Source organism: Sarcophilus harrisii, chromosome 2 (genome assembly GCF_902635505.1).
Source record: "Sarcophilus harrisii chromosome 2, mSarHar1.11, whole genome shotgun sequence".
In the NCBI taxonomy this organism is placed as follows: Eukaryota; Metazoa; Chordata; class Mammalia; order Dasyuromorphia; family Dasyuridae; genus Sarcophilus; species Sarcophilus harrisii.
The window spans coordinates 528,244,887-528,352,789 of NC_045427.1; the positions used below are offsets into that span (position 1 = coordinate 528,244,887).

Genomic DNA, 107,903 nt, shown 5'->3' on the forward strand with positions numbered 1-107,903 from the left:
CAAGATGAGAGGCACCTTAGACATTACAACATCAAGAAAAAAATAGCTAATCAGTATGGAAACAACAAAGTCTTGATTTCTGTGAGATTTAGCAGTGCTAAAGAGTAAAAATGTGACCACTACCACATACTCCTCAGATAGGAATAGAACAAAATAAAAGTTTAAACCGTGTGAACAAAGGTAGGATGTGCAAGGAGGAAAATATAAATGCATGAAGTTTATATGGTAGAAAACCTAGTTGACTAGGAGTCATCAAAGATTTGAGTCATTTAACTTCCAGGAACTGCAGGCTCCTCCCTAGGAAATTCTGGGAAATAATACTTTCACTACTTAGCACAAGAAGTTGTGAGGAAAATACTTCATGGATCGTAAAGTCTTATGTAAATGTAAGCTATTATTATAATTTGGGGGAGGTGGTAGAAAGTATCTAAGATTTGCTCTGTAGCTGCCATTCAAAGTACCAGAGACTGAAGTTGCCTATTTCTGATTTAGAGAATGTTTTAAGTTCTACAGAGAAATCACTATCTCTGTTTAAAAAGTGTATAAAATGACAGCAAATAAAACATTTATTTTATAACAGTCAAGATTTTTTGTTAAGGAAAATAAAGGATAGGTATCCTAAACATATTGCTTGTTTGTACATTTTTATTTGCCTACTGTCTTCCCATTTATATTTTTAGTTCATTGAGCATAAAGATTATCTACTGTCTGTTTGAATCGCTACCTTCCCCTATCCCCAAATTTAAACACAATGCTTGGTATACAGTAGCTACTTAATAAATTCTTATAAACTCCTAGAATAGGATTATCACTAACCTCTAATTATACCTATATAATTGTAATTATAGGTTCATAGTTATTGATAAAACTCAAGGACTGGTGTTAAAAAATCATAACTCTCCTTTTAACCTACAATAAACTTCTCTTTTACCCTTCACCCCCTTAAAATATAGTTTATATTTAAGGATCACTGAACTGGAGCCAGTAACTTGTGAGCAAGCAAGCTTAGTCAGGGCTGACCTTGGCAAAAAGTGAAGTAAGAAACATATGTCTTGGACAATCTGCTGCCTTCACATTTAGTTATATAGCTTTGTCTCCAAGTATTTCTCCTGTGCCTACAATCTTTTAAACTAATTAAATGCTAAGGTGTTAGCTAATAAAAGCTTCAATTATTTCAGCACCTAGGATAATCATATTTTGTCATGATGTTTTCAAAATCCAGAAGAATAACCCTCAGTGGCATAATTTCTGGCACAGTGGCAGGCCAATATGGAAGATGCCAACTGGTACAGGGGAGACAACCTGTACAAATCAATGCCACATGGGTAGTTATCTATGCTGCCCCCTTGTGTAAGGTCTAGCAACTTTGCTTCTAATTATTGAAATACTGCCTCTTGGTAGAAGTTGAATTTCTCTTTTATTGTTTCCAGCATTTGGGATTTACTTTTATAGATAAAATATTTCATATATTATGATTTGGAAACAACTTCCGTAGTTCAATTTATGAAGATTTTATAAATCATATGCGCTAAAACTGTTTTTTAAATAATGCTTTTTATTATTTTCTTCAATATCTGCTATACTTTCAAACCAGATATTTATAGCATTTTTTATAAATATAAGAGCCTGCATTTTCAAATTTAGCATACCATATGTCGTGTTTCTCTTTTAAGATCTTAAAAAATTTACTTAAATAACAGATTTGTTTGTCCAAGTTATCCCATTGATAAAAGTTAAATTCAAAATTACTAGAAATGAATAAAATAAATCTTTAAAATCTTAACAAACTGTTACAGTTTAGACATTTTGAGACTATAATAAAAATACATTTAGAAACATAAAATAATGGAAATTAGAAGGCCTTTATAAGTAATAGAAAGCTGACAGCAAATGAATAAGAACTCAATTCCTAAAATAAGAAAAAAAATTATATTTAAGACTCTTATACATTATCATCTGCCTAACTAGCTACACTTCCCATAAAGATGACCTATAATTTGGACTTTTGAGTAAAGAAGTATGGGATAGCTGTAATATCTTTCTTTAATTTTTAAGTGATTAAACTAATTTTGCTACTACATTCTCTTCACATAAAAAAATGTACTTTTATAATGATGTAATAATAAAAGCACCAGAAGTAGTAATATGAAGTAGAGCATAATTGTAAAAGAATATTACAAAACTAGTATAATAGAGATCTGGTTCACAGCATAAAGAAATAATGTCAAAGATAAACATCAGAGGAAACAGATTTGTTATTTATTATGTGAATAGCATAGGAGCTCAAACAAATATGATTAGGCAAGACAAAATCATACTGAGTAAGCAATTTGCTTTAGGAGATAATAAAATTGGAAAATAACCTGGTCTACTCCACAGCTACTCCGGAGTTCCCACAATGGATCCCAGATCACATTAAAGTGATAATTTCCTGGAAAGGTTCCAGTTAAGACACACATTTTGTAATATATAACTGGAAAAGAATTTTGTCCAACAAAACTGGAATTTTTCTTATTACTATAAAAGATCTGATTGCTAATTTCAGAGATTGCTTATAGAAGGATTAGCTAAAAAGTTCATATTGGTTGGCATATGAAAACATATTTAAGTGATAGTAATAGGCAGTTGCTAGTCACAGAGGAAATTGGTCAATTTCTATCACCAGTTCCCTATGAAACAACCAGCTGCCTAGATCAATCAACCGTAAATAGCCAGGCACTCCTCTTTTTCCAGAAAAACATTTATGTCAAGCAACTAGGAAAGAATGGGACTTCATTTATATTACTAACTGCAGAGTTAGAAATGTAAACTCTAATATAATTTGTATTGCAAATTTAAATTCCACAAATTAGTAGACATACACAAATTTAATTACTTAAGTGGTTTGTCAGAGTTAATGTGTCTTATAAAGAACCCAGTTCTACCATTTGGGAGCACAATCTTGCTTACTCTGGGACTTTGAATATCGGAACTCTTTCTACTTACTTTGCACTGATTTGATCACTCTAAAGTTGAGGTTCTTAACCCAGTGTCTGGGAACTTGTTTGGAAAATATTTTGAAAACTTATTTAAATACAATTAGTTTCATCTATAATGCCTATTTAATTTTATGCATTGAAAAACATAAAGGCAAGAAGAGGTCCATAAACTTCACCAGACTCCTCAAGAGTGCAGGACACAACTAAGTATTTACATAGGCATTCTTTTTTTTTCCCCCATAGGCATTCTTTACTTGCAAAAAAAGAATCTCAATTCCAAAGATTAGTTTATTACATCATATGCTTTCAAAATGCACCAAAATTCTAGCTCAAAGCTTGTTTAGCTTATGTGCTTATTATATTGAATTAGCTACAGTAGTACTTAAGTATACTTTGTAAGTTTCTAGGATAAAACACTAACTTTGAGTTTAACAATTTTCATTAATTCACAATTTAGCACTGTACTTTCTTTTCCTTCTTGTTTTCATTCTATTTCTCAGTTCCTACCTTTAGACATTGTTGGCAATGACTTGTATTTGTAATTAATATTTGTTTCTAAGAGAGATTAGAGGATTCTTCTTTATAAACAGATTCTCATAACGTAGCACAAATTTAAAACCATTTACCAATCACAACAATATAAGATTCACAACCCAGAACAGTGGATATGCTGTACACATCTATAATAAAACCCATATTTTCCCACTATCTCTTCAAGTGCTTCATTATACTCTAGCCCTTAGGCTTCTCAAGAATTTCTACTGGATTTTTTTTTTTTTTAACCAAGAAAATATGTAGTCATTTCTTTGGCAGACATCTGGATAGGTTACTAGTCCTAGAACTAGTCTGGACTGGAACTTGGGTGAGAGGTCAAATAAAGATAAAGATTTGGGAATCATCAATATAAAAGTGCTAGCTAAACTCATGAAAAAAAAAAAAAAAAAAAAAAAAGAATGTTTTGAGAGAGAAAGCAGAGGTCCAAAGAGTGACTTTGGGTGATGCCTATATTTAGGGGAAAGAAGGAAAAAAAAAATAATCAGCAAAGGAAATGAACAGTAAGAGAAGAAACTGAATCAATCAATCATGAAATTCAAATTTTCAACTATTTATTTATTGAGCACCTATAAGAATATCTTGTTAGGATTAACTTGATTCCAGTTCTACCCTAGGTCACATATTGATTGTGAGGTTGGGTAAGAAACCTAATCACTCATAGTTATCAATCTGCATGGGTAGTTGGAGTTTCCTCATCATGAGGTATTTACCACTAAAGAAATCAGAGTCCAAAAAATGAGTAAGAGGAATGGGTAAGACAGCATGCTAATTCCTCAAGCAACATTCCTGGGATTACTACTTTATCCCAGGTATTATGTTAAAGTTTGAAGGTACAAATACAAATGAAAATAGTATCTCAATCGGTGTGTATTTGTTTCTGTCTTTATATGTATACATCCGCGTGTACATGTGTACAAACACACATATGATAGACAAAAGTTACAAGATAACTTTTAGAGAGGAACTATCAAAGACATTATTTGAGATAAGTCTTGAAAGAAGACAGAGACTTCTAAGAAATGAAGGTGATTAAAGAGAGCATTGCAGGAATGGAAGACAATCCATTGAAAAAGTGGGAAATGTAGGATAGTATATGGTGATCACTGTTAATGCAAAGAAAAACAATCCTTGTTTTCAAGGAACTTACAAACTACTCCAAGCCAGGAAAAGTAGTTTGCACAGATTTGTCAGAGAGAATGAGAACTAACAAAAGTGACCATTAAGACTTATTGGATGATTATATTAAAGAGTCTGACACAATAAAATACTAGACGATTGTTTTTAAATTTGTATGAACCCCAAGAAGATCCAAAGTCTTTAACAGCTATATAGGTAAAAGCATATTTATTTTGAAATACTGGTAGAACATCTATTTAGATGTGTGGGAGAAATGCCACCAGATTTTAAATACCCTAGGCAATGGTGTCAACCATAGAAACATGTCCCTGTTAGACAACCTGACTTAGAATACCACATATTAACATGATCTATGATATATTTGGACAGCTAGGCGGTGCAGTAGATAGAACAAATACCAGGCCTGGAGTCAGGAAGATCAGTCTTCCTGAATTCAATATTTTATACGATTCTGTATCTTAATACGACTGGAGTTCTGTCTTACTAGTATGACTCTGGACAAGTCAGTCAATCCCGTTTGTCTCCGTTCAACTGTAAAATAAACTGGAGAAGGAAATGACAAACCACTCCAGTATCTTTGCCAAGAAATCCCCAAATGGAGCCATGAAGTGATGGATGAGACTGAACAATAAAATAACTTTTTATTTACTGTTCTAAACATTTCCTAGATTAGATTTGGTTATTTTTGGTTTATCTGATTATCTAAGCAAATCTGGTTAGATTTGGAAATTGTGCAGGTCCCATAGTTCAACACTAATGCTCTAGGGAACCAAATCTTTAAAAGGATAAATCACAATTTCAGTAGAACAAAATTAATAATCTTCATAAAAGTTTTGAATTGCCGGGACAAAAAATTACAGATAGCCAAGACAACTTGATTTCTAGAAGTTTAATTCCAAGATTAGAAAAAGAGAAACTGTGACTTGTGAATATAGTATTTCTGTATTATTTAAACCTGAGATATTTCTCCTAGTTCGAAATCTTTGATTCTATTTTTCATCTCCAAGTTCCCACATCCGCTTGAACTCAACAAGTGCAAAATGGAACTCTTTGCCCCTGATCTTGCTCATGCTCCAAGCTTGTCTATGCCTACAGAGAGCACCCCTCTCTATTCTCACCATCATCCAGATTCAGAACCTTGGAGTCACATCTTTGACTCTTCACCCATATTTCATCCTCTTCTTCACCCGGCCACTCTTGTAGCGCCGTTCTCCAAAGTTCTACACTGCCTAGGGCTTGGGGGCCTTATCTAGACCAGGCCCTTGCATCTTGCTACAGTGTGCCCACCCAGCTCCCACCCGTTTCTCTGAGAAAATCACAGACGGTATCCCCACATACACCTGGAACGAGCGCCCTCATTTCTGCCCCTGTGGTCCAGGTCAGGTGTCACCAGTGCTTTGTCACCCATACAACAAGCATTAGTCACTCCTTCTCAAGGTCCGCGGACTTTTCCCTCTGACTTTCATGGGGATGCGAGCTTCTGGAGAGAAAGGGCTCTTTCTTATTTTTCCATCTGACTCCCTAGCAATTCGCCCATGGGGAGGCCGGGACGGATATTCACGGGGCCCCCAGGATGGATCGGGCTCCTCTCCTTCACAAACGCTCGCTGCCTTCGCCTGCAGGATCTGCCGAGGCCCGCCTGAGCCTGGAAGGATGAGTTATCCTTTAAAGAGTACTTTTCTAGGTTCACAGACTGGGGCTGGTCCCGCCTCCCCGCCCCAGGGACAGAGTGAAGGTCGCCCCACAGCTCCCACAAGGGAGTCGGGGCTCGCGGCTCTCCTATGGAAATAACGAATCCCTGAAGTCTGATGACTAACAGGCATGAGGCGAGGGAGCTGTCCAAGAGCCTGGCGGGAGGGAGGGAGAGAGGCAGCACGGACCGAGGGCCCCCAGCTCCGGGGCCGCTGGGCCATTTGGCCCCAGCGTGCCGCCGTAGAAGCCCGCTCCCTGGGTCTCTTTGCTCAACATGGCCGCCGTTCCCCGCGCCCCGGGGGGCTCCCCGGCAGCCCGACCGAGACCCCGCGCGCGCCGGGGCAGAGGGCTGCAAAGTCGCGTGCCTCGTTCCCTGAGCAGCGGTGCGCGCGCACGCGTGCGCGCCCACCCACACACCTCCACCTTTACCTCCGCTCTCCACTCTCTTCCCCCGCCAAAACACCCCTCCCGCGGGGTGGGGCGGGGGCGGAGGCGGGGAGGTCCCTTCCGGGGGTTGGGAACTCAAGGGGCCGCGTCACTCCGGGCTCGGCCCCCACGGCTCCTCCTCCTCTTCCCCGCTCCGGGCACTCCTGTCTCCGCCCGCCCAGTGGGGTGGGGGGGAGCGGCCGCAGACCCAGACGGCCTGGGCGACTCCTCCGGGAAACTCCGTGGCCGTGGCTGGAGAAGGCAGCCCTGCCTGCGCCGCCGCCCCCCGCCCCCCGTCGGGGTGGGCCGCCCCCACCACCCCCGCTGAGAAAGGGTGGGAAGAAAGGAAGCAGCAGCGGGGGGGCACCATGTTCTCCAAGCCGCCCCGACCCACCTTCAAGTCTTACCTCCTGCCGCCGGCGCCTCCGCCACAGGTAAACAGCCTCCCCTCCCCCTCCCCCGTCGCCGATCAGGACCCCGGGGGCGCCCTCCCCCACCCCGGAGTGTTGGGCTCTCGGGGCTGAGGGGGTGGGGCGGGGAGAGGGTCGGGACTCGTCCTCCGCCTCGGGTAGTTCGGCTTCGCGTCTCCCAGGTGGGGAAGGCGGCCCCCCACGAGTCCCGTGTCCCACTCGCGGAGCCAGCCCGCGAGGGGCTTCCTTCCTGTAGCGGGAGCCTTGCCCTCAACGTTCCCCCTCAGCTTCGAGCCCCCAAACTGAGCGCGGACGGAGAAAGTTTCCCTCTCCTTTCTCCCCTCCGCCTCCCCAGTCCCAGGCAGTCCCGGGGAAACTTTTAAAACTCTTCCACCCCGTAATGCGCTCGGGCGGCGTCCATAACGCTGCTCCTTGGTTAGCGTGGAAGTGGCGCTGCGGCTCCTTCTGCACCCCCTCGCGTCGCTGCTCTCCGGCGGGACCCCCTTAGCTTAGCTCCCGATGCCCTGCTGCGGCTGCCCCGGACCGAAGGTGGTCGCCATAAGGGTAAATAACCCTAACAGCTCCCGGGGGGGAGGCAGCGGGCAGGTTTTCCTGCAGAGATCCCCGTTCTAGCAGGGTCCTTAACTTGGGTGCGTGTCCTGGTGACGCTTAGGGACTCCCTTTCCAGGGTTTGAAATGAACTACTAGGGAAGGCAATTAGAGCGAAAGGTGGTGGTTACAGTATCCGAACCAACAATTCGTTAGACCTCGGTTAAGAACTCTGAAGAAGGACTCGCTAGAAGATGAAATAAGCTAGGAGTTTGTCAGTTTATGAGCCTTAGGCGTTAATAACTAATGAATTTGGAAATTTTACTTACGTTTTTCATACCAAATGAGAAAAGAAACTTAAGGTTAAAAAAAAAAAACTTTAAAGGAAATTCTTAAATTTAATGCTTTTCTAATGTATTTCAGGATGAAGATAAGAGGAATTTTGAACCCAAGATTAAAAAGCTGGAACCAGTGCTTTTGCCAGGTAAACATTAATCAGGACCTCAACTAATATTCAGATAATGCCGTTTCATCTGAATGCTTCTCTAGTAGGCTGTCCTTAGTCAAAGGAAGATCTTGCCTGTTTTTCTAATTTTTTATACACTAACGTATTAAGGCTGCTAGAATTTATCCAGAATCAGGGTAGTATGAATAAAGACTAGAACAGAAAGTTGGCAAAGATCACTAATTAATTTTTACAGATAAGCAAACTGAGACCAAATAATAAGTGGCAGAGCTTTGACTCCAAATCCAGCAAAAGACATTTTTAAAAAATTAGAAATAGCTATACAGTGGGAAATAGTTAACTTGGTTTTTTTTATTTGCAGTGGTGAGAATCTAAAGTAATAGATTACCATATTAAACATATGGTATGTTAACATACCATATGAAACATATGAACATATTAAAGTCATGCTTTTAATAAAACAACTTTTTTTAGTGTTTTGTGTCAAGCCTTTATGGATTGTAGAATTGAGTGGATTTAAGACTTAAGAGATTTTTTTTTTAATTATGGTTTGTAATTAGTTGTGTGAATATTATCATTATTTGTAAAGTTTCTTCCATTAGTTTTCATTAAAAGTAAAAAAGGATTTCTTGCAGCAGGGGACTTGAGGAAATATATAGTGTTGATTTTTTTGTTTGTTTGTTTGTTTTTACAAAGATGAAGAAAGTGTTAGTTTGCTCACTTTCACACAAGATGGTGATTGAATCCAGGTCTTTGACTGCTGGTCTGGTGTTCATTTTATTAAATTAGGTTTCTGATAAAATTGCTGGTTGCTTCATAAAGTATTGAGGAAAGAATCTTAAACTGTTTAGTGGATAAAATATTCAAATTTCTAGGAAATTATGTTTAGCACTTAAAATGCAACTGAAATACACATTATTTTTGCAGTTTTGGGAGTTTTTAAAAAAAGTTGTTTTATACTGTTCATTTCAACAAATTGACATAAATTAAGCACCTGTTATATGGAAGGCACTGTACTACATCTAAAATGTTTCCATTAAAATTTAAAGGCATGCTGGTCAATTGAATGAATATATGGACTTTGAATTTTGTTTTAAAATTTAATATATGAAAATACATTGAAATAATACTAGTTAGTTCTTCTAAAGTGTTCAAGCGTTATCTTCTAACAAAATGAAATTTGAATAAAGACTTAGCTACAAATACTTTTTTTGTTAATGTTTTTCATTTATGCTCTGATAATTTTTTCTCAGTTAACCTTATAAGAAAACTTTGATATAACTATATGTTCTAATTCAGCACATTTATAACTACTTTAGACTTTTTATATAATTACTTTTTTGAAAAAATATGAAGCATTGTACTTTCAAATGTGCTATCTAAATTTTAGATTCCGTTCAAACAAGTAAAGATTTCAAATTTGGATTCTTAAAAATATTTTTATAATTTGTTCTATCATTATTAAGGATTACATATTTTTACTTACTATGATAACTAGAGCCCTTCTTTCCTCAATATGAGTAATAGTAAATACTAATAAAAATATTTAGAATTAAACTGTCTATTAAGTGGTATTATACTATAAATAGCATAAATGATTTTTAATGTCACAAACATCCAAGTCATTCTGTTTACTTGCAAATAATTATATTCTTACACTTAAAGAATAAAAATTTTAATATGTATTTTTTCTTTAACTTTCTGAAAAGAAAATCTTCATTCACAAACAGTGACTATCTGCTATATTCAAGGCAATTTAGGTTATGCAAAGATGAATAAAACCAAGATCCTCGCCTAAGACAAGGCTCTTTTATGTTTTTCCTTTTCCTTTCTTGGCTCTCCACCCTCAATTTTTATCAATAAGACTTTAGGGCCACCTAAAAGAGCAAGACTGTTAGGCCTTTTTCTAAAAGATATTGAATAACAAATAGTACTGTTAGAAACTGGTGGTGGCTTTTATTGAATCCAGAAATTAAAAAGAAAAAATCAAAACTCAGCCAAGTCACCTGTGACTGCAGATAAGCTTGTACATAAAACTTAATTGTTGAAATATTAAGAATCATAATATTTTGAGTTAAAAGGCATCAAGTACCTATTATGTATCAGGCACTATATTGTGTGCTGAGGAATAAATTAGACAAGATTAAAACAATTCTCGTTTTCAAGGAAATCATCTCCAGAAGAGAAATAGATTTACAAATAAGTGTATAGTCTGTAGACACTGTATTCAAAGGAATTTGCTTGGAGGAAAGGGAGTTCTTTGGGCTGAAAGTATAAAGAAAGGCTTATGCAGAAGGGGCATTTGAACTGAAAGGAAGGAGGCAGGGTTGCTGAGAGATAAGGTGAATTTTCTTTTTACAGATGGAAGAAATTGATGCTAGGAAAGGTGAAGTTGCTATGTCTCAGCTACCTTTCCTAGTATTGTATTGTGTGGGTAGACTTTTAACATTTAGTTTAGTGAACTAATTTCACTACCTAAATAGCAAACTCTTTAAGAATTAAAATATAAAATCAAAGATTCATCTTAGTAATCATTTACTAAGTTTGGAACTAGTAAATTCAAATGTTTTTAACCTTTTATCATTGGAATAAAACTATAAAAGAAGTGCTTTGCTAACTAATTTTTTAATGCTTGATATTTTTATACCTGTCATTTTCTGACATACCATCTCTTCCACTGATCCCATTTACCACATATGACAGCCTATAAAAACATTCCATACCAATATTCTCACACTTACCTGTTCAGAGAAGTATGTACTTTATGCTTTTTGTATATAAGCTTAGTACTGTTTTCATTTGTTAATACTCATATATATTGTATTGCTTCTGTCATTTTTGCTCAGTATTAATTCATACAAGTCTTCCCATGTTTTTCTGAATTCCTTATCTTTCTACTTTTATAGCACAATTTCATATTTGATTGCCTCAGTTTATTGAACCATTCTCTAATCGATCAATGCCTAGTTATTTGCTACCAGATATAATGCTGCTATGAATATTTTGTTATATTTGTAAGTCTTTTTGCCGTTGATATCCTTGAGGTATATCACCTAATCACCAGGTCAAGGAGAATGAACAATTTAGTGACTTGTCTCCCATAATTCTAATTCTAAATTATTTTCCAAAAGTGTTATAATCAGTCATAGCTTCATTAACAGTGTATTGATTTATTATAAAAAATCCAACTTTGTCTATTTCTATCTGAAATCATTTTAATATTTTGAGAGGAGTGGAGTAAAACCTCAAAAATTGTTTTGCTTTCTATAGATCTTATTAGATAAGCATTTTGTATATGGTTGTTGACCATGGTTCAGTAAGGACAGAGAACAGGTGCTTAAAATATCATGAACATTTTCTTTGAAAAGAGAATAAAAAGAGAATAGGTATGTACCAATTATTAAATGAAATTTCCTATATTTTAAACAGAAAGACTTGTTGATGATATATATTTGAGTCATTTCTGAATTAGCTTGCCTGCATTCAGACAACCAAATTGTCAGCAAAGATCAGAATTTTTTTTTTAAAAGCTGAAGAATAATTTTGATCAAAATATTTGGCATGAAGTTGAAACAGTTAAATTCTGAAATATTTAAGTAAACAATTGATAATGAAAATAGAATGGCCTTCTTCAATAAACCTTTAACAATGTCTGAAATTAAAAATCTTATGGGTCAAAGAAAGAATAACTGACATTTACATATCTCTTTGCATGAAGCACTAAACATATTCTTCATTTGAGTTTCTCAGTAACCCATTGAGTTAAATACTGCCAATCTTATTCTTTTACGAATTACAAACAAGTTAGGTTAAACAGTAGAGAAATGGTAGAATTACTTAATTGAAATTTTTGTGTGTTTATTTTTGTGTTTTGTATTTTGTATTTGTAGATGCCTTTTTTATATAAAATACATACCCTATACCCTGAACCTTCCCTTGTAACTAAGAGAAACTTTAAGCAAAGGGTCTGTTTTGCTATATTTGTTTTCTGTGCATAGTGGGAAGTTGACAAAAACAAAAGTGGATAACAGGAAGTTAAAATCTAAGATAATGAGTAGATGATAAGAAAACCTAGCTGCTTTAAAGGAATAATAGCCACCTCGCTTTGATGAATTATATCCTGGAGTGTGAAAACTATTTGCAGATAATGATCACTGAACTGATATCAGTGATTATGGAGAAATAATAGAGAACGAGAGTTGTCATGTGCCTGGAGAAAGGCATCTTAGAAACCATCTCATTCAGTCATATCATATTATAGAGGAAATTGAGAACCAGAGAAGTGCAGGACTTGCTCAGATCACTATGATATAGGTAGTATTGACAGAGTGGTTTTGGAACTTGTCTCTCTGATAATAAAGTCAGGGAGCTTTCTGATGCTATATTCTTGATTTTCAGAAATTAGAAGAAAATAGTTTCTTCAAATTAGAAACCCATGAGTTTAACTTTTATACCTGACAGAATTTTAGAATAGTCATTAAAGGGTGGCTTTTGGTGTCTCAGTGGACAGAACATCAGCCAGTTAGAGTCAGTTGAATCTGAATTAAAAATCCTGTCTCAGGGACTTGACACTTACTAGCTGTGTAACCTCAGGTAAGTCACTTAACTCCAGTTGCTTCGACAAAAGAAAAGGGCTGATCACTGTCATATTAACTGTATAAGTTTATGAAGAATAATAAATGTTATTCTAAATTAATTTCTTTTTTTGCCAGGGTAACATAAGTTAGACATACACCTGGATTTTATCAAAGCACTTAACAAAGTCTCGTATTAGGAGAATTCAACATACAAATTGCTTTTTATTTCCTCAGTCCATCAATTACCATAACCTATTCTCTCTACCTCAATTAGAGAGAAATGACCATACCTTTGCTCTTACCATAATCTTCAACTTTGATGTTTATGAACTCTGAACTTAACTGCTCATAATCATTTAGCATTCCATCTTTTCCCTTTATTTTACAATCCCAATCCTATTCTTTATCCTTCTAACACTTCTACTGTTTAGTTCTTTCCCAGGTAGTCACTTTTGGATTGGCTGTCTTCCTCCCCCATCTTCACCTCTTTTTAAATCAGTTTTTACTGTCTACTATTCGCTGTACTGGAATTCCTTGCCACCTTCTCATATCTCATCATGTTTTGTCAAGCCCCAACCTTGGGTTGGCAGTAAAATAGCCTGGATGACCATAGGATCCTAGATCTAGAACTGGAAGTGACCTCACAGTCCAATTGGTTCAACCTCTTCACTTTTCAGATAAGGAAACTGAGTCACAACCAACTTAACTTGATTTGCCCAATGTCATACAGGTAGATTGCTAGAAACTTTACTACTTTTAGAATCTAGAGTAGAGTTCTGTTTCTCTGTTGTCTTGTTTTGTGTTGAGGGAGAGGAAGCTGAGGTAAAGGCCCCAGATGGGTATATAAATAACTATCCTGGGAACTCCACCATAGGTCTCTCCTTTGTTACCTGTCTCATTTAGTAATACTGTCTTTCACACATTATGCAGTCTAGTCAGATGGCCTATCAGCTGTTCCCTTTACATGTTTTCCTAGCTTTCTTTATTCGGGAATTTTGTCCCATTGGTTCCCCATTTGTGTAATGTCTCCCATCTCCTTAGAGTCCCTAGTTTCCTTCAAGACACAATTGAGGTATGATCTCCATCATCCCTTCAATTATTAAAACACTCTCTCTTGAAATCACTTTTCATTATTTTAAATTTGTTTTGTATTTACTAATGTGTATGTTTTGTACCTAAAATAAGCTAAACTCCTTGAGAATAGGAACAGTTTTGTTTGTCTATCTCCAGTGACTGGCCAATTGCTTAATAAATATTTGTGTAATTGAATGTGGCATAGTACATAGATAGCACAGCATTTTTTCTCAGTGGCATGAAAGTTTCTTGAGGACAAGGACTGACATTTCTCTCTTTATATCTCAGCCTCAAATCTCACATGTAGTAGTCACTTAACTAATTGTGGAACTAAGTTGAACTGAATTGGAATAGTTAAAATAAGGAGAGAAGGGGGCTGCTCCTTATAGGTGTTTTTCTTATGACCCAAGGTCCTTAAGCAGTTTATATAATCACTCTAATGATGTTGTTGAGGAGAACTCAAGGAATAAATTAGACTAAATGGATCTGAGAGGGTCTCTCAATTCTGATACTAACTATAATATAGTCAATTTTGGCAAACATTTTCAAAAATCAGTTTTAAAATGGGAAATTGATTAAATTGACTCTAAAAATTGACTTTTCCATACATATTTCTTAAAAATGAATTGTCCTTCTTCTTTACCCTTTTTCTCCCCCACCAATTTTTAACCTTCCTCTGGCAGCAATCTGCCTTCTACACCTGTTTTCCCTCCTGGAAGGTATTTTGAGAAATTGTATTTCGTTGTGTGGTTGACGCTGAATATATTTCATTAAAGTAATATTTTATTCCAAATTCTTAGTAAATCTAGGAGAATTTATTATTATAGGGATAACTGGATTCTTGGCTAAGGCAAGTTGCTTTTAAATGGAAATTATTGTAAATATCCCTTGGAATTTTTAAGAAACCATTTTAGAATAGTTAATAGGATATTTATGCAAAATTCTTCTAATTCTCATTTTATACCAGTCTTAAACAGAATATTAAAAAGCAAACGTGACATTTATTTTGTACTTTAATATATCTCTTCATCGTCATTTAAAAATATTTCATTTCAGCACCTTTGAAAGACATTTTTTGTTTATTAAGTAAAATTCATTACAAATTAAGACCTAGAATGATTTTACTGCATCATGTCATTTTGGGAGAAAAAATATTTTTTAAACAGATGAATAAATATAATAGGAAATATAAATTTTTAAATTAAATGCAGCTGAATATTTCCATGCATGATAAATCACCCTAGGATAACCAATGTCCCTTTTTAAAAAAAATTAAGACTATGAAATACACAAATGTATTTTAGAAGTCACCTGGTATAGTAGAAAAAGTACTACATTTGCTTTTAGGCTGAGATTCAATTTTCAGCCCTGACGCTTACTAGCTCTAAGGCAACAAGTTAGTCACTCAGTGTCTTTTAACTCGTTTCCTTCTCTGTAGTATTTACCTCTGGCATCCTTAAGTTTTGTCCATAGAAGGACAAAGACCGCTAGCATAATGGATCATCCCTTGTGGTAAACTTAAGGAAGGGAATATGTGGGGTTACCATTTATGTTTTCTGCATTTTGGGTAGGAAGTGTCCTTATATATGAAATAACAGATCATTGTGAGTATTGAGTACTTACCTCTTAGAACTATTAAAAGATTAGAGAAAGATTTAAGTGAAGATTAAATGAGGTAATGTATATACAGTGCTTTGTAAAGCTTAAAAGTACTATATGAACATCAGATGCATGATTAATTCTAAGCATATATTTGTACCCCAAGGATTTTAATTAAGTTGGTTTTGGTTTGCTTTTAAAAGTTCCTTTTTTAATGCACGTACAATGAAACATATATATATATATATATATATATATATATTTATATATATATAGATATATATATATATATATATATATATATATATATATATATATATATATATATATATATATATATATAAAAGTAACTCTGATTCTGTCACCAGATATTTAGAATTTGTTTGTTTTAAAATAATCTTTATACAAGAATTGTATATAATGGAAAGACCTGGATCTACCTATATTATTGGAGGGAGCTTCCAGATTATTTGAGTCATTATACCACTTTACTTTAGTAAAAGTTTAGTAGGCAAAATAAAGAAATAATCAGACCATATTTAAGTGGTACTCCCAAGTTATAAAATAGAAGCTTAGCCTGAGGAAAAACATGAGTATATAAAAATAAAAGCCTTTCCATCTATTTAATACCCCCTTTTTCAGAGATATAGCAGGAATTGGAGCCTTAGGGGTGTTTGTTTTTTCCTGTAGGCTTTTTTTTTTTATTATTATTATTAACATTCTCTGTATGTGGCACAAGTTATATTATGATTAGAAGCAAGATTACTTGAATATGAATATGAATATCTGGTCCAAGGGATTTACAGGATAATAAATTCAAAACTTCAAGGGGTTTTAAAGGTCATTTAATCCAATCTTTCTCATTTTATAGGTGAAATTGAGACTGCAACAAAATTATTTGAATTTACTTGGATTACACAATTTAGTGGTAGAGCAGCTTTCTAGCTCAGATACTTGTGACCTTGAGTTGAATACTTGAAATTTAGACTTTCCTTTACATTGTCATTTAACCTGATGTATTATTATGTCTTGGATTCTTACTGTTTCATTGTAACAATTAAATTAGTTCCCCCAAAATTTTATTGAGGCATATAAGATTTCTCTATATATGTAATAATATAAAAATGTATTAGTCACCTTGAAAGTTGATTTTACTTATCAGATGTTTATTTATCCTCCCTCTCCCCTTCCACTTTTTGTCTTTGATAGATACATACATTCTCATGGTTTCAGCTCAAATCTTTTTGCTGATGTCTCTGAAATAAACATTTCAAGTTCTGAACTTTCCATTGAGCTTTATAAGCTAGTTATTTTCTTCTGGCTACTGTAAATTTTCATTGACATGTTCCACTATCATCTCAATAATGATATCTGCATAAATAAAATTAGTCCTCAATATCAGCATAAATAAAACTACTACTCTTTCCCCCCCAAAAAAACCCTCACAAAAAGAATCCCACTTTTAGCCTCTTTGTCATGTAGGTGCATCATTATTCTCAGGTCCGAATCTTGAATTAAGTTTAACATTAAGTGCTTTCTCTGTAAGAAAAAATGTTCTACATTCTGGGAATATAAAGATGAAAAAAACAATATAATCCCTGATCTCAAGGAATTTACAGTCTTTTTTTTTTCCATTTTAAAACTTATTTTAAACTTAAATATAAAAGAAAAATTTTTTCGTACAACAGACTATGAGGATTTAATAAAAAGCAATAAATTTCCATTTCAAGAAAACCTATATAATAAATACTACACATTGTTTTCATAGGCATATTGCTTTTCTTTGCTTCCTTGTAAGTTTTCTTTGTTCTTTGCTGTGTACTTAAAAAAACTATTTAAATTTAAGTACAACATTGTTATGTACAAAATAGAGCATAAGAGAGGATTCAAATTAAAACAATTTTTATTTCAAGAAAACCTATATAATAAATACTGTTATAGTCTTTTATATATAAATGACTTATACACACATAAGCCTACTATGAAGAAGAGTGTGATGGAAGCAAAGAAGAGAATTACATAACTTGAGGAGGAAGGAGAAGGCCTAATGGATTAAATAGTACTTGAGCTGATCCTTGAAGGAAATGGAGGCCCTTTTTCAAATACATTATTTGTTGACCCATCTGATAATTACACCTGCAGTCAAGTGGAATTCCTTTATTGGACTTTTAAAGCTCTTCATAATATAGTTTCTTCCTACTTTTTCAGTTCTTTGATACCTCCTTCATTTATTCTGTATTCCACAAAAACAATGGCCTGCTTTTAGTTCTTTGAACACTCCATTCCCCATGTTCATACTTTGGCACAAGATGTCCCTCACTCCTGGAATAGCCAGCCCCGATCTGTGTGAATTAGTTTCCCTGATTTTCTTCTATCCATTGATTTTCCTCAAGTCAAATCACACCTACTCCAGGAGGTTTTTTCCCTGTGCCTTCAACTAGTAATACATTTTCCTCGAAGAGTATCTTTAATCTACATTATATGTATTACCGTATATATCTTGTTTTTTACATCTTCCCCATTAGAATGTAAGTTTTCAGAAGGCAAGGTATCTCCCAAAGTTACAATGCTTGGCACATATTAAGTGTTTAACAATTGCTTCTTGACTGACTTATGACTATACAAATGACTCCCAGATTTAACTCTATTGCTACATCATGAGCTAGCTACCTTGTGAATATTTTGAACTTGGTATTTATAGCCATTTCAAACTCAACATGTCCAAAAAAGAGCTCATTTTTCTTCTTAAAGCTATTAGTATTTTGAATTTTTGTGCAGTATCCTTCTAGTCATGGAGATTTACAATCTCCATGTTACTTTTGACTCCCAACTAATCACATTTCCAAATGCCAAATCATGTCATTTCCATCTCCTTAATAATCTCTCATATAAGTATCCCTTTAACTTACACAGCAGCATTGTATTTTAGGCCCCCATCTAGATTCTTGGAATGTCCATTGATTTAGTCAGCCTGCCTCAAATCTTTACCCATTCTAATTTACCTTCACCATGTTCCTTCCCCCAAACTCCAGTGAATCCACGTTATCTTTAGGATGAAATAAAAACTCCATTGTCTTGCATTTAAAGCTCTGTACTATCCAATCCTTTTCTAATTTCTTTTATTCTTAAACATTTTCAATCTTCGGACCACAGCCCTTTGCTGTCTCTTATCTTGTAAAATATACTACCTCTTCACCTTTACTTTTTGGAATCCTTCAGAATTCTAACCACGTGCCACCTTCTGTGGGAAGCTTTTCTTGATCCCTGACTGCTAGTGCCCTCTGTAAATTACCTTCTATTCATTTTATACATATTCTGTATTTACTCATAGGTGCATGTTTCTCTGCCATTAGAATGCAAGGTCCTTGAAGACAGAGATTGTTTTGTAGTTATATTCGTAGTGCTTAGCAGAGTGCCTGGCATTTAGTAGACATAATAAATGTTGATTTGTTATTTCAGTGGTTATTGTTATTTTGAATATTGTTAATTTCAGTGATGATTGGGATTTGTAGGGTTATCTTTCCCTGTGCTCAATGTTATTTTTTTAAATTATATATTTTTTTATTTCTTCCTTCACTGAAAGCTTTATTACCTACTGCTCTTATAGAACTCATATCTATCAGTGTCTCTCTTCTTCCTACTCCTTAACCAGCTCACATCCTTCCGTGCTGCTTCATGCTTTGTGGATGAGAAAACGAGTAATTTATTGGAAATAATGTCGCAAATTATTAATCATATAAAAGAATGCTCAGAATCTCTTAAAGAGAAATATATTAGAAATATCTAAGTGCCTACTCTGTGCTGGTACTCTGCTAAGTGCTAGGGATATAAATTAAGAAAAAGACAGTCCCTTTCAAAGTACTAACAATCTACTCTGGAAAGATAGCACAGAAAAAAAGTGGGGAGGGTACCTGGCATGGAGTCATGATGATGCTGGAGTCAAAACCAAGCAATGTGCTAGTGGGAAATGAAGAGTTGGTTGCCTTCTAAGCTCCCTTTAAAGAGAATTTTTGAGAGAATAAGATGCAAAGAAAGTGATTTAAATGTCCATACCCTTTGACCTGCTGATTGTACTAGTAGATATATATATACACACACATACGAAGGAAACCATGGAGAAGAAAGTGCCTGTATGCACTAAAATATTTAAAGTAATAACTTTTATGGTAAAGAATTGGAAACAAAAATGAATCCCCATTGATTAAGCAATGACTAAACAAATTGTGCTACTTAAATGTAATGGAATATCATTGTACTATCGGAAATCATGACTATGAGAATATAGAGAAACATGGAAAAATTCATATAAACTGTTACAGGGTAAATGAAGTAAGCACTGCCAAGAAAACAATAATCACGATGATTACAATAGTGTAAATGTTCAGCCATCAAAAAAGTATCACAGGCCTCCAAAGAGACATAATTCCACCCTCCACTTCTGCTTTTCATGCCTTAGTAAACATGAAAAGTCCATGTGTAAGATATATTGCACATATTTTCATACTTTTAAAAATATCTTGATTGGTTCTATTGATTTTTTAAAAAATATTTATTAAATAGTATGACTCTGGGAAGAAGGAGAAGGAGGAAATTGAAATTTTTGGTGATTTTTAAAAAATATCAATGAAAAAAAATTTTTAAGGAAAAAAATGTAAGAAAAAAATCTCTAAGTGGGGTATGAGCTTTATTGCATTGAATTTTTTTTAGCAGTTATTTGATAACTTGAAAGTTATCTTATGTCTTCTTTATAAATAACCATGTTGAATTTAGGGCTTAAATTTCAATTCTGATCTTTGCCCTTTGAACATGAATTTTTGCATTGTCATTAGTCAATGGACATTTTTATTAAGTGCCTACTTTTATGACAGACTTTAAGCTAAATGCTGAGCATATAAAGAAAGGGCCTTAGAAAATGTTGCTAACTGTAAGTCCTGGGGGGGTGATGGAATTTGTAGCTGAGCAATTGTATTTAAAATCCTAAAAAGATGATGCTGTTAAAGTTCAGCAGATTTAGAAAACTCAGCTGTGGCTACTGGATTGGAAAAGATCAGTTTACGTGTCAGTTCTAAAAAAGGGCAATGTCTAGTAATGTTTAAATTACCAAACAGTTGTGCTCATTTCACATACCAGCAACATTATGCTTAAGATTCTGCAAAGTAGGCTTCAGCAATATGTGAACCAAGAATTACCAGAAAATCAGGCCTGGTTTTCTAAGAGGCAGAGAAAATAGAAACCAAATTGTTAGCATTCTCTTAAGGAGAAAGCAAGGGAGTTTCAGAAAAACATCTACCTACTCCTGCTTCATTGATTACATTAAAGCCTTTGACTCTGGATCACAACAAAATGTGGCAAGTCCTCAAAGAGATGGAAATACCAGAACATCTTATTTGACTGTATTCAGGCTAAGAAGCAATAGCTAGATCCAAACCTGAAACAACTATTTGGTTTAAGTTTGGAAACCAGAGTATGACAAGGTTATGTATTGTCATCTTAGTTATTTAACTTGTATGTGGAGTATGTCATGCAAAATGCTAGGTTGGATTTTAAAAGCCAGAATTAAAGGTGACAGGAAAATATTAACAATCTCAGATTTTCGTATACCTTTCTGATGTGAAAGAAGAGGGTGTAAAACTGGCTTGAAGCTTAACATTAAAACAACAATTACTAAGATCTTAGCAAATAGTCTTAACCTTACTGATAACTAGAGGGAGAAGAAATGGAAACTGTATCAGGGTTGGGCTCAGAGATTGCTGAAGACAGTCACTGCAGCCATGAATTATTTTATTTCTTTCTTGGAAGGAAAGCTATGGCAAGTCTGGATTGCTTACCAAAACAAAACAAAAAACTAGACATCACCTTCTGGACAAAGATCTGTATAATTTTTCCAGTAGCAATGGCTGTACGAGTTGGATTATAATAAGGAAGACTGAGCACTATAAAAATTAATGCTTTTGAATTGTTGCACTAGAAAGAAATTTTGAGAATCTGTTGGATTCTCAAAGGAGATCAAATCAATCAGTACTTAAAGAAATTTATTCAGGCTATTTACTGCAAGGACAGATCTTGAAACTGAAGCTTAAATACTTTGGCCACATAAGATGGGATCATTGAAAAAGATTCTGATGTTGGTAAATATTAGAGACAAGCGAAGGGTAGCAGAAAATGAAATGGACAGATGGTGTCATGGAAATAGCAACTGTGAACTTGGACAGACTTTGGTTTTTTTGTAGGGATTTGAGATCTTTATTTTGATCTCTTTGTCATTGGTCTTAGCATAGGACAATTGCCAGTTCTTCCATGTAAATTTGTTCTGCAAGTTGACTGAAGTTTGCTAACTTTTTACAAAAATAATAGTTTGATATCTTTGTGTTAAATTTCAAAGTCAGTAACAGGATACTAATATAACTATTCATTTATAAACAAACAAAAGTTTATTTTGAATTGGCAAATCATGTTATTCATGTTAAGCAACAATTCATTTTTATTTGAAGGACATTAAATGAGAAATTAGCTTTTGTACAATTAATTATTTTGATGATGATAATAAAACAAGACATTAACCTATACCTCTGCTTCAATTTTCTGTCATTTATTCTGGAAACATTGACTGATCACTCTAGTCAGTGCCAGTCATGGATTTTTAAAGATCAAGAATAGACCATAAATATTTAGTTCAACTTGAATTTTAGAGAAGAAAATTGATGCTTAGAGAGGGCAAACAAAGCTCAAATCTGAATATACTTTTCCAGTTCTTAGTTTGTGCTTGTTCTGTTATATTAATATAGTGACTATGGTTTTGAATGTTGTTTTAGAATTTTAAAGTTGAAGATTGACCTATATATAGATATAGATATAGATAGATATAGATAGTAAATTATTGAAAATTTGACATATTGAAATTTTTGTTTTAGCTATTTTAAAATGATGTTTCCTTTAGTGAATAATCACTAAATCTTGTTGTGAATTAAATCCAGATAGAAATTTTATATTCCCTTTGGCTGTACATTATATAACAGATACATTTTTAATTTTGAGAAAATAAACAATGGTGTTCTGGGGAAAATTAAATGTTAATTCATTTAAATACTCTTAGCTACTAACATTTAGAAAGATGTACAATTTGTTGCTTTTCCAACATGACTTCAAATGAAAGTTTCAGTCAATTTAAAATTAAAGATGTTCAGGGTGTGGGGGTGTAACTAACTGCACTTGTTTATCTATTACAGTACTCAAAATAAAGCTGAAAATTTGGTCTCGAGGGGTAAAATTTCCAAGTGAATCCTTACTAGGCATTACCAAGAATCAATATTAAGCAATAAGTCAAAAGCAGAATTAACATTCACTTATTAAAAGCCTATAGCATTGTTAATAATCAAGAGTTAGTTTGACTGGACCATATAATGTGAGGAAAGGGAATAATGTATAATGTAACTGGAAAGTTAAGGCCAGGTTGTAAAGGTACTTAAAAGCTATATATAGATATCTTTGTTTTGTACTAGAAGCAATAGGAAATCATATAACTTAATGAACTCTAAGCTAGTGCTTGTGGAATGGTAAGAAAGGCCATGGATGGAAAAAAATATCAAAGAGTTTGAAATGACAAGATTTGGCTATTGATTTTCTGTGTGAATTGAGAGAAAATAAGGAGTTATGTGATATTCAAAGTTAAGTACTGATGGAATCCTTACAAGGTGTTAACTCATTAGAGTTGATAGAAACAATAATTATCTAATTTAGCTAGCATGGTACTTAGCAAATTCTCTTAACTCACTAATGTATTTAAGTACTCATTGGAGTTCACCAATATGGGAGATTCACAAAGTAAACTTTGTAACTTTGTGAATTCACACCTACCTTAATTCCTCCCTTGGAGGAGGAGTCAACCTTTTACACCCAGCATAAATAGAACTTCAGTGAGCCAGTCAGGGCAGTTCAGAAGAAGCTCACTCTCAGAGGTGGAGTCAGATTCATTCCAACTTTCACCTTGGTGCTGGCTGGAGACCTTTGGAAGAAGAAAAGCCGAACCTGGCAGAGGCAAAAGATTAGCAGTAAGAGCCCTTGGAATCAAGCAGAGAGATAGGTCTACAAGAAAATTAACCAGGCTATTTTGGAGGAAGCAATAAAAGATCTGAAGTTTTAACACCTGGATGCATTTGGAGTGATTATTACTTTCAACTGAAACTAGGGCTGCCTCCAGAAAACCTCCCCAAGAAACCTGCTCACAGAGACAACCATTATATTATATAAAGAAGAACACCACAAAGTACTTAAAAAACTAAAAGTGTTTTGTTGCCCTTGATAGAAAAAGGGAAGATTGAAAGAGGGTTGGACTTGTGAGAAAAGATAATATTCTATTTTAGATTTGTTGTTTCAGATGATAATGGAATCGGCTGGGGAGAGAGATTGGTAATAGGTAGATACAGGTTTAGAAGTTGACTGTATTGAGATAATTTAAGCCTATGAGAACTTCAGAGGTCACTAAGTGAGAAAAGTATATATAGAAAAGAGGGTGTGAGATGCACCGTATTTAGGAAGTGTGTTGATAAATCGGGGATTGAGGTGTAGCCAGATAGATAGGAAGAGAACCAAGAGATTAATCTTGAAAACATACAGAGGAGAGAGGTTAACAGAGTCAGGTGCCACAGAATATTCAAGAAGGATAGAAGATTTTAAAGAAGTCCAGTGGGTTTATAAGAGATCGTTGGTCACTTTGAAGAGAACATTTTCATTTGAGTAATGCATTTGGAAAATGAATTATAGTTGGTAGTACATAAAAGAAGGGAAAGTAGAGGTAATGAGTGCAGAAATCTTTTGTTAGGATTTGGCTGAAATAGGAAAAAAGATGGATCGTAGGGTCTAGAAAAAGTTTTTTATGTTTTGTTTTTTAAAGTATGGGTAAGACTTTAGCATGTAGATAGTAAGAAAGGAACCAGTAGATAGGGAGATATCAAATATAAAAAAGGAGAGGAAGAAAGGATAAGGGGGCAGACTACAGTACTCTGAGTACCTACAAAGGGGTTGGGATTGGCATTATCTGAGTGAGGAGTAGAAGAGAAAAGAGTGGAAAAGGTTTATTAATTTTTGAGATAAAGAGGAAGTTTGTGGCCTGTTCTTGACTAATATATACCTACTGACATATTATTATATCTTGGGCTCTTAGATCAATCAGTTCCTTAACTTAAAGGACCCAGAACTTGAAATAACAGGTATTCCCTATCATGTTTATACTGTGTAGACTTCTGCAGAGGATATTTTTGCATGCATTTCATTCTTTGTCTTAAACTTTGATGATATCGAAGATATAACATATCAGAGACAGGTTATAGTAATGCTACCCAATATTAATATATTTTAGTATATGTAACAAGTTTATAAATATAAGTATATTTAACTTTTTTTTTCTTTTTTTAAAGGAGAAATAGTTGTAAATGAAGTCAATTTTGTGAGGAAATGCATTGCAACAGACACAAGTCAGTATGATCTATGGGGAAAACTGATATGCAGTAATTTCAAAATTTCATTTATTACAGATGATCCAATGCCATTTCAGGTTTGTTTATTACTTGTTAAACATTTATCCATTTTTTGTCTTTTTACCATATCAGATAATGTATAAATTTCAAAGAAAAATATAATACGTTTGTCTTTTTAGCAAATACATTAATGATAGTTTGCCAGATAATGGAACTCGAAACAGAGTTTTTTGAGAATATTTTGGATATGAAGAGAGTGAGTATCCCAGCTTGAAGATTGTATATTACATATATTTTTTATAGTATTTAAGGGACACTTTGTAATATGTGCATATAAATATATGTATTTGTGTGTGTGTGTGTGTGTGTTTGTTTTGCTGGTTTAGTTTATGCCTTTAATAACTTGTTTGATGAGTATGGCATGTTCCTTATCAGCCTGATTGTATGAATAATAGTTATTTGAGAAAATGTCAGTGCTAGAAATTTTTTCACCATCTAAATTTTTTGATATGAAATATCAAAATACTGCAATTTTTTTTTGTCATGAAAAGAAATTAAATTTCCTCTTTTGACTTAGAATTTCTCCTTATCAGATTTCCTAGATAAGCATTTATAGGTTGTAAGAATCTATTCAAGTCCAGAATTCTGGTGTTTGTCTTTTTTGTATTCCTTATTCTTAATATAATACTTAGCACCTAATAAGCATTTAAATAAATACTTTTCTATTCCATATGGCCATTTTATCCACATCCTTAACATTGGCCATTGCTTTTAGATGGATCAACCCAAATCTATAACCATAAATCGGGAGAATGTTTTATAAATTGCGCTGTTGACAATAATTTGAATTCTTCATAAGTGATTTGCTGAGTTTGAAAAATAATAAAAATACCAATGGACAACTGAATAAATAAAATATAGTTTACCAAATGATATTTTTAAAAACTGAATGAACAGTTCTTTAATAAGCTTTTGACTCATAAAAAGTAATTTTCCACAGTTAATATGAGCTAGTGTAAATGGCATTAAAAATTCCTCATAGACCTTCATTGAAATAGAAGTAGCTTTGGTGATGGAGCTAAATACTTTCCCCTATAAGCTATAGGTATAAGTATTTATGTGTAAAGTGAATTAGATTCCGAACTTCATTTTACATTTGATTATAGCTTCTTACAGGACTATCCCTAGAATATAGTGTGTGTAAGTACAATTGCTTTCCCCAGACTTTCAGCAACTAGGTGGTGCTAAAGATGGAAGCCTAAAGTCAAAAAGATCTGTGTTCAAATCTAGCCTCAAACACTAGCTTTGTAAACCTAAGGAAGATACTTAACCCTATTCGCCTCAATTTCTTTATTTGCAAAATGATCTGGAACAGGAAATGGCAAAGCAGTGTAGTATCTTTGCTAAGAAAACCTCAAAAATGGGTCATGACGGAGTTGGGCATGACTAAAATAACTGAACAACAGCAAAGACTTTAAAAGAAGGCAGCAAAGTCAGTAATATTTCACTTTCCCCCTTTGTACACATTCTGGTGACTTATTGACCTCCCCAATCCCATCTCTACTCCATATATATTTATTAAATCTGACCAAGAAATTTTGATAGGTAGGATTTATCCTGGACTATCATAAAAATTTTACCTTGGCTGTATACTTTTTATTTTTGTTTTCCTGTTTTTTATTTAAAAGAAACATAAGAACCTGCCTTTAGAATTTTAATATAGGTATATAACTCAGCAGGGTTGAAAACTTTTAAAGCCAAAATAATGATTTTTTTTTTTTTAAATTTCAGAAATTTCATTATAAAAACCTTCTCCTTGGTGAACATGATGTCCCTTTAACCTGTATTGAGCAGATTGTAACAGGTATGTACATACTTTTACTAAAATGTTTTAACAAGTATGATTTTGCTCAGGAATTAGAATTGATACAGGAGTCTAAAGTTACTTGGATTAGACTTCTATTAATTTTAAACTTTTGGCAAATAAAAGATTTCATTAAAATTTGTATTTGATGGTCAGATGTTACTTGAGGTTCAACAGGATTATGAGTCTTAAGTAACAAGATTAAAAGAATTAATTTGAAGCTATTGTTTTGCAGCAACATGTGATAAGTGAAAAGAGTGCTGGGCTTTGGAACCAAAGCACTTGGTTTCAAATCCTCACTCATATGCTATCTATGTGGCCTTGCTTGTGTTATTTGAACCTATCTGTAAAATAGAGATAATATTTGCATTATCTTTTTCATATGGCTTCATAAAAATGAAACACTATTCTAGGGACTGACAAATTAGGAATCCTAGGCCAAATCCAGCCCACTGCCTATGATTTTGTAAAAACCATTTACATTTACATTTTGGTTAAAAAAAAATTTATTTTACATTATTAGTAGGTGGCGAGCTGGATTTGGCTTACAGATCCTTACTTGCTATCCTCTTATATGAATGAGTTCTGTCATAAAGTAAATGAATAATTATTGTAGCATGGATAAAATATTTTATATTGTCTTGATTATTCTTATCATTTTTGAGTTAATATATTTGAATTTAACAATTTTATCTGGGTAATGATACTTTTTAGTAGTTTAATTTGAAAAACATTTATCTAGTTGTACTTATTCCACTCCCAACCTTCCCCACACTCCCCCTCCCCCACAAAATTCTCAAGGACAGGTAAAAAACATGAAAGAGCAGACGAAAGCCTAAATTATTTAGTGTTCAAATTATGACAATTTCAACATTCTAAGTAATGATTTACTAAAATAAGCTTTATTGATGGGTGGTAGTATCAATTTAAAAACATAATTTAACAATATTCTTCCTTTAAAATCTTTTTTTCATTTCAGTAAATGACAACAAACGGAAACAGAAGATTCTAGGCCCCAACCAGAAACTCAAATTTAATCCAACAGAGCTAATTATTTATTGTAAAGATTTCAGAATTGTTCGATTTCGCTTTGATGAAGCGGGTCCTGAAAGTGCCAAAAAGGTAACATGTCATTCAGTTTTAGGATAATCTTTTCTTTAATAGTATGGCTTACCAATTTTTGTAGAGGAGTTCTTATTTGTTATGAAGCATGAATAGAGCACCAACTTGAATAATTACATCCAGCATCATCTAAATAACTACATAGTTCACAGTTCGTTACTTATAATAGGCATTTAATGTTTTGTTTTGAATAGTTAAAGCCAAATATATTAACTGTCATTGTTTTTAGCTTGGTTCTCTATAAGATCTACTAAATTAAATAATATTCAGTAAGAATCTGCTTTAGAGTAGATTAGAATTCATAAATTTGATACTTTCTTGCATTCTGGAAAATCCTCACCTAGTGAGGGAAGTTAGAGAAAGGAAAACTTTTGCTTCTGTACTGTATTTTGAATCCTGATAACCAAATCAGAAGTCCTATTTGTCCATTACTTACAAAGTCACAACTTAGAGAGAAATGGATATTGGTACTTTTTTTATTTCTGTGAAATTGAACAAAGTCTTTACCAAGGGACTGTTAGAGTATCATGTTCTATTTTTAGGCTTTATAATATAAGCTAAGATTAAAAAACAAAAAATAGAACTTAGTCATTAAAAATTAGTGAAAATAAAAGATTAGAAAATAGTTCTGCTTAGAAAACGAGAAGACATTGGGTGATGGAAAAAGAAAGGTAAGAAAACACCAAAATAATGGAGTATCAGGAAAAGAACTGGAGAGGTTAGTTCCTCACCACTACTGCTCCAACAAAGATCTAGAGAAGACAGCAGATCAAGTTCCAATTGGGAAATCTAAGAACAAAATTAGTCATTTTTCCTGCCCAGGTTAGCATAGGGAGACAGACAAGTTTATTTGGAGACAAGGTTTAATAGGGAGTGTATAGTGCAGAATACTCCAGCACAGTATTTTAAAAGAGATTTTACACTGGAAGTGGTCTCAGACCTGTATAAGGGGTTCCAGTCTTGTTCAAGGACAAGTGCCAATTGGCAGCTCTGTTGCCTGCCCTCTAGTTCTGTGTCACTTGCAAGGGTGACTTAAGGAAGGGATCAGTGCTTAGGGATGGTAGTGTAGAGGGAGGTGTGATTATGGGTCCTAGGTTGAATTCTTAGCAAAGAGCAAGTTCAGGAGTAAACAGTAATTTTGCGACTGACCCCAGGAGTATAGTCTCAACTTTGGTCACTAGTCCAGTCTGAAGCTTATTGGTGCTACCTGAGTCTAGCAATAGTCTACTGTAACTCCAACCAGGGGACTAGGAGGGCAGTAACCAAACTTTATCCTGGATCATGATTACTTTGGGGAACTGAAATTTTACAGATTTCTCTAGCTGGAGCTGTTCTTAAGATGCTGGAGTAAAACATACTCATTACCCACAATAAAGCTTCAATAGGATATAAATTCGCCCAGACATTCCCTCCAGAAGTAGATAGATCCTGGTCTTATTACGTATGACTCAGGAAACAGGCTGTAATGAGCAAACAAAAAAAATCTCAACATTAAAAGCTACTAAGGTGAAAAGGATGTTTAAGACATAATTTAAGAAAAAGAGAATGACTCCAATATATCTACAAGCAAAGCCTCAAAGAAAAGCATAACTTGGGCCATAAGTTCAATTAAAGTTCCCATGAGAAATGAAATAGGTTTTTATTTATTTGAATTTTTAAAGAACTAAAAATGAGTGTTTTTGTTTTTTTTTTAAATCAAATGAAATCACCAGAAGGGGAAAATAGAAAGAAAAATGAAACTATGAAAGAAAGAATTTAAAAGCAAATCAGTTAGGAACAAGAAATCTAAAATCTTACCCCAAAAATAAACTACTTGAAAATAATGGACCTTGTAGAAAAGCTAGTGACTATAAGAAATATTAAAATAAGTCAAAAGATTGAAAAAATAGAATAAAATGTAAGTTACCTCAGCAGAAACAGTTGGAAAACAAATTGAAGAGAAATTAATAATCATACAATCCCTCCACAAAAGCATAGACAATCATATTTTAAGAAATGATAATTCTTTTCACTTTTATGCCTAGATCTCTTAAAACCAGAGGACAAAGTGAAAATAGAAAGACTCCATTAATTACTTCTTTCAATTGAATTCATTAAGTATTTATTAAGTACCTGTTATGTGCCAGGTACTATATGAAGCTCTCTGGATAAAAAATAAGAAAAAGAGTCCTTACCCTAATGGACCTTAAAATCTAATGGTACACCACAACACATAAAAAGAGACTGAGGGGCAGCTGGGTGGCGCAGTGGATAGAGCACCAGCCCTGAAGTCAGGAAGACCTTTTCAAGTTCAAATTTGGCCTCAGACAATTAACACTTCCTGGCTATGTGACACTGGCCAAGTCACTCAACCCCAATTTCCTCAGCAAAAAAAAGAAAAAAAAGACTGAAAAGTGGAAAGGAGATAGTTGAGAAATTTACTTATAAAGTTCTAATCTGAGTCTAAAGAAAAGCTTTAGGAAGTTTATTGTTCCACCCTCCAGCCTTCCATTGAGAGGGAAGATTCAACAATGGGATGTAAACTAGTATTGAGTTTAAAAAATGCAATCAGTTTGCATCGTGGTAAGATTCAGATGATCAGTTTATCCTGAGGGAAGCATATAAGGTTCTACAGAATCAAAATTAAGTGGAGTTGTTAATGAAGAATTGAGAGTTTCTCCTGCAAGAAAAACTCTAAGATGAAAACTCCCAGGAAGTTCAAGATCAAAAGATTCCAAATCAAAGGAAAAATACTTCAAGAAACCGGAAAGAAAATTCAATTTTCGAAGAGCCACAGATCACATACCATTTAATGGTTATCATTCTAAAGAAATGTGAGGAGATTGGAATACTGTATATCAGAAGGCAAAAAATATAAGCTGAGACTGAGAATCACTTAAATAGCAAATCTAAGTACAATACTACAGGGAGAAAAAAAAATGAATCTTTAATGAGTAGCATAGTGTTTATTTTATCAACTTTGCTGCAAGGAACCCTAAAAAATATCCCAAGTTTGGTTTTCTTTTAAGTAAACTTATGCTTTGATAGGCATCAAAAATACAAGTAAGTTGTGATTAATGAGAGGTTAACTAATGCAAAATTTGATTTATGCAAATCATAAAATGATACCAGGTTACATTTAATATGAGCCAAAATTCAGTTTATATTGTGTATATCCCAGGTTCTTAAACTGTAGTTCATATCCCATTGTGTGGGGTCTCATAATGGAATATGGGGGGTGTGAAATTATGATTTATTATTAACAAATATTTGATATGTGTAACTGTTACATACCTATATTTCCATGTAAAATTTTCTCAGAGGAAAAAGGGTTGCAAGTGGAAAAGTTTAAGAAGCCTTAATGTAGATGAGCTAGTCTAAGATTTAACACACCACTTCATATCAATCTGTACTTGCCTAAGAAAGCAGGCCTGAGATTGATTTTGTTTCTTTCTATGATCTTAAAAGAAAAGGGTGCAGAAGAAGAAGTAGACTAGGGGAAGAACAAGTCTCATATAATTGGGTGTGAACATAAAATTATCAACAAACGAGGAAAGAGTAGGGAGGAATAGCTAATTTCACTTTCATCCAAACTGGTCAAAGGAAGGAACAATACATTTGCAATTGGGTATAAAAATATAAGAGGATAGATTAAAGGAGGGGTTACTGCCAAATAAAACAAACTACCTAAGTGTATCTCAAAGGATTTGAAAGAAAATGAAAGATTAAAAAAAAAAAGCTAAGATTGTGATTGGATTTTAGGAGAGGAAAAGGGGAACAGGAAAGCAGAAGCAAATTACCAGATCTAGAGCTTTGCTGCTGGGTGTGTTTCTTATTTAATAAAATGGGGTAGGAAATAAATAGAGAAGCATAAAAAGATAGAGGAAAACACACATTTTACAAGGATTACTATTAACCACTAGTGGGATGAGCTTATCCATAAGTGAAGAGGATAACAGAATGGCTTAGAAAGCAGAATTCAGTGGTATGTTGTTTACAAGCATTAAAATAAGCATTACATAAAAATCTATGTTTCATCTGAAGTAAAAAAGAGAAAGAGGTAGCAATCCAGATAGACTAGGCAATAGCTAAAATACTCAACTCAAAAAAAAAAGATAAACTGGGAAACTACTTGTTGAAAGTATCACAATGTATTATTGTCAAAACTAAGTTTGCAACAAGTGGTATAAACTTAAATACTTAAAGAAAAAGTTAAATCAGTTATAGGGAGAGAGACAATAAAATTATAATATTGGGCAGACCTAGATAAATCTAACAAAAATATAAGTGGAAGATAGGAATTAAGTCTTAGAAAGGTTAGATGTCATAGATTATTGGAGATTATTAGAAATAGAAAACAGTGTGTGTGTGTGTGTGTGTGTGTGTGTGTGTGTGTGTGTGTGTGTGTATGTGTGTATGTAAAATATTTTTTTCTCAAGTCTTCTTGGTTCCTTTACAAAAATTAATCCTGTATTGAGGCATTAAAACCTCACAAACAAAAGCAAAAAAGCAGATTTTTTTTAATCAAAAAAAAAGCTTTTACAATGTGTAATGCAATAAAAATTATATTGTTTACTTTAGAAAAAGATTAAAAATTATTTTGAGACTAAACGAATCCCAAAGAAAGGTGAATCTAACTTCATTAGAAATTGAATAAGGTATAAAAATATTTTTGCACAGAAAAAAATCAATGTGGTTGAAATTAGAAGAAAAGCAGGTAAATAGAAAATCTGGCAGCAAATTTCTCTTATAATTGAGCCTGGAGTCAGGAAGACTGGAGTTTACATAGCTTCAGGGGAATGGAGTTTTGTTTTCTATTTTAATTAAGAAAAGATAAGTTAAAAATGATAGAGCTATTTTTGAGTTAAGTTTTAGGAATTGAAAAATTCTGCTGCTAAAATGATGGAGAAGATTAGGTTGGAAGAATTTTTAATCAAATGGACTTTCCCAAAGATTTTAAAGGAACTGTCTTCTAATATGTTTTGGTGACTTTCCTGACAGTAAATGTACCTTTCCGTGTTCTTCATTAGGATTTTTCTATCACTTAGATAACTAACCGAAACTTACCTACACTGAGATTGTTAAATCTAATGTAAATGATTCTTTTTCCCCCTCTATATGTAGTGATACTGAGGGGGAAAAAAAGAAGAAAAGGGATAGTAGAAAGCTGTCTTCAGTTAGATAAGGACTGCCATGTAGAAGGGAAAATTGACTTGTTCTGTGTTGCTCCAGTGATCAGTCAAGTAGCAAGCATTTTTTTAGTGCCTAATGTGTGCCAAGTAGGAGGAAATAAGCATTTATATAGTGCCTACAATATGCCAAGACAATGTGTTAAGCAGTTTACAAATATCTCATTTGCTCTCACAGCAACCCTCCAACAATCAGGTAGATGTTATTATCTCTATCTTTATTCTTCAGTCATTACAGTCATGTCCAACTCTCCATTTGAGATTTTCTTGGCAAAGATAGTAGAGGGGGCAGCAAGGTGGAGCAATGGATAGAGTACCAGCCCTGAAGTCAGGAGGACCCGAGTTCAAATCTGGCCTCAGATACTTAACACTTCCTAGCTGTGTGACCCTGGGCAAGTCACTTAATCCCAACTGCCTCAGCAAAAGAAAAGGGGGGAAAAAAAGAGAAAGCAAGCAAAAATACTAGAGTGGTTTGCCATTTGCTTCCCCAGCTTCCCTATCTTCTTTGCCACTTAACTGGCCAGAATCACACAGCTATTTACATGTCTGAGGATGGGTTTAACTCAGGTCTTTTGATGAGAGTCGGCATAGTATAGAGTTTTAAGTAGATAGAGAATTGACCAGAAAAATCTGGGTTCAAGTTCTGCCTCTGACATATATCAACATATACTGTGTGACTTTGACCTAACCTCTCAGGATTGTTGGCTTACTCTTCAAGACTATTACAGAAGGTCTGATGTGTGTTGGTAAAAAGTTTCCCAGTTGAACCATCTAGGCAATTATATTTCATTCTGAGTAACACATTTTAAGAGTGACATTGACAAGGTTGTTTCTAAATAGAGATTGGCTGACATGCATAGGGGCCTTGAAAATCATTCTGTTCAGTAATCATTTGAAGAAACTGAGCATATTTATCCTGGAGAAAAGAATTATTAGTATGAAGAACATGTTAGCAGGCTTTCAGTGTTAGAAGGGCTAACACATTGAAGAGGTATTAATCTCTGTCTTGTTTGATCCCAGATTACAGAACTAGAAGCACCAGGTAGAATGTATAGAAAGGCAGTTTTCCTTATTATAGTGAAAAACTTCCTAGCCCAGTTCCCAAATAGAAGATATCCTGTTGGGTGACGTTAATCACGACAGAATTCTAATTAAGTAGCTATTGGGTGATCATTTGGTCTGTTGTAGAAGAGATTCCTATTCAGATATGGATTGGACTAAATGATTTGAGGTACCCTGTGACTTTGACATTCTGTGGTCTCAATTCACAGGGAAGCAATTTTTGATTTGATAATCCTTGATAAGGAAAGTTTGCCTTCACAACTCTGTCTTTGAACTGTCTTTGAAATTGTATGAAGCTTGCAATTGTGGTGGAAAGAATGTCACTGTGATTGAGATCATTTATCTCTGATGTATTAAAACATAAGTACAGAAGAACTATTAATTAGAGTTGTTATTCCAACAACAGAACAGTTTACTTCATGAAGTGGTGAGGGTTTTTTTGCATTAAAAAGATTAAAACAGAGACTGACTATGTGACCAGATGGAGGTTGGGATATGTGGGAGAGTAAGGGGAGAGAGTGTGTGTGTACGCGCGCACACACACACACTTGCTAGCTCCAAAATTCTCCAAGGTCTCTTCCAATTCAGATTTTGTGATTCTCTTATTTTCTAACAAGACAGGAAGAAATCTAGGACTGAACTGAAGATTGTAAAAGTGCATTGTTTAAAGAACTGTCACTTATATTTAAATATTGCTGTTAAATAGCACCAAGAATACTCTTTAAAACATTTCAGATTCTTCTTAATAATATATCAATATATAGTCCCAGACTAAAATGATCTTTTATTTATTACTTAGAATATTTAATATTTTAGTTTAAAAAGCTAAGAATACTTGACAAATTACAGTTGACTTTGTTAGGATGTCAAAACAAGATATTTTTTAAAGGAAGGAATTTTGGACAGTCTCTGCTTTCAAATAATTTCCAGTCTAAATACAAACAGGATATAAACAGGGTAAGTTAGAGCTAATCTCAGGAGGAAAACTGTAAGAGGACTAGGAAAGCTTTTTTGTAGAATGTGGGACTAAATTCAGCTGCAACTTGAAGAAGTCAGGAGAAAGAGTAGTGAAGAATCATGCTGTTAGTTTATATGTAGAAATCTTTCTCTGTTAGAAACATAGAATGTGAACATACTAAAACTGAAGTTCTCATTAAAACAATCATTTTAAGTGTAACTTAATTTTTGTTTGTAGTCTCTTTCTATAAGAACAAAAGATAATCTCAGATTTTTTTCTACCTAAATTATATAATTAGAGTGAAATTTAGTATATTTTGTGTCATGTTTATTGTTGATTGATGCTTAAGCCTCTTTAGATTTAAAAAAAACTCATTTGCTAAAATTTTGTTGTAACAAAAAGAATTTGTTGAGAATATATTATTTGTTGCATCAAACATTGTTTAAAAAAAAGAAATGACATTTATTCGCCTTTGATGTTTCTTTGCAATTGACCTTTCATACTCCATAAACTTTTCTTAAAATGCATATGATCATATAAATTTTATCCATAGGATATATAATTTCATATTAATTGCTACTGTTCTCTGAGGTAAGAAATTTTGCTTATAATGAAGTTGTCAGATATTATTCTTTTGTGATTTGAAATGAATGTCCAGTTTATTTTCACACAAGATTTAAAATGATTGACATATTTCATCTCTTATATGCAGTTATCCAGAACCTAATTATCTGGTAATGATGAAAGCATAGAGATCCTATGTGTTATATAACAGAATGAAAAATTATAATCATTAGTTAATGGATCTGTTTGTTAATTTTCATTCTTGTCTTGCATACATTGAAACATGAACTTAACTTCTCAACTCTGACCATTAAAATTAAAATTTAATCACTTAAAATTGTAATTGCAAAGGTGATTAGATTTGATGAAAACACGCAGAACATCCAATCTCCTTTCCATTCTTGGACCTTTTCAACTTAGGGGAGGTAGCTGCCAAGGTATCTACCATATGGGATAGCTAAAAAGAGAATGCTTTGTAAAACTTATTTTTTTATTATAATTGACCTTCCCAAGTCTTGTCTGCTTTTATTTCATTTTTACTTTATGTCTACCTCCTTAGCATTTCTAGTACAGTATCTGAAATATAAGTGCTTAGTAAATATTTGATTAAATAATTATTCTTACCATATACTTACTGATTTATAGTTTTTCAACTAAGTGATACTAAATTTTGAAAGCCTATCAATTTAGAAGTGAATATTAGAAAAAGATACTGGAAATGAAAATAGTCTCATTAAATGCCATAGTGGTACCTCAGTGCCCATCGGAAATAACCGGTGGCAAAAACAAGTATTGAACAAATTTTTCTCATAAGAAATACATCTCTAGTATGCAGCCTAATCTTTCCTCCCCACCCAGTTCCCCAGAAAGGCAAGTGGGCCTTCCAGCTGCAGAGAAACAAGCCAGCCCAACTGGATTCCTCCCCTCTTGACTCTCACTTTCCGAGAGGAACCAAGATCTGTACAATCTTCCCCCGACCCCACACTGTCCATTCTTAGGGAGAAGTTGGGGAAGCTGATGTGGAGACAGAAGCTATGGTCCCTCTACTGTCCAGGATTCTGGTGGTTGCCTAGGGTTTGGGGCTGCTAGGAGTCCTGGGTTCTCTGCTGTACTACTGCCTCTGCTGCTGCTTGTGCCACTGCTGCTGCTTCTCCTCCTGCTGAACATTCCAGTGCTCTGTGCCCCTTCCACTATTACCATTTTGGGAGCTGGGAGACACATTGCCCTGCAGAAACTGCCCCGCCACTTCTCTGCTTATGTACACAATTTTAGCATCTTGACTCCAATCTGCCATTCCTATGTGCAGTACCTTCACTGGGGAGATGCTGCCCATGACTGAGGGCAATAGCAGCAGTAGGGGCTGGGCAGTACACCTGGCCAGTCTCACATCGCTATTGTTCAACTGTGACAACCAAGTATGACAAGTGCTGAGCAAATATCTAGTGCTGAAGCATTTTTTTCTCATCCAAAAGCGTCGAAATTAATGTTTTGAAGCAGACAAGTGCCAAGGTACCACTGTATATATGGAAAACGTGAAGAACAAGGTTATTGTAGCAAAATAGAGCTATGTCTTTTTAGTACTCCCTTGATTTCCAAGCAGCATTTCTCAAAATGTGGTACAATGGGATGCATAATGTGTATAAGCAAATACATGTGCATGTTCATATACATATTTTATTTATGGATTGCAAAAATAGATTATCCAAACACATTTAATTTAAATTCCAGTTTGCAATTTCAACTCGGTTAGCAAACTTATCAAAATATCTGTATATTTATTTGGACTTCTTTAAATTCAAATGTTGTGTATAGGTTTTGTTTTATATATATTGTGAACTCCTTTTAGTAAAACAGCTTCTTTGCCTTCACTCTATATAGATGTGTGATTTTAAAAGGGTATTTTAGAAATAAATCTTCTTTTCTACCTTCTTTGTTTTGTCTTTTGTACCACAAAATGTGTCTGCCCTGAGTTAGTTGCCAATTAGTTGTTCAGTTAAACAGATACAGTGGCTAATAGTAATAGCTAACATTTATATAGTGCTTACTTTTTCTCAAGCACTGAACTAAGTGCTTTATAATTATTATTTTTGATTCTCATAACCCTGACAGAGAGGTGCAATTATTATCCCCATTTTACAGTTGAGGAAACTGAGGTAAACATTAATTTAGTGACTTGCTCAGAGCCCCACAACTAGTGTATGTCTGAGACTGAGTTTGAATTCAGGTCTTTTTGACTACAGACCAAGGACTTTATCCAGGGAGTTTACAGCTTTCAGCTATCTGGCTAAAGATTAAAATCATAGAATTCTGCTTTCCTCACATGTGAAGGAAGGTAATAATCACATATTGAATTGGGATACTTTCTTTAGGGGTGCAAGAATGGATTCCATAATGTCTGCTTTTTTACATACTCATATCTTCCTGATCATATCATTTTATATTTAGTTCTACGTCTCTCTGGACATGCACACACATGCACACATGTGTCCTCATTATACATACATACCCAGAGTGGTTCATGTGATAACATTCTTTGATTTTATTACTAAGTTTCTCATATGAGAGTATTCATACATGATACTAGTTAGCTTTATAATTAGTTATAGTAATAAGAATGTATAGAGAGCTTTCTTTGATTACTGGGAGATTTACAAAGAAAATGAAAGCTATGGTTGTATGATAGCTCTCTAAAGATTTAAGACCTTAAACATACAGTGACTTCTATATGTTTAGAAAATGAAGAAATATTTAAAGTAGGTACGATTTTGGAGTTGCCTCCTAAAGACAGTCTTGGAATTGGAAGGTTTTGTAAAGAAAATGAGTATTGAGCAGAGATTTAAAGAAAAGGGGGAGGCATAATTTGGCAGAGAGGAATGGGAAGAGTGTACAACATGAAAGATGGCTTGAGAGTGAAGAAGATAAAACAGGTATAAAGAACATCAAATATTTGTTCTGTGCATAGATCTATTAATTATTAAAAAGGAACCATTTAAATGGTGGTGAGGCTTATAATCTAAAATTAGGTGATAATATATGATAAAGACAATTGGGAGCTTTCGCAGAATTCTAAGAGGAATGTCATGCTCAAAATGACATTCCAAGGTAAATATTATAGATGAAAGAAGATTCTTTAATTCAGAGCAGCTATGTGAATGAAAATGTTAAGGGATTAGGGCCTAAGGCTCATAATCTGTGGCCATAAATAGAAAGAATCCAAATACAATAAATGTTTTAGAAAGAAAAAGTAAGTGAATTGAAGTCAATGGAGAGATGAAGATGTCACAGTATAGAACTTAAAGTAAAATAATGATACCACTGATAATGAAGGAAAAGTACAGTAGGACTAGTGTTGGAGAAACAGAATGTAAGAGATTGGTAAGCAAAATGTTAGCGAGACTACAAATTTTAATAAAAAAAAAATCTTTTTCATTAAAAAAAAAAAATCCTGTAGTTAATGAAAAATAAGAGACACTTAGATAAAAAAAAAACATGGTTAGAGATTTAGCCTTGGAGTGAATTTTTAACCAAAGGTAACAATACACCCTTAGACCATTTTTTAATTTAACTGTTTTATGATTAGGAAATGAAAGGATAATTGATCAAGTGGATTGTCAATTTTTCATAGAAATTATTTATATTACATACTCATACTGAATGTTGTCATTATGTCTGAATATGTGGCTCATATTTTTATCAGTGTAAATAAAGTCATCAATATTTCTGCCTTTGTTTTCTAAGATAAAGTGACATGAAGATGTGGCTAAATTCAGCTCTATTTGTACTGTGGAAGATTTGTAGATAACTTTAAAAATATACAACATAACAGGATCTTTAGACTCTAAATCATTTTACCCAACTAATCAAAATTGTCTTGCTTACTCTGCCTCTAGGTTTTAGATCAAATTTGACTTTCTTAGTATTTTCTATAAAATTGTCTACTTTTTTGTTCATAGCTGAGGAAAAAAGATCATGTAGATTCCAATTAACATTCTCTGTATTGTATTGTAATTTATGCTTATTTTGTTAAACACTTCTTAGTTAACATTTTAATCTGGTTCAGCACTAGTTGATGTAGAGAATATGCCTTAGATTTTAGAGAATTTGTGTTCAGGTCATGACTGAATCTTACTTGACAATCTTGGCAAATCTTTTGACTTCTCTGAGACTCAGTTTCTTCATCTGTAGAGATCACAGTACTTGTCTTACCACTTCAAAAAAATAAATTTTATTGATATTCCTTGTTTTAATTAGCATTATATTTCCCTGCTTATCATCTTTAAGAAAGTTGACCTTTAAAACAAAAATAAAGCAGATAAGTAAAGCTAATTAATTCACTCATTAAAAAGTTCTGATGTTATATGCAGAATGTTTAGTGTCTATATCCATGTTCTGCTTCTGGAAAGAAGTCATCTAGGGCAGATCAGGGCCTTTTATCTCCTTTTTTGGGTCTCTATATACTTATGCCTTCTATAATGAGTACTTCTTTGCACCATTTTATATATTTTTTGTTTCCTTGTGAGTCTTTTTGTTCACTGAGTTTATTTTGTAGGTCTGGTTAACATGGACATTTTATTTTAATCTGTTGTCATTAAGTAATTTTTTGGTCCTTTCCATCTCTTTGTGATCTTGTTTGAAGTTTTCTTGGGCAAAAATAGTGTAGTATTTTGCCATTTCCTTCTCCAGCTCATTTTACAGATGAGGAAACTGAAGCAAACAAGGTTAAGTGATTTAACCTAAGGTCACACAAGCAGTGAGTGTCTAAGGCCACATTTGAACTCAAGGAAGATGAGCCTTCCTGACTTCATGCCCAGCACTTTCTCTGCCACATCACCTATCTGCTGTTTTAAAATCTGTGCTGTATATAAAATGTGATATATTCATGTTTACTAACCTGACAATAATAAAATCTCATTTTGGGGAACAAGTATATTTTTAAAAAATGAACAACTTTGAAACATTTGAACTTTGATCAAAAAGACAGCTGTCACAAGATGATGCTTACAAATACTGTACATTTAATAGTGTTAATTATCTTAAATGAAAATTCTAAGTGTAGAATTTTTCCTAGGTGTGCCTTGCGATAGCTCATTATTCTCAGCCAACAGATCTCCAGCTACTCTTTGCATTTGAATACGTTGGGGAAAAGTACTGCAATCCGGGTAAATATGAACGTATTGAACATTATTACTTTCATTTCACATTATGTAATTTTATTATTAGGTTGTCAGGTAGAAAAATTCCAAAATACAGAAGATTCAAAAAGGACATCATGCAGTAATTGCATATGCAAATACTCTCTGTTAGGAAAATTGTCAATTGAAAAGGACATAGGTCAAAATCAACCTTCTTTAAATGTTTTATCATAGCTCAGTCCAACTCAAATACTCTTATTAAAGAGATTCCTGATTGATTTATTAAAAAATTGTTAATTAGTCACTTGAGTCATATTTACTTCTCTTGAGTTAGGAAGAAAATAAAAGATAGGTTTAAAGTATATAGTTTTTGAAGTAGCTTTTTGAAAAGCTAATATAAAGTTGTTTAGCAGAAGCCATTTAGGTTTTTTTTTTTAAAGTATTAAATTTCTATTTCTGATAATAGTTTACAGTGAAGCGGTTCAGGAAGAATTTTGTGTTTATAGGCACTAACATAGGACAGCTGTTATTTTTAGGCAAGAAATGAAACTGATAACCAGTAACATTTAAGATAGCTATACAGTTCTTCAGATCCTATATTAATTTTTACAAAAATTGGGGAATACCTTGATCTAGAAAAAATCCTTGTTTGCCAGCAACTATGGATTAGCACTTTCCTCGTACTTGAGCTATTAGGAGAAAAAATGTTTTTAAAGTCAAGCAATAAATACTTATCAAAGGACTACGATGTGCTCATCAGTACTTTGGGAATCTAAATTTCATGTAAGAACTAGTCTTTGCTTCCATAGTCGTCTTTGATTTTCACTTTAATCATAGAAACAAGACTTACAATTATGAAACAGTAGAAAATAATCTTAAAACAATATTGCAAAGCTATTACCAAAAGAGAAAGGGTTATGTAATGACAGTTCATTTGTATATCAGCTGTTTAGAATTCAAAATACATTTTCTCTTTAAAATTGCCTTATAAATCATGGGTAAATTCCTAAATAAGATTATAAGATATCTATTTAATCCATAATGTCCATAAAGTACAATACTCTTATACTAAGTAAGTATTAGCATTATTAGGATTACACTAATATTACCAATAATAAACTATACTTTTAGGAAGTTAGTTTTAAGATCCTGGTAAGAGGGAACCATTTGGTTCAAGAAAGAGGAAGAGAACTTGATCTACTTTTCTTGAGTACAGGATTGATTCTAAGCATAATTTTGAAATGTCAAATTTATCTTTGGCATCTTCTCACTTTGTAGTTTTCATTTCCCTTATTGACTAGTGAGTTTATGTCGCCGAGTATCAATGACTTTCATGCCCCGAGCCAGCATTTTTTTCTTTCTCTATTTCCAAATCTATGTTTGGTCTAAGAATCGTGTTCCCACTCCTCTGTGTCCCCCTTACCAACACCGATGGAATGTAAGGGCTCGTTTGGTAAGAGAAAAAGAGGATGAGTTTCCAATAGCTTTTTGTATCTATAAGTTGTTTTTGAGCCTGTGTAATCAAGTCATAAATTGTGTGCAGAATGTAAATGTTGAATTTCAATGGAGAAATCAGTGAAAACCAGTATTATTCAAAAATGATTTATAGAAATAAGCTTTTTATAAGTATTTTTATAAAATGAAATTCTTATAAAATATTTTAATATAGTTTTAAATATATATTATAAAGTTTACATAAATTTAAATCTATAACTTGCCAGATTGAAGGGAGAGAAATTATTTCAGTCAAAGAAGTAGCACAAGTGAAGACATTTAGGAATGAATATAACATTTCTGGAACAGTGAAGAGACTCCTCCTCACAGTTAGAAATTATTGCTGAAAATGAGGTGAATTGAATTAGGAACTGATTATAAGAGTGCCCTGAAGGATAAGCATAGAATAAGTAAGTAATAGAGAGTTACACTTTTAAAAGCAATGAGATAATATAATTAAAACTGTCCTTTGTAGAAGATTAACCTCACAAAAAGACAGTTTCAATAGAAGTTAGCATGGAGCCAAGAATGCTAGCTGTAATCCAGGCATGAAATGATGAGAACCCCAATTAGGGTAATAGCAGTTAGGATGGTGAAGAAATGTTTTTAAGGGAAAGATGACTGATTTTATGTAAGGAGAAGAAAAGACAGATAAAATGAAAATTGCGTCAAGCTTTTGAGGCTTTATAACCAAAACAGTAGTGATGCTTTTGAAAGAGACAGTGAATTTGGAAAGGAATCTTTAGGGGGGTAGAGATGATTTTAAATTGACACCTGATGAGTTTTAGGCATTTTGCATCTAAATGAAATTCTCTATTAAGTAATTGAAGATAATGAACTAAAAACTAGGTAGTTTGAAACCTTCAGCAGAGAGACCATTTAAGAATTTCATGAATCCTTTGACAGATGATGGAGAGAACATGGGATTAAGGGCTGATTCTACAGTTGAGGTTGAGAAGGGAAATAATAGAGAAGCTATTTGGGGAGCATGGTACTTAAGTTAGTTAGAAGCTCCATTATTTCCCTTCTCTCTGACCCCCAACTAGTATTAACTTCTCAATGAGGGGATGGTCAAAATAGTCAGATATAAGAGCATGAAAAGAAAAAAGACTATTTGACTTTGTTAGTAAAGTGGTTGTCAGTGACTAGTTGCAGTGGAATGGTACTGGGAGCTAGATTGGAAGAGTTAAATAATGAATAGAAATAGAGTAAGTAAACTTAAACTGGTGAAAAATTTGGTAGTGAGGAGCTACAAATAATAACTAATCAGGGACAGTTTCTTCAGACTGGGTGTTTCATATGCTCGATTGTAGAAAGAAAGAGGCCATTATGTAAGAAGGGATAGTAAAGTTTTTTTCAGACAAACTGAAAGGAATCTGTTCAGTGTAGGCCAGAGGTAAAGCAGATAATTTAAGAGAAGATAAGGGATACCTTTTTTATGGAGATTTGAGAGAAGGGTGAATAGATTGGTATAAAAGCCTTAGAGTAAATGTGGGATCAGTGTAAGTTGTAGGGAAGATCTCTAATGAGAGTAACCAGGGAATGGAATTGGAGACTTAAATTAAAACTAATTATAAAACACAATTTTTAAAAATTGTAAATTATATTGCTTTTTCTACAGCTAAAAACATTAATGGAACAGACCCTGGAGGGGGAGTAACTGGTGGTAGTAGTCAAAAAACTCCTTTATTTGAAACTTTCTCTGATTGGGATAGAGAAATCAAGAGGACAGGTGCCTCAGAATGGAGAGTTTGTTCAATTAATGAGGGCTACATGATTTCTACTTGGTAAGTTTTGTTTTTAATATTAATATTTAGCTAGAAGAAAAACTTCTCTTTAAGTAATTAAACTATTGTCATTGCTTCCTTTTCATCTTATGTTAATTTTAATTAAATGATCTCTTTTAATAATCTTTAATGAAATCCTTATTCTATTTAACTTCTCTGCAGTATTTGATGCTGTTGATTGCCTTTTCCACTTGAAAGTTCCTACTTGCTTTTTTGTGTTACTAATGTCTTGCTTTTCTTTCTAAACTCTTAGTTCTAGCTTCTTCCTGGGTATCCTGTCCCAAGGCACACTCCTTATCAATATAATTGCTTTATTCTACTCTTCAGAATCAGAATCCAGCTCAGGATTTTCCCTTTTTTGTTTTTTCTTTCTAAAATACTTTATCAGAGGACGTCACAATCTCATACTTGATACCATCTCAAAGTCCTAGTGTTTAACTGGCTGTCCACATATCTACGTACCTAAAACTCTCTCCCTTTGAATCTTTACCTCCTAACTTCCCTAGCATCCTTCCGGTTTCTGCTAATACCTCACCTTCTGCAAGAAGCCCTTTTTGATCTCCTTTAAAACTAGAGCATTCCCTCTACTGGTTATTTCTATTTTATCATCTATATGTCTTTTTGTATAGTTTTTTCCTTGTATCCATTAGACTGTGAAGTCTTGTTAAAAGGGATTGTCTTCTATCTTTCTTTGTATCTTTAACACTTGCTCCACGACATAGCACATAGGTACTTAACGAATGGTAGTTGAATGATAGTGGTCCATGAGGTGGTGAAGGATTGGAATAGGGTAAGGATGTAGGAATGAAAAGGAAAGGATCAATTTTAGATGATACAAAAGCTAAAATGAACTTTGGGGAAAAAATAAAGCTCTAATATGACTTTTAAGCCGAGATTAGAAAAAAGATGGACAGAAAAAACAAAAACCAAGAGTCCGAAACAGAACTGATTAGGAGAAAAAGATATTTTGGTTTGTTTGACATGCTGAGTTTGAGGTAACAATATCCTATTACAGTTTTTTGCAAACATTGATATAGAACTGTAAATTGAGAGCTTCATTTGACAGATGGGAGAATGAAAACTGGAAGAGGTTCAGTAGTCAAAGATGTGGGATTCAAATTCAAATTTAAGGTCCATTCCTAAACTAAGACGAGAGGTCAGAGCTGGAGATGTATTGAGCAGTTTTTGTATAAGTGATAAATTAAGGTAATTGCGATTCCATTTTTTTTGGGGGGGGGTATAGAATGAGGAACAGTTCCCTAAGAACTCAGCTATAGAACATATCTGTAGGAACTGGGTTGGGATGTAGAAGGGGAGACAAGCAGCAAAGAAGAAAACACAGAAGTAGGACGAGAACCAGGATAGTACAAAATGTTAGAAAACAAGGAACAGGTTAGTAAACAAATACTAGTAAAAAGGCCAAAGAGAATGAGGACCTGGAAAAAGAAATTCTACTTAGAGATTCAGAGGGGAGATTGTTGAAGAACTCATAGTACTTTCAGTAGATCAGTGGTAACATAATACAAATTTCAGTGAATTAAGGAATAAATTAGATGACAAGGAGAAAATTAAGACAAATTAATGATTGTTAGGATAGTAAAATTAGTAAAATAAAAGAACGAATTAAGATAAGAGACTTCTGACCATGCTTTCAGACAAAGGCAAAGATTAAAAACACTAGGAAGTGGGAGGGAAATTGAAGGAAGAGACTAAAGAGAGGATAGAATCAAGAGCCTAGACTAGCTTTGAAATTCAAAGTTCACTTCTTTAATATAGAGTAATGAAGTCTGGAATCACAATTCCAAATAAGAGGACTCCTAGCAATTTCCTTTCTCACTTAAATCCTATTTTCATCTTGCTAATAATGGTGGAGAAAAAAAGTGCAGTGTGAGGAAGATGAAGGATTCTTTTCCCAGAAAAGCTCATGCTCAATTGAATTAGAATTGTCAGGTTAGGGGCAACTAGGTGGCGCAATGAATTGAGCACCAGCCCCGAAGTCAGGAAGACTAAGTTCAAATCTGCCCCCAGACATTTAATGCTTCCTAGTTGTGTGACCCTGGACAAGTCACTTAACTCCAATAGCCTCAGCAAAAAAAAAATAAATAAAAATTGTTAGGTTCACACCTTCAGGATAGGAACAGAATTGAAGTAGCTTCCAAAGCATTTTCCTGTTTAGGAATGTTTTCTTCCTTAGTTTGTGTTGACTTATAGTTTTTGTGGCATATTTCAGTTAAATAGACATTTGAGTGACAGCCATGTTTTAGGCTTTATTTCCATCTTAAATATAATTTGTTTACTAAAAAAATTTTAAGTTTGGACAATTAGAACCATGAAATTTTAAGTAAGTAAGGATTATTATTAAGTGGAGTAAGGATTATTCTCTATAATATCTTGGTCAAATAATCATCTAACTTTTTGAATGGTTCAGCAGTGCTACTTCACAGTGTTGTTGTGAGGTTCAAATGAGATCTTTTTAAAAGCACTTTAATACAATGCTTGGCATATAGTAAACTATATATAATGCTTATTCCCTTTTTGTTTTCTTTCCTCTGTTTATATCCATATGTAAAATACATTCAGTGCCACAAGAGCGATATAAGCAATTTGTTATGGGGAAAAAACGACTCACAATCTGGCTTCTAAACTAGAGCACTTTCAGTATGACCTGTGAATCTTAGCTGTTAAATGTTCTTATGATGTTTGCTTTTGATAAATTAACAACATTTCCCCAGTTATACTAGAAATGCTCAGAGGCAGAAGCTATAAGCTCTTGGATCTAAATTTCCTGTTTTCTACTTTATGATTTGTAAACATACTTCCTTATCATAAGCCATACACCTAGCACATCTGAGTATGTGTGGAACAACTTTGGTATAATAGAAAGAACACTGAATTTGGAATAAGAAGGCCTGAATTTTTAACCTGTAACATTTTAACTGTGTGACTTTAGCCAAGTTACTTAAGTTCTATTTTCTTCCTTCTCATCTCTAAAATGGGAATAGTAATTTCTGTACTACGTTCCATGGTGTTGTAGAGGATCAAATGAGATATTGGATATAAAATTTTAAAATTTGAAGTTATTTTTAATTGTTAACTATTTCTAGTAAGCCACAGTATATTTTCAATGATGGCCTTACACTAAAGAAATTGGTAAAGGGAATATCATTTAGAAAATGTTTGATCATGAAAGAAGGTTATCTGGTTATATGACTTGTGAACAATATATAACAAATAGCACAGATGTTCTCTTGGGGTGCTTGAAATATAAAAGTACTTAGAAGAAAGTTCTGGCATGATACGTGGAGAATCTGGGGAAGAATGTGGACAAGTGACAAAATTTTTAAAAAGTGGTATGCTTATCTTGATAGAGGAAAATTTTGTTGACGAAATCACAGATCTCTTAAAGTAATAACAGGTTGCATTTATACAATACTTTAAGGTTTACAGAGCCCTATCACAAAGCACAACAACTACTCTCTGAGGCATCTAGCCTAACTACAGATAAGGAAAACTGACTCCCAGGGGAACTGAGTGACATGTCTTAGGTGATATCAGCTCTCGATTTTCTGATTCTTGCTTTATATTTGTAAATTGTTTGATTGTATTACTGACTTGTGTAAAATTTTTAGGATCAGTAGGACAATGATTTTATAATGACTTTAATATGAAGGGCTTTTTTCCCCCTTTCTTTTTCAGCCTTCCAGAATATTTTGTAGTCCCATCTTCTTTGGCAGATCAAGACTTAAAGCTTTATTCTCATTCTTTTATTGGAAGACGGATGCCAGTGAGTGTGAATTTTATTTAAGTAAAATGTAGTAATATCTTAAGTAATATTAAATAAAATTTAATAATTATATTTTCTTTCTTTCTAGCTATGGTGCTGGAATCATTCTAATGGTAGTGCTCTTATAAGAATGGCCCTCATAAAAGATGTATTGCAACAGAAAAAAATAGATCAAAGGTAATCAAGAAATATACATTCTGGTATGAGATACTATTTTTGTTATTTTTTTTCCCCAAGGCAATTGGGATTAAGTGACTTGCCCAGGGTCACACAGCTAGTAAATGTTAAGTGTCTGAGGCTGGATTTGAATTTAGGTCATCCTGGAATCTTCCGGACTCCAGGACCAGTGCTCTATCCACTGTGTCATCTGGTTGCTCCTGAGATGTTATTATTTTTGACAGATTTATTTATAAGTACAATAATCTGTTAGAGATGGTGAGAGAATGATATATTCTAGTAAATTATGTATCTGCTACTTCAAATGAGGTATTATGTGTAAAGTATTTTGCAAACCATTAAACCTTGTGAATTAGATATATGAATGAGAGCTAACATACTTTTGGGGGAGGAAACTTACGGGTAGGTTATAGGTAAGCTTGGGCAAAACAATTAAGCTTACCTATAAGTTAATGATTGAATCAGGACTTGAACTCGAGTATTAGCCTCCAATCCAGTGTTCTTTCAGCACGATTAAACAAGTCATATTTAGTTAAACAAGGATTACACTTCCATTTTTCTCCTTGCTATAGCTATTAATATCAACAAGATTCCACTGAAGATGTTGGCTACTAGTGCTAACAAATTTATGGGTATCTTTTTATCTTTCTCTTTTTTTTTTTTTTGCTTCACTTTAAACATATTGGAATTTTATATATATATATATATATATATATATATATATATATATATATATATATATGATATTTACTGATATGACTATATGTGTATTTTACTAATAAGACTAAAATAGAAACTTTAAAGGGAGAATTAATTCACTCAATTGGAATATATAAGTTGATGTTAGAAATTTAAAAGCAATTAGTAATCTTTTTTTAAAAATGCTTTTTACCATTTAAAACTAATTCATTCCCGAGATACGAATTTTTTTTATAAACAAAATAATTAAAGAATTTTGCTTTTTATTAGGATTTGTAACGCAATAACAAAAAGTCATCCACAGAGGAGTGATGTTTACAAATCTGATTTGGATAAGAATTTGCCCAGTATTCAAGAAATACAAGCTGCATTTGTAAAACTTAAGCAACTGTGTGTTAATGGTAATCACATTATTTTTCTTTATTATATAATTGATAATAATAGTAACTTATGATGGATATAAGTATATGGATATACTTTTGTGATATTTGATTAATGATATGTCTAATAATTTGTGAACAAAGCCAAACTATTATATACATACATAAGAGTTAAGGAATACAGAGTTATTTCTTAAATGTACATACATATTATATATTTATTATTGGCACTTAGACCCAGAACCAAGATGTGGAAGTTGCATTCATGCCTTTTAATTCAAGTTGTAGTGTTATATTTGTGGGTATTTAAGTTTTAGTCTAACAAGTCTAAGACAGTGTCTGTTGTAATACTGTTCATTTTAGAGGCTTTTGAAGAAACAGATGAGAAATGGTTGTCCTCACTGGAAAATACTCGCTGGTTAGAGTATGTAAGGTATGTATGTATAAACTTTCTTTTGATTAACATAACTGGTAATATATTTTTCTGATGTATAGATTATAAGATGTAATACATGAATCAGTAAAATTCTAAATAAATTCATAGTAGATATTGATGTAAATATATGAGGTATTCACTTTTATTTTAAATATTAAAATATATTATTACTTCTTAGTCCCCTTTCTATGTATTTAGTAATTTTATATTTTATCTCTTCTAGAACATTCCTAAAGCATTCTGCTGAACTTGTATATGTGCTGGAAAGTAAACATCTTTCAGTAATCCTTCGAGGTACCTAACTGAATTTCTTACAATTTTGTTTCTTATGATAGCAGTCTCCATTCACGTAAATCACATTTAAATACCAAATGCATTATTGTCAACTATAACGAACATTTCCCATTTACATATAGTTACAAAATATACATTATAGTATAGTAGTAGTAAGTTTGGTTTCAGAGGGAGAGACTCAGCGGAACTGAGTTTGTTTTTTGGCTCTAACATTTATTAGCTTTTCTGAGCCTCAGTTTCCTTATCTTTAAAACCTGGATCATAATACTGATAATCAATTTTACAGAGTGGGTATAGGAAAAAGTGCTTCTTAAGCCATTAAAAAAAAAACAAAAAACTAACTAAATTGTTGTCATTACTATTATGTCATTCATTCATTCACTCATTCTGGTAAATGGATGAAAAAAACTCATTCATATAACAGCACTTAAAAGTTGATGATTATATATATATAGTCATTACAATGCCAATCCTTATCCTTAAAAGAGTTTTATTTTTCTCAACTTTGTTGTGTTTTAGGTTAATTCTTTGCCTGATTTTATTTTGCTTCTAGCACATGTTAAATTAAAGACTACAAGTAAACAAATTATGAAGTTGTCAAGAAATGATTAATTAAGCAGGTGATAATATGAACAAGAGTATAAGTTTGGCTGTGTAGAGGTGCTGTTGTAAATAATTTACTTGAGATGATTGTGTAATAGCATACATTATAGCTAATAATTTGTATCCTAGAGATATTGTATAGAGTTGGATTGAAAAGAGTAAAGGTTCTAGAAAAATATAAACCCAAAGATTTAACCTAGGATAAGTCATTTAAGCTCATTGACCTTCCATTTGTTTATCTGTAAAACAGAAATTTATACTACCTATCCTAGAAGATAGTGAGGAAAGTGCTTTGAAAACCTTAAACTGTATAAATGTTTATTGTAAGTCATAACAATAAGTAGATTTATAGTTACAAAGTACATGATCATGTTTTGTTGTTTGAACTTTAGTGAAAATAACTTTCTGATCACCTGGTTTTTTATATCATGTTTTTTTTTTAAATAAATTTTAGTTGATACTTTGTGTTCATTTGAATTACATTAATACTGAACACAGTAATCAGTAATCAGGTATTTCAATCTCCTTAGTGTTTTTGTTCATTTTTTGATTGCCTGTTACTTTTTAAAATGTTAGATTTTTATTGATTTGTATGTATTTTAAAATATCTACCTTCATGTTTGAGTTCTCTTTGCATCTAGAGCAGTCTTTTCAGACAATTTTCATTTTTCCTCATCTGAATTTTTTCCCTTTGGGTCTATAAAATTTTATTCTTGAGTTTCTTATCCTTTTGGTGCTAATTTTCATCACAGAATTTTAGTTGATAGCATCCTTCCTATTCTTCTGAACTTTACTAACCCTACAGTTTCATTTTTTCTTAAATGTAACAGATAACAGGAAATTGTGAATGCAAAAAAAAAAAAAAGCCTCTGCATTGGTTTTTAACTTTTTTTTTTAGCTATCTCATGTGGTCAATTCATAAACTGCTGTAGTTTTAATTATATCTCTATGCAGATTTTGAGCAATAATCTATCTTCACCTGCCTATTGGACATTTAAAAGTGATTGTCCCTTAAACACAATTTTTCTGAAAGAGAATTCATTATGTTTTCCCTATAGAATTTATTCTTCTGAAGATCTTTATTTTTGCCCACAGTTCTTCTTCTAATCAGCTTGGTTTGTAACTTTAATGTCATTCTTAATTCCTCTAAATCACTTTCTATACCAAGTTAATTCCCAAATCTTATTTCTATCTCTGTAATATTACTTGCATCAGTTTCTTTCTCTTCATGCACATGGCAGCTATCCTAGTTCAGGTTCTCATCAGTCCATCTCTGGACTGCTGAGAGGATTTAATCAATCAGTCTCTCTGCCTCAGGTCTCTATTTTCTCAATCTGTCTTCTATTTGGCTACCAAAATGATTTTCTTAAAATATAGATCTGATCATGTCACTCCCTTTCTCAATAAACTCTAGTGGTCTATTACCTTTAAGATCAAATATAAAATCTTTTAAGATCAAATATAAATATCTTTAAGCCTTTAAAACCTTATCCAAACCTGCCTTTCTACTCTGATTACACATTAAAGCCTCTTTATCCTTCTTTGGTCCAGCCAGACTAGTGTTTTGTTCCTCATTTGTGGCACTAGCTATTCCCTATGCTGTGAATGGAAATTACTTTAATTTCCCCTTAAGTGCCACTTTTCTATGAGACTTTTGCAAGTTTCCCTTGGATGTTCATGCCCTCTGCATTCTATCTGTTTTGTATATACCTATTTATTTACATATCTCCCAACAGAATCTAACCTCCTTGAGATTAGGAACTGGTTTATTTCTGTATTTGTTCCTCTCGTGCATAGTACTTTGTACATATTAGGCACTTTAAAATCTTGCTTGTCCTGTATATCTTAATTATCCTAAGGATCTTGCATAATAAATAAGTCTTAATTTAATAATTTAAATTATCATTTAATGATAACTTGAATTTATGTATAGTGCTTTAAGGTTTGTAAAATAATTTCATTTTATCCTCACAACAACCCTGAGAGGTAAGTAATATTATTATCCTCATTTTGCAAATGAGGAATCTAAAGGCAAATAGCTTAAGTAACTTGTTAACAGTTACATATCTAGTTAGTGTTTAAGACCAAATTTGAACACATGTCTTCCTGACTCCAGGCCTACCACTCCATTCATTATCTCAGCTAGCTGGCTAAGAAAGTGTAAATTGTTTGCATCATTTTATGTTAACTGTACCTCCGAGGAAGGAAGGAACTGCCATCTTTGCATGTCTGCTCCCTGACTGTAGTACTTTGTACTTAATAGACACTCAAAATTTATTGAATGATCCTGAGTTGTCAAGAAAAGACTGCATATATTAAATAATATATTCTATTTAATAAATTATAGAAACATATGAGAGATTTAGGTAGATTTCCATCTGGGGCAAGTTTACCCACTTTATTCTTTGGTAAAATGAGGTGATTTGAATAGGTCATCCCCAAGTTCCTTTTGAGTTTTAAAATTTTGTTTCTGATTTTCAGAAAGATCCCATTTTTAGATGATGCTGGATAATTTTTACTTTTGGTCTTCCCAATTCCAGATCCATTATTCTATCCATTGTGCCACCCAAAATTACCTATCATTTCATTTTGATTTTTCTGCATGTAAAATACTAAGTCACATATTAGAGAAGAGAATAAACTTTTTATATAAACTATCTAGTAAGAAAAATGGCTTTTTTAATAGCTGTGTTCATCAGACATTGTTTTATTTCAATTGCTCATTTTGACTCAGTTAATGAGAAAGACATTTCAAATTATATAGACAAGACATTATGTGAAGCATTGAAGTAGTCAGAAAATTTTTGCCCCTGCCATAGTATGTAATATTTTACTGTATTTTTAAATCTTTTGTGTGTGTGTGTGTAATTTTTTTTTCCATAGAAGAGGAAGGAAGGGACCTGAGTTGTTTTGTAGCTTCTCTCATTCAAGTAATGATGGATCCTTATTTTCGGACAATTACTGGATTTCAAAGTCTGATACAGAAAGAATGGGTCATGGCAGGTTATCAATTCCTCGACAGATGTAACCACTTGAAGAGATCTGAGAAAGAGGTATGAAAAAACTTTTAAAGTTTTTAGTAAAGATTTGGTAAAATGTATATTATGAGATTGATACTACAGAGATTCAAAAAATTGTAAGTATGATTTTAAAGATATTTAGTGATATTATTAACATTTAGTAATATAAGTATGTTAAGACATTGTGGGATTTATTAAATATCTTTAAAATAAGATTTGCGATTTTGTGGATCTCTGTAGTATCTGTTGTGTCCAGAGCACTCTTCTAGATGCTTGGAAAGACCTGAAATTCAATTGGCACAGTGACTTCATGGAGAGGAGGGAGGTAAAAAAACCTGGTGTTATGTGTGTAGATATATGTAGATATATACAAAGTATATTCATCTAACCAAAGGTTTTGAACATGAGAGACTGAGTGAGTAGTGATACCTTAGAGTCAAAAGGGAGAACAATTTTAGGTAGGAGGAAATATTTTGGTTTTGAATCCATTAAGCTTGAGAATGTGCATGGACCATACAATGGAAATTTCCCATGGTGAGCTGACGATACTAGTCTGATTCTCAGAAGAGAAATCAAGGCTAGAGATACAGAATTGGCATCATATTGCTGTCAGCAAAGAAAGAGTATAGAAAAAGGAGAGCATCAAGCACAGAACCTTTTAAATTTTAACAAATTTAAGAATAATCCACAAGCATTTATTAAGTAGTTACTCGCTGCCAGACACTGTGGTAGATGTTGAGGATATAAATTCAAAAGGGTGACAGTCCCTGTGTCAGGGAGTTTTTTTCCTACTGAGAGAATAAATTATGTTCATTGATAAGTAAATATGGGAGATTTTTGTAGTCAGAAAGGGAAGGATTCCCTGGAAAAGCAGATATAAAATATAAAAGGGGAGGGATGAATGACTTCTGGATTAAGGCACATGGAGAAGGATTAGCCTTATTGAGGATTGGGAAATGAGATAGTGTTTCAAAACATCACATTTTGCCTTTTTTTTTTTTTTTTATATCTGGAGGAGAGTTCATTATATAAAGAAATCTTTTAGTGAATTCTTTTATGATATAAATAAGTTTCTAAATTATCTTTTTATGAAGTCAGATTTTGGTACATCATATTTTCTTATAGTAGGCCTCATTTGTGCCATTAAAAAAAAATGGAATGCTTTTGTAGGGGACAAAATTTATTACGAATTCAAATTGCTGTATAAATGTGAGCCATTATTATTACAGTTATTTAGTTTTGTTCCATTAGACTAATTCGTTTCTTTAAGCTTGGGCTTATTAAGGCAAATAAACAATGTTCTTGGGATCAAGTATTTTGGACTATGGGCTTTTCTCCCCTGAATTTATTCTTTGTTATCATTCTAAAGATAATAGATGTGCTCATAAATGTGAACAGCTGAGGTACTAATTTTCTATTTTGTTTTGCTAGTCTCCCTTATTCTTGTTATTTCTGGACTCCATCTGGCAGCTGTTAGAACAATATCCAGCAGCGTTTGAATTTTCAGAAACTTACTTAACAGTGCTGTATGACAGTACACGGATCTCATTGTTTGGCACTTTTCTTTTCAACTGCCCTCACCAACGAGTAAAACAAAGCACAGTGAGTAAAGTGTTCTCATTTTTAATTAGTTGCTATTTTAGTTTTATTTCTGTCATTAAATTATTGAAAAGTTTTTAAAAATTAGGAATTTGTTTTTATTTTATAAATTTTCAATTTTTAAATCTAAATTTATGTAATTGGTGTGTTTTTAATTAAATTTTGGTTCTTGTAAACTTATTTTTCTTTGCATACTATATGTTTGATGAAAACTAATAAAGACTTGTATTACAAACTAAATTGTTGTGTTTAAGAAAGATTTCTTAAAAAGATTTTCTTATCCTGAATGTAATAATGTAGTAACAAAGCTGTTGTATTTATTACCCCTTCAGCACCATTTTTTATATTTTTATCATATTTTCATATTGTTAATTTTTTTTTAATTAACCTTTTCCATATTTGAACTGTCATTACTTTGTTTTATCTGTAGAACAGTTAGTAACTGAATATTTTCTGAATTTCATTAAAGTGGGGGTGGGGGTGGGGGGGAAACAAGATTATTTCCCTCTACAGAGAAGAAAGGGAGAGAAAGTTTGCTTTGGAGAGAGAATTTTTTTTTTAAATTAGTACATGATTGCTAAGTTAGAACCTTAGATTAGTATAATCATTTTAGGTTAAGGCAGTGATGAAGAACATGCATTTCTGCAATATTCCAATAGACCTACAAAGATTGAATCTCTGGCTAAACTATGTGCAAGAAATGACAAGCAGATTTTTAAAAGCAATACTTGAAGAAATAACAGTAATAGATTATGAATGAAATATACATATAAAACAATAGATTTCTTTTTAAAAGCAAGATCATTTTTTAAAATGTGCCATGAGCCAATCCAGGATTCTTTTAGATTAAGAGCTCTAAAAATACTAGCCCCCTATTTTCTTTCCCTTTTCTCATGAGTTAGACAACTTAAATACTATTTTGATGTTACAATGGATTTATCATTGTTTTGATGCATGCACTACCTTCAGTGATGCTGATTAGAATACATTTGTGTTTCCCATCCTACACCACTCTTATTCAAGTCTTGTCAGTCCATCCCAGGGCAGGGATCATCCATTCAGCTTTCATGGATCATGAAAGTAGATCATGTGGGGTATCCATTAGTTACTCCTTACTTTTTGCTATGGAATTTTGCTATGGTTTTTCTAGTCAATATGTATGAAAGAATCATACTTCTTTTGTGTTTTGTCTTCTATATATAAATTACTTGTTTATGTCGTCTTTGTGATTCTCAACTTTGGTTCTTTTTAGAACCAAATGAGGTATGCCATTACAGCTATGCACTATTTATTACTAGGAGAATATTTTTCTTTAAAATATAGAGCTGTGTTTTAGGAGAATCTTGACATTAAAAACATTGTGGAATTTCCCAAAAATAACTGAATTGATTCTCCTCAGTCATGAGTTCAGCTCATTAGCCATTCGCGCATTGTCTGTTATTGGATTCTGTTACTGGATGAGTTCTCTGCACAATTAGCATCTGAAGCTTGGTCTGGGGGCTGTAATTGACCATTTAATGAAAACCAAAGTGATTTTTGGGATTAAAACCATAGTGAGGTACCTCCATTTAAAACACAATAGGTTGGTCCAGAGAATCATTGAACTCTTTTAAGACCATTTTTAAAAGCCTCTTTTTTCAGAGCTACATTTTAAGAAATTATAGATGAAAACTGCCCAAGACAAAAAAATAAACTGTCCCAACTTTTAGGAAAAAATTAACTCCCAAACATCTTACAGGATATAAACAATCAACAATTATATATAAACCAGAACACCCAATTGTGAGGAGGATATGGTTCCCTAAGTGGTAGAACAAAGGACCACATTTGGCAAGGAGCTGTAGTTGTATGTGATTGCAAGGGAGACAGAACAGATAGCTCTAGCCTCATATTCCCCCACTCTTTTTCAAAAGAAACTTGCATTCCTGACAGATACTTTTTTTTAAAGATAGTTTTGGAGGTTCTACAAGTCCTCAGTTCTTCCGAGGTGATATGATCCAAGGAAAGGTATAGACACTGCTTTCCTGGCCTGATTTGTGAACAGCCACAAGCACTCTTAGACCTAGAATAGTGACCCAGGGCATGGTACCCAACCTATAAAATGTGGATAATAATAGCACCCACTTCCCAGGAATGGTTGAATCACCTGTTGATCAGAGCTCTGCTTGAAGACATAGAAGGTACAGCAGCTGACCACCACTCCCGTGTATTTAAACAAATAGTATAGAATATTGAAGGTGCAGCTATATATTAGTTTTTGTGGAAAAAGATCTAGGAGTTTTTTTTTTTTTTTAATAGAATTGGCAAGCTCATTTTAAAATTATTGTGACATGTTGATACTTGCCCAGATTGAAAGAGATGATACTTCTGCTATAATATGCCCTGGTCAGATCACATGTGTAATATATTGTTCCTTTCTGTGAGCTACAGTTTAAGACACATACACAAGCTATGTCTGGTCTGAAAGAGGAGCCATAGATTTAGGGTTAGAAGAGGCAGACCTTAGAGACCATCTAGTCGAATGCCTTCATTTTATACAGGAGGAAATAGGTTGTTGGGGCTTACATCTAGTAAGTGACAAAAATGGAATGAATTGAAGGAATTTAAGATGGGTGGATGGGGTCACTTGATATCATGTTTTGATTTAGTAGCATCCATTTTGGAATACTGTGTGAGTTTTTCTTTCCTATTTACATTGCTGTAGTCATTGTATATATTGGGGATTTTTGCTCTGCTTTTGTCATGTTGCATCAGTTTATGTTTTCCATAAGTCTCTATATTCATCTTGTTTGTTACAGTCGTTACAATCCATTTCATCTGTATACTATCATTCATGTATTCCTGTTCTTTGCTATTAAAAAACTGCTGCTATAAATATTTTATTTTGGGTGTATAAGCCTAATAGTGGAATCAAAGTGTTTTGCACTTTATTTGCAAATTTCTTTCCAAATTACTTTTCCAAAATGGTTGTGTTGATTCACAAGTCTATCACCAATTCACTTGTACAGAACAGTGCACAGAGTTATTGGGTATATAGAGTCTGGAAGATTTGAATTTAAATCCTGCCTCAGGCATTAGCTATGTGACATGGGGGCAAGTCATTTAACTTCGGTCTGCCTTAATTTCCTCAGCTATAAAATGAAATATCTTAACACAGTGACTGGTACTTTAGTAATACTTGTTTCTTTGCTTCTTTCCATAACTCCTTTACCACTTTTCATGGTATGAGGTGAAACATTCATTCAATCTCCAAGCTGTATCCCTGACTTTCTCAACCATATCTCCCAAATCTCTTTGTCCTGGAAGCTCATATCAACCCTGTAATTCTTACATTAGAAAAAACCTTCTGCTCTTGTGGCCTTTCCTAATTCGATATTTCTTTCCAGAATGTCCATTTAAAGTGGCCAACCATGTCTTATTCTTCTCCAAATTATTATTTGAACTTTGTCTATAATCACTCCACATCTTGTGTCTTTTATTTTTGTCTTCTTTCTACTTCCCATCTTATCAGCTCCTTTTTGTGTTTGTCTTCACCTAATAATTTTGGCAGAGATTGAATTTCTTTGTGCTTTTATAATTCACAATTAGCATAGTGTGTGGTACATAGTAAATGGATAACAAATGCTTGGTAACTGATCTCAGGGTTGTTTTCATTTTCATTTCTCTAACAATTAATGATCTGTGACATTGTTTAATGTTGTTATTATTAGTTTGTAATTTTTATTTTGAAAACTAGTTTTTTAAACCCTTTGACCATTTTTGTATTGGAAATATATTGTTTATCATGGATAGTAAGTCCTTAAAGAAATTTCATTTTTTCTTCCATTTAAGCACTTCTCTTATCCTAGGTACATTGATTTTCTTTGTGCAGTAGATTTTCTGTTTTGAATAATTAAAGACTGTAGCTCCTACACAAAGCTATGAAAATTATTCTATTTCTTTTCTCATCTGTTTTATAATATATCCCTTAATATTAAGGTCATGTATTCATTTAGAATAGATTCGGGAATTTGGTGTAAGATACTGATCTAAGTCTAATTTTTGATAGACTGCTTTCTACCTTTCCCAGTAATTTTTATCAAATAAGGAGTTCTTAAGTAATTCAATTTCAGCTTTATGGAACACTAGAATGTTGAGATTCATTATTTCTGATTTTCTTTTGTCCATTCTCTTCCATTAATTACTTGTCTATTTTTTGACTAAGACAAAATGGTTATGAAGACTGCTACTTTATAATAGTTTGAGGTCTAGAAGTGCTTCTTTCTCTTCATTCCTATCTTTTTTATAATCTTTCTTTTGTTTCTTAAAATGAGTTACGATCAAGTATCACTTTGATAATTTGATTGGTATAACATTAAAAACTATAAATTAACTTTAGTAACATTGTCATTTTTTAAATTATGTTGGCTTAGTTTAGCCATGGACACCAAGGGAATGATTCCTCTAGCTATTAAATTTTTTAAAGGACCATTTTGTAATTGAATCTATACAAATATTTTATGTGTTTTGGTAGATTGATGCTCAGTAGTTTTTGCATTTTATAATTATTTGGAATTGGCTTTACGCTTTATTTTGGTTTTTTAATTTTGTTACTATATAGAAATGCTTTTGATTTTTGAAGGTTAATTTTATAACCTGTAAATTTACTTTGTCTCATTTGGTATCTTTTCTGATTCCCTAGGATTCTTTAAATAAGCCATTGTCACCACTGGAGAGGTATAATTTTATACCCTCTTTATCCTTATGCCTTGAATTTCTTCCTTTTATCTCATTGCTAGAACTAGCATTTTTAGAATTATATCACATTATAGGGTGTAGAGTGGACGTTTTTGCATTATTATTCCAACACTGACTGGGAAAGCTTTTAGTTTACTTTTATTGACTATAAAGCTTTTGGTTTTAAGTAGATACTTTTTATGATATTTAAAAGACAACTGCCTATGCTATGTAGGGGTTTTTTTTGTTTTTTTTTTAGCATAATTGAATGTTGTACTTTGTCAAAGGTTTTTTCCTTGTTTTTCTCTTCTTTTTCAAAATCATGTGGTTTTGAATGTTTTTACTTTTAAAGTGATTACATTGATTGTTTTTCTAATATTGAATCATCTCTACATCCCTGATTTAAATTCAGTTGGGTCATAAAGAATTGATTTCTTGGATGAATGGTTATAATTTGACAGTATTCTATTTAGTTTTTTAATCAGTCTTCATGATATTGACTTGTTCTCTTTCTATGCTTTGCTTTTCCCTGGCTTAGATATTAGGGTTATATTTGTCTTGTAAAAGGAATTTCTTGGAATATTTTTTAAGTTTTTAAGAATAAAGGTAGAATTGGCACCTAGTTGTTTTTGGAATTTTGTTGTTGTTGTTAGTTCTTATGCAATTAATTTTGTTTCTTTTTCTGAGATACACTTGGTCTTCAGTTTATATATTTTGCATTTTTGAAGGTATTCGTCTATTTCTTTAGTAATTTCAACTCTTAGTGACATACATAATGGAAATCCTGATGATTCTTGTGTTCTGGTTTTTTGCCATTACACTTTGTTTGCTATTTTGTAAATTTGATCTTTTAAATCATATTGGCTAAAGATTTATCACTTTTATTAGTGTTTTCATAGGAACTATTTTTTAGTTTTACTTATCATTTTAAAAGATATATTTTTTTTAGTTAATCTTTCTTCTGTATTAAATACAAACTGACTTAAAATATTGATAGACAACATACTTCTCCTCGTTTCCAACATTTCAATACAAAGTACATATCCCTAAAGTTAAGCAACACTGCCTAATAGTAATGTGTTTGATGATATTTTTTACTTTTATGGTTGACTAGTCATTAATATGAAAAATGAATGGTATCAGTGTTACCAACATTATCTCTTGTATACCAGTCTTGTGGTTTACCAAATATCTGCTTGGAGAGGAAGAAAAAATTGGGAGAAGAGGAATATATTTACCATAGGGCCTCTGGAACTGAATTTGGCCATTATGTTAAATTTGTATTCTTGGAGCATTTTCTTTTACAATATTGTGGCCATGTATATTCTTTTGATTCTACTCTATTTGCCCTGTGTCAGTTCATTCAGATATTCTCAATTGTATGAATTTGAATTTAGAATTTCTGAATTCTCCATATTTGTCACTTTGTCCCATATACTATAGTTTGGTCATTCTTCAAGGAATAGGTATCTACTTTGTTTCCAGATTTTTGCTACCATAATATATAGAGAGGCTGCTATGAAATGAATACAGAGTATTCAGTACAGAGACAACTGAGTCTGAAAATAACTTCCACATCAGAAGCTAGTTGCATACTATCTGTTAAAATGAAGTGTTTGATGGGGGTAGGATGAGGGTCCTCTTGCTGTGTAAATATTAATTATTTTTAATAATTTTTTCCAGGAATTTGCTATTAGCAAAAATATACAACTGGGTGATGAAAAGGGCTTAAAATTTCCTTCTGTTTGGGACTGGTCTCTTCAATTTACTTCAAAGGATCGTACTCTTTTTAACAACCCCTTGTACATTGGAAAGAGTGCACCATGTGTACAAAATGGGTCAGTGAAATCATTTAAGCGGACAAAGGTAATTATGAAAATACATTGAAAAGAAAGACCTTTAATAATTGTTTCCATGTTTTGTTTACTTCATAACCAATTATTAAAATGAATATAGGCAAAACTTGCTGCTCTGTATCTAACATGGTGAAAGGGAAGGGAAAGAGAATAAACATTTATTTAGCACCTACTTTGCGTCAGACACTGTGAGAGCTAGGTGCTATTATTATCCCTATTTTACAGTTGAGGAAACTGAGACAGACAGCGTCTAAATGACTTGCCTGGGATCACACAATTAGGTAGTTATTTGAAGCTGAATTTAAACTCAAGTCTTCCTGTCTCCAGATCAGAACTTTTTCCGTTGTGACTCCTAGCTACCTTTCAAGACAGGAAACTAAGTATCATGTAGGAGGAGTGATCTCCCAAGGATATTCAATTTGGTACCTTAGTCTGCTTTAAACTCAGATCCTCCAAAATTTGACTCTTTCTGCTACCCTCCAAGAGTAAAATTAAATCTTAACAGATTAAAATCTTAACAAATGTTTCTAAAAACATTTTCCACTGAAATTGTATCAAGTTCTGATTTTTCTTTTCCAATTTCATTTCTATATGGAGTTTTATGATTTGAGGGTTTGTTGTTTTGTTTTTTTTTCTAATTAAGTCTTAGCTCTTTTATTACTCAATATTGCTTCCTGTTATGTAGGAAGGAGAAACTTCAGAATGAAGATTTAGGTAAAAACTTTAATTGTGCATTAAAAAAAAAATCATAAAACTATCAAAAAAATAAGAGTAAAGGCAGTATTCTAAAGGAAGAAAATTAAACAGTTTAAAGTTGTTTGAGGCTGAAATTCCCTCATATTTATGTATAGTATTGTTTATTTTAATAACTTATGCCTTTAAAATGGTTATTTTTGTGAATTTAGAAAATAATGAATATGTAAAATCTTTTCCCCATACAGAAAAATTATAGCTCTACATTGAGAGGAATGCCACCTTCCTTTAAGAATGGAATCATTAATGATCAAGATTTACTTCCAAGGAGAAATTCACTTATACTAAAATTGAAGACAGATCTTCAGCAAACAGATAGCCAAAGCACTGATATGGAACAATATTTTAGAGACTGGTTTTCAAAACCTGTTGACCTGCATGGTGTAATTCTGCCTCGCCTCTCTGGAATACACATAAAACTCTGGAAACTCTGCTACTTCCGTTGGGTTCCAGAGGCCCAGATTAATAATGGTGGCTTCATTACAGCATTTCACAGAGTATCTCTATTGGCAGATGAAATAGAAATGCTCAGCAGGAGTCTCCGACAATACAAGAGCAGTCCCACACAAGCTAGCTCTTCAGAACTGGATCAGAGTAGAATGTACTTTAAAGCAAATGGTCTAAATGATACATCTGGGACTCCAGAGTTTCTTTCCTCTTCATTTCCGTTTTCGCCTATAGGGAACCTTTGCAGAAGAAGCATTTTAGGAACACCATTAAGCAAATTTTTAAGTGGTGCCAAAATATGGTTGTCTACTGAGACACTAGCAAATGAAGATTAAAATGTATTTTCTCAACATTTGGGAGAAAATGGTAGGTCTTTTTCCTCCAAGTTAACACTGCTAACTCTGGCATCTGAAGCTGTAATAATTTTATATACAAGAATAATAGTTTAATTTTGCACAAATATTTAAAAGCAAACTGAATCATGCTTCAATCGCACAATTTAAAAATAGGCATAAACTTTGGTTTTGATTTTTCTTTCCCTGAATTTTATAGGTCTGGCTTATTTTCAGGTGATGTGTAAGCAAAGATTTTCATTTTATTAATTTAGAGAATATGATTATGCTAATCAGATTATTATTTGGTTTTTTGCTGCATCTCTTTTCCAACCACCAAATGAGGTTTCTCTGATTAGCAATTCAAGGAAGCAAAAGTTAATATTAAAAAAAATTTTAGATTAACTATATATTGCCAAAAATATGTTGATAAGTGTGGGAACAAAACTTTGAAACTCAGCTTTAGTGTTTCTATATTTACATACATACTTTAAGTTAGATCAGCTCTAATTGATTTCAAGTAATGCTTATATTAGTGCACTGTGGCCATAATTTATTTTTCAAATCATCTTGTTATATAGTCTTTAGAACAGGGTTTTTTAATTTTGTGAGCTTCCCTTTACTACACAGGAACTAACTTTAAAATGATATGCACTGTTAATCATAAAATGTTTGCTCTAGATAATATAATTATAGCCTTAGAAGTGCCTTTAATTGAAAATGAACTTTTAAGATATGTATACTACACAGTGAAATGTAATTTCATTTTAAATAGGATACTCAAATCCTAATATGTTTTGTAAACATTTTCATATCCAGATTCATAAACCAAACTGGAAATCATCCAAGCCATTATTTGGGCCTTCAAATAGCATAGAGCATTATGCACCAGTATATAGAATGCCTTTGAAAATTTCATTTAGAATGAACCTTTATTTTATAAAGATCTTGACAGAAAGATTTAGTTTCGGCTTTGTAAATCATTGTCACAGAATGAAGTGCTTCTTTTTCTATTACGCTAATTGCTCATTTTTATATTGGGGAAAATTCAGTATATACTGTGAAGATTCAAATTTTTTCTCTCTTGAAGGAATATCTGCTATCTTAAGGAAAAGGACATATTCCTTTTCCTTATGGGTCATTGGCATTTTGATAAATTTAATTTGATCAATTTTTTCCTCCAAGTAAATGTCTAATGAGAAACACTCAGATCACTTAACTAGATAAGTGTCAACAAAGGACAAACCAGCTGTTGTGTCCAAAGGACAGGAGCAGAAACATAAGATCTCAAATGCTACTGCTAACTTTGAACAAGGAAGAGAGACTTTATTCTGTCTGCACCTACTTTTGTTAGAAACATTGAAAGAAAAAGGGACAAAAATGAAAGAGGATTATGGAAATAGGAACACAGAAGTGCACTTCTTTATTTTGGGGGGGGTATATTTTGTTCCAGCCCCCTAATTAAACTATTTTAATATGCACAAGTTCATTGCAATAGCATTAAAACCCAGACTTTCTAGTAGTGGCTTAATACCTTAGCCAAAGATGTGTTTAAGTTGAAGCTTTGGATATAAAAGCTCCTGGATCCTGATTTTGAGGAGTTTTTTCTATACTTATTCCCTCTCTCCCCATTTCCTATTTAAAGGGTTGTATTCTTAAAAGGTAGCCTGATTGTTTACAGTTTCTTGAACTGCCAATTCATTTGGGATCTTTAAAAATTTGACTAAGTACAATAACTAACTAGTCAGTATATTTCACTTTTAAAAAGTGACTACTGCCCAGGAACAATAAATTTTTGTATTTTTTAAAGGTTTTCTAAGATTGTGTTGTCCCTGTATATTTAATGAGTAGTTGTTTCTATTTGATGAATAATTTGCCTTTTTAGGAAAAAAAAAAAGCAGAGATGCTTTTACAACTTGTCTTAAGAATTGTTGTCTTGTTTATAAAAGTCTAGCTTGTTGGATATAAAAATAAGGGTTACTTTTAGTTTATATTGGAACCTTTTTGTTATATAAACATTTGTAATAGCTTATTGGTTGAAAATCAGTTCTTAGTCCCTTAAAGTGCTATAGATTTCCTTCCCATTTCTTTCAAGCTGTTTTCTCCCCTTTTTTGAAGCTGCTTCATTAAGATAGACTGTTAATAAATTTAACATTGGATTTAGCTCATTGTCTACAATTGTCTCCCCTTATCGATACCGTTCATCTCTTTTAGCTTAAAAAAATTACAAGTTTTAAAATTAGGTACTATTAATATTGATTTATAAAAGTAGAAAAATCTTTAAGCTTATTTTCATATCATTTTCTAATGAAAATCTGCATTGGTTGTCATTGGTCTGTTATGATTATTGTGCCATATCATATTGTACACAAAATGAACAACTCCTGAAATTTTAAATCCTGGCAATTAGAGTAGGTGAAACAAAGCTCATTTAGCTACTGCTAATGAGAATTGATGTAATTTCAACTACAGTACATATACTGTACCAAAGAATTCTGTAATAATGTAGAATCCCATATTAACATTCTGATAAACCTCCTTATTTTTGCAATAATTGTGCCAATGTACTTTTCAGTGATCTTTCTTAAATATGTACAGTGCCTGGTCATTTATTCTCAGATGGAAATTTATATTAAAACCAAAAATGTTTCTAACCTTTTATTTAAGTAAAAAATGACTTGTACTAAGTAATAGGTGACAACTATTCCTTAAATCTTTTAGTTATAATAGCTGCTTATAGCAGTAAATTCAGTTTTGTAAAAATTGACATTTAGTGAAATCTGAAACCTTTGTGCCTAACAATGACTGTTACTTGAGTTAAGTAGAATTTTGGAGGAATATTAAGAAATCTTGTCAGTAAGTGGTGATGAATGTGAAGGAGATCTTGATTGTTAAATAAAGTTTTTATCTTTCCTTGGTGTGTGATTGATTATTGTATTCATCTACATATCATGTCATAGAATCCAGTTGAGTGATTCAAAGACCTTCCTTACATAAACAATTTCAGATATTTTCTTGTTATAAAATGATAAATTTACGTTTACAGCATTAACTCTTATATTCGGGATATGATTAATCATTAAGCTAGTATACCTTGGTTATGGCCAAGTTGTTTTAGTTCTTTTAACAAATAATTTTGAAAACCTGATTTGTGCAATGGTTAATATAAAGGAGGCATCCTGAAAGCCAAAGCTTTAATTACTTACCCAAGATCATGTAGCTAATTTTAGTAGCAGAGCTAGAACGACCATTTTTATGGGATATAGTTATTCCCCATAATAAGTTCTTTTTTTTTTTTTAATCCTAACCTGAATATCTAGCAGCATTATTTTCATTTTTTAAAATCCATTTACTACATAAAAATATTGATAATATCAGTCAACTAAAAGTAAATAAATAAGCCTTGCCCTTAGGAGTAAAATAGCGTCAGTTGCTTTTAGAATAATTTACAATTGAAAACTGATCATTGTACAAATCAATAGTAATTATGGATTTTTCTAGAAGTAAACAGTTTCACTTTTGAAGATACTTAGCTCTAAAGATTATAGCTGACAATTTTACAGTACTTGTAAGGTTTGCAGGGTATTTCACAAGGACTATTATTTCATTTGATTTGCACACATCTATAAGAGGTGATCTTTATTACCCTTGGTAGTTTTCTTTTGGACTCAGGTTTTCAAAACCAAAGATTGAATCACTTAAAAACCAACCTGCTGGCTATGAACCTCTCACTGCATTTAGCTGGGCCAGTCCTCTGAAGGCAGTCTATCCCAAGACTATATGATGATTTTCTAAGGTCCATGAGTAGTGCCTGAGATTCCAGTTATCCCCATACCATAAGGAAGCATTCAAATATGGATTGTTGCCTATTTTTGTTTAGGCTCAGAAGCGATTAAGCAGAGTCTCAGGTTTCTCCTAGCCAAGTGTCCAATGTAAAGGGCTGAAACTGAGCCAGATGCACTAGCACAACTGAGCACTTAAGGCTAATTAATTATTGGACAATACTCTATTAGCATATGCTTAGAAAATGGCCCACCCCACCATTCTGTGCTGACTCCATCTGTTGGTGTATATGGAGGGATTAGAGGGTGGAGTAAGACAAGGAAGAGTTACTTATTGGCTGTGGAGAGAAAGAAGGTGTGGAGATTCCTGTGTCCATTCCCCTGACTGCTACCCCAAAAGACCAAGAATAAAGTTCAAGGGCTTTTGCTTATCCTCACTCCAAGCTGATTCTAAGGTATCCAGGGTGCTAACTCGGTCTTCACATTTGGTGCCCAATGTGTGGACCAAGGACCCTACTTTCACTGAAGTCCCCAGTGATGAGGAAATAGGATGAGTATTTTAATAGACAGACAACAGGGAACTTACTTTGTTAAGGGTTAAACTAGTAACCTTTTCTAGCTGAAATGGGGCAGGTGTTAGGAAAAGATTCTCCCCCAACCCCACCCCAAAGGAGATCTACAGGAAGCATACCCAGATGTGACCAATCGGCCAAGAAGCCATCTGATGGGAGAAAGAAATTGTATTCTCCTACAATTGAGGAGAATAAGAGTTGTATGCAGCTGGCACAACTGAGATACCCCCTGGAGAAGTGAAATCTTCCTCTCCAGTCTATGGATCCCTTGCCTCCAGGCACAGTAGACTTGACCATTTTACCTCCTGAGAGTACGTGCAAAACAAACAGTGTCAATCCACACACTGATGTGGGAAACATCCCAGTCACTAATACAGGGAGACAATGTGTGACATTACCCAGGAGAAGTAGTAGTATCAGGTTTACCGACAGAGACTCCTAATAAGCAATCTGGTAACAGTCGCCCAGATTGTGACTCCAGGCAACAAAATCCAGGAATATATTGGACAGCAGCTGTGACAGCTGATTGACCTATGCTCACTATTTATACAAATGGACTACCATTGGAAGGATTGGTAGACACAGGTGCAGGTCGTACAGTTATTAGAGGTGCCAACTGACCCAGTCACTGGTCAAAGATTAAGGCAGACACCTACATGTCTGGCGGAGGAGGATCAATAGCAGCTGAAGTTAGTGCTGCCCCCTATGAGATGGACTTTTGAAGGCGAAACAGGAGTTTTTACTCCTTTTATAGTTGAAAAAATCCCCATCAATCTGTGGGGAAGAGACATTTTACAAAAATTAGGATTTCAAATGAGTACTAAGGTTTTTTAGGCAGGGCTGCTGTTGAAGGCCTGGCAACACTTTCACCTGTTATTATCCAATGGAAAACGGATACACCAGTGTGGATAGAACAGTGGCCCTTAGGTAGCAATAAAATTCAGGCCTTATTAATATAATATAGGATCAACTTGACCAAGGACCCTTATAACCTTCTCTAAGTCCTTGGAATTCCCCAATATTTGTTGTAAGAAGGAAATCTAGAAAATGGAAGATATTGATTGATTTAAGAAAGGTAAATGAACAGATGGAAACGATGGGAACTTCAGCCCGGACTTCTATCTCCTACTCAGTCGCCTAGAGAATGGCCCCTTTGAGTTATAGACATTAAGTATTGTTTCTATTCTGTCCCTCTAGATAAGGAGTATACGAAAAGATTTGCCTTTTCTGTACCCAGCGTTAACTTAGCTGAGCCTTATAAAAGATATGAATGGACAGTTTTGCCACAGGGAATGAAAAACAACCCTACTATGTGTCAAATGCATGTTGCTGCTGCTCTTACTCCAGAAAGAAAAGCATTTCCAAAAGTAATGTTATTACATTATATGGATGATAAATTGGGATGTGCACTTGAAGAACAAATGTTAGAAACATGTCTACGAAAGACCATAGAAACACTAAGGAACTACACATTGCACATAGCTCCAGAAAAAATTCAAAGACCTGCTCCTTTTCAATATTTAGGATATGAATACCAGCAGCAAAAGAGACGGCCCAATGGTCACTGAATTCCTCATACAAGATTTGCAATTATGGGTGTGCCACAAGCAATAAAAACAGACAATGGACCTGCATATACTTCTAAACATTTTGCACACTTGTGCACAGTATAAGATTTTGCACACCACTGGCATTTAATCCTCAAGGACAGGCAATAGTAGAGAGGAGAAACAGAGCTATTAAGACGCTCCTCCAAAAACAAAAGAAAGGGGGAGCCACAGGTAACCCTAGAGAACTTCTAAATCTAGCTCTTTTTAACTTCTTGATTTTTGACAAAGATGCACTGGCTCTGGCAGACAGGTTTTATAACCCAACAGAAGCACAGTGTCCACTGTGAGCAGCTCCACTATCTTCAGATAATCGCCAGGTGATGTGGAGAGACCCAGAAAGTGGTGAATGGAAGGAACTAGATAAGTTAACTACTTAGGGGAGAGGGTTTGTTTGTATCTCTGAAGATGGAGAAGGAATCAGATGGGTGCCAACGAGCCATATTGGCCTTGTCCATTGCAGAGAGACAGAGCAGACCCTTGAAACGAAGAAAAAGACCAAGAAACATCGGGTGGTTCCGTCACTGACTGTGCTTACCACTGAATGAGCCTGGAAGTTATGGCAATTGATTCATGGACATCAAAAATTGTTGGACTTGAAAACCCCTAGGAATGATTCAATTTTCTGAGATATGGTAAGACTTTTGTAGGACTTCAAAATCTGCAGGCATCATTGGATTCCCTAACATATAAAAAGACTGTTGCAGGACTTCATTGGATTCCTTGACACGTGAAGCAGTGGACAATAGATTGGTTTTGGACGACATCTTGGCTTCTGAAGAAGGTGTATATGTGACTGTTATTTACATACCCTCCTAGGACTTTTGGAAATCTTTTACAACACCATGTTGATTCATATTGTTTGTTATACCACTACTTGCATATACAATTCATGTTTGTTACACCACATCGAGCCTGTACTGACTGTGGGGAGAGTCACCACTAATAGCAATAAATAGTTATTGCTATGTGCTTGTGTAATACCTCCCATGCTGATGGGTTTGTGCATACCTGTTTCTAATAAGACCCTTCAGCCCAGAAACCCCCTAGCAATCCCCACTTTCCTTTAGTGCTTTCACCTATCTTCCTGAAAAGTCGGGGGGGAGGCAGGGGGGCGTAATCACCTCCTTTTCGGTGTTTTCACCTCCTTTCCTGAGAAGTCAGGGATAGCGTGACCACCTGTGTTCTAAAACAAAAGAAAGCGGGAGATGTAAAGGGTTGAAACTGAGCAGGTGCACTTGGACAACAGAGCACTTAAAGCTAATTACTTATTGGACAATACTCTATGCTTATGCTTGGAAAATGGCCCATGCCACTATTCTGTGCTGGCTCCATCTGTTGGTGTATACAGAGAATTGTAAGAGGGATTAGAGGGTGGAGTAAGACAAGGGAGAGTTACTTTTTGGCTGTGGAAAGAGAGAAAGAAGGTGTGGAGATTCATGTGTCCATTCCCCTGACTGCTACCCCAAAAGACCAAAAATAAAGATCAAGGGCGTTTGCTTATCCCAACTCCAGCTGATTCTAAGGTATCCAGAGTGCTAACTGGGTCCTCACAGTCCAATGTTAATTATTCATTCATTATCCTTTTATTTGCATGTCAAAGAAACAGACCTTTAAGAGCACTAGTAGATTATGTTCGAATTTGGGACATTCTAGGGAAAGGCCACATTCTATTTTCACAATGATCCACACTGTGCTTGTGCTTATTTTATAATGAACTGATGGAGGATGTTATTTTAATGACTATTTGCATCTGAAATGGAAATGCAGAAAACTTCCTATTTAAAAAAAATTCAACTACTTGCTATGTTGTATTCCATTCATTAATCTAAACCTTGTGTAATATCATTTTTAATAGAGTATTTTCTGAAGAACTGCATTAGTGGGAATAAAGCATTGGAATATATTTGCTATGCATGGGAAATATATATAAAATGATAATTCCTGGGCTTGCTAAATTGTGTTGATATATGCCAAGGTATAGCTGATAGAAGTTGGGATATTGTGTGAAGTGCTAGAAACATAAAGGGGAAGATGTAATGGAAGAGAAACACTAAATAAGTATACATACATGTAGGCCAGGTTTCTGGAAGTGTGAGACAGAACAGCCTTGCCAATGGAGTTTAATATTGGAGTGTGGGAGAGACAGGCAGGGAGACCAATTTGAAGCTGCAAAACAAAACCAAACTGAGCCTCTGCTGGAAATACAGTTAGCTGAGAGAGATGCTAATTTATCACCAAATGAAATGGCATAGTACAGAGAAAAAGAGGGCCCAAGATAGAGCCTTGGAAGACTGCTAAGGTTAGTGGACATTACCTACAAGAATATCTAGAAAAAAAGATAAAAACAAAAAACCCATCAGGCAAGAAAAGCACCAGCAGAGAATGTCTTGGAAACCTAGTGAGAAAAGAGCATCCAGAATGATCAACAATGGCAAATGCTACAAAAAAATAAGGATCAAGATGGTAGAAAAAAATAATAAATTTGGCAATTAAGACTTCACAGGTAACTTTGGAAAGAGCAGTTGTGGTTGAAAGATGAGATCATAAGCCAAATTGCAAAGGATTTATTAAAGTAAGAAAAGTGATACTACTAAAGGTAGACAACTCTCAAGATAAAAAATAACTAGCTTGTTAATAGTAGGCAAGGAGCCAACAGATCATGGCGATGAAGATGGAGGAGGGATGATTAGTGGAGGCAACCTGCTGAAGTCTGAAAAGCATAGAGTCAAGGGTACATTTTAGAAGGATTGGCTCTGGCAAAGAGAAGGGCCAAAGAAAAAAAGAGAGAGTAGAAAAAGATGTCTGAATGGTGGGAGGTGAGGAAGAGAGAAAGGAGGAAGGATGACTTCTCAGCAAATAGCCTCAATCAATATACATTATTATAACTTTGTTCCATGAAGTCCGTGTTCTAATAGTATCAAACCAATCAAGTATCATTCAAAAATGGAGTGTATATGTGTCTAAAAGAATAGTGAGCATAAAATTCTGTGAGGTAGGTGCTATTTCCATTTTGGAAATAAGAAAAATAAATTTTGAAAAGCTTGAATGTACAATAATTAGTGTCTATTTCTGACCTTAGTTTACTGCTGTATTTTCTGGGTCTATTTACAAGTCTGATAATGGATTGGTTTAAAAAAAAAAAAAAAGAAAGAAAAGAAAAACTACTTTGGCCAAGTACCAGTTTTAAGTGTTTGATTAATATATGTGTGCCTGCTACATACTATACTGAGTCCTTAAATATGGTAATAGAAATAGTCAAAATTAAGCAATGTAAAATGTAGCAGTAACATTTTATTCTTTTGGAAAGAAAAAAAAAAAACAGCAGCAAGTGACAGAACATCACCCAAAGTATATAATTTAGCTGAGGCATTTGCTCTTAGCTCCAACTGCAACCACATGACAGACTTCTACTTGGGCTCCCAATTGCTGCAGTTCATCCAACCAAATCATTTGCTTGTGGGAAAGACGATCATTAGGCCCTTTAACTTCTACCAGCTAGAAAAAAAAGTTAAAATGTGATTAATGTTCTAAGTGAACAGCTGTCAAATTTTATAACATTGTATCAAGCCAGGTTTTTTTGTTTATTTTTAACACTGCAAGTATCTATTTTGTTTTAAATAACCATTCAAAAGGCATTCTTCCAATATAAGTTTGCAAAACTTAAAATGACCAAGAAAATACTTCACAAGGAAATAATTTTCTTAGGAGGAGGAAGGACAGGAACCTCATGGTAGCAATTTATTTCCAAATATAAATTAGCAGGTTTGCATCAATAATTGTTAAAGAAATTCATCTTAGGATAAGAATGCTAACTGATCCCATTAATATGCCCTAAAGAGATCAAAGAAAGAAGAAAATTCTGATCCAAATGTATAAAAATATTTGTCAAAAAACTTTTGTTATAACAAAATGAGGAAATGGAAACAAAGTGAGCATTTATTAATTAGGGAATGATGGCTTAATAAAATATGAGATATCAGTGTAATGAAATGTTAAGAAATGATGAAAGAAATACAACTTTCAAGTTCTATCAAAGTTTACCTTAAAGTAGTTATTGGAGGTATTCCATACAACCAGATCTGGGAGACCCCCTCTGTGATGCCGAAGGTCTATTGCTAGTAGTCTACAAACACCACTTAAGAAAGGTCCTCCAAAACAGGATACCAGGTCCTTTAAGACAAAATATGAACTTTAATCCATTTTTCTTGTCATTTTAAAAAAGCAGTAAGTACCTATAGTCTTAGGACAAATGAAAAGTATTGATCCAACTCATAGCCCCAAAATGAGATGTTTTATTTTTTTTTATTATTATTATAGCTTTTTATTTACAAGATGTAAAACCTATTGTTCCAACTTTTCTCCAACGTTCTAAACACCAGAAATATAGCTAGGAATTCTGGCTTTTGAAACAAGTGTGGTAAAGGATGGGTAGACCCATGAGATTACCACTAGAATAAGAGGTCTTTGAATCCCACTTCTAGCAAGAATTGGCCTTTACTTTTTTGCACACAGGTGGCTTTTAGTTGCTTCTTGATGAGGAAAAGGTAGTCCATGCCCCCAAAAATCTAGCCTACACTTCTATACTATAATTGTAACTTACATTGCCCCCCAGATGATAGATAAGGGACTTGATAGTAGGAGTAGGCAAAGTGGTGGAAGACAATCGTAATGTTGCAAGAAGATCTAGCAGTAAACCAGTGAGCTCTTGGTGAAACAATTTCCTTAACCAATGAAAGTCTCTTTGTTATCTTAAAAAGTTGCCTGAGCTACTGAGAGAGGTACATTGACTTGTGCAGGGTTACCCTGCCAGCATGTATCAGAGGTGAGACCTGAACTCACAACTTCCGTATTTTAAGTTCGTTTTCTAACTAATATGTCTTGGTGCTTTCCTTTGCATTGTGTGCTTATTCCTTTAAAATAATTATTTTCTTTTAAAATATCTCATTTTGTGAGATGCTCCAATAGAGCAGCCAATTGAAGACAGGAAGATTGGAGGTAGACTGCCAAAGGCCTGTGTGATTTGTGTGATTCTGTGTAAACAGAAAAGAGGCCAGTTACACTGACCATAGAGTGAAAGTGGGAGAACTATGTATAATTAAGCTGGAAAGATAGGTTGTAGTTGCATTAAGGAATTTCTGTTTTAAGCTAGAGGCAAAAGAGAGCCTCTAGAATTTATTGAATAGGGAAGAGAGGGTCAGATTAGAACTTGAGGAAAACCACTTTGGCAGCTGTGTGGAGGATGGGAAATCAGAATAGGAGAGAATGAAGACAAGGAATCCAAATATGAGGCCATTATCAACAGTCTAGCTAAGAGATGACAAGAGCCTGAACCAAGCTTTTCATGGGAAAGGAGAGCCGGCACTGGATGGAAAAGATGCTGTAGATGTTGAAAAGACAACAGATTGGCTTGTAGGGTGAGAGAGACGGAAGGGTCAAGGACTCTGCTGAGATTAATGAAACTGGAGAATGGGAAAAAAGATAGTTCTCTCGAACTGACAAAAGGAAGTTTGGAAAAGGGATGTATGATTATTTTGGTGGGAGACAGGAGAAGTTGGGTTACTTCTCTTTTGGACATATTGAGACTGAACTGTATAACAGCCAGTGTGAAAGGTATAGTTGGCAGTTCATGATGCAAAACTGGAGCTCAGGAAATGGTTGGATATATATGAATCATCAACCTAAAAATGACAAACCCGTGCCTAGAGATGCCCCAATGTTAGCAAAAGAAAGTCCTGTTGTTACCACACAAGTTTCAAACTGTTTATATGCTAGTCTTAAAATCATATCCTGTCACAGACACTGTATTTCATGTAAATTTTTTATTTCTAGTTCAATAAATAGTTATCTTAAACTTTACAGTATAGAAATTATTTTTGCTTTTATACAGCATTAATGAAATTATAAATGATCTCATTTGATAATTTCGAAATTTATTTAGAAAAATACAAATGCTACCCCCCTTTGACCCAGCAGTGTTACTACTGGGTTTATATTCCAAAGAGATCTTAAAGAAGGGAAAGGGACCTGTATGTGCAAGAATGTTTGTGGCAGCCCTCTTTGTAGTGGCCAGAAACTGGAAACTGATTAGATGCCCATCAACTGGAGAATGGCTGAATAAATTGTGGTATATGAATATTATGGAATATTATTGTTCGGTAAGAAATGACCAACAAGATGATTTAGAAAGGCCTGGAGAGACTTACATGAACTGATGCTGAGTGAAATGAGCAGGACCAGGAGATCATTATATACTTCAACAACAATACTATATGAGGATCAGTTCTGATGGACCTGGCCATCTTCAGCAATGAGATGAATCAAATCAGTTCCAATGGAGCAATAATGAACTGAACCAGCTAGGCCCTGCGAAAAAACCCTGGGAGATGACTAAGAACCATTACATAGAATTCCCAATCCCTATATTTTTGCCTGCCTGCATTTTTGATTTCCTTCACAAGCTAATTGTACAATATTTCAGAGTCTGATTCTTTTTGTACAGCAAAACAATGGTTTGGACATATATACTTATTGTGTATCTAATTGATACTTTAATACATTTAACATGTTTTGGTCATCCTGCCATCTAAGGGAGGGGGTGGGGGAAGGAGGGGAAAAATTGGAACAAAAGGTTTGGCAATTGTCAATGCTGTAAAATTACCCATGCATATAACTTGTAAATAAAAAGCTATTAAAATTAAAAAACAAACAAAAAAACTTACTTTCTTTTTTTTTTTTAATAAAAACTTACTTTCAAAGACAAAAAAAAAGAAAAATACAAATGCTACTTATATGCATCTAAATCATGATTTTACAGAGTTACATTATGCACATTAGACAAAAAAAAAACTGATAAATAAATTAAATAAAAGGTGTTAGTATAAAGTTCCAATTACATAGGATCATAATTTCTCACCTATATATGATTTCAAAAAACATGTAACAACACTTAAGGAATTCAGTAGTTAAGAAGGGACTAATGGAAATTAGTCCATTAAATAAAACTGATTCCCAAAAGTATCTGAACAAATTTACAAATGACAAAAGCATAAATTACTAAGAGAAGCTGAGATATGTATAACTTTAAGAGTCGATGTCAATCATACTTTCCAAAGGCACTTTCCTTGATGCTTTGGCTAATAAAAAAAAATGTCAAATTGGATGAACAATGAGTCCAACCTAATCTGGACATACCCTGTGCTCCTAGTAAATCACATATTTTTTTCCTGGACTGTATGTCTATCTATCTATCTATCTATCTATATATATATATATACTAAACTCAATTAAACTAAAACATCAGTGAACAATATATTTTACTGGCTTGTTATTTTATTTTATTTTATTTTTATTTTTATTTTTTTTTAATTTAATAGCCTTTTATTTACAGGATATATACATGGGTAACTTTACAGCATTAACAACTGCCAAACCTCTTGTTCCAATTTTTCACCTCTTAGCCCCCCACCCCCTCCCCTAGATGGCAGGATGACCAGTAGATGTTAAATATATTAAAATATAAATTAGATACACAATAAGTATACATGACCAAAACGTTATTTTGCTGTACAAAAAGAATCAGACTCTGAAATATTGTACAATTAGCTTGTGAAGGAAATCAAAAATGCAGGTGGGCATAAATATAGGGATTGGGAATTCAATGTAATGGTTTTTAGTCATCTCCCAGAGTTCTTTTTCTGGGCATTGGCTTGTTATTTTAAATAAAATTTTTGTTTTAGCCACTTTTCTGTCATACCTCTATCTACTCTGAATAGAAATATCTCATAATGTTGGTTTATGTTTTAAGGAAACAATGAACCTAGAGATAGTAATAGAAATGGTAGCAATTCTGACCCTGTACAAGTAGCAATAACAGAGAAATTAAGAAGGCAGATAAGATTTTATGGTTGCAGGTATGGGGTTGGAGAAGTGCAGTGAGAAACTGGTTGATTCAGGGATAGAGAGACTCATCTAGCCCTTATCGGAAGATACTCAGCAGAAACTGCCCCCAACTTATTTAGGAGAGATTATTTTCTAGCCAACGTAAGGCAGGATATCAGACACTTCCCCTTTACCTGTGCTTGCTGAAGAGAAGAGAATCTGTCCCAGTTGACTCCTGATGCTACTTTCCCCTGCTGAGCATTCCATACATTCGCAATCCATACTTTCAGAGTCTCAGGAGAAGCCTCACGAATCATCTGGAGCCTAGACTCTATGGCATCACGTCTGTTTTCATAGAAATTGTCTGTGTACAAATCCAATGGGAATGCCTGAATAGAAATGTAAGTAAATATGCTCTGTAATATGGCATCCAAAATGGAATTAGAGAAATTTTCAAATGCTGTCAAGTTTTTAAAAGTCAATTTAAATAAAATGTCATTCTCATCTGAATCTTTTTTTCTTAAAAGGTGATGCATTGGGTAGAGCACCAGCCCTGAAATTAGGAGAATCTGAGTTCAAATCTGACCTCAGATACTTAACACTTACTAGCTGTGTGGCCCTGGGCAAGTCACTTAACCCCAATTGCCTCAGGAGGGAAAAAACAGTTGATACATCAATAGTAGAGTTAAAGCATTTTGTGATGATAATTTTTTATAATTGATAGAACCACCAAAGAAATTTAGGCTAAATAAACTTAATATACACATATATCACATTCTAAATTCATAAGATTCAAGATTAATTTACTAATAATTTAGAATTCAACATACTTATTTAAAATATCAGTATAATAAGTACATAGTATAAAATAGGATGCTATAGTACAGGGCTTCTTAAATTATTTCCACTTGTGACCTCTTTTCACCTGAGAAATTTTTATGTAACTCTGGATATGTATATATATATAAAACAGGTAAACAAATCAAAGATTTGCTGATAATAAATCCTAATTTCATGATCCCCACATTCTATTACAAGACCCCATATGGAGTCATGATTCACCATTTAAGAAGCTGGGCTTTAGTATATAGTAATGGTATATAATACAAGAAGATAATTTTAGGATATAAAAAATTTAAGATAAATGTTTTCAATCTTCTATTACATGTAAAACTATTGCAAAAATATGAATTATTAGAAAAATACATAAAGAATTATTTAAACATATATATAAATACCTGATAGGAATTTCTAAAAACATCTGGTATTCCATCCATGAAAATTATGTCCCACAGTAGAAGGCTATATAGTGTAATAAATGTGGACCCCTCTCCATGAATGCCTAGAATAAAAATCATATAGATATTCTGGTTTCCAGTATTAAAATGGAAATCTGACAAAATTAAAATTCTTCCTTTAAATTAATGGCAACAAGTTCCAAACAGATATATTTACAAAATGCTTAGTTTTCATATTACTAATAAAAAATATTTTGAGGACTATAACATAGTACAAAAATAAGTTATATATTAGAGTTGCCATTTGCTTATATAAAGGAGCCTAGTTTAGAGTAGCAAAGTGTTATTCCTAAAATAATTAAAAATACTTTTTTTTTCAGATATTATGAACTATGTCATTTTAGATATTTCAAAGACCTAGTGGAAATATGTGGAAGAAGTGTTGGTACATAAAATTCTGAAATTTTGAATAGGGAAACAAAGGCAAATCAAAGAGGCAAGATGTAGAATCTGATCCCTGGTCAGTAGAAATTAGAGAGAAAACAAAAGATGACACAGAAATGGCCAGAGGCTGGGTTCCCATCAAGCTGGATAATAATTAAGAATATTTACTATTTTTTTCAAAAGATTAAAGGTAAGGATGTGCTAATTGCAAATTTATTACTAAGCAACTGGCTTCATAGTCAGGCATTTATATGCCGGTACTCTGTTAAGCTCTGGAGATACAAAAAAAGGCAAAACACAATTCCTCCCCAAAGGAGCTCAATGTCTAATACGAGAGACAACAAGTAAACACATACATACAAACAAGCCATATGCAGGATAAATAGAAAATAATTGAGAGAAGTCATTAGAATTATGAGGAGCTGCGAAAGGCTCTCTGAGGAAGAAGAGATTTTAGTTGGGCCTTCTGTGGAAGCCAGGGAAGTGGTAGATGTAGATAAGGAAGAAGGGCCTTCCAGGCATGAAATGAAAGACAGCCAGAGGAAGTCCAGGCAAGAGATGAAGTATCTTGTCCATGGAACTGCGAGGAGGCCAGTGCCAAACAGTCTGAGAACTATTTGTTCATATCTCTTCCTTATCTATTGAGCAATATTTATGCAGATCCACTGACAATTGCAACAGAACAGAAGGGACATGCTGAGGACCCACTAGAGTGGTGACAGTCTCAGAGGAGAGAAAGAGTTATTGCAAAGGGGAAATCAACAGACCACAGCAACAGATTAGATATGAAGAGATAGTAAGAGATAGGAATGGGGAGTGATACCTACAATGTAGGAAGATACCTTCCCTGTGAACCTGAGGGACTGGAAGGAGGGTGGACAGGGATGGGGGGAGGGATTTCAGCAGGAGTAGAGATGTGGACATCCATCCTTTGGCTATAGAGCATTTGGCAACATATGATATATATAATAAAATGATGGGGCAAATGCTACCTAGAAAGTACTTTAAATTTGAGCCTACTCTTTTTGGAGACCAAGATGGTATGAAAGTGTGGCTACATGGGCTGGAGAGGAAACATACTTCTGGAGATTCAAGCCTGTGGCATTAGGAATTATCCCAATTCCTTAGGTAAACACCTGGAAACCTGGGAGTGGGCTGGGGGGGCAGATGTAGCCTCACTCCTGAATTTAAGATGCATTTGTAAGAGTGATATCTGAAATAAGAATTCTTAGAACTATGAGCTACATGGGATGAGTTGAGCAGGGAGGAGATATCATTCAGGATAAATGTCAAGTCCTTTGCATTTTGGGGAATCTACTGAGAGATTCTCCACCTGGAACTTTTATTACTGGATAGACACCCTGAATTCAGTAGAAAAACAGGAACTTCTCCCCCTTTTTAAGCTTCACTTTTCAGTTTGGGAGTATATATCCTTAAAAGCCAGACAAGCTCTTTTGAGACAATATTCGACTGTAAGAAGGGGTTATGTACCATTATGTGTTATGTTATTGTAAGCCAGTATGCACACTGCAGTTAACATGAAAAAGTTTTTGGATTTTGCATCCTAAAACACTAGTGACTAGTAGTTTGCCTAGAGCATACTATTATACTACATAAATATTCATATTATTTGATTTTACTTTCTATAAGGCCCGGACTACTCCTCCTTATTTGTGACATGGATCTAGATAGCTTGTCTGACCATCCTTTTAAAAATCAGGTTCATTGGATAATGTTTGCCTGCTGGCATAGAAATCCCAAGCACTCAACTCCAAGGGATTAATCCCTTTTTCCTGGAAGCCTCACCCTTGTTGAAAGTTTACATGATATATTTAGCTTTTAACTCAGCCTACTTATCCTGGTACTGGATGAATTTGGAATTTCAGTAAGCATCCTTACAGTGGCTGGTGTCTCCTGGGGAATATTCCAGAAGACTCTGAGAATAGGCATCCAAATTGCTCAAAGTTCAAAGAGGGTCAACTAGTACCCAGACTAAAAGAAACTCTCATGTGCCTCATGTAAAAAGGGACATCTTAAAAATCTTCAGTGTTGAGGGAACCATAAAAGAGTTTTCATCAAGGATAGTCTGGTTTCTCACTGGAAAGTGGGAATGAGTGATTGATGAAGTCAATTCTAGGTCTCATATCTCTACAGAGAATGCTCCACATGATCTGGGAACTTCTGTAAGGATTAAATTTTCCTTTTTGAAATAGGAAGTTTCTCCCCTCTCTCCCCCCCCCCCCCAACAAAATTAGTCAGTGATTAGATCTAGGATGTATATGGGATACAGATGGGACTCGGAAGAAAGAGAACCCTTTAACAGGAAAAGAAGAAAGTACCCCAATCTCTCCAGAATTTGGTGTCAATTCTATTGTAGCATTTCTTAGCTGACTGAAGGGGCAGCTAGATGGTATGATAGACAGAGCACCAGGTCTGGACTTAGGAAGACCTGAGTTCAAATCTGACCTCAAACATTAGCTGCTTGTCCCTGGGCAAGTCATTAAACTCTGTTTGCCTCAGTTTCCTCATCTGTAAAATGAACTGGAGAAAAAAATGGCAAAACCTTTGATAATCTTTGCCAAGAAACCTCAAATGAGGTCACCAAGAGTCAGGCATGATTGAAATGACTGAACAATAAAGCTGACTGAGCCCAGAGTAGAAGGTCTTCTTCCTAGAAAAGGAAGAAGGTAAGAATACCAGCCCCTAATGCCAAGGGACTATCTAAAGGGGGAGGAGCTGACTTCCATTCAACAATTTCTTAGTCCTTGTGTAAGAAGCCAATATACTCAAGGAACATTATAAGGGACCTCTGAAAAAAAGGGCATGGTTTCTTTTCTTTTCCTTTTTTTTTCTCTAATATATTTGGGGATGGGATGGGAAAGGCCTTCTTCAAAAGTAATACAAAAGAAATAGAAGAATGCCTTCAAAAATATAAAATACTCTAATAGAATGTCAAATAGAGATCTCAGATAATCAAATTTTATTGAAGAACTATCTATAAAGGAACTACCAAAAGAAAAAGAATAAAAAACAAACAACGACAACAAAAACTGGTCTATAAGGGTTCACAAGGGAAACCTAACAAACTTTTAAAGTACAAATAATAATTCTACTACATTAATTATTATCAAAAATTGAGAAAAAATACTCTAACAAATTCCTTTTATAAGACATTATAGTCCTAATTCTTAAACGGAAGAATTAAGTATAGAAAGAAAACAATAGGCATCTCAAACTGGATGTCCAGTGAATATCTTAAACTCAACATATCCAGAACTAAATTGATTATCTTCCCTATCTCCTCCCCCCACCTCCCACTCCTAAACTCTTTCAGATTTTCCTATTATTATCAAGACTATCTTTCCTATCACCCAGGCTCACAACTCAAGTGCCAACCTTGATTCCCCACTCTCTCTCACCCCCTTCCCTATCCAATTAGTAGTCAAGACCTGTTGTTTCTACTTTTGTAATGTTTCTTATATATGCTGTCTTCTCTACTTTCACATAGCGACCACCATCCCGCAGGCCCTTGTCACTATTGTAATGTATGACTGCATTAGACTGATGGTTAGTTTCTTTGACTAAAAGATATTTCACAAATATCTAAGTAGTCAAGCAATACGAAGTTTTCAAAATAAGAATTGCAAATTATTATCAATCAAATGGAAGAATGTTCCAAATTATTAACAATAAGAGAAATGTAAATCAAAATAATTCTGAAGATAAACAACACAAAAGACACAGTTAATATTTAGAAGAATTGTAGAAAGTCACGTTAATACATTGCTAGTGAATCTGTGAATCTAATCTAATCATTTTGGAATTATGCAAATAAAGTGACTAAAATGTCTATAGCCTTTTAATACAGAACGTCCATAGCTAAGCATATTCTCAAAGGCCATTCACAAGAAGAAAGTTTCCATATACCATAAACCTTATAGCAACACTTTTTTTGGTAAATAGTATTTTATTTTTTCCAGTTACATGTAAAGATAGTTTTCAACATTCATTTTTTGTAAGATTTTGAGCTGCAATTTTTTTCCTTTCTTCCCTCCCATCTACTCCCCCCAAGATGGTAAGCAAATGTTGCACATTTGCAATGATGTTAAACATATTTTCAACTTAGTCATGTTGTAAAAGAAAAAAACAGAACAAAAGGGAAAAGATGTTCATTGATTGGGAAATGGTTAAACAAAAAGTAGTGCATGGATGGAATGGAATATTACTATGCAGTATGAAATGATAACCACATAAGTCAAAAGCAAAACACTTTTGAGGAAGGACAAGGTGAAAGGAGAAAGAAAATAGAATAAACTCAGAAAAGTAGTTATTATAATACTTAGGAAATACTTAACAAATTGTGAAAAGAATTTTGAAGCAAGGTTCTCAAAGTCTCATTTCTCAACCATGTAGGGAATGAAATTTATAAAAAGCAAAAACCATTCCTCAATTGATAAATGATCAAAAGATATGAAGTTTTTAGATGAAGTAATTGAGCTATTCATAGTCATCTGAAAAAAAGACTAACTCACTGTTGATTGGAGAAATGCAAATTAAAACAATTTTGAGGTAATAGATTGGCAAATAGCAGATCTTTTCTCAGGGCAGAGAATTGGAAATTGAAGGGATGTACATCAAGTGGGGAATGGCTGAATAAACTGTGGTATCTGATTATAAAGGAAAACTATTATGCTATAAGAAATGATGAGCAGGATGCTCTCAGAAAGACTTCCATGAGCTCACGCAAAGTGAAATGTAACAGCAATATTATAAGATGATCAGCTGTGAATGGCTTTTCTATTCTCAGCAATACAATGATACAAAACAACTCTGAAAGACTTATGACAAAAATGTTATCCATACCCAAAGAAAGAACTGATTGTGTCTGAATACAAACTGAAGCATACTTTTTTTTAAACTTTATTTTTCTTGAGTTTTTTTTTTTTGGGGGGGGGGGGGGTTCTTTCACTACAAGACTTTTTTTTAAGTTTTGTGCTCTTTCTCTTCCTTTCTTCTTCTCAACTCCCCCCTTATTGAGAAGAAGAAAGGAAGAGAATATGGAACTCAAAGTTTTAAGAACAAATGTTAAAAATTGTTTTATATGTAAATGGGGAAAAATAAAATACTAGATAAAAAGAATTTTTTTAAAAGAGAAATGATGACTACAGAAAGTACAGAAAGACATATGTAAAGTGAAGTAAACAACTAGATAACAATCTATACAATGACTTCAACAATATAAATGGAAATTTATATAATCAAAATATAAATGCAGAATTATAAAGAACAGGCCCAACACCAAAGAGGAACTATGAGAAGATGCCATCCCTTACTGCTATGCAGAGTGGAAGTCATCGAAAGTCTGACTTTGTAATGTACTGATTTAATACAAAAGGATATATAGATGATGTAAAAACAGAAATTTTAAAAACTTGTTTTTTAAAGTTGGTTATATTACCTTGGTCAAAACCATTTTGCCTGTAATAGGCTAGAGCTAGCTCCTCAACTGAACACATGACTGTGGTTGGAGTACATTCATCTCCTTCTGTCTCAGTTTCCTGCATAAGAAACACAGACTTTCCCATTCCACTTTGGGGACACATTTTTCCTTTTATGGTCACCTAAACAATATTAGAACAGATATCAAAACAAATCAGCCTAACTTAACACAACTTTTTTCATGAAGTAACAAAATGTTCTCTTAATTCATAATTGGTCATGGGTAGACTAGATACATTTTTGAGGGGTAATATAAACATGTAACTGATAAATTTACAACAATGAGAACTGTAGAGTTTATACTATTGTTTTCCCGCTTCCCATCCACTTCCATTTGACTGCTGGAATTGACTGCTCTGGAATCAATTCAGAATTTAAAAACTAGCAAAATACTGCAGGAAGCTTCTTTCATTAGATAGCATAAAGAAAACCACAAGGTTAAGAACTTTTATTCACTTGAATGGAAGAAAGAAAAATACCAGACTTTGTTTCAAGTAAATCACATTCTGTGAGCACCTGCTCATAAAGATAGGCAAGAAAAAAGAATAAAATGTATTCAAAATGTGAACAGAAAGATATTATACTATATATATATATATATATATATATATATATATATATATATATATATATATACACTATACTGAAAGATACAAAAAATTATTTTTAAGTTGATGGCTTTATAAAAAAAAGTTCAATCACTTAATCTTGACTGTGGGAACTAAATGAAATTTACTCACATGGTTAACATCTTTAATAGTGATAATCGGCATTTTATGAAAGAGATGGCTGAATTTTTTACAACTTGGAGAATCTTTTAGTCTCATTGCTCGTTGGTAAAGAGAAAAACGATGTCCTGTTCTTACATGTGGATCCAACAATCCTTCTGTGATACATTGAATAGCCTATAAGGTTAGAATAGAATCACACCTGAGAGTCTCAAATATGACAGACTTTCAATTAGTTTAATAGTGCTATGAATTATTCAACCTAGGAAATTAACAAAAAAAACACTTTAAAAATTAAGGCTGTTGTATTGAATTCTGCTTTATGCAGTTCTTAAACTCCTCCGAAATCTTGCACAGTAAATGTATGATGAAGCACAACCTATTAACTGTGTAATGCTAACTGGTTGCCTATGTTACCCAGTGAAAGAGCACAATAATGGCTACTAAATCTTTGCAAAAGGACTTTTGAATCATTGAAACCACAGTGCTAAATAAGCACTAAATCATAACCATAACTCTCTTCGACCCCCTCATTTTATAGAAGAGAAAATTGAAGCCCAAAAGTGATTAACTTGCCTATGATTACATAAATAGGTAGTACGAAAGCCAAGACTAGAAACTGGATTTTAGCTAAATTTTTTTCTAAAAACCTTTTCAATCAGAATAATTAAAAAAAAAATACGTAGCCACTTCTAGAGTCAAATTTAGAGCAGTAAAACCTAAATAACAAATGCAAGATAATAAAAGATTGTCTAAATGTGTATTTACCAGGAGACCCTTAAAGCAGAAGCAGTAATACAGCATAATTTTTAAAAGTATGGGATAAACACAACCCCATAGGACTAGCAAAGGAATCCTCCCTCCTTGCCTTTGTAGTCTATGCTACCTAGTTGTTCATTCCGTTACTAGAGAAGTTTGGAAAGGTTAGAATATGAATATTCAAGGATTGTCAACTAAGTCCTATGAGGAAAGACATAAGGAATTGGGATTCTTTAGCAATAAAAAGAAAGCTGAGAAAAAACTTAATATCTGAAAGTATACAAAATCATTTTCAGAGAAGTAACCATGGGAATTATCTGATGTAAATCTAGGTATTCATTCTAAGCTTACAAGTATATGAAAGGAAGACCACAAAGCCAAAAGATTTTTGAAGCATCTGGAGCATTTTTGCTTTTCATCCTAGTTTAAAAAAAAAAAAAAAAAAGCATGCAGGTAATAAAGGAGATAAAAAGCAAAACATCCTATCTATATGCTTTTAAAGAGGAAAAGAACTTTTATTCACTTGAAACACTTGGAGCAGGTTTTAGATTTGCAGCTTAAAGAAACATGCAATATTTCCACATTCCATAGTTAGTTCTTTCCACCCTGAAGTCATCATAATTTGCTTAATGTGCCAATTGAAAAAACAAAAGTCCAAAGAGGATCAGACTCAAGTATTCAACACCAATGCAAGACTGGAATGAAGATGGGGGTGAAACCAACAATTGGACAAACAAAGAGCTACTGTTCCAATTCAGCTGTGATTAATAGTTTTTTTGCATCCCTACTCTGCTCTCTGATAATGTCAGCCAACAAAACCACTTTCTATTTCAAAGCTCTTCTACTCTACTAATCATAGTATTGGGTAGCAACAGGTGAACCAATCCAATGGTATGAGATTAATCATTTAATAAATTATAGATAAAGTACCATAGAGGATTTCAAAACTGTTTTTTTCCCCTTTCTCATGGAAAAACATAGGAAGAAAATAGGCAGAAGATGCAGTACTACATTTTGTCATCATCTATTCAAATTAGAGCATAGAACCCTGATCCTGATATAAGAAAGATCTGTGTTCAAAGCCACCCTCAGAAACTACCTCGTTGTGTGAGCTGGGCAAGTTACTTAATCTTGTCTGCCTCAGTCCTCAACTGTAAAATGGGGATAATAATAGCACCTTTCTCACATGGGTTGCTGTGAGAAGCTGGTGCCTGACACATAGAAAATGTTTATAAGTGTTTGTTCACTTCTGCTTTGCCCCTTCTCTCTTCTCCCTGAGATCTCTCATAGATACAATATATCCAAACACAATGCCTTCCCCACTTCTGACTCTCCAAACCCACTCGGGATTCATTGCTTGTTTCTGTTCATTCTTCCAGACACTCAGGAGAAAAGCTTGGTTTTCATCTCTGGCTCCTTCCAACTTCCTTGCTCCCTATGCCTCCAAGATGTCTTTCTTATCCATCCCACTTCCACCTTTCAGTTCAGGCTTTTCTCTCAGTTAGGACAAAGAGCTTTCTAATTGCTTTTTCCACCTTTAAGTGTCTTCCTCTTCCAATTCATCATATATGCTTCTGACTAAAACAAATAATGGTCCTTGCCCTCCAAAAGTTTAGATCGTAATGCTGACCAAAAACAGCCCAGAAGCCTGGCATTCAGTGCCACATTCTGGCTTCAACCCATATTTCACCATCTGCCCTCTTAGGTTCCAGCTTGTTGTCCAAACTAACCCCTACCTTTGCTTTTAGTCTGTTGAAATCCCACCCACTCTCAAACCCCAGCTCAAAATGGCTTTTTTCAGAAAGCCTTCTCTAATCATCCAGAAAGAAGTGCTACAATGAAGAGAGACCTGGAATTAGGCTTAGAGGACCTGGGTTCGAATCTTCACTCTGCCTCTTATCCTGGGATTTCTGGGTCCTCTGCAAGTTGAGAGTTGGACTAGACAAATTCTCAAGTTCTCTTCCAACAAAAGTCTATGTCCCTAGAACCCTATAGAGCCTCATTCTTAACTCTTACATATAGTTCTAATAATTACCAAATTCCTCTTTGTTGTTGTTGTTAGAGGCAACAAGGTGACACACTGGATATAAAGCCAGGCCTGGAGTCAGGAAGATTTTAGCTCAGATCCAGCCTCAAACACTAGCTGAGTGATCCTGGATAAGTCACTTAATCCAGTTTGCCTCAGTTTCCTCATATGTAAAATGAGTGAAGGAAATGGTAAACCACTCCAGCATCTTTGTCTAGAACTGTTATTTCTGCATATCCATGCCTTATTTCTTCAATGAGTTAAGTTGCAAGCTTCTTGAAAGCAGAAAAAGTATTATATTATCTCTATTACCCCCCACAGTGTTTTTTTTTTGCATATAACTGATAAATAAATAATGACTCAGTTTAATCTATTATTTTGATATTTCAATAAAATTATTCAAGTAGTTGCTTGGATTAAGTAATTATTAAGTAATATTGTATTAAGTAATATTGAGAGTTTATTCCTTAACATATTTACCCTCCCAAAACAAATTATTCCACATTTAAGTTGACTGGGATGTCTATAACTTTCATAAGAATATCTTCTATTCAATTCAGTAAGCGTTTCTTAAGTAGTTATTATGTGCTAGAACTGGGGATATAATGAAAAATATCAAAACAGTTTTGACATATGCTCTATTGGAGGGCATATAACAAGTTCTGCCTACAGGACAATGCAATTTAAAATTAGTTTTTATTAACAATATGTATCAGACTTCTATTTGAAAATTTTCTTTAGAATCCTTATGAAATTTTCTTGGAGGACAGGAGGAGGATGGACAAACAGAAACAACTCAACAAAGAAATTAGTATTTTAATTACAACATTTTTTTCCAAGAGTAATACTCAAGTACTTAAAAGATTTAAATGTTTTTTTAAAATTTTAGCACAGTAGTTGATTATATATTTTTTAAAAATTTAATATTATTTAATAATGATACCTGTTCAATGCGTTTCAAATGTTGATGTAAATTAAGTGCCAATCTGTCCCACCATCGACCTCTGCTCTCAAGACAATATATTTTTTGTGATAAAAGATTTTTAAGTTCCTCAACTGCTTCCTATAGGAAAAAAAGCTTTCATTTAGAAAACTGATTTAAGATGAATTAAATCTACATCAGTTAACATTGCAAAATGGAGTCACATTTCCACCCAAAGATGAAGCTGCTAATACATTATTCACTTTACATACATTCTGAGTTATCTTTCATGTATGATGAACTGGACAATCATATTTTTCATCAAACATCTTTGTAATCAAGTGCTGAGAAGATCAGCCAGGTTTCAGGATTGTGGCTTGTACATATTAACTTTTCACAACTTCTCTCCAGGTCATGCAGACTAGCCCCTGGCAAAATAGTGCTTTCAAACTACCATACTCTGGTCAGTTGAGCAAACTAGCCCACGTGCAACTATTATAGTCATTCTTTACTAACATATAAAGTCATCTTTTTATAATGACCTTTTTCAATTTTGAAATGCCAAAAAACAGAAGCAAACCTTAACAGTTCTCACAAACTATTTTTGATATAAGCATAAAGTCAATTTCTTGTTTTTTCCATGCTTTTTTATTTCCAGTTATTTCCTTTCTGAATAATCCATGATACATGGCGAAAAATGGTTGAGATGCGAGTTTATTCTTATATTAAGTTTGTATTTTACCTTTCCTTTTTTATCTTTCTTTTTATCATGTACATCCTGTTAGAACCATTCATCAGAGTAAGGTGAGAGAAATAATCCTTAACATGGAATGAGGGGGTAGACATTAACTAAGCCGGGTTAATTTCCACCCTCAGGTATAACACATTTTCAGTGGTCCCAATGTTTGTTTTGATTTATGAAAGACAAATGACTATCATTTTATTAATTAATCTGCTAATCTTAATTAATAAAATTTGTTATTAATTTCCCAGACATTATGTCTTTCAAACTTTTCATTCATTCATTCATCACAAGAAAAAACAAAATAAGGATTCCAATAATGGTTAGTAATTTTATGATCTCTCTTCTTCTCTTCCTTCCACCTCATCCCCTCAAAAAAAATCCTGTGAAGTACATATATTATATAAAGTATATTACTACTGACTACAAAAATATATGAAAAAATTCAGAGCTAGTCTACTTGATAGCAAATTAAGATTAAATCATATGCATAAATCTGATTTTTTCCATAATCTTAGCATTTATATAACTTAAGAGAGCAGAAAAGTATTCAAAACATACCTCATACATGTGTAATCTTTGTAGTATTTCAACTGCTCTCGAGAAAATCCTTGTATAAATCCACCCAACAGTAAAACACCGCAGGAAAAGAGGTAAATCTTCATGGTATCTAGAATACAGTTGTCATACCAAGAATTTAATGTAACTTACAGGTTTGATGATTCATGCACACACCTGGAATTTCAGAATGGACACTACTCCAATGATTACTTAAAGGTATCTGGGTGGCACAGTGATTAGAGTACTGGTCTTAATATCAGGTCTTCCAGAGTTCAAATCTGGCCTCAGATACCAGCTATGTGACCTTGGGCAAGCCATTTGACCTCCGTTTGCCTTAGTTTCCTTGACTATAAAAATGGGGATGATATCTCCTACTTTGCAGAGTTGTTTTGGGGATTAAATAAGATGATAATAATAATGGTGCATCAGCACCATGCCTGACATAGAGGAGGTACTATATAAATGTTGATTTCCTTCCCCTTAACTAAATGGTTATTACTAAAAAAAAAAAACAATTGTCATTTGATGTCCCATCCTTTTAGTGATAGTATTTAAAATACGCCTTGTGGGGGTGAGATTCTTGGGAAATAGCGTTTTATCAAATCTACACTAAAGCATTTCCACATTGGCAGGATCAGATAGAACTTGTGTTCCATGAGTCCAAGATCACCTCAATGCCAGGATTAGGCATCAGAATAAGACTTAAATGAAGGACATCGAGATGGGATTTTCAGACAAAAAAAAGAAACAGTTATCAAACATTTAAAAAATAAGCTGAAAGACTTAAAAACAAAAACACCCATTATTCACCTCAGCCATATATGCTTTTCCAGATGCTAAGTACAAATACAAATGAAATTCTCTCTGTGTAGGTTTTTAAGAGATATCTTCACATCTTTAAGATGCAGCCCTGCTTGATGAATAAAGCTCTGACCTCAGAGATAGCAAGAAGTGGGCCCAAATCTCACCCAAATCACATGCGCGATGGCTGTGAGACACTAAGCAAGTCACTTCTCTCAGGATCCCAGACAAGTCTCCTGACTCTAAGCTGTAGAACAGCTGCTGATCTGCATCAGTGAGGGGAGCTAGCTCCCTACACCATGAAACAAAAGAACCAGTATCCTTGGGTCATTCTACTGGCGGCTCACCATTTATTCACTACAAGCCAAAGTCTGTTAACCAGGGTTATTTTCCCAAAGAATAACCTTTCTTATGTGGATAAGTAGTTCTTTTAAATAAAAACTATTTCCTTATGGGATTGATGCTCCAAATATTCTAAAAATAAAAGGATTTCATTGAGGAATATTATATAAATATTGCATGGCAAAAAGAATGAACAAAATATAATTTCTTTATAATACTTATATAGTGGAGAAATTCAGTAACTGTCATAAAATATGAAGAGACCTCTTACGTTGATCACATGGAATTTTTAAATAGCTGATGACCCTAGTTTCATCTGCAAAATTGCACCCATTTGAATTTCCATTTGATGAATAAACTTTGTATGTTTCCCATAACCTCTGCACCATTTCTTTGTTTCTTCTGCATTTCAAATTCAGCTGACTGGTTTGCAGCCAATTAAATGACAAACAAGTGAAAAACAGATTATTGTTCCCATGAATTGTTGGCACTCAGAAAAGTACACCTTCTTATATGAGTTCATTTTAAGCTTTTGGATTATTTCCATTTCACACAATTCTAAATAAGCAAGAAATGTAATGTTTCCCATTATTTTAGGTTTGACCACATAATTAATCCACATGGTCTTTATGCCCACCTCCCTCTCCCAAAAAGTCTTATATAAACTGAGCATGCTCATTGGGATGTGCATTTGCAAACATAACTATTAGCTATTACCTTAGGGATGGATGATTTTTTAGCTTGTTCCAATCCTCTTTTGCACATTTGCAGAGCTCATTAGCTTCCTTCCAGTTTCCATTAACCATGGTAGTAGAAATATCATTCAACATATGAGCAGCTGAAGCATATCTGATGTTTTAAAAAAGTCATAATGAAAAGCCAAGTGAAGAAAACATTTGTATAAAAATGAATGATTTAATCCATGTTTTATACTTAATTTCATTCCAAGATCAATTTTTTAGTTAGAAAAAACATAGTAGTCCATGCTAGTCAGTATTACTTAGAGGCAAAAAATGCTTATTTTTGTAGCATTCATTTACTAATACTCTAGTGACCTAGAAGAGTTAATCCATTTTGTTTCATAAAGTAATTCACTCACCAGAAGAATTATAAGATGCAGAGCTAAATAGATGTCTACATAGTTTCTATATAGTTCATGTACTTACAAAAGTCATTTCTATATATGAAACAAAAAAATTCAAAAGCTTGTTTTTATTCTGAATAATACTGGCAATCAAAAACATATTAACTATTACAGTCACTTTACTTAATCCTACCTGATAAGATCTTCTTTATCTTGGAAGATTGGTGTTTTCCTATTTATTGTATAACTGGGAAAAGTCATTCGGCCTAGGTTGACCATTAGTACTGTGAAAAGTTGGCTTTGCCCACCACAAGCAGCATCTTCTTCTTCCACTGAATCAGTCAATGAAAATAGCAGCAAAATACGGGAAAATACAGCCCGAGGACCGTTAGAAATTCTTACAGACTGTCCTACTAAATCCTTTGCCCTAGAAAGAACATATATGATGTATGTTTATTTTTGCTACTTTAAATATATTAGATATAAGATAATAAATACAAATTGCTCAAAATTATATTATCAGAAAAGAAGTTAAAAAAAAAAAAAAACCCTAAAGAGTTTATATTCATTCTGAAGTACAAAAAATCTGGATATTGAAATATCAAAATAGTTAATACTAATTGTAAAATAAATTACATGTTCAACATTAGCAATTTTCAACTCCTGATCCTAATCACTTTTTCAAATATATGAAAGATATTTAAGTAAATTCTGATTGTTATTATCACTTCTTGGTATAGAGAGAAGGATCATCTTGCTTGGAAATGATACAGCAGTCAAATGAAAGCCAAGCTATACAGTACAGTTTTCTCCTCTGGGAGTTAGCTCTATTGCACAGCTATTTGCAGGGATCCCTTGAGGAAGTACAGAACTTTATGTGAGGATAAAACATTTGAAAAAAAGCAGGGGCCCATCAAATAGGATGTAGCTGAGCAAATTATGGAATATGATCAAAATGAAATGCTATTATGCTAATAACATTGACAAATATAATGAATTTGGAAAAACATAGACAAGTTTGTATAAGCTGATACACAGTAATGAAAGCCAAACTGAGGTGGAAGGACAGACCTGCCCACAACAAAAAATAACATGAAAGGGTACTGAACCCAGATTAAAAAACATAACTACTGATCCTGGAGGACAATGACAAACTATTTCTTTCCTTTCAGTAGAGAGGAATACTGTATGTGAAATACTGCAAATGTTGTCTCATGCTATTGCTGAGTTTGGGAGTTTTTTAGTGCCAAGAGAGGATTTATGGGGAAGTAACTGTGTATCAAGAAATGATTACTGTGCAAAAAAAAAAAAAAAAAAAAATCCATTACCCAGAATTTTTTTTTTCTTGAAGCAATGACAAAGTATAGTGTAAAAGGAAGTAGGTTGGGAAAATACTACGAGTACTGATCTTAAGAACCAGAAGACCTGGATTCAAATTCCAACTCTTATATTTATTACTGAGTGATTATGGATAAGTTGTCTAACCACCAAGAGCCTCAATTTTCTGCAAATGGATGTGTTTTCATGTAAAATAGACATAATACTATTTATCTTAATTCTTAGCACTGTTATCAGGAAAGTACTTTGTAAAATTTAAACTGCTTTGAAAGTATGAGTATGAATAATATACAGATAGATGTGATCCTTTTAAAGCATCTTTATATGTAAAATGAAACAATAATATGATCAAACCAACAGCTACAACCCAGCAAGATGTTTAGACATTTTAATTGCTCCCTGATAGTATATCTTGTTTTAAAGAAAAAATACACATGCACATATACATGTATAAGCACATATATATATATATATATAATATATATATATAAAGTATAAATGTTTATTTTTACAGCAATAGAATAAAAAACATTTTCTGTTGCAACTAAACAGAAAATTGTACAATAATTTTTAACGATTGCAAATTTCTATACTAAATAAAAAATTAGTATTTCTATTTACTAGAAATTTAATACTAGAATTTATATATATACATATATGTACATATGTGTGTTTTTATATATATATATAGAGAGAGAGAGAGAGAGAGAGTATAGTATATATATTGCATACTATATACTATACTAAAGGTAGACTAAAGATTATAAAATAACATTGCCAAAGAAACAAACCTCTTCCCAAGATTAGTAATCAAGTGTCCTGACCTCCTTTCTTTTATAATCTAATCTAATGTGGTGAAAAGCACAGGGAATTTGGAGTTAAGAGATCTGGGTTCTAAATCTGGCTTTAATCGGTTATGTTATTTACACTAGGTAAATGACTTAGCTTCTCTGGGCCTGAACTTTGTCATTTGCAAAAATAATGCTAGTACCTATACCTTCTTCACAGAGTTGCTTATAAGGACCAAATGAGATTTCATACATAGTTAAAAAACACTCTGAAAACCACAGTGTCATGCAAAGTAGGCTATCAGAATTTATATTTACTAGTAAGGCTTTGGAGAGCATGAAATAGGATAATGTAAGAAAGTATTGCATATATAGAAGATACCTAAGAATCTTGTTGTTGTTCTTCATGACCCAATTCAGGGTTTTCTTGGCAAAGATACTGTAGAGTGGTTTGCCATTTCCTTCTCCAGTTTATTTTACAAATGAAGAAACTGAGGAAATAGGGTTGAGTTACTTACCCAAGGTCACACAGCTAGTAAATGTCTGAGGCCATGTTCGAATTTAGGAAAATGAGTTTTCCTAACTCTCGGCCCAATACTCTATATCTACTTAGGAACTTTATAATACTTTAATTATTTCACATTCTATAATCAATTAACCTTAGCACATGCCATCAATAACTTTTTTAGCCTGAAAAGTTTTTGGTTTTCTTGGTATAAAATACATCATTTTATCTTCTCATTTTGAATAATATTCTAATGGATTCATTATTTTAAAGATTTGAATGTCCCCTTCAACCATGCAGATTGCTATCTGTCCTGCCCAATTCCTACACATGTGTTTCCCTAAGTTTATCACAGAAGTCCCAAACACTAGTGGCCTGCCTTTCTTTCTTGTGCCATTGCAAGGACATGAGTACTGCTCCCAGTCTGCCCAGGAGTCATCCCTTGCTCCTACCACATTACCAGACCTTCTTTGAGTCAAACATCTCCCTGATGGCATCTTTTCTTCCTGTTCTTCAAAGTTCTTTTTCTCTTGTGTGATTCTGCCTGCTCACACTCTCTCCACTACTTTCTATGTGATACTCATCTTTGATGCAGTCCATGTGTGTGTATGAAATACACACATATACTGCTAGACAAGTTCTGACTCATCCATCCAACTGTAGGTCATAATCTGGACAGTAAACATTCTTCATCCACTTGGTTGGGGGTTTTTCTGTGTGGATGGAGAGGCTGCTTCTTTCGAATGCTTATGATTCTCCTTCCAGAAGCCTCTGCAATATTTAACTTAAGCCTTTGATGCACATTATCTCACTTAATTCTCACAAGTTCATTGCGAGACAGATGCTATCACTAGTTTACAGACAAGAAAGCTGAGACTCAAACAACTCAACTGACTTAGCACGGGTCAGTAGAATACACAAATCTACTAGTTTCTTTCCAATTTTATAGCACTGCTAGCTCTATGCTTTATCTCAAGGAAAACACAATTTCTGTTAAAAATGCCAATTTAAAAGTATTTCACCTGAGCTGGCAGAGATGAGCTGCAAAATATATCATTGACAGGAATATGTATTGATAAATGGGAGACCTTTTGAGAATCTCATATAAAAAAAATCTAGTTCTTGGTACTCTAGAAGTTGGAAGTTACTTACATAAGGAGCAAAGTTAAAAAATTGCAATGGGAAATAATGTTAGAAAAATCATAAACATTTCTAAAGCCTTCTTTGCAGCTTCAGGTCATCGAGCAGTAATAGAAAATATTCACAAATATGGATTTAGTGGAACATTTTTTCAGATGTTCTAAACAACTAAACACTAAAACAAATTTAGTGGGGAAAATCCATGTCTAAAGGTCAAAATAATTTTAATAATCAAAATAGAATGGGTAAAATTCTTAAGTGAAGTAATAGGCCCTCATTTTCACATGCATAGGTTACTATGAAAATAGGGCAAAATACAAATTGTCAGAACTGAGACCATTTTCAAAAGGATGATCCTTTATATATAGATATAGATATAGATTTAGATTTAAATCTATATGTCTTTGGAAAAAGGTTTTAATAAAAAAAATCCATTTTATTTTCATTTAAGATAGTAATTTATGTTTCTATTCATGTATTCCTAACGTTAAAATATATCTGACATGTCATAAATAATGATTAAAAATATTACTGCAAGAAAAATAAAGTTTCCTGGGCATATATGCTCAGGAAAGATAGCATATTAAAATATAAGGGCTGTTGAAGATTGTACTGAATTTTTTATACTAAAATCTTATTGAAGTATGAAAATTTCTGCCAAGATAAGATTTCAATACATTATTGGATTACTTGCCCTCTAGGGGAGAGCGTGGAGAGGAAGGGAGAAAAAAAAATTTGGAACACAAGATTCTGCAAAGGTGAATGTTGAAAATTATCTATATACAAAAATATATCTATACATATCTATATATATATATATATGTCTATAAAATTTTGAAAATAAAAAACTTTAATAAAAATATTTAAATATGTTCATTACATGATACAACTCACTCAATGCCCTATTTGTTTTATTATTTTTTATTCTTTGACAGGAATTAGCATTCTACCTTATTTATTTGACCAGATGTGATTCATCATTACAGAGAACAACTGAGGAAACTTTTCACTAATAAGGCAACTTCTGTTTTTAAGAGTTCCCTGGGCACTGAGAAGATAAGCGACTAGAGACACACATATAATGTATCAGAGGCAGTCTTGGAACTCTAGACTTTCTTGGCAAAAATGCTGGTTCTCTATCCACTATGCCATGTTGCTTCCTCTCTTGTTTTATTGGAGGCAATCAAGTTTAAGTGACTTGGGTAGAGTTACACGTACGTGTCTAAGGTCCCATTTAAACTCAGGTTGATCCTGGATGAATGCTCTATCATCTGTTTCCTCTGTTTTTGAAAACAGAAGATTTTGCCTCTCCTTTGAAAAAATCTACAATGTTAAAAAATATTGCCTGTATAGTCAAGCTAGGAATGGTCTTGTAACCTTAAGGGGAAAAAAAAAATTACAGTTCTTTCGGGCCTTTTCAAACCAGTTAAAATAAGCACCTGATTTCTACAATGAATATAGTATGTGAAAGCACTATTTCTTTAACTCATAAAGGCAAATGGAAGTATTAAAATATAATGGTACCTTTTCAAAATCACCGCACCAATGCCAGGCTGAGTCTTGCCCAGACTAAAGACAGAACGCTGTTTGGCCAGCTTGAAAAAGGTGTCCAGCAGTTGCTGTTTCTGTCCATTGGGATTTGTCAAATGAAATATCTTTGCTAAGGTTTTTAGCTCAGGAGCAGAAAGTAGTTCAAGTACTTCAGAGAGATCTTGTAATTCAGATTCTACAAAAGTAAAAAGCATAAGAATTTAAAGTGGAATAAGTATTTAAACTTCAGGTCAGGCTTCTACAAACACAATCTTTCAACAACAATGTCATGGATAATATACCCTAAGGTCTTCTGGACCTTGTCATGCACCAAGTGACGCAGATCTTGAAGACTTCTAGGCCTTTGTACTTACATAAAACTGAAGTCTTCTATATGTGCTGTCTCCCTAATTAGATTGTGAGCTACTTGAGAACAAGGATAGTCTTACTTTTTCTATTTGCATCCTCAAGATCTATTGTATTCTTAAGCACTTAATAAATACTTTTTCATCTATCCACTCAATATTTTAGAAGATGAAAATAATGTGGTAAAAAAGTTAAAAAGCAAACAACAATGTTATTAATTTCAACTTGGTTCAAAATTGGAGTTTTTAATTCTACTATCAAGAATAGTTGTGGTGTTTTTCTTCTTTAAAATATAATGGTTTTCTCTGGGAGCAGGTTTCTTGGGGAGGTTTTCTGGAGGCAGCCTTAGTTTCAGTTAAAAGTAATAATCACCCAAATGCAGCCAGGTGCTAAAAGTTCAGATCTTTTATTGTCTCCAACATAGCCCGGTTAGCTGTCTTAGAGGCTTCTCTCTCTCTCTCTCCTTGGTTCTAAGAGCTCTTGCAGCTTTGTCCTTTGCTTCTGCCTCTGCTTTCTTCAGCCTCCAGCCAGCACCAAGGTAAAAGTTGGAAATGAATCTGTCTTGCCTCTTAGAGAGAGAGCTTCTGGCTCTCAATCTCCCAGAGTGCTCCTCTCCGACCTCTGGCAATGTTCCGAAGTAACTCACTTGATTGGCTCTCTGAAGTTCTATTTATGCTCCTTCTCCGAGAGTGGGATTGTAGGATATGAGAGTGGAATTATGGGTTTCCTCCCAGCGTGCTCTCTGGCCCTAAGAGCTTCAAGAGAGGTGTGAATTCACAAAGTTACAAAGTTAACTTTGTGAATCTCCCATACTTGTGGGCTCCAATGAGTACTTAAATACTTCTTGATTATGAGAGCTCTCTAAAGGTGTGAACACAAGCATTGTTTCTATCAGTATTAGGGACTTATCGCCTCCTAAGGATTGGTTCTAAGGTGTGAACCAGTAAGCATTGTTTCAATTCCATTGAGTTAACACTAGAATTCTAACATCTCCCTTGAATTATCACCTTGTTTCAAGCTGAGTTAACACTAGGATTCCAACAAGTAGTGAGCATCTCTGAGGAGCAACTCAGATTCCTGACAGAGGGAGAAATCAAAAACAGATAAATTCTTCCTTTCTGTGGGCCTTGGTAATAGTTATTTTTCTTTATTTCAAGTATACCAGCATCAAGAGGAATCATATAATAGCAGACAATCTTTAGCTGTCTCAGCATTCTTAATCTGAGCTTTGATCAACCTTAGTTTAAAATAATTAGTTATCCCAAATAGAAGAGTGAAACTGCCAATAATTCAAATAACTAAGGAATTAATTTTTACTGATTACCAACAAAAAATACAGTGTTGTATTAGTGTTAATCTAAAAGCAATTCAAGTATTATACTCATTTAACATTTCTTATTACTAATCATACCTGTCTGCAGAAAGCCTACTTGCTTTAATTCTTCAATCGCTGGTGATAAATCTTGGCCAATCTCTCCATAATCTATCTTATTAGTTTTTATCCAAACTTGCTTGCGCTGAAAAAGTCTTACATATAATTTCTGCCCACTTGCTGCAGTAAATAAGGAGGGAAAAAATATATATATTAACTTTCTTCATAAAAATAATATTATAGATTTACTAGTAGCTAGCAGTTACAAAGTGCCTACTATGTGCCAGGTACCGTGCAATTTTGTCTCATTTGATATTGTCTCATTTGAACCTCATGACCACCCTGGAGGAGGAAGGTGCTATTATCCATGTTTTACAGTTGAGGAAATTAAGGCTGATGTTAAGTGATTTACTCAATAAGTTTCTGAGGCCAGACCCAAGTTCAGATCTTCCTAACCCAGGTCCAGTACTACCTCTACTGCACCATCTATCTCATGACTTTGATTATTCTGCAGTGGAATTTAATAATGGAATTAAAGTTCTCTTCTAAGAAATATTCCATCTCTTTTTGGAAGAGATGATAAGATAAAAGAATTTTGAGCCAGAAAAGTTATCTTTTCTGAAGCAGAATTTGTTATTCTGTCTCTAAGACAGGGACATACATTCCCTACAAAAACTACATAGTTTTTGTAATCTTAACAGGTCACATTCTCTGGGCCCCAATTTTCTCATCTGCAAAATGAGGCAAGGCTATATTATCTCTAATATTATTTGGAGCTCTAAGATTCTACTCCTTGTCTGAGGAATTAACAATTTCTTTCTCATATTTTATAAAAACAACAAAAACAATTAGAAGTGGATTTCAAATAACAAAAAGAAATATGATTATAAAAGATGTACCTCTGAGAGGTGCATAAAAACTAAACATGTAGAACTTTCATTAGGGAAAATGGTCATACTTGTGAATTATAATGAAGCATACAACAGCATATAATGTAAGCATACAAATGAAGCAAACTGAATTCATGATAATTCTCATTAATTCAGTCTGCACCACACAGTAGAATTCTGAACAATCTTGATAGGATAGTAAACTTGACATCATTATGTCCATTCTTCTATTGTGAGTGAAAGAATTAGAAGGGGATGCAGGGAAGATAATAGGGAACAATTATCCCCTAAAGAAATGTTTTACATGTTAAGATATAAAACAATTAGGGAACACTAAAATGATTACCACAATGAGGTCTATAAAAGAATTCTTGTTCATCAGCAAGTTTTAAATATTATTATAAACCCTTGTGCATGGAGCAATATTTAAATATTATTAGCCACTTGTATGACATCAATGCAAATGTGGGTTATCTCTACTCTAGAGGCTAGCAAGGACAAAGCCAGCTTTCTGCAACTACAGGGATGTCTCATTTTTATGTGGGCATTCTTTTTTACATAAGAAATCTAAAAGTAACTTTTCCTTCAAATTTGGACTATTCAATTCTGAATACAACTGACTTCCCATGAATAGAGTGACAAGTTAAAAATTTTAAAAACTTATTTTTATTACTGTTATGACTCTGTATTTTCCATTTCCTTTTTACCTTTACTTAAAAATAAGCCCAATGTCCAAGCTAACTAAAATAGTATTTGCAAAAAGAGTAGGAGAGTAAAAAATAAAATAAAATAGCAGACTTCTCCCCAACTTTTTTTTTTCTTGCTAAATAATAGTTTATACTTTTCTCTAAGAGATTGATCTTTTTTTAAAAAAAAGCTGAGTCCATTTTATGTCAAATATTTTGTATGACTTAATAAATTGAATCTTTCATTAAAATCACACTATCACTTATGCGACATATATTATAAAAGTATTAGTAAATACAGGTGTCATTCCCTTACATACATAGTGTTATGATCAAGAATCCTAATGAATAAGCTATTATTAGTACATTGCTAACCTTAAGAAGATACCATTTATAATATAAATATAATCTTACTAAGATTCTAAAAGCAAATGGAACTTTGAAAGTACAACTGAAACAATTCTTTCCCACAAGAAGAAATAGTCTTTTGTTTTGTTGGGAGGTTTTTTTTTGGATACCTGATAGTTTTAAAAACTTTGTTATGATTTCCTTATCCTGTTCATCAAAGAGCTTCAGATCATCTTCATTTTCAAAAACTGCTTTTAGTACCATAAGAAAATTCCTAAGATAATATGGATGTTCTGAAAAATCAGAAGTCAAGTCCAAGTTACCACTATCCTGATTTGCTTTTTCTGATTCATCATCATCTGGCTCCAGCTCCAAAAAAGCAGAGTCATGAATGGTTTCATTTTTTAAGTCAATGTGACTTTCTTTCAGAAGTGTTCTTGTGTTGTCCCTTTCAGAATAAGTATTTCCATGACTATTACATTTCACTGCCAAATTAGTAGGTGGGGAAGCATTTTGGGACCACTGAGTTTGGCCTTCTGAGACATCAGTCATAATTACTTGATTATATTCTGTTGATTGTACTATAATATTGCTTCTACTTTTACTACCCACAACTTCAAAAATCTTCTCAATCTTAAGAATATTCTCTGAAGCTGACAATTTACTACCACAAGTTTTATCCATAAAGTCAAGAGTGGGTACCGATGTTCCATATTCTTGGGTATCAGTCTGATTTTCATTTTCTAATATTTCTTTATCTTCTGAGGTATATTCAGAAGCAGTGCTTTCTTTATTAAAGCACCCAGAAGACTTTTCAGAAATAAAAATATTTTCCTTTTGAGATCCATTTCCCAAAACCTGTTCTTCATCCCTATCTGTGATTAAATTAGCTTCTACTTCTTTAACAGGTAGATGCATCAAACTTTGTGTCTTCAGAACTTCATGTTTTTCTAGTCTCTCATTTTTAGCTATTAATTTTTTAGTTTCTATGTATCGCTTGGATAATTTTGATGACAGGCTTCCTAAGGGAATAATTTTCATTGTTTGCTGTTTTAGTTCCTCTTGACTATTGTTTACTAAGTTACCACTATTTTTAAAGTATGGACTGATTTTCTCTGTCATATCACTTTTTACATTATCACTTTTAATGGGGGAGCTCAAATTTATCTGGGGAGGTAAAGATTGCTTTGGAGGTATACATCCTGTGGTTGTTTTGGATAAATTAGCTGGAGATAGATTTGGATTTACTGAGCTGTCAAATTCTGTTCTATCAATTTGAAGTACTTCATTATTGTTCTGCTGGCACATTTCATCAATGTGCCTATTTAAGTCATATCTTGGCACCATTTGGCCACAGATAGGACAAGCAAGTTTGACTGGGGGTGCATTATTAAAAAATGAAAAAATAGAATTGGATTTGAATAGCCCTTTTTTAGCCTTGGTTTCATTCTTCTGATTTTTACTTTTTGACAAACTTTTACGAGGTCTTTTTTCTTCAGGAGATTTGTCTGACATTTTAAGATCAAGTAATTATTCAACGCAGGCTGTTTCATATAAAACCGAGCAATGTTGATGTTCTAATTCTGAAGTGACAAAAATTGGAACTGTTTTGTTTCATGTTCTTTGCTTGAATAATTTCTTCTTCCTATAAGTTAAAAAAAAGACTTATTAGAAACATCTAATAATTTAACAAAAGGAGAGAAGAAAAAAATTAAATATTTTAAACATTGAATGACAGAGTAGCTAGATAAGATACAGATAAGATTAAGAGCCAGAAAATTCTACCTCTAGTCCCCAGTCTCATTCTCATTTACTATAGTTTTGTGACTTGAGCAGTCTTTTTACCTAAGATTTTTAAAAATTTATTTCTTTTGTTTTTCTCTTACCTAGATTTCTCCCAGCTTCTACTTTTCCTTCTCTCCCTTCTTCCTTCCCTCCCTCCCAGAGAGCTGTTCTATAATAAATAATTTTTAAAGAAAAAAAGAAAAAACAATCCAGCAATTTCCTAATCAATACATTGAAAAATTCAGTGTTATATGTACTGTTATACTTCTGTGAATTACCCCATCTGCAAAGGAATCAGGGCAGATAGACATTTCTTATTTGGAGAACAAGACAATTGGCCTGGGTGACTCCTAAAATTGCTCCCAATTCTGAAATTTAATGACCTTAGATATGAAAATGCAATTGTAAAAAAAAAAAAAAAAGATAGCTTATTTGAAAGTTTTAAGAAACATAAACTGTTTCATTATATCACTAACATTTCCCAACTAAAACTGCATTACTATAATTAACAGGAATGCTCTCTTTATGTACCATCAGTCACAAAGAGTTTTCCAAAAACTTCCTTTCTGCCCATTTTTTGGAATAGCACGGTTTTGTAGCTCATGTTAATCTAGAATTCTTATAAAAGCTTCCAGGTATAGCTGGCAGATTTGAAGGGTAGAAAGCTTTATTTAGATGTGAATATTCCACAATCTAGAATGCCCATAGTATCCAAAATCCTACTAGCTATCCATAATTATTCCTCCAAGTTCTCACAATTAATTCTTACATAAAAATTCAGACTCCATATGTAATGCTGGAGAAACTGAGGCAGAAGAGAGATTAGAGTTTTCAATATTTTATTAATTGGAGAGTATAATTGACTGGGCAGGACTCTCGTCTCTAATTATCCAGTCAGATAGAGATCAAGATATACTGGGACCAAGGAATCCATGTTGGTCCCAGGGCTGGAGGAGACTGTCATCTCAAAGAACCCAGCGCTGAATGGGCGTTATCTCAAGCTCTTAAATACCCTCTAGAGACAAAGAAAGGTAAGAAGCCCGGGAGAACTTCTGTCAGCATGGGGGATGTCTGAATACCTAGAGATAAAGATGTCAGTGAGGTCTTGAGGGATGTTGTAAATTCTTGAGGACAGGAAAAAGTCAGGAGTTCTGCTCTCTTGTTTATCTTGCTAACAATTAGAGTAAACGGTTCCCAATCTTACCGGACCAGAGTGGGTTTTTCTGACTAAGGGGATTTGACAGAACAGTTAAGGAAACTCAGACAAAGGAAACTAGTTCAGGGAAACTGAGTCAGAACAGTTAAAGAGAACTGTGGCATAACAGTTAGAATGACTGAGAAAGCCAGGTTCCCAGTAACTTGGGATGTTTCTCTAAACTAAGAGATAACTTCAGATCCCCAATAATGTTTTCCTTTCAGATGTCAACTAGTGGCTAAAAGGCAGGAGTGAAAGAAGACAAGTTCAAATCTGGCTCATGGATCAACCAAATCATTTCCAATGGAGCAGTAATGAACTGAACTAGCTACGCCCAGAGAAAGAATTCTGGGAGATGACTAAGAACCATTACATTGAATTCCCAATCCCTATATTTATGCCCACCTGCATTTTTTATTTCCTTCACAAGCTAATTGTACAATATTTCAGAGTCTGATTCTTTTTGTACAGCAAAATAATGTTTTGGTCATGTATACTTCTTGTGTATCTAATTTATATTTTAATATATTTAACATCTACTGGTCATCCTGCCATCTGGGGGAGTGGGGGGGGGGTAAGAGGTGAAAAATTGGAACAAGAGGTTTGGCAATTGTTAATGCTGTAAAGTTACCCATGTATATAACCTGTAAATAAAAGGCTATTAGATAAAAAATAAATAAATAAAAAAACAAATCTGGCTCATGCCCTTACTAGTTGTGTGACCTTGAACAGTCACTTAACTTGTCTGACTCATCTTTCTCAACTGTAAAATGGGCGCGATATCGCCCACCTCCCAAAGTTGTGTCAAACTTAGCCCAGTGCCTGGCATATAGTAGGCGCTTAATGTTTACCGAATAGGCAGAGACTTAATGCATGCTTTGTAACTTGAGAGCAAGCAACTCCTTTTGTCTATCTCCTTCGTCCGCTCCTCTCCCCCGTTGGCAAACGTGCCAAGTATGTCTTTTGTATGTACCCATTAGTTTGAACGTTGTTTCCCTCCAGTAAAAAGCAAGTTCCCTCGGGGAAGGGATGCGTCATTTTTGTCCGTTTCTTTAAGAACGAGCGCGACGTAAGCGGTCAATAAAAAAAAGGATAAGCTTGGAGCGGCCTCTCCTCGGCGGCCATCAAAGGCAACCTCGTTCTAAGAAGGTAAACCGGGACGGGAGAGCTCACACGAGGAACAAAGCCCGACTCCGGTGTCTCTGACTCCGAATGCAGTTCTCTGGCCCCTGTGCTACCCGCTGATGCCGGGGGTAGCCCTACTTCGGGGCCTTCCCCCGGAGAAGGGAAGCTCCTCGAAAGCAGGCGCCGCTTTACTTCCGGCCACACCCCCGGGTCTAGCACCGGGAGCGGCGGGCAGCGCGGGATCCGCCCTGACTCTGGGGGAGGGGCTGCTGAGGGCAGAGACGCCCGGGATAACGCAAAGCCTCTGGGGGAGGGACGGGCTAAGGCGGGGGCCCAGCAGGTGGCAGCAAGGCCGCTCGGTCTGCCCCGCCCCCCTCCCCTCCCCCATGCCGGGGGCTGCGCGAGGTCTCCTCCAGCACGCCCGACGCGCGCGCATTTCCCGCTGCTCTCTGATTTCCCTCCCGCCCCGCCATCTGCCGCGGGGGGCTCTCCACAGGAGTTCGGAGAAAAGCGCAGTCACAAAGCTCCGGAATCACCCGCCTTCCCCCCCGCGTTTCCCCTTTTCTCACCTGGCGCCGCGCTCCGATGCTCCCCAGACCTCTTCAATCTATCTCTTTCTTTCTCTCGGTATCTTCGGCCGCCCAGGCACAACGGGAGGAGCCTCGAGCGATCGATTCCATTTAAATCTCAGGCTGGAGGCTGGAGTGTTGCCTTCAAGTTAGCTCATTTTCTGCTTTTGTCTCCCTCCTTCCCAACCGCTAGGTGGGATCGTGGAGAGAAGGATGCGCAAATTTAATCTTGCAGACGTGAGTTCCAAACCAACCCCAGCAAATGGGACATCTGTTGTCGAATTAAATGAGATATGTGAGAGGTGTAATCGGCCCTTAATAAACGCTTTGTATAGGAAAGTGTTCAGACTGAGCCTGGAGTTTAAATCCAGCTTCAGACCCTTACGAATTAGGGGACGCTAGGCTGTTTCCTCAGCTGAGAAATGGGGGTGATGGTAGCAGCATCGACCCCCCCGGGGTTGTGTGAAGATAAGATGTGTGTCAATCATTTTTTAAATGTTTAATTAAATTTGCAAGGGCTTAATTAGTAATCTTAATGCGCTCTACGTGCCAGATGTTTTTAGTTATTTTGCCTAAATACCCCTCAAATCTCTGTGGTGGACCTGAGAATCACCTTTGCTGCTTCGGGTTTATTTTACAGCTATATATGTGTCAACATTGCTTGGGGCCCCGAATTTGAACATAGTCCTTTAGGGGACTTATACTACTTTAGAGGATTATTCCTGAGAATCAAACGAATCAACAAAAAATGTTTCCCAATTGTTGAATTGTCAGCTATTATTAAGATACGGTGAAATGTCTGCATTGTCTGCAAACGAGTTGGGCTAGGCTCAATCACTCATCAAATTCAGGTTCCTAGCTCACCCAAGTCCCTGGCTGTTATCTTCTAGTGTGGAAAACAAAATCCTAAACTTTTGCTTTTCAGCGCAGTTTCAACGTTACTTGTCCTAACTAGAAACTCCTTAGTTCTCCTTGTTTATAGGCTTATAGACCATGATCGTACTTATAATGGCAGATCGTCTCAGCAGAAGTTGGACATGGAGGAAGAACTATATAAATGCGTATTCCCTTCCCTCCAATTCCTTATTTAAGATCAGCACTGAAGATTCTGCCAATAACAGTTTTAATGTTAGTTCAAAGTAGGCGTCTTCTGTAGTGTCTCCAAATCTGATTTTCAGAAACTTTTTCATCACTTGGGAGGCATCTTGTGTCCTTATTAGAATATATAGAGGATTATTAAATGATTGTTAAAACTGAGATGATTTACCCCCTCAATTGGAGAATGGCTGAATAAATTGTAGTACATGAATGTTATGGAATATTATTGTTCGGTAAGAAATGACCAGCAAGATTTCAGAAAGGCCTGGAGAGACTTAAATGAACTGATGTTGAGTGAAATAAGCAGTACCAGATCATTATCTACTTCAACAATACTGTATAATGATCAATTCTGATGGACCTGGCCCTTTTCAACAATGAGATGAAACAAATCAGTTCCAATAGAACAGTAACGAATTGAACTAGCTACACCCAGTGAAAGAGTTCAGGGAAATGAGTGTGAACCACTGCATAGAATTCCCAATCCCCTATTTTTGTCCATCTGCATTTTCGATTTCCTTCACAGGTTAATGGTACATTATTTCAAAGTCCGATTCTTCTTGTGCAGCAAAATAGCTGTTTGGACATGTATACATATATTGTATTTAACATATACTTTAACATATTTAACATGTATTGGTCATCCTGCCATCTGGTGGAGGAGAAAAATTGGAACAAAAGGTTTTGCAACTGTCAATGCTGAAAAATTACTTATGCATATATCTTGTAAATAAAAAGCTATGATAAAAAAATGATTTACATGACACTAGAACAACTTACTTTTCCCTGTTTAATTCACTCCCTTTTTTTCAGTTCCCTTGGTTATTATCCTGTCCTCTATTGATCCCAAATATGGATTGCTTAGTGGCTTAATTTAGAACCCTCCAGCTCAGACAACAGCTCAGCAGTTTTTTCAACTCCAAGAACTGAAACCCTCTCAATAAATTGCTCCAGGAATGCAATGAAGAGACGACATATAGATATGTCTTTATATCTA

The 107,903-nt window shown here is 34.0% G+C and overlaps 2 protein-coding genes across 5 annotated transcripts; one reads left to right on the plus strand and one right to left on the minus strand.

Annotated features, from left to right (window-relative positions):
- The first annotated feature begins 7,077 nt into the window (after positions 1-7,077).
- On the plus strand, positions 7,078-66,096 carry MTMR10 (myotubularin related protein 10). 2 transcript variants are annotated; one of them, XM_031955460.1, is made up of 16 exons: positions 7,078-7,222; positions 8,171-8,231; positions 24,877-25,013; positions 26,728-26,800; positions 27,780-27,922; positions 40,743-40,833; positions 43,922-44,087; positions 47,784-47,871; positions 47,960-48,048; positions 49,018-49,148; positions 49,491-49,560; positions 49,787-49,857; positions 53,344-53,513; positions 54,912-55,082; positions 61,479-61,661; positions 62,593-66,096. In XM_031955460.1, the coding sequence occupies exons 1-16, from the start codon at positions 7,157-7,159 to the stop codon at positions 63,184-63,186; spliced, it is 2,304 nt and encodes a 767-aa protein (XP_031811320.1). In that variant the 5' UTR covers positions 7,078-7,156; the 3' UTR covers positions 63,187-66,096. The 2 variants fall into 2 exon arrangements, with proteins under 2 accessions (XP_031811320.1, XP_031811321.1); XM_031955461.1 differs by lacking the exon at positions 7,078-7,222 and adding an exon at positions 7,468-7,762.
- A 6,329-nt stretch (positions 66,097-72,425) lies between these two features.
- FAN1 (FANCD2 and FANCI associated nuclease 1) lies at positions 72,426-105,969 on the minus strand. 3 transcript variants are annotated; one of them, XM_003755602.4, is made up of 14 exons: positions 105,809-105,969; positions 101,305-102,779; positions 99,250-99,390; positions 97,467-97,668; positions 92,365-92,598; positions 91,805-91,936; positions 89,945-90,053; positions 88,663-88,782; positions 84,947-85,111; positions 84,166-84,328; positions 78,264-78,367; positions 77,220-77,414; positions 73,189-73,317; positions 72,426-72,642 (listed from the first exon to the last, which is right to left on the minus strand). In XM_003755602.4, exons 2-14 carry the CDS (start codon positions 102,647-102,649, stop codon positions 72,505-72,507), a joined length of 3,177 nt encoding a protein of 1,058 aa, XP_003755650.1. In that variant the 5' UTR covers positions 102,650-102,779; positions 105,809-105,969; the 3' UTR covers positions 72,426-72,504. The 3 variants fall into 3 exon arrangements, with proteins under 3 accessions (XP_003755650.1, XP_023353333.1, XP_012398288.1); XM_023497565.2 differs by lacking the exon at positions 105,809-105,969 and adding an exon at positions 105,088-105,397 and having other exon boundaries at positions 72,457-72,642; XM_012542834.3 differs by lacking the exon at positions 105,809-105,969 and adding an exon at positions 104,966-105,397 and having other exon boundaries at positions 72,457-72,642.
- Positions 105,970-107,903: the final 1,934 nt, after the last annotated feature.

Bases quoted from the DNA above. Each gene is read 5' to 3' on its own strand.
- MTMR10 (XM_031955460.1), top strand. From the start codon at position 7,157: ATGTTCTCCAAGCCGCCCCGACCCACCTTCAAGTCTTACCTCCTGCCG. The intron at 48,049-49,017 runs GTAATCAAGAAA...GCTTTTTATTAG, and splicing joins CAGAAAAAAATAGATCAAAG to GATTTGTAACGCAATAACAA. The intron at 49,149-49,490 runs GTAATCACATTA...TGTTCATTTTAG, and splicing joins TAAGCAACTGTGTGTTAATG to AGGCTTTTGAAGAAACAGAT.
- FAN1 (XM_003755602.4), bottom strand. From the start codon at position 102,649: ATGTCAGACAAATCTCCTGAAGAAAAAAGACCTCGTAAAAGTTTGTCA. The intron at 91,937-92,364 runs GTAGGATTAAGT...TTAAAACATCAG, and splicing joins GATAAAGAAGATCTTATCAG to ATATGCTTCAGCTGCTCATA. The intron at 88,783-89,944 runs GTATGTTTTGAA...TTTTTCCTATAG, and splicing joins AAAGATTACACATGTATGAG to GAAGCAGTTGAGGAACTTAA.